General features: G+C 41.9%; 5 protein-coding genes across 7 annotated transcripts; 4 read left to right on the top strand and 1 right to left on the bottom strand.

Moving 5' to 3' along the window:
- Window positions 1-24,735: 24,735 nt before the first annotated feature.
- On the bottom strand, window positions 24,736-26,632 carry RMI1 (RecQ mediated genome instability 1). The gene has a single exon (XM_054178262.1). The coding sequence runs from the start codon at window positions 26,614-26,616 to the stop codon at window positions 24,745-24,747; it is 1,872 nt and encodes a 623-aa protein (XP_054034237.1). The 5' UTR covers window positions 26,617-26,632; the 3' UTR covers window positions 24,736-24,744.
- Window positions 26,633-28,126: 1,494 nt separating this feature from the next.
- On the top strand, window positions 28,127-46,829 carry HNRNPK (heterogeneous nuclear ribonucleoprotein K). Of its 3 annotated transcripts, XM_054178122.1 has the most exons (16): window positions 28,180-28,217; window positions 30,784-30,862; window positions 30,969-31,048; window positions 31,891-31,988; window positions 33,353-33,409; window positions 34,910-34,953; window positions 35,842-35,914; window positions 36,547-36,660; window positions 37,556-37,684; window positions 38,144-38,448; window positions 38,783-38,837; window positions 41,462-41,512; window positions 44,811-44,832; window positions 44,910-44,992; window positions 45,479-45,648; window positions 46,427-46,829. In XM_054178122.1, exons 3-16 carry the CDS (start codon window positions 31,000-31,002, stop codon window positions 46,458-46,460), a joined length of 1,284 nt encoding a protein of 427 aa, XP_054034097.1. In that variant the 5' UTR covers window positions 28,180-28,217; window positions 30,784-30,862; window positions 30,969-30,999; the 3' UTR covers window positions 46,461-46,829. The 3 variants fall into 3 exon arrangements, with proteins under 3 accessions (XP_054034096.1, XP_054034097.1, XP_054034095.1); XM_054178121.1 differs by lacking the exons at window positions 30,784-30,862; window positions 45,479-45,648; window positions 46,427-46,829 and having other exon boundaries at window positions 28,127-28,191; window positions 44,811-44,986; XM_054178120.1 differs by lacking the exons at window positions 28,180-28,217; window positions 30,784-30,862; window positions 45,479-45,648; window positions 46,427-46,829 and adding an exon at window positions 28,407-28,487 and having other exon boundaries at window positions 44,811-44,986.
- A 4,206-nt stretch (window positions 46,830-51,035) lies between these two features.
- Window positions 51,036-58,580, top strand: QNG1 (Q-nucleotide N-glycosylase 1). Its single transcript, XM_009903140.2, has 4 exons — window positions 51,036-51,401; window positions 52,345-52,604; window positions 56,763-56,958; window positions 57,932-58,580. Exons 1-4 carry the CDS (start codon window positions 51,065-51,067, stop codon window positions 58,162-58,164), a joined length of 1,026 nt encoding a protein of 341 aa, XP_009901442.2. The 5' UTR covers window positions 51,036-51,064; the 3' UTR covers window positions 58,165-58,580.
- Window positions 58,581-68,260: 9,680 nt separating this feature from the next.
- On the top strand, window positions 68,261-97,084 carry KIF27 (kinesin family member 27). Its single transcript, XM_054178246.1, has 17 exons — window positions 68,261-68,604; window positions 69,352-69,552; window positions 70,799-71,757; window positions 75,980-76,123; window positions 78,422-78,628; window positions 79,121-79,296; window positions 79,660-79,793; window positions 80,357-80,512; window positions 81,569-81,774; window positions 83,138-83,335; window positions 83,660-83,755; window positions 85,218-85,394; window positions 85,982-86,197; window positions 86,948-87,154; window positions 87,911-88,109; window positions 88,575-88,739; window positions 96,534-97,084. Exons 1-17 carry the CDS (start codon window positions 68,295-68,297, stop codon window positions 96,998-97,000), a joined length of 4,218 nt encoding a protein of 1,405 aa, XP_054034221.1. The 5' UTR covers window positions 68,261-68,294; the 3' UTR covers window positions 97,001-97,084.
- A 7,948-nt stretch (window positions 97,085-105,032) lies between these two features.
- On the top strand, window positions 105,033-129,268 carry GKAP1 (G kinase anchoring protein 1). Its single transcript, XM_009903142.2, is given in 12 exon segments — window positions 105,033-105,674; window positions 105,676-105,732; window positions 107,815-107,958; window positions 111,367-111,444; window positions 112,494-112,614; window positions 113,624-113,646; window positions 114,283-114,435; window positions 114,849-114,950; window positions 116,830-116,893; window positions 120,307-120,377; window positions 121,556-121,633; window positions 129,194-129,268. Coding segments are annotated over 12 exon segments (1,095 nt in total). The 5' UTR covers window positions 105,033-105,518; the 3' UTR covers window positions 129,242-129,268.
- Window positions 129,269-143,425: the final 14,157 nt, after the last annotated feature.

Below are 143,425 nucleotides of genomic sequence, written 5' to 3'. Positions count from 1 at the left end.
GGCAGAAAACAACATGGAGTATTGTCTGACAGCTAGCTGAATGTGGGCCAGCATTGTGTACAGCATCCTGGTTTGTATCCAAAAAAGTGTGGCCAGCAAGACTAGGTAAGTGATTGTCCCTCTGTACTCAGTCCTGGTGAGGTCACACCTTCTGTTTCAGGTCCCCCACTATAAGACATTAAGGTGCTTAAACATGTGGAAAGAAAGGCAATAAAATTGGTGAAGGGTCTGGAGCACAAGACTCATGAAGAATAGCTGAGAGAACTAGGGTTCTTCAGCCTCAAGAATAAAAAGACTGAGGGCTACAACTACCTGAAAGGGGGCTGTAACAAGCTGGGTGTCAATCTCTTCTCCCAAGTGATAGGAGAAGAGGAAAAGGCTTCACGCTGTGACAGGTGAGATTCAAATTTGTGTTGGGAAAATTGCACTGACTGAAAGGGTTGTTAAGCATTAGAACAGGCTACCTAGGGAGGTGTTCAACTCACCATCCTTGTGGTGGTTATAACTCCAAAAATTTTTGGAAAAGCAATGAATGTGTACTTACTTATTTGTGACTATCCCCCATGTATATGAGAGCAAGGTAGATCTATGTTCAGTACTTGCATATTATCTTTAATAAACTGCCATCTAGAGAGTTTCTGCCCCCACAACAAAGACAGAAAGATAATGACAGAGCCATAATTTGCTATTCTGTTCAGCAAAAGAAACTGTAATTTGTCGTGAGCTTCAGTGACAGCAGTATTTTGCCTCTTAGCAGATCAGAATGCTGCAAAGCAAAGAAGGAATCATGGAAGACAAAAGACACATTCATAACAATCAAATCCTCAGTTACTTAGTCAGCTATACAAAATAATGATATAAGGCTTTCCCTGCCCTTTCCAGTAAGGTACATTAATAAATAACCTTTCTTAAACAAATACAGCTAAGATGTACTGCAAGATTAACTGGACCTAGTAAGTGAAAGAGAATGTGGTATAACAAATGCATGAGAAGGTGCTCTTTGCATCTTAGCAGTGGTTTGAAATTGTGTAGTACACCTGGATGTGTAATTTTTTTTAAATGGCATTGGTGAATGGAAACTGATTAAATGTAATGCTGTAGTAAAAAGGTGGCTGCTGCGGATGGGTCTATAGTGTAACAACAGATGGCACAGGTTAAAACTATTTATAAGCAGTCACTTGGCAGGGAGACCAAAAAAAAGAAAGAAAACTGACAAACATATGCTAGGTGTAGCACAGCACTTGATATAACAGCTCCAGAGCTTAAAATTAAAGTATATTTAATTTATCTGTCTCTGTTACTCAAATTTCCCTTACCCATCCAACATGCACTTTATGATTACTCTAAGGGAAAATCAAGGAGCAGAAGTAATGAAAAGTCATCAAACACTGATGAAGAACTAATTTTTTAAGGCAAAGATGGGTAGCTTAAACCCCCCATCAAGTGCTTTCACACTAAATTTCCTCCCCTCTCTTTGTTTTACCACTGTAGTTCTTTAAGAATTAGGTTGCTATTTTCACAGACATTATTCTTGTTCTCTATATGAAGTTTCTGAAGGAATAAAAGATTATTTTCAGTGTTTTAACTTTCTTTTTAGCATCAAAAACCCAGTGGTCAATACAGTGATCAGTACGATCAGATCATAATGATCTTCTTATTGTTACCTTTGAGCTCATGAAAATGATGCTGGTTTAGGTTGTTTTTTTAAGGGTGCAAGGCTGATGACTCTGTTGCTAATGATATGGTGATCATCTCTTTTCCTTGTTTTCCTTTTCTCTCAAAGGGTGGGAGTTCATGGGGAAAAGAGTAGCTTAGTCACCATTACATCAGTCTACCTCATGTCCTTTCACAAGTATGAAATTAATTCTGAGTGCTACTGATGATGGCAACTGTATCGTGGCTTTGGTCAAACCCAATTACTATTTAATGTGGTGTCACACTCTGTTATTGTTTCCAGTTAATTAATGTGGCCTCCTTTTTTCTCAGCAGTTTTGCAGGCAGCTCCTTGTGGACCTGCAAGTCTCAAATGACCTCTTTTGCATTGCAAAAAGACATGTAGATTGATAAATATGCTAGGATGTGTTATTATCCATTGTTTAGTTTTACAGTTAGTGAACACCTGATATGGGGAAGGTGAGACACCTGTTTACTTCCCATTAGTATTAATGTTGATCTCCAACAGGCACCAGAAAGCATACTGCTTTCTAGAAGAGACAAAAATGTGAAACCTAATATTAGTAGACACAGATTTTAATGTTAATTTTAAAGCTTATGGACTACATGCCTTTTCTTAAAGCATCTTGTATTTGAGGCTTACTTATGCAGCAGAAGTAAGACTTTAAAGGATTGTGAAAGGTCACTCTGTTTCAAGCCTACAAAGTAACAAGGAAATAGGTCAAGAAAGTGTAACACTGCATTTGAATATAGCCAGACAATGAGCATTTTGTTTGGTCTAGCTCTATTATGCAGTAGATTTGAATCAAGTTGATTTTCAAATTTAATTTCAAAAAGCTCTGTGATCGTTTGAGGCTGTGCCTTTAAGAACAAACAGTGCTGGGACACTCTGGCTGAATGTTTTTGGTACTAGAACAAAAACATTCTGATATTCTAAACGAATTTCATTGGTGGATAGACAAAATGCAACTTTAAATTGTTGAGCAGTTGGAATGTTTTTTTTTCCCTCTCAGTTCAGTTTGGTTTGGGAGTTGGGGAGTTTGGGTTTCAGCCTGTTCTCCCTGCTTGCTTCTCTGCGAACTGCTGGAGTTGGCCTTCAGCTAAGCAAAAACTAATCCTGCATGGGCTTTTGAAGCTTACTAACAACTCTTTCCCTTGATAACTTGCCTTTCTTTCTCTCTAACCCCTTTTTGGGAAAAAAGGGAGGGGGGGGGGGGAGAGAGGGGGTTACAGGGAGGGGATCCCTCCCGGGGGAGGGATTTTTGTTGTGTTATTTCTCTTTGCTGTATATTTCTGTGTATATATTGTAAATACCTGTATATATTGTGTTATATATAACCTGCTTTCCATATATACTTGTAAATATATAGCTTTGCTCCTTCGACTGGGCTAGCTGTGGTTTCTTACTCTGTGGAGGAGGGAGAGCTAAGCCCTTTCTCAACCTACCACAAGATCTGTTCTGTAAATCCCAGGTATGAAAGCTTGATAACTTTGGCTTGATTCCTTTTTGGCTGTTGATTGGTTCTGGTCTCCAGATTTAACATTTTGCAACTTAATGAGTAAGTTACAAACCTCAAAGACACAAATGGACACATCTGGCCTGTCAATCAACAATACTTTATTAGAGAAAAAAAAAAAAAAAAGAAAGAAAAAAAAAGTTGAACAAAATTACAGGGAATAGAATATTTTTGTTTAAAACAGACTTTTGAACCTTCAGAACTTCACAGCTAAGACCACAAGTAAAACAAATGGCACAGGTGAAAATACTAATTTCTAACTTTAACTAGTCTTCATTGAGTAAAGGATGATTTATGTACTAAAGTGTGATTATTTTCTTTAATGTATGCAGGGTGTGTTTTTCTCAACAATTAATTTTTTGGTGGTTTATACCAAAACTACAGTTACCAAGTAGTGTGCCGATCTCTTGATCAATATATATGTCAATGTAACCCAGAGGGAATGGGCAGAGGAGGAAGCAAAAATAAAGGCTTATTAAAGACTTAGGAGGAATAAAAAAGGCACATGTTATGGAATATGTTATGAAAACCAAAAAGACTCACCCATTTATAGCACCACTCCACATGTAGCCCAAACTGTCTGATGCTTTAGTAATAAGGAACAGTCAGCCACAAAACGCTAAGGCATAAAATGCTTTACATAATAATCATCTCTTAAAATGACAGTAAGAGAAAACAGGCTCCTTCAATACAACATGCAGACATTTTCACACCTCACAGTATTTCGGCTGACTTCAGTGGGTAGCTGACACTTCTTGTTTTGAGTTTGTGGTTAAAGGGCATTGGTCATTAGTAGTGCAACAGGGCAACAGAGTCACTGCTGTTATTCCAGTTCATAATTTGTATTGGCCATAGAATCATGGAAGGGACCTTAAAGACCATGCAGTTCCATTTCCCCTGTCATGGGCAGGGACACCTTTCAATAGACTTTGCTGCTCAAGGCCTCATTCAACTTGGCCTTGAACACCTGAACACCTCCGGGGGGATGCATGTACAACCTCCCTGGGCAACCTGTTCCAGTGTCTCACCACCCTTATTGTCAAGAATTTCTTTCAAATATCCAGTCTAAATCTACCCTCCTCAGGCTTCAGCCCCAACTCTTGCAGCCTTTCCCCACTGGGAAAGAGCTCTAGCCCTCTGATCATCTTCATGGCCCTGCTCTGGACCTGCTCCAACCATTCAGCATTGTTCTTATGCTGGGGGCACCAGAGCTGGACACACTATTCCAGGTGGGGTCCAGTAGAGGGGCAGAATCACCTCACTCAACCTGCTGGTCACACTTTTTTTGATGCAGCCCAGGATATGGTTGGCTTTCTGAGCTGCAAACGCCATTGCCAGTTCACTTTGAGTTTTTCATCAACTGACACCTCAAGACTGTTCCTGAGCCACTCCTTGCACAGCCTGTATTTGTTCTTAGGATTGCCCTGATGCAGGTGTAGGACTTTTCACTTGGCCTTGTTGAAATTCATGAGGTTGGCTTGGGCCACCTCTGAAGCCTGTCCAAGTCCCTTCCAGTGTATCAACCAGACCACACAGCTTGGTGTCATTCACAGACTTACTGGGAGTACACTCAACCCCATTGTCCATATAGCTGACAAAGATGTTAAATAACACTGGTCCCAGTACTGACCCCTGAAGGATATCATTTGTCACTGGTCTCCATTTGGATATTGAGACATTGATCACAGCTCTCTGCGTACAACCATCCTGCCAGTTCTTTATCCAGTGAACAGTCCATCCCTCAAGCCCATGTTTTTCCAATGTGGTGATCAGGACCTGATGCAGGACAGTGTCAAATGCTTTACACAAGTCCAGGTGGATGACATCAGTTGCTCTTCCCTCGTTCATTGATGCTGTAGCTCCATCATAGAAGGCACCAAGTTCATCAGGCAAGATTTGCACTTGGTGAAGCCATGTTGGTTACCACCGCTTTCCATATGCCTTAGCAAAGCCTTCAGGAGGATATGCTCCACAATCTTGCCAGGCACAGAGTTGGGACTGGCTGGCTCATAGTTTCTGGGGTCTTCCTTTTTTGAAGACAGGGGTTATGCTTCCCTCTTTCCAGCCAGCAGGAACTTCACCATATTGCCATGACTTTTCAAAAACAAAAGCCTGAACAATACAGGCGGGGGAAAAAAAGGATGGGCGGAGCCATGAAGCTGGTGAAAGGTCTATGGCACGAGTCCTACAAGTAGTGGCTGGGAAAACTGGGTTGTTTCATCCGGAGAAAATGAGAAAGTGGAGAAATCCTATTGCTTTTTACAATTTTATTTTATATTTTTTTCTGTTACTTGCATGTGGCTGGCCAAGTGTGCATTTTGGTTGCCTGTATCCATCCATGACTCAGGATGGATCCTGTTCACTTGCTCACTGCTTAGTTCTCCAGTTCCAGGAACAAAAATCTACTTTCAGGCATTAAAGTCCATGCAAGCAATTTCCAAATGCACAGTACAGAATGATTGCACTAATTTGCTTCTTAAACAATTATGGAAGACATCTTATTGGGCTTTCAACTTTCAAGTATTATTATTGCATACCAATAGGAACATTATGACATTCTGGATATGATTTATGAGTGCTGCTTTAGACAAAATTAAAATGGAGATGGAAGCCACAGTTGAATAATCTTAGATAATAACTTCATTGAGAATGTGTGCAGGTACATCCTAAGTACTGTACAATTGATCAGTAAAAACATAAATCAGTAAATCTGGTCACAACCTTTTCAAAACATATTTTGTGAAAATATTCTGACTGTCTAACAGGAAACTTGTGGAAAACAGAAAGTTACTTCTACAGAGCCTTTTTTGGGAAGGTTTTATAGCATCCTAGGTCAGGCAGTTATTTCAGAGGAGAGGATAAAATTGAAAATCTGAATATTTTATACATAAATTGATATTTCATTGCAATTTTACTTGTAAAAACACCTCAAAAGTTTTGGGTTTACTGTAGCACAGAACATAAACAAACTTTAAAAGCTTGACTGGTTTAATGAAATTGAATTATCATCTTTCCTCAACAATAATATTTTATTATTTTTCACAGGGTTACAAAACTGGACTCAAAATATTTATTCAAATAACAGTAATTTGAAGAGCCTCTTTCACCAAAGGATCCCAGGTGTAATGAGAATAGAATAGAATAGAATAGAATAGAATAGACCAGGTTGGAAGAGACCTTCAAGATCATTGCGTCCAACCCATCAACCAATCCAACCCACCTAAACAACTAAACCATGGCACCAAGCACCCCATCAAGTCTCCTCCTGAACACCTCCAATGATGGTGACTCCATCACTTCCCCGAGCAGCCCATTCCAATGGGCAATCACTCTTTCTGTATAGAACTTCTTCCTACCATCCAACCTAAACCTCCCCTGGTGCAGCCTGAGACTGTGTCCTCTTGTTCTGGTGCTGGCTGCCTGGGAGAAGAGACCAACCTCCACCTGTCTACAACCTCCTTTCAGGTAGTTGTAGAGAGCAATAAGGTCACCCCTGAGTCTCCTCCTCTCCAGGCTAAGCAACCCCAGCTCACTCAGTCTCTCCTCATAAGGCTTGTGTTCCAAACCCCTCACCAACTTTGTTGCCCTTCTCTGAACACGTTCCAGCAACTCAACATCCTTCCTAAACTGAGGGGCCCAGAACTGGACACAGGACTCGAGGTGCGGCCTAACCAGTGCAGCGTACAGGGGCAGAATGACCTCCCTGCTCCTGCTGGCCACACTGTTCCTGATGCAGGCCAGGATGCCATTGGCCCTCCTGGCTGCCTGGGCACACTGCAGGCTCATGTTCAGCCTACCATCGACCAGTACTGCCAGGTCCCTCTCTGCCTGGCCACTCTCCAGCCACTCTGACCCCAGCCTGTAGCTCTGCATGGGGTTGTTGTGGCCAATGTGCAGAACCCGGCACTTGGATGTGTTAAATCTCATGCCCTTGGACTCTGCCCATCTGCCCAGCCTGTCGAGGTCCCTCTGCAAAGCCTCTCTACCCTCCAGCAGAAAATACAGCAAAGAGATTAAACTATTTCCCACTCTTCAGATTATTCCGTCCTGTTACCTGAACAGAATGATTCCATCAAATTATGGATAATAATGACTATCATTAAACCGATCAAAAATATTACTGCCAACAAAGGCAGAAGTCACACTCTAGCTCTCAGAGGAGACAAAATCTAAAAAGAACATGCATTTAGTAAATGGCTCGTTATCTATCAACAAGGAAAGTTCTAAATAATTTACTCTTTTTTTAAAAAAAAAAAAAGTTATTTCAGCATTATTGTCATCAACAAATGCATCATTTCTTTATTGAATAAGAGACCACTATTACATCTGAAATGTGGACTGATTACTCTAAAAGCATTAATTAAATTATTAAGAATTCTTTGGTCATAATGCAGTCTCTTGCTAACACTGTAAGATTTACCTCGCATAACCACGATCTGCTTACCGATATAAATACCACCTCCTTTTAGATAATTTCAGGAAAACATTTTAGATGTGCTTTAGGCTGAAAGGGATGACAAATAATTTTTAGACTGAAAGTTGAGGTGGATTGATTAGGAGCAACTTTTTATGCTTTATACAATAAGAACATGAACTACATGGTTCACAGAGCAAATTTGCAGAGCAACCACTTCTCTCTAATTGCTGCTAGACCAATGTAGAAGCACACTCCTAGAAAGCAGAGAAATCCATTTACCCAGTAATATCATTTAAGTAGTGAACACTAGTGGATTTGTCCATTACCTTTTATATTAGCCTTGCTACATTCCACCTGTGACCCTCATTTTAAGAGTGCAATGCTCTTTTATACAATTTTGTAACCATAATAAAGGTCCACTTCAGAATTTTTCAAAATAGACTGAGGACAATTTAAAAACAAAACTAAACAAAACAACAACATATAATCAGGAACATAACCAATCTCACTAATTCCTGGTAATGTATTGTAAAACTAAAGTATTTGCTAAAAGGTCTAATAAATTCCCATCTTCAGGAGTAGAAAATAACATTTCCTCTATTTCCTCTGGCACAAGAGCCTAGTGACTATTCTCTTCTGACTATTTACTCTGTGATTTTCCCAGCTACTGCAAATTTTAAGAATTGCTTGAGGATTTTTAACAGGAAAAGGACTGACTTCTATTTAAATCAAGACAGATTTGGGGGCGGGGGGGGTTGTATGTTTGTTAGTTGGTTGGTTTCTGTTGTTGTTGATGTTGCTGCTGTTAGTACCATTCACAGAAAAATAGATACTATACTGTTGATGGAAAGATAAAAGACATCCTTAGCTCCAGCCCTTATAGCAAATCAGAGTAAACAGAATAATTAGCCTTATGTTCCAAGTGTCTCCAATAAGGACAATTTCTAGTAACTGCTGGAAGTGCATAAAGAAAAATAACATAAGGAAAAATAACCCTGGGAACAGAAGTTGCTTCCATGCAACACTTCTAAGTTTTTTTCTTGAAGTAAGAACATGTTTTAAAAATTATTTTTGATAATACCTAGAAAGAAAATCAACTACACTTGAAGGAAGCATTCTTCATTATTTTGGAATAAAAGCAAACAACATCATTGACAGTGCCAGGTCATAGAGTTTTCTGACAGACTGAAATAATTTTGTACAGTGTTTTCTGGTCTTCAGATTAAATGTATTAAATACATGTTGTGATACTGTTAGAGCAAAATATTTGATATGTTATAATAAAACTAAATTAATTATTTAGGAATAATTGCTCTAATACTGCATTACATGCATGGAGGACCCCAAAATCTGAAAAACTTTTCCTGGTGGATACAAAATATCTGTACATAAAAAAAACCAGAAGAACTGGAAGTGCTACTTGTTCCACATTAACACAGCCAACATTTTCATTGCTTAAGACTCTAAAAGACAGAGAAACCTGCAAGATCCATTAGCAACATTGACTGCAGCAATTCAAAATAAAGGTTAAAGGTCTGCTTCTTGTCTAATACTGGTTTGAATGTATTCTTTGGATACCATAGCAGCAAGGCAAGCATGTATATATTTGTGTTGTATTTACTATTTTCATCAGTATCTGAGGTTTTAAAACAGGCTTCGCAATGACCTGGTGTGGGTGTTTGGGGAAAAAAAAAGCGTCAGTCAATGTGTTTTTCACAAAGGCACATTTCAACTAACATACTGCACTTAACTGAAAATGATAATGTATAAAACTTTAAAAAATAATGAGCATCTTGAAAAAGAGTCTGTGGTCATGGTCCACCTGCTGTGTACACCAGTAATCCCACTATGGATAGGGGATTTACTAAAGGTTTATATAAAATGAGCTAATTAACTCAAATCTCAAAATAATAGGACTTCCCTGAACTGTAGCCCTCGTGACCTGTTTCAGGGGAACCAAGTAACTAGTGAAAATGGGCTACTGATGTCCTATGTGAACAGCAGGGCCTGCATTGGCAAAGGCTGTTACGGTCAACATCTAGAGACTACCTGGAAGCATGACTGTAAATTCAGCTCCACCACAATTACAATGAGTTGGATTATAGTGAAGCAGGGTCTGAGCAAGATGCCTATGAATTTCTTCTAGAGGCTCTTCTGCTTTGATCTTTCCTCAGATCTTTCCAACTTTGTTATAGCAGTAAAATTTCACTGTCTTTCTTAGGCACAAAACTGATTTATATCAGTAAAACTAGGAAAGGAAGAAGGCAAGCATATTTACTCAGCATTAATTTAAAAATTTTCAGCAAGAACAAACTTCCCTTTTTTAAAGTACAAATGGAATTCTGACAAGCAAGGTTTGAGTCTTGCAGTGTGAATAGTATACGCAATTTTCTACTGATTTTTTTTAAATTTACTAAAATTAAAAAAAAACAAACCAACCAAACCCTAAATAAGCAACTTTTGCAAAATCAGATATATAATGTTTAAAAATCAGATTGTGATTTTGCAAACTGGAAAATCTCCACTTTTCTAGTACTAGAGGTAGTCACCAGAAGTTACCTTCTTTGTGGTTCAGCTCAGGATATCATAAAAGTTCTCCTTTCTGCTGCAGTGACTATGTCTTGCACAGTGTTTTCTGGTCTTCTGTCAGGGAGCAGTGTAGTTTCCTTGTAATCCAGGAGGTAGTAGTTAGTGACCTGCTCAGCCACTTGGATCCCCACAAGTCCATGGGTCCGGATGGGATCCATCCTAGGGTGCTGAGAGAGCTGGTAGATGAGCTGGCCACGCTGCTCTCCATCATTTTTCGACAGTCCTGGCTCACTGGAGAGCTCCCAGATGACTGGAAGCTGGACAACGTGGTGCCCATCCACAGAAGGGCCAGAAGGAAGAACCAGGGAATTACAGACCTGTCAGCCCGGCCTCTGTAGGAATCCTGTCTACAAATCCTGGATGCAAATCACTTTGTGATTGTATCATGAACTGAGATGTGCCCCAACAAAGGATAAAGATTACATACGTAGAATAATTGCTCACTGGACTGCAGCTGTCCTGACAACCATGAGCCGAGGCCACTGCTACCGATACCCTCGGCAATATGCGTAAGACAAGAGCATCTCCACACATCAGGTACCCTGGAAAGGGAGGAAAGTGAAACAATGGATTCACCACCTGGCCCCTGATGTGTATTAGGTGTGTGGGCAGGTAAATGGAGAAGGAGGAGGTGGAGGCCCCCCCCTTCCTCCAGACCCCTGTCCAAACACAAGGAATATCCAGGAAGATTTCCTGGAGAACAATACCTGGACACATACCTAAGGACGATTTCCTGGGGGCAATACCTGGACACATACCTAAGTACTAAAAAAATGTATAAAAAGACTTGAATGATACTGGCAGGACAGAAGAAAGAAGACTACACCACACGCTGGATACATCACAGGGCAACACACCAGATCCTGGACTCTGAAAATCCTCTCTCCACCCATGACCAACGGTAATATAATCCCTTTCCTGCCCTCTCCCTCTTCTCCCTATTTCTATTTCTTCCCTCTATCTCTCTTCCTCCTTTTGTTATTCTGTTAATAAATAGCCTCACTGTTGATATTTTGGCCTAGTATGTGCCTCTAATTTCATAACAAAAGAACTGAGTCTCTTTGCGTCTCTGGACTGAGACAACCTCAGTGCCAGGCAAGCTTATGAAACAGGTCATCTTGAGTGCAATCACACAGCACTTACAGGATGGCCAAGGGATCAGGCCCAGCCAGCATGGATTTAGGAAGGGCAGGCGCTGCTTCATCAACCTGATCTCCTCGTGCCTGGAGGATGTGAGGAAGGCTGTGGATGTAGTCTACCTGGACTTCACCAAGGCCTTTGACACTGTAACCCACAGCAAACTCCTGGCCAAGCTGTCAGCCTGTGGTTTGGACAGCAACACTCTGTGCTGGGTTAGGAACTGGCTGGAGGGCCGAGCCCAGAGAGTGGTGGTGAATGGTGCCATATCCAGCTGGCAGCCAGTCACCAATGGTGTGCCCCAGGGATCAGTGCTGGGCCTCATCCTGTTCAATATCTTTATTGATGATCTGGATGAGGGGATTGAGTCCATCATCATTAAGTTTGCAGATGACACCAAGTTGGGCACAGGTGTCAATCTGTTAGAGGGCAGGAGAGCTCTGCAGAGGGACCTGGACACGTTGGGCAGAGGGGCAGAGTCCAACGGTATGAGATTTAACACATCTAAGTGCCAGGTTCTACACATTGGGCACAACAACCCCATGCAGTGCTACAGGCTGGGGTCAGAGTGGCCAGGCAGAAAGGGACCTGAGGGTACTGGTTGATAGTAGGCTGAACATGAGCCTGCAGTGTGCCCAGGAGGCCAAGAAGGCCAATGGCATCCTGGCCTGCATCAGGAATAGTGTGGTCAGCAGGAGCAGGGAGGTCATTCTGCCCCTGTACGCTGCACTGGTTAGGCCACACCTTGAGTCCTGTGTCCAGTTCTGGGCCCCTCAGTTTAGGAAAGATGTTGAGCTGCTGGAACGTGTCCAGAGAAGGGCAACGAGGCTGGTGAGGGGTTTGGAGTACAAGCCCTATGAGGAAAGGCTGAGGGAGCTGGGATTGCTTAGCCTGCAGAAGACGAGACTCAGAGGAGACCTTATTGGTGTCTACAACTACCTAAAAGGAGATTGTAGCCAGGTGGGGGTTGGTCTCTTCTCCCAGTCTACCAGCACCAGAATAAGAGAACACAGTCTCAAGCTGTGCCAGGGGAGGTTTAGGCTGGATGTTAGGAAGAAGTTCTTCATAGAAAGAATGATTGCCAATTGTAATGGTCTGCCCAGGGAGGTGGTGGAGTCACCATCGCTTGAGGTGTTTAGGAAGAGACTGGATGGGGTGCTTGGTGCCATGGTTTAGTTGTTTAGGTGTTGTTGCGTGACAGATTGGACTTGATGATCTCAAAGGTCTTTTCCAAACTGGTTAATTCTGTGATTCGTGTATTTTTAGTAATATTTTCTGAGAACTCATTAGGACACTAGAGTGAAAAAGTCTCATTTAAAGCAGAAGAATGGTTAAACAACTTTAAAATTTAATTAAAGCCCTTTGCTGCATTTCATTATGAGGTTATTTCAGAATTACTCAGCAGGTCCTAGGTATTAACTAATGCAGAAGTGACAGTACATGATACTGCCTAATTATAACTGCACAGCTGGAGAAGTTACTTAGAGAAATATAGAACAGATAAACATATCATTTAAAAGTCATCAGAGGAAAACTCAACATCAAGCATCATTCCCTTCCACCTTTCCTGCCCTTCACAGCTGTAAATAATGCAACAAAATTCAGTGTGGTTGTCTACCTTCTAATGACTTAAGGAGCTGACCAAAGAGAACCAGTTGGTTCTTTACATATGCAGCTTACACAGATTGGGATATTAGTACCAATTGGAAAGCAATGTTTCTAGCAAATGAATTTCTAGGCAGACTGCTACAATGGCCCTGTCCTGTACTTACTGTGTTGAATTTAGTGCACTGAGTCAACAGGATGAGGTAAACTTGGCTATTAGTATGCTGAGATACACTATCTTTTTCTTCTTGGAAAAAAAAGCAAACAAGAAAGAAAACCACAAAAGCCACAATTCCTTTGGCTGGAGTAATATCTGCATTGCACACTCCTAAATTCTGCTGTGAAGTTAATCTTGAGAGGAGAAGGCTGAGCAGGACATCTTATTAATGTCTATAAATAACTGAGGGGTGGGTGTCACAGTGAAGGTGATTGTATCTTTTTGGTGGTGTCCAGGTGTGAGAGTCTAAATTCCTTGTATGACTCAACAAAGATAAAATCACTTGCTGCTTGCCCAGACAATCAAATCACCTTGTGATTGCATCTTGATAACACTGGACTGCAGCTGGCCTATAACAATGGCCCAAGGACCCAGCCATCACGCCTTCAAGACAAGATCATTCCCAGCTATCAGATACCCCCAGGAAGGGAGGGTGGCGAGACAATGGACTCACCACCTGTTTCCTGATGTGTAATGGGTGTGTGGGCAGGTTAGATGGAGAAGGGGAAGGATGAGGCCCTCCCCCCCCCCCCCCCCGCTCCACCCCTGCCTAAACACACAGGAATACACAGAAAGATTTCCTGGGGAATGATACCTGGATATTTACAGGAGGATTTCCTGGCTCCTGAATTCCTGAGGGACAATGCTTGGACACATACCTAAGGACTAAAAATTGTATAAAAGACTTGACCACTACTGGCTCAGGAGGAAGAAAAACACAGGAGAGAAAAACGCTGAAGGAGGACCATGCCGCTGAGAAGGAAGGAAGCAGACTGAACCCTCTCTCCATGTCCTAAGTCCCGCTTGCTGCCACTCATGGAGCTGAAGAAGCTGCCCAGAGGGACCACCTCATCTCCTCTCCAGCCAAAGCCTCAGCACCCTTTCTCTACAAACCCAGCATCTCCTGCAGCACCTTTCCTCCACAGACTCAAACTGCCTTGGGGGGGTTGAGGGGTGTGGTAATATAACTCCTTTCCTTTTCTCTCTCTCTCTTCTCTCTCTCCCTCTCTATCTTCTCCCTCTCCCCTTCTTATTTCCATTTTATTTATGTAATAAATAGTCTAGCTGTTGATATTTTGGCCTCGTTTGTGCCTATTAATTTCACAACACAGGAATAATAAAAAGAACTTGGTCTCCTTCCCTCTCCGGACCAAGACATTTAAATGGCGTAGTCGGCAGGATTCCCGTGCAGTGAAAGTATCACAGCAAAACTACTGTATTTCTGAGAACCCCGAGATGTGTGTGTGTGTCTGAGACGTACTCTGAGTACGAAGTGAGTGCGGAGTCCAGATTCGCGTTTTCACTCTCCCGCGAGGGAAGTGGCCGGAGAAGGGCGACACAAAATTTTCAGAGAGACTGTGTGGGAGTTCTCGAAAGCTTTCTATGTGTGTGCTTTCTCGAGGAAGATTATCTGGGGTACAAATTTTGAATTTATAGTGTGGCCTCCTCGAGAATCCTCTGTACCCTGCTTTACATGTGTGTGCTTTCCCGGGGAGGATTAACTGGGGTACAAATGCTGATTTTATAGTGTGGCCTCCCCAAGGATTCTCAGTACCCTGTTTTGGGAAACCCATTTTTTTGGGGTGATATTTGTAAAGTGTATATTCTCTCGGGGATAGTGTGGCTTTCCCGAGAAGCCCAGTATTGAAGCAAAAGTTGAGTAACTTCTGCTGGTGTGTGTTCTCTCCAAGAAACGGAGTGACTATTCCTTAAGAATCACAGGGTTCTTGTCCTGGTGTAACAGAAAATTTGAGGTACAAAAGCCGAGAAGCTTTTGCAAGTGTGGGTTCTCTCAGGGAAATTGTGTTACTTCCTTGAGAAGCCCAGGTTGCTTGTTTTTTCTTGTGTGTGACCTCTCCTGAAAAATCTATTGTGCATTTTTCCTGGAGAAGATTATTTTGGAGTAAGCTTTTAAAGGTGTACGTTTTCCAGGGAATATTTTGTTGGTACAGTGTTTTTGATCTGACTCCCTGTGAAACTTAGTGATCTATTAAGAAATGCTTTGTGAAACAAAAGAGATGGCCCAGAGTGAGAGGCTTTTTAACCTTTTAGAAGCTCACAGTGCCCGCCCATCAGTACAGGTACTTGACTGGGCCCATGAAAATTGGCATAATTTTAAGAGTGTGGCTGATAGAATTGTGGCTCTGCAGAAAGATGCAAGAGCATAAGCCGGAAAAGGCAAAGGTTTTATTTGTGCGGTTTTAGGCTCTTGTTTAGCTGCTTCAGTGAAGGAGAAAGAGGAATGGCATGAGCGAGACAATACAACTATTTCCTCTTTGCAGGACTTAGTTTCGTCACTACAAAGCCATGTAGCCACTTTGAAAGACGTAGTGGCAGACCTTAAAATTCAATTGGAAAAGGAGAGGAGGCAAAATTTGTATTTGGACTCAAAACAGGGTGTGAATTACCTGGAGTCTGCCCCTGTGTACCCTTGGGCAGAATTGACAACAGCTAAGGAAGCTGCTGTGCATGTGAGACCTCTCATTAAAACTGAAGTTTTATATGAGGATGGGGAAACTACCCCCACTGTCACAACTAAAGATGCACCTTTCTACTACACTGTGCTAGCCAAAATTCGTAAAGAATTTGCACGCTCTGTTGGGGAATCTGAGGTGGAATATGTGTGGCGAGTTTCACAAACTGGAGGTGATCAGATTATGTTAACAGAAGCTGAAGCCATGGGCTATTGGGGTGATAATGTTTTTCTAACCACGAAAACCAGGAGTGGACACTGGAGCCTTACCCAGCGAGCTGCCTATTGGGCAGGGGGGTTTGATCCAAAGGAGAGAGGAGACCCTGTAGTTCTGCAGGGAGGGATGAATCAGATAATGGAGAATGTGCAAAAGGCTGCATGCCTGCAAATGATCTACGAAAGAGAACTAAAACATCATTTTGAATCCCCCCTTTCTCTCCTGGTGGATGCAAACAGAATGACTCCTTTGATCAGGGGTCTCCCTGACTCACTTAAAATAAGAGGTATCGAGCTCCAAAAAGAAATAGCTAATACCCCACTTTCTTCCAGGACATGGGAAGATTTGGGAAGGGAGTTATTAGACTATGCCAGGCAGTATAGTATTCCTGAGGAAATTAAAAAACCTCAAACTAGAGGCTTGAGACATGTGAAAATGATTCACTCACCAAGCCCCCAGGGCCAGTTGCGCCATATTCCTAGTAGGCACCTGGCTAGGGGCAGGGAACACTTGAATACCCGGCAATATTGGTGGGGGGTGGGTCAGAAGAAAGGTATTCCAAAAGAAGTGGTTGATGGGGTACCCACGAGGCAATTAGAAATCATTGTGAAATGCTGGCCTGAGCCTAAAAAGAGGGCTGAGGCCACTGCTCCTCTCTTTGTGGGACCATTTGGTGAGGTATGCCCCCCAGGGCGACTAAGGGCTTCACTTCTCAGTGGTGAGTGGGGGCTGAAGCATGAGTCAGAAGATCACCAAAAAAATTGTACGTGGCTTTTGTTTGTGTTTAACTTGGCTTTGAGAGAACCTGAAACAATCAACGATACTTACAGGCCCATTCAAAGTAATTAAGCGAACTCTTTCAGGGACATCACCTGAGAGGGTGACTGTATGGGAACCTCTGTATGGGAACCTGGAAATACCAGTTTTGTATGTTTTAAGGTTGTGTTTCTTATTTAAGTTCTAATTCTAAATATTACCTGTTATTTAAGTTCTAATACTGAAGACTACCTGATGTATTGTCAGAAGGACTTGTCTTGTTACAATATAGAAGACCTCTCAAGTTTTGCATCACAGAAGACATCTCTTCAAGGACTGTACTTTCCATAGCCCCGCAGACATTCAGATCTGGATGGAAGCTCTCACTTCAATTCCAAACTGAAGGACTGAAGGGGTGGGGGGGTATGGGTATGTTCTCCTGGCTTCCAGGAGGAACAAGGATGCTTTCACCTTGTGTAATTACCTGTTTTAATTTTGTTCTATTTTGCTAGTATTGTTAATCTTTTGCCTTGTGTAGTGTCCAATATGCAATTTGTGTCTTAATGATGGTGTACAACAGATTTGTGCCATTAGCCAACGAAAACTTATGTCCATTGAAAAATTGTTTAAAACTTCTTTCCTTTCCTTTCTTTTCTTTCTTTCTTTCTTGCTTTTATCTTTGATTGACGGGGTGGTGTAAGAGTTCAAACTCCTGGTGTGACTCAACAAAGATAAAATCACTTGCTGCTTGCCCAGACAATATGTTGTTGGGCAGAGCAATACCAATCCTGGATGCAAATCACCTTGTGATTGCATCGTGATAACACTGGACTGCAGCTGGCCTATAACAATGGCCCAAGGACCCAGCCATCACGCCTTCAAGACAAGATCATTTCCAGCTATCAGATACCCCCAGGAAGGGAGGGTGGCGAGACAATGGACTCACCACCTGTTTCCTGATGTGTAATGGGTGTGTGGGCAGGCCTAGACGGAGAAGGGGAAGGTGGAGGCCCTCCCCCCCTCCATCTAGACCCCTGCCTAAACACACAGGAATACACAGAAAGATTTCCTGGGGAACGATACCTGGATATTTACCTAAGGAGGACTTTCTGGCTCCTGAATTCCTGAGGGACAATGCTTGGACACATACCTAAGGACTAAAAACTGTATAAAAGGCTTGACCACTACTGGCTTAGGAGGAAGAAAAACACAGAGAAGAAAAACGCTGAAGAAGGACCATGCCGCTGAGGAAGGAAAAGCCCAGGACAATGCTGCTCCGGAGAAAAGAGGCCGTGGAACCTGGGAGAAGCAGACTGAACCCTCTCTCCATGTCCTAAGTCCTGCTTACTGCAACTCATGGAGCTGACCCACGCTGCCCAGTGGACCTCATCTCTTCTCCAGCCAAAGCCTCAGCACACTTTCTCTACAAACCCAGCATCTCCTGCAGCACCTTTCCTCCACAGACTCAAACTGCCTTGGGGGGGGGTTGAGGGGTGCGGTAATATAACTCCTTTCCTCTTCCCTCTCTCTCTTCTCCCTCTCCCCTTCTTATTTCCATGTTATTTATGTAATAAATAGTCTAGCTGTTGGTATTTTGGCCTCGTTTGTGCCTATTAATTTCACAACACGGGAATATTCAAAAGAACTGTGTCTTCTTCCCTCTCTGGACTGAGACAACCTCTCTGATTCATGCTATATTACTGGTACAGATGGTATTCAGGGAGCCCTTTTTAATATTAATGGAACTTTGTTGAAGTCAGTAACAGTTTTGTGCTTGAAAAAACGTGTGCAAGTTAGATTTTTTGGTATTCATCTGCCACATATCACTATCACTTTTTAAGTAACATGTCCAGTTTAAAAAGTTATGTTCTTCTACTTTTCACACTGCCAATACCGTAAAAGGTATTACTCTATTTTAAAGCCAGCATTAACTGTGACTTGTACTACAACATGAAACCTATGATACAGTCCTTCCACACAATTTGCAGCTCATTCAGAAAGCACAGATACCAAAAGAAGCAGGTGACTCATGAGTGGTGACAAGAAAAGCTCTGCAGGACCTGTCTAAACATAGACAGATTGATGGCTGTCCTATCTGCTTTCTTTTCATTGCATTGTTTTAAATGATCAGAGAAGTAAGCAAGTTAAATAGCTCATCTCAGAGCTTCAGGAGATCTGACATAATTTTATTTAGAGCTCTCCTTGGATCCCCAAAGGAGATTGCCCGAGTAGGCTGAAAGGCCAAAGGCAGTGGGTTGCTTTCCAGGGGAACCTCTTTGAAACCCACAGATACTGGGCAGTGCAGAAAACCAAACTAATGGTGCAGCATGCTAGCACAGATGAGCAGGCAACCCCTGCCTGAGCTCAGACGTGAAAAAAAGGTACACAGGGGAAATTTCAGGAAGAGTAGAACAGCAGCGGTGAACCATATAGGGCTAAGAAGGGCAACACACGGGACTTCTCTACTGGGAACAGAAGGAAGACCAAGTAAAATAGGGATGACTGTTCAGTGAGAATTCACTGACCTAGGACATGGGAAAGACTGAAGTATTCAATGCTTTGTTTTTTGGCCTTGGTTTTCACTGGTTAAGGTCTGCTTTCTGGCCTTGCATTTCTATGCCCATACTAACAGAATCAGCAGAAAGTTTAGTGCAATCCCCATCTGGTGATGAAGCAGGGAATGCATCAGATGATTTACAAAACAAGAGGTTGGCAACCCCACTAGGGCTGACACAAGCAGGCACAAAACTATGCCATGCCCACCCAGTGTAGGCTTCACACTGGGTTGGGCAACACAAATCCTATAGCTGCACAAGCTCTGGCAGTGCACAGTGCCTGAGGAGCAAGTGGGCAGTTCCCCCCAAGGCACGAGAGGCAGTGCCACTTGCATGGCCTTGTCTTTACCCAGGAGTGTTAAAGTCTGAGTGCCTTTCTCACTGATACCATGTTTCAGCAACTGCTTGAGAAAAGGGTGTATTTTACCCTACAGACAGAAATTAATTGATGGAACCAGTCAGGTTACTGAGGAGAGCACTGGGTTATGTCACACAAGGTCACTCTCTGATACTGCAAAGGCCACAGCAATCAGGAGCATGCAGACATGGCATGGAGTGATAGGGAAATAAAGTGAGAGGTGTTGAAGGGGAACCTAGTGCAGAGCTTGAACCTGGCTAATAGGGAACCTAGTTGGAGGGAAGGGAAAGAAAAAAGGAAAAGGCAGTGTTCATGCTGGACATAGCAATTGACAAAATCCTCCTTAAATTCACCAAAGGTGAATACAAAGTCTGTCACCCTACAAATAACCCCATGCAATGGGCTGGTCACCAACTAGTTGAAGTGTGCTCAGGTTGAACATCAGTCAATGTGACCTCACAGTGGCCACAGCTAGCCACATACCAGGCTCTATCAGAGAAGCAAGCACACCCAAAAAAGCAAGCCACCTGCTTTCAGCACTTGTGAGACTACATGTGGAGTACCATGTCCTATTTAAGAGTCCCCTAGCACAAGAAATCCACTGACACAGTGAAGCTAGTGACCAGTAGATGGCTGCCAAGGTGGTCAGAGAGCTGAAGCACATTCCATCCCCTGGAAAGAATGGAAGAACTGGGTTTGTTCAGCCTTAAGAGAACACTAATAACCAGTAAAAACTGTGACAGCACCATAGTGCAATTTTGCCCCATTACAAAACCCACTGTAAACATAGAAAACACACTCATGGGGAAAAAAAAATTAAAAAACGTGGCATGCTGGTATGAAACTGTGCTGCCTATACATCTAGGTCAAGAGTCAATTTGTAAGAAACCCACCACCTTCTTTGGTCTAGTCACTGCCTTTTTCCACAATTTCAGAGTGAATACTTTTTTAAAAGTTAGGGGAATTTTCTTTCAACTGGTGTATTCTGACACATCTACTTGGCATCATCATAGCCATTTTATTGTTTTCACTTTAATAAATGTAAGAAAGTGTTAGATACTACTTGTCCCTCCTTGTGTGACTCAACAAAGATAAAATCACTTGCTGCTTGCCCAGACAGTATGTCGTTGGGCAGAACCACTGGAAAGAAGGTGCAAAGACCACTCCTGGATGCAAATCACCTTGCGATTGCATCGTGATAACACTGACTGCAGCTGGCCTTCAACAATGGCCCAAGGACCCAGCCATCACGCCTTCAGGACAAGATCATTTCCAGCTTCAGATACCCCCAGGAAGGGAGGATGGGTGTAATGGGTGTGTGGGCAGGTTAGATGGAGAAGGGGAAGGTAGAGGCCCTCCCCCACTCCATGTAGACCCCTGCCTAAACACACAGGAATTTACCTAAGGAGGATTTCCTGGCTCCTGAATTCCTGAGGGACAATGCTTGGACACATACCTAAGGACTAAAAACTGTATGAAAGACTTGACCACTACTGGCTTAGAGAGGAAGAAAAAACACAGAAGAAGGACCATGCCGCTGAGGAAGGAAAAGCCCGGTCCAAGGCTGCGTTGGGGAAAAGAGGCCGTGGAGCCTGGGAGAAGCAGACTGAACCCTCTCTCCGTGTCCTAAGTCCTGCCTGCTGCAACTCATGGAGCTGACCCAGGCTGCCCAGAGGGACCGTATCTCTTCTCCAGCCAAAGCCTCAGCACCCTTTCTCTACAGACCCAGGCTGCCCAGAGGGACCACATCTCTCTCCAGCCAAAGCCTCAGCAACATTTCTTTCCTCCACAGACTCAAATTGTCTTGGGGGGGGTGGGGAGGGGGGTGAGGGGTGTGGTAATATAATTCCCTTCCTTTTCTCTCTCTCTTCTCTCTCTCCCTATCTTCTCCCTCTCCCCTTCTTATTTCCATTTTATGCATGTAATAAATAGTCTAGCTCTTGATATTTTGGCCTCATTTGTGCCTCTAATTTCACAACACGGGAATATTCAAAAGAACTGAGTCTCTTTCCCTCTCCGGACCGAGACAGAAAGAAAGAGCAAACTTATATTAATAATAAAACATCCATGTCATTGCATGAGAACATTGTATACTTTAAAAAAGAGTTAGTTTCCATTGTGACCAGCAATGAAAAAGTACAGTTTATTTTTCCCATTAATATGAAAACATTAATGAGGCTGTACTTAGCAGCCAAAATATTGTTAGCAAGAAAAAGCTTGCAAAATAGTATTGAGATGACACATGGAGTAGGAACTGCTTTCTGGTAGGAAGCTACATTGAACTCCTGAGAGCAGCTGCCCTCACTATTGACTGCAGTAGCTCCCACAAGAATTCTGTTGCACTCCCCAGCAGAAGCATGGCCGTAGCTCAGCTTCATACCACTACCACTGTCAGCTGGGGTTGCAGCCTGTTCAATTAATGCATCCTGGAAGAATTCTGATTACCTGAAGGACTAACACACACCACTACTTGGCACAATGAAGCACTACACACACACTCTATATGCACAGCAAAAAAAAAAAAAAGTTAAGACTGGTAATAAAGAAATTGATTCTGGCAGCCAATGAAGTGGGTAAATCATGAACTAGTGACTGGCACATAAAGACAGATACGCCATTTTCTGTTTTACATACTGCTCTTGACTAAGCATGCTTTCTCAGAATCACTTTCTTCCATTCCGTCTCTTGTCTGAAAAACTACACAATACAGAATGGAATACAGAATTAACCAGGTTGGAAAAAGACCTTTGAGATCATCAAGTCCAACCTACCACCCAACGCCATCTAATCAACTAAACCATGGCACTAAGTGCCTCATCCAGTCTCTTCTTAAACACCTCCATGGATAGTGACTCCACCACCTCCCTGGGCAGCCCATTCCAATGGCCAATCACTCTTTCTGGGAAGAACTTCTTCCTAACATCCAGCCTAAACCTCCCCCGGCACAGCTTGAGACCGTGTCCTCTTGTTCTGTCACAGGTTGCCTGAGAGACAAACCCCCACCTGGCTACAACCTCTCTTCAGGTAGTTGTAGATGGCAATATGGTCTCCCCTGAGCCTCCTCTTCTCCAAGCTAAACAACCCCAGCTCCCTCAGCCTTGTACCTTTCATTAATTCAAAAAGCTGGAATTACTGCATGCTGGAACATAGCACTGAAATATCTGCAGAGCAGTCAAGCTCTAAACAGCTAGCAGGACTGAGATTTACTTTCTTGCTTACACTGGAGAGCAGGCACAGGAGTAGCATTCCAGGAAGAACATCCTGAAAACAAGAGTAGGGGGAGAAGGAAAAATCAGATAAATAATGGTGTCTTTAAGGCGAGTGCTGAGATCAGGGAGACAAAGGATTGAAGACATATGAACTTTCTTTAGCAGAGATGACTAAATCTTATACATAAATGCTTAAAGAGGGACAGGTGTGACCTGAAACAAACACTTAATTTGATTCTGTGCTTTGAATGACATTCCTCTTTCTTTGCATGAGTAAAATGAAATCTGTGCATTTGTTTAGTTTGAACTTCAAGGAATCCTATCCTTTTATATGTCAAGGCCAAAATTTTCAACAACATCTCAGAGTGTTAAGGCTTGCTCAGGTTCTCCTGAGAATGGGCAAAGGGAGGAGAGGAAGGAAGGGGACACACAAGCAGTTCTAAACTGTGTAAAATCAAGTATAAAGTTCACAACTTACATAGAATACATAGAATAAACCAGGTTGGAAGAGACCTTCAAGATCACCGCGTCCAACCTATCAACCAATCAAACACCACCCAAACTAACCCACGGCACCAAGCACCCCATCAAGTCTCCTCCTGAAAACCTCCAGTGATGGCGACTCCACCACCTCCCCAGGCAGCCCATTCCAATGTGCAATCACTCTTTCTGTATAGAACTTTTTATTCCCCCTCTCCCACCTTACTAAGTTTTTACCTTACTTAGCAAATGCCTCTAGTTTTCCTTTGGTTACTTGGGAGTCTCAAAGGATGTGTTTCAGTGGGTATGGGGCAGTAGTGCAATACTGATCGTCTCTCATAGCAGTTTGCAATAGTCTAACAGACATGCTTCAGAGAAAGAAAGGCTCTGAAAAAGAACACTGACAGTCCAATTGAAAAATCCCTCTCCTAGACACAAATTTTACATTTTTTTGCAAACACTGTGCAGACTTCTCCTGTCACTGGTCTCTCACCCCTGGCAGAATTTTAATTCTTCTAATTTTAAAGGGGCAAAAAAAAATAATCACAAGATGAGGGAAAAGGATGGACAGAAGTAAGAACAAAGAACCATTTGTGATACTCCACACACTCTAAAAGAAAAATACACCCCTTGTTAAGTCACCAAACATCTTCTACCACAGCTTAAATAAAAACTTTAGTATTTTTATACATTCTGTAAGCAAAAATTAATAAATACATTTTTAAAAGCAAAATTAAGACATAGTAAATAATAAATACACATATATGACAGGTTTGAAGCACAAGTATTTGAGACAGATTAAGTAAACATGAGAGCTAATGAATAAAGTTGCCTGTGGGTTCAAAACTATAATGCTAACATGACAAAAACAGACTCTCCATGGTATAAACATTCCTTCCTGTTAATAAAACATTAAAAAACTTGGTCTTTGTTTGATTGATTCTAAAAAACATACAGATTTTTAGCTCACTTATGTATAGAATTTGGTTTTTTCCTCCCCTACATCTGAACATTTATAGAAAGATCTTTCATTTCTCTACATTTCAGGCTCTTGCACACTGAATATATGTTAGTTTCCAGGTTAGCAGTCAAAAGGGACTGAATAATTATTGTTTAAATGCATTTACATTTACTCCATTTTCCTCCAAGAAAAGACTTGTAGTCTCCTACAGCTTACTTTTAAAAAATCAGGTAAGTAATCATCCTTGAAAAAGTACAAGATGGTTTGTTTGGTATTATCCACTTCCTGACAAATTCTGCTACTGTATGTCACCAGTCAAGGACAATGAGGATTTTGAAGAATGAAAAATATACATATTTTAAATGAAAACAGAAATATTTGAAAGCTTATTGCACTACTGTCACCACAAGAAACAAAGCTTCACCGCAACACATCATCCATTCCCCTCTCATTTTTCCATTGTTTTTCCTGGTAACAGAGAAGGCATACCACTTAACTTGAAAACTTAACTTTCAAGAGTTCCCCAAGGGAAAAATGACTTAAACATCTCCTAAAACAGAGTGTATCAGTTTCTACATATTATGTATTTAAACGTTTCTTCAGTTGTTCTAAATGCTTTGCATCAGCGTTCTGGAGATTTAATACAGTGGCTTTAGACTGAAGCGGGTTAAACTCTATAGTCATCAAACAACAAAGATCTATCAGTTGTTTTTGACATTTCACTAAACCATCCTTAAGCTTCAGATGTGAAGCTGGATCCTTCCTCAGCTTATTCATTTCAGACACTGAAAAGCCAATCAAACTTGTTAGAATATCACTGGCAAAATCTACTTCAAGGTAAGCAGAACCATCTGAAATTTTTGCCTTTATACCCCAGGATCCATTAGTGCTTGTAAGGTTACTAGTGAGAGTAACAATAAAACACTTAACTTTCAACTTTGTAACAGTTTCTGGCTTTTTTGCAAAGAGAAGGGAAATATAGGTGAAAGGGGGAGAATCTAAGTCCGAAAGTGCCTCTGCTGCTCTGCAGGGAAAGGTCTGTGAATCATGCTTCTGCTGATCTGCTCCTGGATCTGTTTTTGAAAAAAGTACAGAATTCAACAGCCTGCTGTCTGAATTGTCCTGGGATTTACCTCTACTCTCATCTAGGTCTGTATCATTCTGTATTTCTTTAGGAGGATTTTCCAAAGAACAATCTGCAGAACTGCAGATTTGATGTCCACTCCTGTGCTGTGAGAAGCTACTCACACTATTTCCATCTCCACTAAATACTGTTCTTCCAAAAGTCTTTTGCTTGAGGGTAGTTTCTACGGGCTCAGCTCTTTCATTTGTATTACTGGTTTCACAAGTGCCATTTAAGGATGAATTACAGGAGTTTTTAAATGTATGTGAAAACCTCTCAGTAACTAGATTTCTGTTCATGACCACTGATTTCACTTCTTCCAGCTCTTTTTGCATCTCTTCTTCCAGAAGAAAGTCATCTTCTAAAGGAAAGTCATTTAAACAGCCATCGGCATATTCTATAGGAGGTGAGACTTGTTGAACTGAACGAGGCAAAGGACTTCTAGATTCTCGTTGAAAAACATTCCCATTGTGTGCATCTGTTGAACCTGAGGCTGTATTAAAATTGTTGCCTCCAGTGCAGTATCCACTTTCTAAAGATGCTTCATTGTTTAAAGTAAATTCATTATTTTCCTCAAGACTAGCTAAAAGCTCTTCATCTGAAGGGCCTAGAGTTTGTTCTAACTCATTCAAAGACCTTGAAATAATTTGGTTATGAGATGCTTGTCCAACAGAATTAAGGTTTTCAGTTTCTCCAATTAATCTAGCAAGAACCCTTTCCTGAGAATACTCCTCCAGAAGAGCATCCACTTCACCCCCCAACAGCTTCACATTTTCTGATTTCAGCAGCAGAACACCAAGACGATATGCAATATTACCCTGTATGGTGATTTTTGTTCCAGGAGGAAGATTACAGTGGAGGATGGGCACCGGCTGATACTCCATGCCCTGGACTTGATGTATGCCATCAGTTAGTTGCAGCATCAGCATTCGAGTAGGCTTTGTTTCCCAGGGCTTCTTGAATGTCTGAGTACTGGCTGTTACTTCTTCATTTATGGTATTTTTCCCTCTTAGTTTTTGCAACTGGGAATATGCTGGCTGGCTGACATCAACCAGTGAATCAATCTGTATGGAGTAGAAACCTGACAGTTCCCCTTTGGGAGAGCCTAAGATGCAGTCCGGCAAAACAGGATATTCCAAATCTCTCAGATCAGTAAGAAGCCATTGCTCAAACACCTGCCTGTTAATCTGATCTTGTCTTAAGTTAGTACCTCTGTTCTCTTCCTGGATCCAACTAATACATGCTTCCAGCCATGTCAAAGGAACTTTAACATGCCATGTGGACAACAACCAAGCTTCCACTCTTCCTGCAATGTTAAATGTAGACATTTTCTTTCAAGAGTGTGTTCCCTGGAAGAAATACCAAACAGACATACTTACTCTTCTAACAACAGCAAAAGTTATGACAAGTTTCTTGTTCATATTATACAGAAATTTGCCCTCATTCAAAGTCCCACTATTCCAAGTGTAACAACATCAAAGCAATTTAAATTAAAAACAGTTGTACGAATATTAAAAATGAACATGTATTTTAATCAGCATAAAAAGGATGTGCTCTTTACTCACCACAGGGCATCAAGAAAGTTTGGAAACTTCTACAAGCAACCCTGCTCTGGGACTTTGTATTGATTTAATTATAAACCTGTAACTGAAATCCTTTTACAATTATGGATGAAAAGATGAGTGGGCAAAACAAAATCAAACATAGTTGTGTTTTTTTTTTTTCATTCTGTGGGTGCTCTTATTAATACCGATTACTTTATAAACCAACCTGAGAAATTACTCTCCTTTTTCATCAGCACTGTTATAAACAGAAGAGACTCCATCTGTAGCAATCAAGCTGAGGATCTATCATCATTTGTACCACAGGGGCAACTTCTGCAATGCTTGCAGCACCAACCACCTCTCTAGCAAGCCTGTTCCAATGTTTAATCACCTTCTCTGTAAAGAAATTCATTCTAAACTCCACTTTAAAGTTCTCCTGTCACAGATTTGACTGTTGCCGTGTGCCCTATCACTAGATCCCTAGGAGAGATCAGCAGCTCCCTCTCCACCTCCTCTCCTCAGGAACCTATAGAGTGCAATGAGGTCACCCCTTAGTCTCTTTTTTCCCCAAACTAGGTGAACCCAAACTCCTCAGCAGCTCCTCACAGAGCATGCCTTCCAGCCCTCCGACCAGCTTTGCTGCCTTTTTCTGGGCTTAACACCCTCTTAAATCGTGGACCCCAGCACTGTACACAGTACTCAAGGTGAGGCAACTTTAAGTTTATGGAGATTTTTTTTGCCACTGTAACGTGCAAAAACAACCGTCTTTGGCGCCAAGTTCTCCCCGAAGCTCCACCCCAGAAGGCATTGCGCAGTTAGTTAACCGAAGTACAGGTCCAGCCTGCCACTTGCGTAGCGCTGCCTCTTCGGGCCAGGGCCCTCACGGGCGCGGAGGGGAGCTGACTGAGGGAGGTGGAAGGGAATAGCGCCCCACAGCCCCTCAGAGGAGCTCAAGAGCTTCCCTTCCCACCCCCACCCCCCCCGCCCCAGTTGAGCCACCAGCACTTACCGAAGAGCGCAGGCGGCACCGAGAGGTGACCCCGGTTTCTATCACCTAGAGCTGAGACCGGGGAGGGGGCAAAAGCGGGCAGCGCGCGCGCGCTCTCATGCACAGCTCCCCAAAAACACCGCGCGCCTCAGCAGCCAATAGGCATCATGCGTCGCGCGCGCTTTTAAGCATCGCGAGAACCACTCCCTCCGTTTCCCCCACCACCACCCGCCCCCACCGACGCCGGGCGGCGAGCACAAGGCGGGGTTTTCGCAGACGCCATTTTCTCTGGCGTGGTGGCGGTCGTGGTGGCGGTCGCTATTCTTTGCTGCTCCGCTCTGTACCTCTCCGTCGCCACTCCCACTGGACAGCGAAAGGGACCGACCGTGGAGCAACGGTACGCAGGGCAGCGGGTGGTGCGGCAGATCAGCCTCTCTTCCTCTTGGTGCCGGACCTGGCTCATTTTCGCCTTCACGGAGGGCGGGGCGGAAGGGGCCCGCCTCCGATTCTTGATGGACAGCAGCCTTATCCAATAGTGCGTTGGCGGGCCCGGGCAGGGGGGAGGGGGCAGGACCAATCGCCTGGCGGTGCTGGTGAATGTGAGCGTTGCTGGTGGGGGCTGCTACCTTTTCTCTCCCGTACGCGGCGGGGCCGGAGGTGGGTGCAGGTATGCAGTCTGTGGCGGCGTGTAACCGGGGCCGGCGAGGAGGGGGCGCTGCGGGCGCGCCGGGGGAAGGGGACGTAAAGGCCAGATTGGGCCGAGTTTCCATCGTGCCCTTTTCGGTGCCGTTACGTGACACAGCGGTGCAGGAAGCCAGTGTCTACCCCCTGTCACGGGGCCTCAATCTCCGGGAGCTGTCGCGCCCCAGGACTTATATGGGTTTTCGGGGATGGTCGAGAAGTGGGCGAGGGTTGCCTGGAGGAGACTGGGGTATCGCCGTTTCGCTGATGGTGAGGGAGAGTTCCTTCAGACGGCTGAGGGCAGTCTGCAGGCCCAAAGGCACCCTACTCCCCCCGCCCTCCCCAGCACGTGGGGAAAGCTAGAAAGGTGCCCCTGCGCGGCCATGAACAATGTGGCCCAGCCAGCGTGGCGCGATGAAGGCCGGCAGCGCTGTCGGATTCTCTTTGAGGGTGGGGGAGCTGCAAAAGCTGGGTTACTGCGCCTGCCCTTGGTAATTCTGTGCCCGGGGCAAATTATCGGGAATTACGGCGGGTGGAGGGTAGGGTAGTGTCGGCCGCGGCCTGTATGGAGGTGGCCGCAGGAGGCCTATTAGGGAGCGCCCCGCGTCGCTACCGCCGCTTTCTGGACCGGTCGCTGTCGATCTCCGTTAGGGACAAGGCTGTCCAGTTTTCCGGTTGTGCTGGTGCTAGGACTGCTGGGCGCCTCCTTTGTGTCTCCCTGGGCAGAGGGGGACAAATCTGCGACCGCGTGGTAGTGGAGGCTTTTCCGCTCCCGACTCCGCCTAGCAGCGGACAGACGCCATTACAGCGGCCGCCATTTCTGCTGGTCCCTGCTGCCGGGGAGGTGAGGCTGGGCCTTGGGGAGTTATGTAATGCTGCCGTTCTCCCGCCCGGGAGCCAGTTGGGCTCGCCGCCCTTCGCGTCAGCGGCTACAGAGAGGCGAGCGGGAAGAGCCGCTACGCCCGGAGGGAGCGGCGCCTGAGATGCACTGGCGTGTCCTAGTTCTTTTCCGCGATGTTTGTGGAAGTTCGTGCCACCTCCTGCCTTTCGTGGCCACTTTATCCTTTCGGTGTTTACAAAAAGTACCACGAAATTTAATCCCTGTAACTCGATTTACCCAGCAGAGGCCGGTAACTGAGAGCACTTTACATACAGACAACTAGGGGAGGTTTGTCTAGGCGGGTAAATACACGCGACTAGAGGAGGCTGTGCCCTACATTGTGACTTACAGTTCACCGTCTGTAGTACTAAAATTGTTTGGATGGTTGGAAATAGAATAACTGAGGTCCGAAAGGCCTGTTTAAACCGTGTGAAAATCTATTCGACCTCTCCCAACTGTTCCCTCACGTTAACAGCATTTTGGCAACGTCTGGCAGAGATTTTGTGATAATTAAATCTGTGCGTGTCCATCAGCTCACATTAAGTGCCTATAAAGACGAGTGTGAGCTGGGAATGCAGTGCCTGCTGTTAGATTGTACAGCAAGCAAGGCAACAATTAAAAATTAACAGCTGGCTGAGAGTGCATTAAAAAAGTTAGAGGCAGCTCGTTGTTGTTTTTTGTGTTGGTTGGTTTGTTGGGGCTTTTTTGATCCTTCTGGTTGCCAGAATGAGAGAATATCATTTGTTGAGGCAATAGAAATTAATAAAATACAGTGGGATAAAATATGATTATCTGTGGGAACAGTTTTGAGAATAAGTTGCAGTATTTTTTTTTCTAGATTTCTCTTCACTATCACTTAGTATTTGAAAATCAGCTTAACAGAAACAGGTCACAGGCAAGATACCTATTTCAGAAAATCCTAGAGAAATTCAGCTACTTTTGATACTCTTTCTTGGTTTTGTGTGTGCAGAGGATTATATGTAACTACAGAGGGTGGTAATTTTTATTTCCCCCCCACGTGTGGCTAGAAGTTGTAATTTGTCTTTTCCTCTATTGAACTTGAGTGGAAGGCATGCTAAAATGCCTGCTAATAGATTAGTGTAGCGTCTATACGACTATTGCTGATGATTAATGTAATAGGACACTAACATTAGTTTGTTATGTAAAGTCTTCTAAAAAGTAAACCAAAAGTATCCTAAAAACTGTAATTCAGACAGTAACAGTTAATCTGTGTTTACAGACTTCTCATATCCTGTTAGCAGTGTGTTTGGTCTGGGTCTGCTTTCTATTTGATAAAGAAAAGCTTTGCAACAAAAGCTCAGGTCAAACATCTGTTTTTTGGCTGTAGTGAGAATATGAGCTGAAAATGAGCAGTCAATAGTGATGTATGCTGTTTTCATAGGCTCTTGAAGCCATAGGCTGTTGGATTTTGATCACGCCCAGAACACTTGACTTTTTCTCTGCAAGGATATATAATAGTGGTAAGTTTTAGAAGCAGGCATTTATTTTTGCCCTTTTTTTCATTAGCACAGTGTACTGTTTGTTTTTTCACAAAATAGATGTACAAGATTTTTTGTTCTTCAACAGGTTTTCCCTGCCCATCTAAGAAGAAAAGGCAATGGAGACTGAACAACAGGAAGAGACATTCACTAACACAGAGACAAATGGTAATTTTTTTAAAGGACTGTTTTTCTAAGAGAGAATCTCTTTATATTTTATTGTTTATAAATATTTCATATGTAGAATACAAAAAATGCTTTAACTGTCGGCAGTAGTTTTTCATGCTGCATTTAAGCTTTTAAAGTGGACACATGCTTTTGGCGCATAATGCACGATCTTTCTATTGGCATACTTAACACATGGGATAAGCAGCTGAAAGTTGTGATAAAGGATTTGAAAATACTTCATAGTTAAGTATTCGGTATTTGTATGGAAAGCATGAGTAGCGAGTATTGTCAGGCATATCCATTAATTGCGTTTTGTGTATTGCAGTTTTTACATGCAGTAGTATAAATGTGTGAAACACCTCAAAAGAGCTTAATGAAAAACTTCTTGGGCATAATTAGTAAAGAAGTTGGGGCATTTATCCTGCTTTTTTGCACAAAGTATTTAAACTGATATTTTAATTTGTCTAACACTGAAATAGTAACTTAGAGCTTTTTTGCTGAAAGGCTTTTTCCCAATTGCACATCATAAATACCAAGTGGAGGTTGCTGCACTGCTTTAATCAGTATGTGTTGCAAATTTCTTGCTGGCTGTGTGAAGCATTCTGGTGTAAACTACAGGTCATAGATTCTAATAGATTTTCAGTGGTTAATCAGTAAGTAAGCTGATGAAGTAAAAACCTGTTTCTCTGCTGTGGATGCTCAAGACTAGATGTCAGTAATTAGCATTTGGTTAATAGGAAATAAGGTATTCATTCAGAGAATGAATTTGGCGTGTATTCCATTTTATTACAGCTCCACAAGTTAAATGAATGTTTGTTTCTCCCCTATGGACCTTTCTACAGGCAAACGTCCAGCAGAAGATATGGAGGAAGAACAGGCCTTCAAGAGATCTCGGAACACAGATGAGATGGTTGAATTACGCATCCTTCTTCAGAGCAAAGTATGCTTTTTCATTTTTAATGGTTTTGCTACAGCATTGCATAAGGCAGTGTGGCAAAGTGAATTTTTGAAAGAATATATACTTTATTTAACGCAAGATAACTTTTTTGGAATAACTCAATGTGCATGAACAGTTTTGTGTTGGTGATGTAGTTATTTTCAGTGTTTATTTTGAAGGGTAGGTCCCTGAAGAGCAGCAGTTTTAGAAGATAGACTTGCTGAATAAAAACAGCAAAATAAATGAGAGGTTGTTATTTTTAAGGGAATTTCTGTGTATTAGTCTTTCAAAAGGAAACAGATTGGAGAACAATCATCTGGCGATTGTAGAATTAAGTGTAAGAAGTAAGACGAAGTTCTTTAGGATTTTTGTAACTGTCAAACAGATTTACAAAATTTTTTCATATACATGTATAATCAATGTGAAGAACTGCAGTAGCAGTGCTTCTGTGGGGATTGCAGTGGTTTGGTTGACAAGTGTAAACAGTTATGTATGAATTTCCTCTGGTGTTCCCAGTTGTTAGAAATGATTTGTACTTTCTGAAGTACCTTGGTCTTTTGTACTGGCAGAATGTTACCGTACCTCTGCATCACATTTCACATGGTACTGCAAAATATTTTGCGTACCGTTAAGCATAATGCATAATTGTGTGCTAATAGTAATACTTTCACATGTAAAGTGAATATATAATATTCACTTTATATAAATATATATATAATATATATAAATATATATATAATACTTTCACATGTAATCACTGGGTAAAAGCAGAGTTTAACAGTTACCCTTGATTATCTGCCAGTTTATTCTTGCTGATTTCAGAAACTTCAAGTTAGTGGCTGTTAATACAGGCTTTAACCATTTTCAGAATGTACTTCTCTGAGAAGTCAGTTGTTAGAGAAATGAAAACCAAAGTCAGCACTTTGAATTATCAAGTGTTTGGAGTGCAAAAGTGGAATTTGCAAGCACAGTCCTTTTGGGAGGAGGGGAAGTTACCATAAATGAGGGAAATAATTGACCCGCATTGTATTCATACCGTATATTTTCTTGAGACTTCTAGGTTGAGGCTTTAACACATGCAGAATTACCTGGAAACATACATTTGGAACTGAAATACTAGTTGTGAAACTGAATATCCTTCTCTTCTCTAAATTCAGTAGTGTAAGAGTTTTTGACCACTTTTTTTCATAGGCAAACTGTATCAGTTTGTTTCAATTTGATTAGAACCTTTTAAAACCAGTGCTTGCATGCCTCCACCCCAAGGCCAGCAGCATAATGCAAAACCAGATTTACCTTAGTCTTGAGGAGTTTGAAAATGCAGTCTGTGCTGTGTTGCTGTAATGTGACTTCTGAAAACTATTTTCCAGAATGCTGGAGCAGTGATTGGAAAAGGTGGCAAAAATATTAAGGCACTTCGTACAGACGTGAGTATATATGTGTTTGAACTAATTTAACACCCAATTCTTTCAGAGCACTACATCAAAAGCTTGATAGCTTGCATTTCTAGAAATGGGAGCAATTCAACTCTAGACATCAATAGTCTAGTTACAAGTAATTTTTACTGATTATTAGAGCAGGTAACTTAGTTCTTAAATTTCTGTTCTAATGAAAACCCAACTTGACTCATGGCAGGGGAGGTTTATATTAAATCTCTTCCCTTTTTAATACAATTCCACAAAATTACATACTTCATGTGAGTTAACATCCTAATTAGAAATACTGACAAAGCTTAAACCCCTTAATTGTACCATTTCCCATTTGTGTGAATCAATTATAATACTACTGGAACTATTGCAGGTGGCTGGCTTAACCCAGTGATAGAGGAATTCTGTATCTTCCTTTAAAAAACAAACCAGTCTATCTGTTCTTCAACAGCTTGCATACAAATCTCAAAAGCATTGATGTTAAGGTTTCTTGATTTTAATAAGGCTATAGAACAGCAAAAGAAAATTCTATTCAATTATAGTTGGAAGCAGTTTTAAACAATCATTACTGACTTGCCTATTCACATTTTACAGGGGGTTGACTCTTGTGATTAGGCACATGCTCAGCATAACGTGTATTTATAAACCTTGGCAACGCTTCTTAAATTCCATTTGTTTACACTCCTGTACTTGACATCAGCTACAATTTCAACAGTTTTCCAATCAAGACTCTTATTAAATACAAGATTTGGCAGTATCTCATTACGAATCAGTTCCAACTAAGTGCATAAACTACTGCAACTAGAATTGAGGTTGAAATGGTCAGGAATCATACATATGCTCACTAACGTTGGCAGCTAGTTGTCTTTTTCTTTCTTTTTTTTTTTTTAATAGGATGGTTTTTTGTGGTGGTTTTTTCTTTTTTTTTTCCTTTCCTTTTTTTTTTCCAACTTAATGCGTCACCTAAGTCCAGATAATTTAGATCGGTCTGGAAGACTAACTTTCCCAATCTTCCCGAGGTTCTAATAATAGCGATCTCAACAGGTTTTGTGTCTACCCTCATGAGCCAGCCTGCTACTGAAACATCATATGTTAGAAGTAGTTTAGTCAGATCAAGTGACTCATTTTTAAGATCCATACTGTTAAACCACAGCTGGTGTAGCAATCCGTAATTGTGTTAGTCTTCAGAACAACTTAAGCTTGTTTCATTAATTGAGAGTAATGAGTATAGTTTGTATTAAATTAAAATTTATTGCTTTTCCCCCTTTTCCCTCTCCTTGTTTTTTTGGCCATATATCTCCGTTGCCCATGTACTGGATCGACTTGCCCCTGCGTTGCCCACCATGACGTTGGCCCATCCGCCCCTGAACGCCCATGTGAAAACCCTGGTTGGCTATGCCCAAAAATGTGCTCGTTGCCAAACGGGTACCATACTTGACAACTTCTGATTGAATACCCATGCCCAATGCCAACATCCACGAACGCCAATGACCAATGCAGTACAATGCCAGTGTTTCAGTCCCAGACAGCAGTGGCCCCGAGCGGTATGTCCCAACAGTTTATGCCTCACTGCCTGATTAGAAAGAGAGAAATGTATTTTATTACCTGCCTTTGATATAATTAAATAGTATCCCCTTATAGACGGTGTATTGTTTTTTTTTTCCAAGTTTTCTGTCTTATTTTGCCCATTAAGTCTTTTTGTCACTGAACTTTTACGTGAGTTGCCCACCCAAACAATCCACTGATTTTATTTCAATGGAAGGAGCACAGCTTCAAGTGTTGCATATTTGCTGCATTATAAATCAAATTGTTTCAAAGTAGACTCTCGCTCTGTCTTTGTGGCCCACCTTGCTCCTGTCAACATTGCCTGTTCATAATTAATTTCTGATGAAATGCTAACTCTGGTTCACTTCCCTTCACTTCTCATTTGTTTTGTCTTTTTTTGTCTTACATTTGTATTTGTTTTCTTGGAGAACCCATTAGTGATCTGATTTCTTAACTGGTATCATAACCTTACTCTGGATACAGTGTTCACCACTTGCATATCCCCACTTTTCTGTGAGAAGGTGTGCCAGTTTTACCTATGTAATAGCGAGGGTATCCTAAATTAGTGGTGGCGGGGAACATGAATATTCACTTCTACTTTCAGTTCTGCGTCAGTTTCTTGCCCACTTAATCTGAGCCCTTCCAAAAGCCCGTTCTGTCTTTCTTTCTGCAAGGCCTACCTAATCTTAAATTTATCATGCATATATATTGGGCATAAACAAAGATGCATGTGTTGTAAATTGAGCAAACAGGTGTACTTTAAATGGGGAGTATTGTAAGCTCTTCTCTGTAGTAAATCTGGTTAGAATTTTGTGTATGTTTACTAAAAAAATTTACTTCTTCTTTTCCACCTTCACTGTATTGTCTGGCATTATGGCCTCCAACAGCATCTTGAGCATAAGCGCAGATATAGAGACAATTGGAGAAATCCTGAAGAAGATTATCCCTACTTTAGAAGAGGTATGTCTCTTGATGTTTGTTTTCCTTTTGGACGTGCAAGATTAGCCTTTGAAACAAGATGGTTCTAGATTATTTGCTGCTTTTTAAATACAGGGAATGAATTTTAAAAAGACATTTAAAGAAAAGTGATGATTCTCAAATTACATGTTAGCACTTTGTTTTGCCTTTTCTTGTGGGCCTTTTTTTGTGATGAGTTGTTTGGGTTTTCTTTAGGTTGTTTTTTTTTTTTTTTGTGATTGTGGCTTTTTGAGGTTTCTTTTGGTTGTTGGTTTTGTTTTTTTCATAGAGGATAGAGTCAGTGTTTATTAGGGTTTTCAGCAACCCTCCTCCTTTTCAAAGTACTTGCTTTCAGACTTGTTTCATCCCCATTTAAAGTAGTATTTTGTGTTGGCTTTGTGAGAATGTTACAATGTTTGATACATTTTTCAGTAATATATAAGGAAAACTGATCTAACATCAGTTTATGTTGAAGTAAAGTGCTTAAGTATTTGTGACCCTGTTAGAAAAAACACTGAATTACAACTTGGCAATCAATCTTGGTTCTGTGTTTGGAGAATAAACTTCACCAACTCCTGAACATTTCAAATTTTGTATGACTAATACTGTTTGTCTTGTATCCTTCTTTCTTACAGTATCAACACTACAAAGGCAGTGACTTTGACTGCGAATTAAGACTTCTCATTCACCAAAGTTTGGCAGGAGGAATTATAGGTGTCAAGGGTGCTAAAATTAAAGAACTCAGAGAGGTACTAGTTTCTTATTCTTAAGAGATCTGCTTCTTTTTTTTTTTTTTCAATAAACAGTTCAGTGTTTTATGTTCATAAAGGGCAGATGCAAGTATCTTCTGTAGAGTAATTGCTCCAGAACATATGGATGCATGATTTTGATGTTCTGAAATACATCTGTGAGTTGCAGCTTTCTTGTAAGCATTCAGAAGTAAAGTTAGTGGTGGTAGAACCTGGAACTTCTAGTCAAGCTTGAAACAGTATCTGTGTAGAGTAATGTTATTGAAGAAAGGACATTCTACTTCCTAAAAAAAAAAATAATCACATTCATCAGTCCTACAATGAACTGCTGTATGCATTAGATTAGTGTGGTTACACATACAAAATTGTTTAGGGCAAATGCATCTTCACAAACTCTTACTATGAAAACTCTTACTAATGGCCCTTCTGAACTTAAAATGCCTCTCTGTTTTCTATTCATCCTTGACGTTGTGTCAGAGGCAATTTCAGATCTGTTCAGGTATGAGCTGGTATTGTGAGTTGAGAACAGCAAGATAACTGTAATCCTAGCAGTATTGCTGTCTCAAATCCAAAGCATGTTTTCTTGACATGTGAAGGTTAGTACACCTCTAAGGTCCCAACAGATAGGTGGTCCTTTTGTTAACATTTAGATAGCATAGATAAATCATAATTTAGAAAGAAATTGTGATTTTATTTTTTTTTTCCTTTTCAACAAAACTGTCAGGACAGATCTTAAGTACAGTGAAACTTGTTGCAAGAAGTTAGAAGCAAGCATGCTTTTAAAAGGGCTGGGAAATTTTTGTTTGGATTGTTTGTAAAATTATTTTAATGAGTTTATGAAGTTGTTTAAAATACTTAGAAAATCTCTGGTTTGTTTTTTTTTTTTCTTCAACAGAACACTCAGACAACCATTAAGCTCTTCCAAGAGTGTTGTCCTCATTCCACTGACAGAGTAGTTCTTATTGGCGGAAAACCTGATAGAGTTGTTGAATGTATTAAGATTATCTTGGATCTTATCTCTGAGGTAATGTTTATGAAATGAATTTTATTTTCAGTGTCATTCATGAATGTTTCAAGATTTATTTACGTGTAGAATGGTCTTTCACTTTCTGTTTTGAATTTAGTGCCTCCTGCTATCCTAGTAATAAAGCAATCATTACGACCTTTTGAAAGTATTTCCCTTTTCTGTAATTGGGTGCACTTCATGGAAGAGGAAAGCAGTTTTTGATAGTAGTGGACCATTATTCATGTTTCATATAAAACATTAAGATGCAGAAATTAAAGAGAGAGTGAGACAAAACTGATTAGCCACTAATAAAGTAACGACAGTTTCTCAATATTGTAGTTAAGCTTACAAGAAACAGATCACCATTTCCTCTTTCTTACTAGCATAGTGAAGTTGAAGAATGTACAAATGAATGACTTAATGGACAATTGTAGTAGTCCTAATTGGGTTGGGGGATTGTCTTTTTGTTTGTTTTAGTCTCCAATAAAAGGACGGGCCCAGCCTTACGATCCCAATTTCTATGATGAAACATACGACTACGGTGGCTTCACAATGTTCGATGATCGAAGGGGACGTCCAGTAGGCTTTCCAATGCGTGGAAGAGGAGGTTTTGATCGAATGCCTCCTGGTCGTGGTGGACGACCTATGCCTCCATCAAGAAGAGATTATGATGATATGAGCCCTCGCAGAGGACCTCCACCACCTCCACCAGGTCGTGGTGGTAGAGGTGGCAGCAGAGCTCGTAATCTTCCCCTTCCTCCTCCACCACCTCCTCGTGGCGGGTGAGTTGCTATGTAAATACATTATACAAAACTCACATTGTGTACAGTCTCCTAAATCATATTCTCCTCTTCCATGTTGATAGTAATTGTGCACGGTTGTGTGTGCATTAGACCAGAGTATTTTGAAAAGTACTGGTACTTAATTACTTGCTTCACTGCAGTAGTCTACTGGGACGATAGTCAGTAGTGCTGAAACTTAAACTAGAGTGGTTTGAAGTTAGGCTGTATAAGCTATGAAATTGCAAATTTAAATTAGACTATTTAAAGTAGTTTATAAAGGAATTCATGTGCTACTGCCTTTTTTCCCTTCCCTCCCCCCTCCCCCCATTTTTAGAGATCTCATGGCCTATGACCGAAGGGGCAGACCAGGAGACCGTTACGATGGCATGGTATGAGCTTAAAATTTGCCTTGTTTTGTCGCATAAGCACAGTTAACATGCCAGCTACCTACACGTGGTTGCTGAACACATGCACTTAAGTGTGGGACTGGCATGGTTCTGGTGATAAAATCTTGTCTGTAGAGGTGGTCCCATGTGGAGGACTGTTTGGGGAGTAATGTGGTATCTTAGACACTGCTTGCTTGCTTTCCTCTATGCCACCAAAAATTACACTGAAAGTTTAACTGCTCTGTCCTGCAGGTTTTCTTGCACTGATTGTCTTTCAGTTTTTTCTAGTCAGGATGACAGAAGTGGGAATTGGTAGGCTTTTCAGATAAACAAACATTAGAATGCCATTCTCTGAAATTCTTTGATTCGCACAAGCATTCTTAATACTGATGTTGGAAAAAAATAAGTTTAAATAGAATAATACAGTTTATAGAATAATACCTGTGAAAAGCTCTAGTTAGGCTAGAAGGTGGTTGTTCTTTTGAATCAGTTCTTAACTGTTTGGTGATTTCATTGCAAAAATCCACTGTCACTCCATATTTTTTGGTACTAGGGCCACTGCTGAGTTGAATCCTAAGTTAATTCTGATACTTGTTGAGGAGAAAAAAAAAGTCTCTCCTAGTATACAGAAGTTGAAAAGGAAGGCTTAAATATACTCCTCTATGTGAAACTTCCCAGCAATCATTTACTGTTGTACTAGATGTTTTCCTCCTGGGAAATCACATGTTCCAGAGGTAAATCTCTGTAGTAGCAAGCTGCTTTTCCTCTTTCGGCTTTGGTTGGCACCTTTTTTAAAGTGACAGCTGAGACAAGATTTTTACTGTTATGTTTGTTTTAAATGAATAGAAAAGCAAGAAGTTGAGAAAGTGCTATGGGATAGGCTACCTAAATGGGATTTTCACATTTCCTCATTGCGAGTGTAAGTTAATGGAAGTATGTAATTGCAAGAATGTTACTTGCTTATAAAGAAATACTAAAAGGAAAGATTTCACACAACAAAGTGTTATCCATGTTAGCCTACATGTTAAGAAACTGGAATATTCCTTATTTGTCTTTACATGTTTTCAGAGCTTAGTTTTTATACTCTTATATTTGCAACTAATAAAGCCAATGCTAGGGCATGTATACTGAATATCTTGATGAGCCAGGTCTTACTTAGCTTGACTTTTGGGCAGCAGTGGGTTCTATTTTTATTCTGTTACTGCTGGAATGGAAAATATATTTTGATTCTGCTTAGCCCGATTTCTGTCAGGTTGACCTGGGTTTCTACAAGCACTTCAGGATATAGTTTAGTGGTTAGGGTGGGGCTTGATGATCTTAGAAGTCTTCTCCAACAGGAATGATTCTAAGTAACTGTGTACCTACTCCAAATCAAATGCCTGTGGACCATAAGGGCTCTGACAGTTTAAAAAAAAATAATAATAATAAAGTTTCTTATTTAACTCCTTCATCCTCAGTTTTTATTTCAAGTACTCACAGAGATGAATGTGAGGGGTGGAAAACATGGTGGGCAAGTCTATAAAGTAACTATCCCCTTACCTCTTTCTGTAATTACCTGATAATTTTCAAATTGTCAAGGTGTGAACAATTCCAAAGTCTGAGTTAATAGAGATTTAAATCAGAATGTGTTCTGGTAAATGGACTGTCACTTCTCAGACTTCTTTGAGTGTCTTCAAACTTCTGATGTGCTTGTGTTCTTCAGCTACTTCTTGGAATTTTTTATTCCATTTACATATGTGTATGTATTGATACATGAGAACTTAAGTACATGCACTTAAAAATACAAAGCATTCTTCATGTTTAAGTGATGTGGCATTAAGAAGCACATTAAAAAATCAATAAAGGAAGAATGTGTGACAACTGTTCTATTTATCCATGCAGATACTAGAAGAAAGTAAAGTTACAGCATTTCACTCTCTTGGATCATCCTATTAAAAATCAGAGAAAATTAGGATAAAAGAATTCGACACCAGTTAAGGGCTACACATTTTCTTGCATTTGATGTTAAAGTTAAGCTGTCTGGCTTATTCTGCCAGTATGTATGTAATTTTCCTTGCAGTGTGTACATCAATTGCTGAAAATGCATAACACTGAATGAAAGAAGTGCTGTACTTCACATTTTTAAAAGGTAGCAGAAGCAGTTAGGCAGAAGTAGGTTGTTAGTCTGGTTATTTGCTTTATGAGGTAAATGAAAATGAATTGGTAGAACACAAGAAGCAGTGTTCTTCCTGCTTAAGTAGCTGTCATTGTAGAGATAATCACTATTACTTGTTTTAAACTCATTAATCGTTTGTTTTCTAACACATGGCAGGAATAAAATATTTCGATATCAAATAGCACTTGAAGGTATTCTCAAAGACAGAAAAAAGGAACTTTACCCCTAGTTGCCTGACCTTTGTAAGAGAAGAAGCCTCTTTACGACTGCTTACAGTTCCCCCAAAATGAAACTGAAATGGAGTGAATCATGAAAGTAGTCTTAAGTCGTAAAGACCTAAGTCTTTGTTGCAATACAAATGTTTCTGTACCAGTATGTATTCTGTTTGCTTGCCAAGTTACTTGTAAGTCTGTGACATAGACTTATTTGACATTTGTTTCCTCTTTTACTCATATTGTGTTACGTCTGGAAGATGATGCAGTGTCATGTGGATGCCTGTGATGATATGCAACCACCAGAGTTGGTAAGTGTGTTCAACCTTTTCTGTAAAGACTGCTTAATTAAACAGATTGCATTGATCTGTATTTATTGATCCTGATTGTAATCAGTATTGACTAGCACCTGTTGAAAATCATAAAGCTGTCCTTCTGACTCAGAATTTATTGGCAGTTTATCTTACAGCATGTCCTGTACAGTAGTTGAAAAGAGGGAAGTGTGCAGCAGCACAGCTAAAAAGAGAGGATCTTTCTTGAACCTCTTTTTGCCTCTTCTATACTCGCCCCCATTTTTGTGTTGTGAATAGTAACTTTCTCCATAACCAATGCACTGTAGGTGCAAGGATTTAGGATATATATTTTGTATTAACTTCATAATGTATTTTCTGCTGTTTTAAACATCAAGTATTAAAAGTAGCTTCTTGCTTATATTTGGGGATAAACTCTTCTGCTTTACTTGGCAATGCACTTGGAAATGCACAATTGATAGATTCAAGAAAAGGAAATCAAAGGGGTTCATCAAGTGCTCATGCTGTCTAGAAGATGGCAAAGTGCTGCTAAATATTAGAAGTTTGTACTCGGCTTGTAAGAACACAGCAAATGTAATTGCTTAACTCATCTGCTGTCCAGGTCATTTGCTGTCCTGTAGTTTAGGGAGGTAAAAATGATCAAGGAAATCAGTGTTCTTGAACACTAATTAGTCCTAAAAGAGATCTTGAGACAGATAACAGGATTATGTGTGTTTGCATTGTGCTACTCTCATCAGCCTCTGAGCTAAGCCTTAAGCTGAGTCCTTGATTCTCTTGCATTTTGGACTCTACTACAAGCTCCATTAGGTTTCGCTACTAAGTAACATGTTTAAACAACATAGGTTGCTTAGAAGCAGAGAACAAGCTCAGCTCTTTGGTCGAGTAGCTTCCATTCTGATCTTCTAAAAAGGTAGTCTGAAACAGTATTTAGGGGGAAAAATGTTGCAGTACAATGTGAAAGAGTAGTTCTGATTGGTTGAGCTTGGTGGGTTGCCCGGTGCTCATCTTGCTGCTTTCTCACTGCTCTTCCTTAGCAGGATGAGGGGAGAAAGTAAGACAGAAAAGTTCATGACTCAAGATACAATACAGGGGATCACTTGATAATTACCATCATGGGCAGAACAGAGTTGACATGAGGAAGATTAATTTATTGACACTTAAAAACACAGTAGCATGGCAAGAAACAAAGAGGAAAACTGAAAACACCCTTTCCCTCCCACCCTTCTTCATCCCAGAGTCAACTTACTTCCTTCATTTTCTGCTCTCCTCCTGTATCAGGAGTGGTGCAGGAAGGATGTGGAATGGTGGATTGCAGTCAGTTCATCAGGCTTTAGCTGTTCCTCACTCCTCATGCTGTTCCTTGCTCCATTGTGGGGTCTCTCTGACAGTGTACAGTGATTAACAAACTGTTCAAATCTGGATGTTTCCAGTAGAGAGCAGTTCTTCAAGAATGGCTCCAGCCTGCATCACCTTCATAGAGTACAGTGCTTTCAGGAACAAGCTGGTTCAGTTTGCACCCCCATTGACCATGTGTCCTGTCAAGTGTTGCCACTTGTGTCGGCCCCCACAGACTGCAGCTTCCTTCAGGTCATTCCCACCCAAGCATAACGTCCTCTGTGGACTGCAGTGTGATGATCTGCTTTAGGGCAGTTCTCTATATGAGCTGCAGGGGAATCTTTTTTCCAGAGCCTTGAGCACCTCTTTCTCACATCTTTACTGTGGTGTCTGCAGGGTAGTTTCACTTTTTTTCTCTTCCTAATCTCACTGCTAGTACAAAGGATCACAGAGGTGCCACCAGCTTTGCCAGTGACTTTAAGCAGCACTTTTAAGGACTGTTAAGGGTCCATTTTGGCATTGGCTAGAACTGTGGTATTGACTGGCACAAGTACAGCCCCATATGCTTCTCATACCGGTCACCCCACTGGTCACCCAGAAGTTGAATTCCAGAGAACTGTGCATGCTTGTTCTTTGAGTCTCTGGGGAAGTAAAAAAATGGAGTCTTGTGCACTTAGAAAGTATTAGATGAAATGAAGCACTTGATTTCCATTACTGATCTAGAAATCTTAAAATCAGAGGCCAGCAGTACTTATTGCTGGAGACTTGGATTTGGTATATGGTGATTTTAGTAGAACAGAAGGAAGCTGTGATGATTATCTGTTCTAAGGTACAAAGGGTTGTGATGTGACATAGTATGAGCAGAGTTAAGTGCTAGAGCTCTTTACAGCTTTGGGCTTGGGGTTTTTTGTTGGTTGGTTTTGAGGTTTCTTTCTTGAAAACATAGAAGAAATAGGAGAATTGACAGTCACTGGATTAAATTTTTTGTGTTAAAACTGGAGATTTGAACGTCTCCTGAGCTGTATTGGTAGCATTAATGAAGTTGTACTCTGGTCTTTTCATTTGAATGTTAGTTTAATCAGAGAGTCAGGAGTAAAGCATCATCAAGAGCTGCCTAGCAGCAGCTGAACTGGTGAGACTGCTAGGTTAACTGGTATAGCTGGGTCCTTTATCTCATTTGTTGTCCCCATTACAGAAGGAGTCACAGTCTCCTCAGAGAACCTGTGCTGTGCCAAGTGCACCCAGGGCACTGGCAAGGACCAAGCCCAGCTGTATCAGGTGCTGGCCAGAGCTATGACAGCAGTCAGACTTGGTGTTGAAACTGATAGGTTTGTAGGTTATTAAACTTTCTACCTTAGGAAACCACGGGGACAGACAATTACAGAGAGAGCAAACTTCTAGTCTTTAATCATACTAGAAAGGAGGATTTGAAGAGAAAATGAGTAGGTGAGAAGCTACATGTATTATTTTACATGTAAGTCTGTCTGCTGGCAAGGCCCAAATCAGAACAGCCCATAGAAGAATCATCCAGATAAAGGTGGATCATCTTGTTAACAAAAATAAATGAAGCAAAAGACTTGTTGGAATCCAGTGCCAAAAACTTAAATCCAAAGTCTTGGATCATAGATTTCATAGCTGCTTGCTCTGCAGTTTCTTAACTCTGCATTGGTTGTTCCTATTTAATATCACAGTCAAACATTTAAGATTATTTAAAAGCAAACTGAAATATTTTACCATAAAAGTTATGTACGGTTATGCTTCCCCACACATCTTTTTTGTTTCTGGTCTGCCCTCTACCTCAGTATGCCTTTGGTTAGCACCATGCTGTTGTATTTATAGTAAGGTTGGGGTTGAGATGTTTACATAAAATGGGCTCAAAGTTAACAGTGTGACACTTAGGATGAAAATGTGTTAATAAATCATGGCTACTCACTTTTTTTTTTTTCCCCCCTTTCTCATACAGTTTGAGGGTGGCTCTGGATATGGTAAGTGTTTATATAGAACCTTTGCATGTACTTAATTATGTGGTTATTAAAGGACTTGATGCATACATTTAAATCAGACTATCCTTATGCAGGGGGACGTGGTACATACGGAGATCTTGGGGGACCTATTATCACAACACAAGTAACAATTCCCAAAGATGTAAGTAGAGTTGACTTGCTTTCAACTTTTTTTTTTCTTATTTAAAAAAGTCACAAACTTCTCTAAAATTATGTAAACAGATCAGAGGTATTTAGGGTGTTTGACAAGTATTTCTCATATCAAGTGTTTTCTAGAAATCACCTGAAGTTTAGTCTTCCATTGTTTGTTTTCTTTTCACTTTAGAGACACACTAAACAAATTCACTAATGGTTAATATTCAGTAATAGAGGTGGTCTGTGCAGTTTGTTTTTTGCAAATGAGCAACTGGTTCTCCCAGTTTCTAATCAATGTCTGTTTGTACAGTGTGGTAGGTTCAAACGATCACATACAGCTAACATTGCAAGGGATATTTTGAAGCTGTAAAGAAGTAAGCTTCCATTGCAGCTCTTAAAACTAAACTTGTGGAAGCTACTCAAACACTGCTGTGATTTTAATAAATTTCTAGAAATTTGTGTCAGGAGTTGAATGCTTTGCTTTCTCCCCTAGTTGGCAGGATCTATTATTGGAAAGGGAGGACAAAGAATCAAACAAATACGTCATGAATCAGGAGCTTCGATCAAAATTGATGAACCATTAGAAGGCTCAGAAGATCGGATAATAACTATTACGGGAACACAGGACCAGATACAAAATGCACAGTATTTACTGCAGAACAGGCAAGTTAAAGTTTCATGTTCCTACTGTCAGTTTCAAGCTGATTGATGTGTACAGGCTAAAGTTGTTCTCTGTGGTGCAGTTTTTACAAGGCAGGTTTTAAGTAACTATTTGAACCTAACTTCTCCAGAGGTAGTTTTGCCTTGATTCTTTCCTCCATGCTAATTAAAATGACAACAGCCTCAAAACTAGTATTGCTGGAAGATGCCTTAACCAAGCAGTCCTCTTATTTCTGTGGTGAAAACTGCTGCAAAAAAAAATACTTGTAATAAATTACATAGAGCCTGTAGAAAATATAGAAGATTTCAGTGAATGTTGGCCTAGTTCTGTGTGGAAGACTAGTGATTTTGTTGTTTTTAGATAACAAAATTGACAACAAATCACAGTCTGCCATATGGCACAGACCATGCCTCTACAGGACAAGTTGAAATCGATTTGGTGCTGTTATGCAGCATTTCACACGTTGCTAACATTATTTTGTCTTTTTTTTGCCAAATATTAACAGCTTCAGATTGAGTTTGTTTAGTTTTGTTTTATTAACATGTTGGTGGTCATAGGAGATTTCAGTGTTTTAACTTGAATATTTGACTTCAGATTACTAATATTTAAATGTCTCTAAAATATATTAATATACCTACAATTAATGGCCATTAATATTTTTTTATTTAAAATAATTAGACATGTATAATTTAGTCTGGTCTAAGAATGTCAATTGTGAATGTTTATGCAAGATGTATGGTCCATCATTCTAATACATGCTTTTTTCTTTTTCTTTTATAGTGTGAAGCAGTATGCAGATGTTGAAGGATTCTAATGCAAGATTATTTTTTCTTTTTTATAGTGTGAAGCAGTATTCTGGAAAGTTTTTCTAAGACTAGTGAAGAACTGAAGGAGTCCTGCACCTTTTTTTTTTTAATCTGCTTCTGTTTAAAAAGCCAACATTCCTCTGCTTCATAGGTGTTCTGCATTTGAGGTGTAGTGGAATATTTGCTGTCCACCAGATGTCATGTTTTAGTTCCTTACAAATACCTGGCGGGGGGAGGGAAAGGGGGCACGAGACTAACATGGGAATTTTGAAGCAGCAGCAGAGAGAGTGGATTTAATTTTTGTTCACTGTCGGTGGTAAACCGTAATGTTTTTCTGTAATTGTTGTGAATGCCCTGCTTTATGTACACTCTCTTTTTTTTTTTGAAGTGAGGAGGACACTGGTAGTCCACGTGTCCCTGACACCCTTTGAGGGTAGTGTGCAGAATGTACTGCTCTTTCATGATAGGAAACAGTTTATTACTTTGAAATAAATTTAGTGAACCTATCCTTGCTGGTTATTTTTCTTCAGATTTGCATAAGGTAATGTCCAAAATGGATATACTCTTCCCCTCCTCCCCCTGCCCCTTCGCATAAATGAAATTTGCTGTTAAGCTTGCTCTTCTGCTTCTTTAACATAGATGGAGTTATGTGAGGATGTTTACAAATTAAAGAAATCGTGTGAAAGCAAAGACTGATATTTGGGGAGAAGGCAAAAATACTCCTGCAAATGTGTAAAACCTGACATCTTTTGCAAGTGTTTGGCCCTCTTTGCAGTACATATATATATTGGTGACAGTATATAAATATTTAAAAACTTTGTGATGTCACTGAGTAAACAGTGGTAAAGTACACCTGGTTATAGACAGCTTGCTTAGTGCAGATAACACTGTTAGAAATGACAGTTGCTGTACCATTACTGAATTATAGTTGTTTTCTGAGCTTTCATTTGTATGAGGTAGAAATTCTTATAAATCAGCAAATTGATGGTATCTAACTCTGTAACTTGTTTTTCATTGTATGCAAAACTTTAACTTGGTTTTCCCTATTGTATGTTGAATTACATAGGAATTTTGTGGAAAAAAAATTAAAAAATATAAAGCCTCTGGATATCTCATGTAATACCTTGGCATTTGTATTTATAGTTTACAAGTTTAATTTCACTTCCTGAATAAAAACAAATGCAAAAGATACAAAAGTGTGTTGCACATGTGGATATATGATGAGCCCAGAAAAAGCATGGATTCCTTTCCTGTGTTTTGTTTTGGTGTTGGTTTTTTACTTCACCCAGGGTTGTAAAGCATTTCTCTTTGCTGTTTTTTAGGGGTTTGGTTTTCAGTTTGGTGGGTGTTTGTTGTTTGGGTTTGGGGTTTTTTTTAGTGCTGTGGTGTAATTACTGTCCTATTGTGGTGGTTGGCCCTGGCTGAGGGCCAGATGCCCACCAAAGCCCACTATTGTTCTCCTCCTTTGACGGGAGAGGGAAAATACTAAGGAAGGCCCATGAGTTAAGACAGAAGCAAGTTAATGGGATGAAAAGCAAAGTCTGTGTGTGGAAGCAAGAGCAAACAAAGATGTTATTTTCTGCTTCCTATCAACAGATGATGTTTGGCCACTCGGGAAGGAGGGCTTCAATACATGTAGCAGTTGCTTTGGAGGACAGATGCCATCAATAAATGCTCCTCACACTTTCTTCTTTCCCTTAGATTTTATATCTGAGCTGATGTCATAGGGTATGGAATATAACCTATTGGTCAGTTTGGGTCAGGTGGCCTGCCTCTTGTCCCAGATCTTGGAAATCCCTCTGCCTACTGTTGTGGGTGAAATGCTGGGAAAGCACAGCCTGGGTTCATGGCTCAGCAGTAGCCAAAATGCTTGTGTGTTACCAACACCCAGCTGCACCACTGCAAAACAGCGCTACAAAAGATGCTCTGGGGACAATTAACTCCACATCAGCTAAACTAAATAAATATCTCCAAGTAAGAGGTGATGTGTGAGAAACAAGCTTGCTCCTAAAAAAAAAAAAAAAAAAAAATCATTGAGGGGCAAAGTCTGTTAAGGTTCATTTACAGTGCTGGGTGCTTCCCCCCACTGCGGGCTTTAGTAACCAGCCCTGGACCTCAGCAAGGCCTTTGACACCGTCCCCCACAGCAAACTGCTGGCTAGGCTGTCAGCTCGTGGATTGGACAGCAGCACTCTGCTGGGTTAGGAACTGGCTGGAGGGCTGAGCCCAGAGAGTGGTGGTGAATGGTGCCACATCCAGCTGACGGCCAGTCACTAGGGGCATCCCCCAGGGATCAGTGCTGGGCCCCATCCTCTTTAATATCTTCATTGATGATCTGGATGAGGGGATTGAGTCCATCATCAGCAAGTTTGCAGATGACACCAAGTTAGGAGCAGATGTTGGTCAGTTAGAGGGCAGAAAGGCTCTGCAGAGGGACCTCAACCGACTGGACAGATGGGCAGAGTCCAATGGGATGGCATTTAACAAGTCCAAGTGCCGGGTGCTGCACTTTGGCCACGGCAACCCCATGCAGAGCTACAGGCTGGGGTCAGAGTGGCTGGAGAGCTGCCAAACAGAGAGGGACCTGGGGGTGCTGATTGACACCCGCCTAAACATGAGCCAGCAGTGTGCCCAGGTGGCCAAGAGGGCCAATGGCATCCTGGCCTGTATTAGGAATAGTGTGGCCAGCAGGAGCAGGGAGGTCATTGTGCCCCTGTGCTCTGCATTGGTTAGGCCACACCTTGAGTGCTGTGTCCAGTTCTGGGCCCCTCAGTTTAAGAAGGCCATAGAGACACTTGAACGTGTTCAGAGAAGGGCAACAAGGCTGGTGAGAGGCCTTGAGCATAAGCCCTATGAGGAGAGGCTGAGGGATCTGGGATTGTTTAGCCTGGAGAAGAGAAGGATCAGGGGTGACCTCATTGCCCTCTACAACTACCTGAAAGGTAATTGTAGACAGGAGGGAGTTGGTCTCTTCTCCCAGGCAACCAGCACCAGAACAAGGGGACACAGTCTCAAGCTGCGCCAGGGGAGGTTTAGACTCGAAGTGAGGAGGAAGTTCTTCACTGAGCGAGTCATTCGTCATTGGAATGTGCTGCCCAGGGAGGTGGTGGAGTCACCGTCCCTGGAGGTATTCAAGAGGAGACTGGACGTGGCACTTGGTGCCATGGTCTAGTCGTGAGGTCTATTGAGACAGGTTGGACTTGATGATTCTTGGGGTCTCTTCCAACCTTAGTTATACTGTCATACTGTGATACTGTGATTGTTACAGGACCCCTTCCTGCGCAACATCCTGACTGGATCCAAGAACAAAGAACCTCTGCCCCACATCAGGGGTTCCTGTCACTGCATGTCTGGTGGTGGCCTCTTCAGGGATCAGTGGATGCTTCAACTTCTGAACTCAAGTGTCCCAGACCCACTACACCTGTTGCTGGGGATCAGTACCTGACGCAGCCAGAAATGTCCTCAGCTCCCACCTTCGGGGCGGGATCTTCACATTCTTCCCGCTTGCTCGCCTATACCCTTAATTAGCTGAGGCAAAATTACTTCCTCTATCTTTATTTATCACAGCTGTGTGCAAGTTAGCAGAAGACATCTGTAGCCAGGGCAAAGGTTTGGGGCAACATGTAACTAAAACACTGGTGCCTTGCTTTAATGTGTGCCTTCCATATGAGTGTGAGTGGTGGCTTTGTTTTTCTTGCTGTTTGGATTTGTCTTTGTTTTGCTGCCTTTTTTTTTTTGTTTTTTTTTTTAATCGGTAGGGGAGCTCTATAGGTATCGACATGCAAATGAGTTTTGTTTGCCTCTTCTGTGTCTTTTCAATAGTATGTATCTGCCGGAAAAGTTCCTTTACGAAGAAACTGAGCACGCACAGTGCTCCAACTTCGGCAAGATTGGGGCGGAGGAGCAGGGAAGAGAGATAGTTGGTTCACAGAATAACTGCTGTGAGAAATTGTAATATTTGGCTTTCGCAAGGGGAATTGCTGGGGACCGCGGGGTTCGATCCTTGTGTATCGGAAGAGAAAAGTGAGGCACCAAGATGTCTGAAGACTGGCCAGGTCAAAAGTGCAGGTTTTGTCCCAGCCCTGATGGAGAGGGGCTGGGGAAATGTATGAATATGTATGTTTGACGTAACTTGTGTTGTTATGATGCACCTCTAGCAAACCTGCTATGCACCCAGCGCTGCTTTGCCTTTATTTTATAATAAACTGATTATATTTAAAATTTCGCAGTGAGCTCGTTTCTCACGTGACCATGATTTAAGACATACTATTGGGCTTCTCTCCGGCCAAACATCCCCCGCGAGTCTGGAGCTACTGCGCATCCTCCCTTGGGTCTCCGATGTACACTCCTTTTCCCGCCTTCCGCTGCGGAAGCGGTACCGCACCCGACCTTCGCAGCGCAGGGACTAAAGCGCACCGCCGCGACGGTGAAGGGGTGCGGTGGGGCTGCGCCGCTCCTCAGTGAGCAACGTCTGAGCAGCCAGTTCTGCGCCGCCGGAACTCGCGACCGAACTGCTTTCCGTCGGTACACCGCCACCTGGCCGGGAGGGGTCACGATAGAGGGGCTGGGCTTGAAAGTGTGCGTGTTTCCGGTCCACCGCGAGGCAATCGAGTATGGAAGTGTTTCTGTCCCCCTTAGAGTCTGCCAAGTTTATAGCGAGCCATAGTAAAGATGTCTCCGTGGACGAGGAGGGGGCGCGGCGGGTGGCGGAGAGATTGTTTGACAAAGTCTCGGCGGAGGAGTTCGGTCTGGCGGGATGGAAGAGCCTCCACGAGCTGAACCCCCGAGCCGTCAGCGAGGAGGCGGTCAACTGGGTGTTCCTGGTGGATTCGCTCAACTTCTCCTTCTGGTCCGAACGGGAGGAGCACAAGTACCTGGTGAACTACAAGGGTAAAACGTATAGCGGCTACTGGTCCCTGTGCGCCGCCGTCAACAGGGCTCTGGACGACGGTTAGTGAGCGGCAGGGGAGTGGAGGGCTTGGGCTCGCCCAGTGGGTTGTGCGTCCCGCTGTGCAGCCGGTGGTGGGGTGTGCTACGGAGCGATGCGTGTAAAGTAGCTACCTTCAGAAACGGGGACCGTTTCTGCGGAGTATCGCTTCCTGGTTTGGCGAATTTGTGCGTGGTGGCTGCCACAGAGTTAGGGAGTATAAATGGAAACGCTTCAACAAAGCCTTGGAAGTGAAACTGCATAAATTGAGGTTCTACGTGGGTTATCGCCATTTCCGCTAAAAAGACTTTCAAGGAGTATCTGTAATGGGCTATCCATGACTTCTGCCCCTTCACATGTATCGTTAAGATAAATTGCTTGTTTCCACGGAAGACGAGAAAGGCTTAATTCTCTGGACCAGTCTCATATGAGAGCAACTCCAGGAAGTCTGGAAACCCGTATGCCTCCAAAATCAACATTTTAGCTCTTGTTCTTCTCGCTGTCATCAGGAGAAAAATCTATTTGTAGATAAAGATGGAAGTTTTAGTTAGTTTTTTACATACTTATAAATTAAGGGAACATTCGCGTTAAGACACTGCTTGTAAATGCACAACGTGATTAGGAGCTAAGGGAAAACAAGTCTTTGCTGACTATACTGAGTACAGACGGAACTATTTGCCAGTGTGCTATGTAAACACCATGCTTGAAGACTAAGCACCTGGAAAAAAAATACACGTAAAAAGTAAGAAGGGTTCCGCTGTTGCATGTGGGAAGCTGTGTGCAAACACGACTTTAGTTTTAAGCGTGTGTATGACTGTAGTTATTGCTGAACAGTCGGGTGATTTTAAAGCGTTCATAGCCTCTTTGGGTCTTACCGTGTAAATGCTTTCATCGGTAGCAGGCCTTTGTGTTAGGACTTAGGTTATGCCATGATAGCCTAAACATCTTATTTTTATTTTTTTGAAGGAATACCTATTACCAGTGCATCATATTTTGCCACCATGACGCTTGACCAGGTTAGACATGTATTTCGCTCTGACACAGAAGTGCCCATACCTTTGATTGAAGAAAGACATCGTGTGCTGAATGAAAGTGGAACAGTTCTGTTGGAGAAGTTTGGAGGCTCTTTCCTTACCTGTGTTAAAATGGGTGAGAAAAGTGCTCAGAAACTATTACGTCTAGTACTGGAAAATTTTCCTTCTTACAGAGATGAAGCTGTATTTGAGGTAAGCAATTTCTGACACTGAGTATCATGATAAGAATTTTATCCTTACTAATTGTAACTTTTAAAAGATGGCTGTTAGGTTGTCTACTTAGGTTTTTCTGACAGGACTGTCAGCTCAGAATTAATCTGGTATTTGTGAATTGCTAGGGTATTTTTTAATCCATGAGATGGAAGATGAACAGAAACATTTTTGTAGACTTCAGTGTATTCAAAAGTAAAATTCAAGGGAAGTAAGAAGGAAAATCATTATTATTTTAATTTTTTTGCCTGATCTGTATAATAAGAAAACTGGACTTGAAAGCAGTTATCATAATTATGTAAGCTGCTATGAGACATTCAGATAGCAAAGAAGGTTTTTAAAGTAATGCTCCTGGAGCACAGTATACTTCTTGCTAAGCTGTGGTAAAATTACTGAAATTTCATTTGTCTTATTGGTCTAAACATCTGAAAAAATCACACAATTTATTAACAGTAAAAGAATTGAGAGTCCTTAACTAGTCAGAAATGTGTTTTCAATGACAAGAGTCACCTTTTTTCCCTAGAGGAGAGCCATATTTTCATATGCTGTCTGTCGTCTTCATTTTGATATAGGTTATTTTAACATACTCCAAATCCACAATTAGATCACGACTCCTTTGTGCTCCTTATAAATGCAGAACATTTGAAGTAATTTCTGCCTGAGAAATCAAAGTATTTTATCCTTTTTTTTTATTCCACCCTTTCTCCTTCCTCTCCAACCCCTGTCCCCTCATCTCTCTTTCATCTTTTACCCTAAGGATCTCCACAGCTAATTGCTACCAAGGCCCCTCTTCCCATATTGTTTCTTTTACTTCAAGGCTCTCCACTGCTACTGAAGGAAATGAAACTCCAGTAGAGATGTGAAAATACACAACTACTGGGAATGCATACTATAACTGTTGCTGAGTCAGCAGGCATTGCACAATGACCACAGGTCAGAAGTAACCCATACTTTGTCAGGGTACACAGCTTTTTGGAACAGTTTTCTTGAAAGAAACTGATAGGAAGTAAACAGACTTGACTGTCTCCTGGGTTTTTTGTGTCTCAGGCTTTGCCTGTATGGGCATGATCTTTGTTTAGCATTAGTGGCATCTGTGACTGCTCCTGTGCTCAGTTCCATCTGCATACTACCACTTCAGCTGTGATGACATTCCATCCAGAAGACTCCATTCTAGTGACAGTGTAGGCCATACTAGTAGTCTGTCCAGTCTTTTCAAGGTAACTTTGGAATACCAGTCACTGGAGCTTTATATCTATTGCATTAATCACTCATATCTGCCATTAGGTGGCATGATTTTATTTTCCCTTGTCTCTGCTGTGAATTAAGGTATATTTACATGAAGAATCATAGGTTCTGTCTAACTAGTCATTACAGGTACTTGTTTAATTTATGGGATTTTTTTTATTTTTTTTTCTATTTCTTATGCTCAAAAAGAAGGTATTTTCCAAGTAAAATGATAGAGTATTTTCTTTACAGTGACTGTATTCATTGATGTAATGTCTTTCATGAGGTGATGCTGAGTGCTTTATAAAGTAAGCCTCCCTAAAGGCAGCAGCAGACTACAGAATGAAAAGGTGTTCCAAAAATTATTCCAGACTGTAAGCACTGACATAGCAGTAAAACCTGCTGCATGAATATGGAAGCCGTTTTCTGCTTTCACTAAGCAAGATGTGTATTTTGAAGGTGGGTGAAATAACACAGACCAAGTTCACAGCCTACTTGTGTTTTTTCTTTAAAAAAAAATAAAAATCCCTTGACCAAACAACAGCAAAAAAAAAAAAAGGAAAAGCAAAACACATGCACAGACCAAAACTCAAAATCCCTCCAACGTTAGTACCTGATGCAATTTACAGCAACTGCCAGTATTCTTCTGCTTACAAAAAACTACTTGCAAACCAAAACCACAATTCCAGAAAGCTTTTTGTCCCTGGCTGTGTAGTTCATGTTTAGATGCTGTGCTCAATTTGAATACTGACAGAAGTTTAAATATTAGACTACTCTTCTCATGATCCTGCCTTTTCTTTTTTATTTTTTTTTTTAACTAGCTATTATGTTTTGCGTTTTGCCAACACAGTACTCCTCCTTTCTTTTAGTATCAGTAGGTCAGGATTAGTTATGTCTCGTGATACTGGCTCATTGTAGTGGAGAGGAGACACAGGTGTCCCTATATACAGTACCTTTTCCTGGAAGGTAAGTGTGTGTTGCATGACAAGAAGTATGTTTGTAGTGCCAACCGGTATAATGTTCCAATGATACTATCTTTGAGACAGAGTATCCATGTAAAGCTTTCCTTGTTTTCTGTGGGGGAAAAAAATGATGGGAAAATTTAGTAGCAATGCTTAATAGTCTTTTGCATCTCCATAATTTTACATCAGTGTCAGAAGCCATATGCAGCATAAAACTAAGTTGAAACAGCAAAATTTATTAACTCATCTGCTCAGTAAGTCCCAGCCAGGATTATGTTTACAAATTAAATTGCAATACAAGATGGAAAAATTCAAACTGAATTCTCCCTCTGGCCTTGCAAAGTGATGTGGTGCTGGAGACACTGAGCTTGTTACTGCTGGAAAGAGCAATGTGCCTGGTTTCCATTAGCTTTGGGTTAGTAGGAGCTAAGATGGAATTAGGTCTGTTAATTATTACTTCTTGTTGCAATGTTTCAAGTGGTGTTTTATTAATATACAAAATAGTGCCAAGGAAGAAGCAGAGGGAAGGAAAGTTTTCAGAAACTGTTCTTTCAGTTGTTCTGGATATCTTGTTCTCAGTATTCTAGGAAAATAGCATTTAACAACCAAAATATGCTTTGCTCTCAGGTAGTTGTGGAATGGCGTTAAAAATGCCATTCATAAATTGTGGTGATAAGAACAATGATTATAATAAAACTGGAAAATAGTTGAATCCTCACCTACTTGAATTTCAAACTACCCATTCTAATTTCACATTGTTTGGCACATATTGTCAGAAGCTGAAAATGCCATCTAGTTATATAGGGAGGAGAAAACCACAATCCACTAATACCTTTTAAAGATGTGGATTTATGTTCACACATTGTGTTCATCAAGGAGTGAAAACCTCAACAGCATACAGATCACAGCATATCTTTATTTTTTCCCTTGTGAGTATATAAATCCTTCTAGAATTAGCACCACCTAAAAAGTCGATGACAAATAGAACCATGTGCAGTATCTAACAAACCCTGTATTTGTGACTACACGTTCTACTGTAACTAAGTTTCCACTCTTTAACTGGCAAGATACACTGCACAACGCAGAGGAGCATCCACAGAAGTTTTCACCAGAATTTTATTTCCTTAACGTTATGCATAAACTGATTTTTAAAAATTGGGTTTTGACACGGCGGATTGGTCATGGACTCCAGTGTGATAATTGAAGACATTTATTTAGAGTATCTCACAGCCTTATATAGCTGCCCAAAGATTGGTCATGTAACATCTAAAAGTTACAGAGACCAGAATTCTGTCAGTTAGCTTATTCTAACATGGACATAATGTATGGGTAAAGATAAGAAGTCTTGGAGTTACACTGAAATAACAAACATACCTTCCTTTTGCTAGTCTAAATTGTATCTACTTTCCTCTCTGCAAGGTCAGGACTGTCTTGGATTGCACGTTGTCTTTGTACCACAGTCCAAGGCTTTGAGCTTACTTGTACAGTCTCCTTCATTTGGAACAGCAAAAGCAGATGAAACAATCCCTACAGTTTTTCTAGTCCAATACGTGTCTTTTACATGTCTTGAAATAAAGGGTTGGCTGAACTCTAGTTCTAGTTTCTGAAAGAATTTGTTTGCTGGACTTCAAGTACAGTGTTTGCAAGCAGAAGTAAACCAACATTAATGTGTTCTGAGATTCAAGCAGCATATAACCAAATTTCACTCCACTACAGTGACATACATTTTTCTTTTACTTCAATTTGTTGATGAGCTTTCCACACAGTAGTTGTTCATGTTTCAGTATTGTTCATATTTTAAGGTGTTTTGAGTGTTGAATTCTTATCCTCTGTTAGTTAACTAATATGTTTGATTAACCAAAGGATAGTTTACATTTCATTGAACAATGTGTACATGTGATTTGCTGTATTTGTTGGTGTTTCAGGTACTCAATTTACAAATTTCTTTCACCAGAAGAAAAAGGTGTCTTTCTACAAGCGGGCACAAATACTTGTGGCGGATACATGGAGTGTACTAGAAGGCAAAGGAGATGGCTGTTTTGATGACATTTCTAGTCTGACTATATTTGCTGACTACAGAATTCCTCAAGTTCTTGTTCATTTAAAAGCAATGAAGTATTCTGAAGAACTAATGAAAAAACTACGCGAAGGTTTGTTCCGTCCTCGCTAATACAGTCTTACCTCTACATTTTTAATAAAGATAAAACTGTTCCTTGATTTATACCTCGATAAGGGAAGGTATAAAGAGACACTAAACAAATTAGTCTCTTAAGTTTCTGAAGGGCTGATGTTTCCAAAACTATTCTTTTTTCAGCCAGAGTATAGTTGTCATTTTTGAGGTTTAGGTAAGCAACAGTTTTGTCAGTAGTCCACAGATGCTGTAAAGGTATGAGGATTCTTCGTCTGTACCAAACTGCTAGTGACAAGCAAGGTAATATTTAAGCTTCCATTAAAAAAAATGTTTTAAGTGAAGCTAATTGCATAAGACTAGCATAGTTCCATTTCTAGTACTTACTTGGAACTTCAGTGAACAACAACATGAATTTAAAAATTACGTAGCAAGACAGACAAATGCAGTCTTCCGTGGATCGTAATAGAATGGCCTTGTCACAGCAAATTTATCTTTTCCATGAATGCTAATAAGGACATTCTTATCCAAGTCATGCAAACAAATAAGTCCCTTTATTTTACACATAGTTGTGGATTTTGTGGGCAGTGTTGTTGGTTGGGGCTTTTTGTTGTTTTTGGTTGGTTGGGGTTTTTAAATCTTAGAGTTATCCTAGAAGAAAATACACCAATTACAGGTTGACTATCCTTTTTGCCTCCACAAGCAAATGGTCATGTCATGTGCAGTATAATAACCAAATAGCTGTTTCGTTCTTATACCACTTTGAGTACAGGATGTTGTTTTAATTGAAAGGGGAGTAATTTTGTAAGTGCTCATGGTAAAATGAATGATTTAGAAAATATATAGGATTATTGTTAGCAGTTATAATGCAAGTCAAAAAAACTGCAGTCTAGAATTGAGTAAATGTGGAGTGAGGAGGGGGTAAGAAGCAAACTCACATCCTGGGCCTTTTGTCTCTCGGAAATAATTGAATTGCTGTCTTTTGTGTCCCGCAGGAACGGTTTTCCAGTCTGGAGATAAAGAGGAGGTGGAGATCCGTGGCTGTTCCATTTGGTGTTGTGCATTGGTTTGTAAGCACTTGCTGGAGCTCTATGAGAAGAAGGGCCAGGACATGCATGGAAAGATCAACGCAGTTTTACTTGATTATTATCTTTGGGACTATGCCAGGGATCACAGGGAAGACATGAAAGATATTCCATTTCACCGAGTGCGGTGTATATATTACTAAGTCCTGTCTGGTTGCTGTTGATGTCTGAATTGCAGTTACTGCTTTCATGCTGTGGTTTGTCATACTCTGTTTTGGTGCTGGCTAAATCAAATGGCCATTTTCTGATGATAAGGCTTGTAGGAGAGCAGAAAGTACCTATGGAAAGTTTCAGGACAAGAAAGAACAACAGGCCACTGATAACAGAAGAATGGCCTGATGAAAAAGGAGAGCTGACTGCAGTAAACAACCTGAAGTGTGAGACAGAAGGACACTTGCCTCCATGCTGGAACAGCTCAACCTGATATGGGATGGAAATAACAATGGACAGCTGTATATCAAAGAAGAAAATCCAATTAACAACACAGGTGCAAAAATGTCAGGGAATTGCTTAGCCTGCTCAAATTTTCCTATAGAAACTGCTTGTTCTGTACCAATAAAAAATTACTGCTTCACTAACAGTGAACAGTCTGTGCATGCTTTCTGCCATCATGGCACCTAACAGGGCCTTCAGTGACATCTCTCCCTGAACTCGCCCTCGGCTTGCACCCCCAGTGAGCTGAATGGGAGAACTGAGCAAACGATGCGTCCATCCCCTACACTTGTAGGACAGGTATGGGGACTGTGGCCGGGGAATAATATGGCCCAGGGAATCATGAGGTCACAGCAATTGCACCATGATGTGCTCATGCAAATTATCAAAGAGCAAGGGTGCAGACTAAGCTCTCAAAAACTTACCCTTCTTTTGCTGTGAATCAATCACAATTGCCCCTGGTATCCCAAATCAGGGCCAATACAAATTAACAGAGTGTTTCCTATCCCTTTTCCAGCAGGCTTTTATCCTCAGCCTCATTGGGTTTCTATACCCCAGCAGGCAGGGGCTTTGTCTGCCCCTCACCCCTGCCACCATATGGAGGTGTTTGTGTCCCTCCTGCTAGTGCTGTAACTATGAGTAATATGGGGTTGAGGGATAAAGGGATACTTTATCAAGGGGAGAGTATGCAGGATGGTGTTAAAATGTCTAATGGGTTGTTGAATAATGAACATGTTCCAAGTGTAGCTACAAGATTGCAAATTTCAATTTCTGATGTTTTAAAAGCTAAAGATGATAATGTTTTATAAATACAGAAATGTTACAGATGTGTGCAATGCCAGCAGTGGTGGAAAACAGATGGGGAGGTGGGACTGCTCCCATGTATCAGTCTCTGTCCTATGATATCTTAAGGGAGCTGAGGAGGACAGTGGCTGATTCTGGGCTGCAGTCTCCTTATCCTGAGAATTTGCTAGAAGCCATACAAGAGGCTTATCTAATGATACCACATGACTGGAAAATAATTTTTAAACTCATCTGAACATCCAGCCAGTTCTCTATATGGTAGGTGGAGTATAGAGATTTGTGTATCGCCCAGTCCACATCTCAGGCTTAGGATCAATTACACCCCAAAGAATTAATGGGGAAGGGACAATTTGCCGATCCACAGCTGCAATCTCTCTTTACCAGGGAGGTCCTGCAGCTAATAGCAGGATTGGCAATAAAAGCCTTTAAAAAGATTCCAGATTTTAAATGGTCAACAAAGCCTTTCAGTGTTGTGCGACAGGCCAATGATGAACCATGCATACAGTTCATAGGCTGCAGGGGGGTCTGGAACACCAAGTCGATGTGCCCGAAGCATCTGACACATTAAACAGCTGTGGAAAATGCAAATAGCGACTGTCTACATATATTAGAAACTCTTAAATCCACAAACAAACAAGCATCACTGTCTGATTTTATCAAGGCCTGTGCCCACGTGGAGTCAGAAAGATACAAAGCTGAAATGCAGGCAGAGTTATTGGCTTCTGCATTAGCACAACGATTGTTAATTGCACTCAAGTGAGATGCTTTAGCTGTAGACAAGAGGGGCATTTCAAGCGTGACTGTCCCAGACCTAATAATGAAGTAAAAAGACTGAACAAGATATGCCCTAAGTGTAGAAAGGGCTTTCACTGGGCAAGTCAGTGCCACTCCCTATTTAACGTTTTGGGAAGAGATCGGGAAATGGGGTGAGGGGCGTGAGACCCAGTGCTTGCAAAACAAACAGGGTCCATTATGCAGAAATACTGGACCTGATGGGTCTGGACCTGATATCTTCAGAGCAATAGGGGGAAGTGCATATGCAGTGGGCATATGCAATGCCAAATGATTAAGTCTGACACGTGTCTATAACAATGGTAACATCTAATGGGAATGGTCCTTGAACTCTAGGAGCTCATGCTTTGTTAATAGGTCGATCATCCACAACTAAAATGAGTTTATTTGTTCTCCCAGGATTGATAGATAAGGATTACAAAGGCAATATAAAAATCATGCTCTGGACACCCTCCCACTATGTTACGTTCCACAGGGGGAACAAATTGCCTAACTGATACCTTTGCCTGATACGTCCGCTGGAATTCGGCCACTTAAAGAAAATTTTATGGACACAGGCAATCAAGGATGAGCGACCTACACTGAATGTCTGTATAACCGGAAGGCCCTTTACAGGTCTCATTGACACTGGAGCAGATGTTCCTATTATACGAGCTCAGGAATGGCCAGACAATTGGGAATTGTCACAACATACCACAGAAGGAATAGGTGGAACTCAAATTCCATATCAGTAAAAAAATCCATTGAAAATAGTGGGACCCAATGGCAAAATTGGCAATATAAGACCCTTTATTTTACAATCATCTTGTAACTTCTGGGGAAGGGATCTTTTGAAACAATGGGGCCTCACACCGTAGACAAATTTCTGATAAGGGCCACTGAAAAGAATCAGCCTTGTCTTAAACTGGCATGGCTAATGACACAGCCTGTCTGGGTTGATCAATGCCCCTTGACAGGTGAGAGGCTGAAACAAGCAAACATCTTGGTAAAGGAACAGCTAGAGGCAGGTCATATTAGACCATCTGCAAGACCCTGGAATACACCAATATTTGTAATACCAAAAAAATCTGGGAGGTGGCGATTGCTTCAAGATCTTACAGCAGCCAATGCTGTAATGGAAAATATGGGGTCATTACAGCCAGGGGTACCTAATCCTGTGGCATTCCAGATCATTGGCCATGCTATGTAATAGACTTAAAAGACTGCTTTTTTTACTATTTATCTCCATCCAGATGATTGTAAACACTTTGCCTTTTCAGCTCCCACTGTTAATTGTCAGGGTCCTATGGAAAGATATGAATGGGTTGTCTTGCCACAAGGGATGAAAAACAGTTCAATGATTTGTCAATTTATTGTGGGGTCAGCATTGAAACCTGTGACAAATGCTTTTCAGGGTGTTTAAATATTTCACTGTATGGATGATAGTCTCATTGCTGCAGAACAGGAGGATCGATTGTCAACAGTTTTATCTGTATTGCTGTCAAACTTTGAACATTATGGGTTACAGGTGGCCCCTGAAAAGGTTCAATGTGAACCACCTTGGAAATACCTGAGATGGAAATGAACAGAGTCTAAAGTCATGCCATCGAAAATTGAACTTTTGAATTCAGTGTGTACGTTAAATGACTTACAGAAATTGTTGGGCACTATAAATTGGGTCAGGCCCATGCTGGCCATTACTACCTTAGAACTGGATCCTCTGTTTCAGCTGTTAACAGGGAGACACTGACAGCTTCACCATGAGAGCTGACACTGGATGTCTTACAATCTCTGAATGGTATAATTGGAAAAATACAATCATGTTTTGCTAGCCACTATCAGCCCCAGTTGTTATTAAGAGGCTTTGTTATCAGTTCTAGTTACCAGCCATTTGGGATTGTTGGTCAACGGGATGGTGAGGACTTGTACCTCCTGGAGTGGCAATTTTTATCCCACCAACCATCTAAATCTGTCTGGGCAAGGTTTGAAATGATTCCAAATGTTATTCAGAAAGTACGTACTCACAGCATCTCTATTTTTGCAGAGGATGTTGATGTCTTACACATAGCATTAAACAAACAGGATTCCCCTTATGCTTTAGCCAGTTCTATGGCACTGCAGATTGCCTTGGCAGATTTTATTGGCACTGTTGCCTTTGACTTACCCAGTCATAAGCTGCTGCAATCTCTTTCTGGTATCCCTTTAACTGCCACACATATTGTCTCTAACAAACTGTTGGTGGAAGCACAAACTGTCTTCACACAAGGCTGTGGTAGTTTGGTTTGACAATGCCAAACAGGAATGAGAACATCACATCGCTCATCAGAAAGGCTTAGCTCAGATTGCAGAGTTACGGGCTGCAGTCGAGTCCTTTAAGCTATTTGCCAAGGAACCACTGAATGTTGTAGATTCCAAATATGTTGATGGGGTGTTGTTACAGTTAGAATTTGCATTTATAAAAGTATTGAATAACAAAGAATTGTTTAACCTTTTTGTAGAATTGGCACAGATGTGTAATGCAGGGACTGAGAAATATTTTATGATGCATGTGAGATCTCATTCCAATCTTCCAGGACCTATTACAGAAGGGAATGGAATTGCAGACATACTAACTGCAGCAGCACATTTGCCCAATGCTCTCCAACAAGCTGTGGTGGTTCAGGCTGGATGCTGCTGCACAAGCCCCACCTGTGATGTCCCAGAGGGTCCAGCCCAGTGGGTGGGCACAGGAAGCCAGGTATTTCATCCCATAATGCCATGCTCCCCTATAAGACATCAGCGGGGGGGTCCTGCACTTCCTCTTTCTTCCCTCACCACTACTTGGTAATGGGGTGAGCTGCCTCACAGCCTCTCTTGGGCCTGTCTAGGCCCAAGGCTGGGGCTGGGGGAGGAGAAAGAGCCCTGGGGGTTTTGGGTGTACCCTCAGGTGGGGGTAGGATGCTTTTGAGTATGTTTTGGGATCTCTCTTTTGTCACGGTGCTTGTGGTTCTCTGTAAAATTTTCACTGCTTTTCCATTTAAACTTTCCACCACTTTTGCAGTTCGTTTGTCTGAGTCTCACTTTTGCCTGTGGTGGGAGAATTGGTCTCTAAACCTACCACACAAGCAAAGATTATGCACGAATTTTTTCATAACAATGCAAAGAGCCTAGTGAAATTGACATTACTTTTTGTCAAGCTACAGGCATTGTGCGAATGTGCCCCGATTGCCAGGAAGTCACACCATTACCACAGATAATAACAGCTGTGCCGAGAGGACTTTGTCCCAATGAAATCTGGCAATCTGACATGTCTCATATAGCTGAATTCGGCAGGTTAAAATACGTACATGTGTCTGATGATATGTATTCCAGTTTTGTGGTAGCAACAGCTCATACAAGAGAAAAAGCACGAGACGTGCAATCTCATTTTTTATGTGCCATTGCAATCTCAGGCATTCCTAAAACAATTAAAATGGCTAATGGCCCTGGTTATGTTTCAACCTCTCTCAATTTTTTACAGAGTGGGGAATTCAGCATGTCACAGGCATACCACATTCTGCCACAGGTCAAAGCATAGCTGAATGCATGCATCAAACCTTGAAATGTATCATAAACAAACAAGCTGAAACCACTGAAGGTCTCACACCTCATGATAAATTATCAATAGCTATACATGTTTTGAACTTTTAAAATCTGTCTTTTGAGAGATTGATGTTACCCCTAAAATATTATCCCAAGCCTCAAGTATTATATAGAGACATACATACTGGACAATGGGAAGGGCCTGTTCTTCTCTTAACATTGTGAAGAGGTCATGGATGTGTTTCTCTCTCCACAGGTCCTTATTGGCTACCAGCTCAATGAATAAAGCCATACTGTCATAAAAATGAGCCCCACACAGCAACACCAGTGTAGAAGGATGCTGTGGGCAACATTCTTCTTATGGATGGTGATGATGAATCAATGTAAAAGTGAGACTTACTGGACCCACATTTTAAATCCTCCTATGTTTCGCCCCTTAACATGGTGGGACATGGAATTACCACTAATTAACAATGATACACAGTGGGCAGGTGGTCACTGGTTAGAACCCATGGAACACTAGCTGAGGGAGAACATTACTATGTCAAATAGAATAGAACAGAACAGAATAGAATAAACCAGGTTGGAAGAGACCACAAGATCATCACGTCCAACCCATCAACCAATCCAACCCACCTAAACAACTAACCCATGGCACCAAGCACCCCATCAAGTCTCCTCCTGAACACCTCCAATGATGGTGATGCCCACCTCCCCAGGCAGCCCATTCCAATGGGCAATCACTCTCTCTGTATAGAACTTCTTCCTAACATCCAACCTAAACCTCCCCTGGTGCAGCCTGAGACTGTGTCCTCTTGTCCTGGTGCTGGCTGCCTGAGAGAAGAGACCAACATCCGCCTGTCTACAATCTCCCTTCAGGTAGTTGTAGGGAGTAATAAGGTCACCCCTGAGTCTCCTCTTCTCCAGGCTAAGCAACCCCAGCTCCCTCAGCCTCTCCTCGTAGGGCTTGTGTTCCAAACCCCTCACCAACTTTGTTGCCCTTCTCTGGACTCGTTCCAGCAAGTCAACATCCTTCCTAAATTGAGGGGCCCAGAACTGGACGCAGAACTTAAGGCGTGGCCTAACCAGTGCTGAGTACAGGGGCAGAATGACCTCCCTGCTCCTGCTGGCCACAGTATTCCTGATACGGGCCAGGATGCCATTTGCCCTCTTGGCTGCCTGGGTACACTGCAGGCTCATGTTCAGCCTACCGTCAACCAGCACCCCCAGGTCCCTCTCTGCCTGACCGCTCTCCAGCCACTCTGACCCCAGCCTGTAGCACTGCATGGGGTTGCTGTGGCCAATGTGCAGAACCTGGCACTTGGATGTGTTCAATCTCATGCCGTTGGACTCTGCCCATCTGTCCAGCCTGTCGAGGTCCCTCTGCAGAGCCTCTCTACCCTCCAGCAGATCAATTCCTGCCCCCAGCTTGGTGTCGTCCGCAAATTTACTGACGATGGACTCAATGCCCTCATCCAGATCATCAATAAAGATGTTAAAGGGCATGGGGCCCAGCACTGATCCCTAGGGCACACCACTAGTGACTGGCTGCCAGCTGGATGTGGCACCATTCACCTCCACTCTCTGGGCTCGGCCCTTCAGCCAGTTCCTAACCCAATGCAATGTGCTCCCATTCAAGCCACAGGCTGACAGCTTGGCCAGGAGTTTGCTGTTGGGGACGGTGTCAAAAGCCTTGCTGAAGTCCTGGTAGACTACATCCACAGGCCTCCCCACATCCACCCAGAGGGTTACCTGATCATAGATGGAGATCAGGTTGGTCAGGCAGGACCTGCCCTTCCTAAATCCATGCTGGCTGGGCCTGATCCCTTGGCCATCCTCTAAGTGCTGTGTGATTGCACTCAAGATGACCTGTTCCATAATCTTGCACTGAGGTCAGGCTGACAGGTCTGTAATTCCCTGGCTCATCCAACCGGCCATTCTTGTGGATGGGCACCACGTTGGCCAGCTTTCAGTCATCTGGGATCTCTCCAGTGAGCCAGGACTGATGAAAAATGATGGAGAGCAGCTTGGCCAGCTCACCTGCCAGCTCTCTCAGCACCCTAGGATGGATCCCATCTGGTCCCATGGACTTGTGAGGATCCAAGCAGCTGAGGAGAGCTCCAAATACCTGCTCCTGGAACATAAGGAAACTATGCTGCTCCCTGGCTCCATCTCCCAGCTCTGCAGGCCAGCTGTCCAGAAGACATTCTGTCCTGCTAGTAAAAATTGAGGCAAAGAAGGTGTTAAGTACCTCTGCCTTTTCCTCATCCTTTGTTACAGCGTTCCCCTCCATGTCCACCAAGGAGTGGAGGTTGTCCTTGCCCTTCCTCTTGCTATTAATATATTTATAGAAGGATTTTTTGTTGTCCTTCACAGCAGAGGCCAGTCTAAGCTCTAAATGTGCGTTTGTCTCCCTAATTTTCTTCCTACAAGACCTAGCAACATCCTTAAACATTCTATGCGTTGCCTCCCCTTTCTTCCAAAGATGATACACCCTCTTTTTTCCCCTTAATTCATTCAGAAGTTCATTGCCCATCCAGGCTGGCCGTCTGCCCCGGCGGCTCATCTTCTGGCACATTGGTACAGCCTGTTCCTGCGCCTTCAAGAGTTCTTCCTTGAAGCAGGTCCAGCTCTCCTGGACCCCTTTGTTTTTAAGGGCTGTTTCCTAAATCTCACATTTAGTGTGGACATGTGGCCATTATGTGTCACTCCAAGCCAGTCCAGTACAGATTGCGTGTATTTTGGCCCACAACAGCACGTGGTCACAGTTATAGTGACCAAATCAGTAACCAACTACACTGGTATTGATTTCCCTGGAGTAATTGGAGAACCTGTAGATATAGCAGGATGACCAGCGATTCTTCCTTGTGTAGTAAAGAAGCAACTGGGGGATGTCACTCAGGTGGCATGCATGCTTAGAGAAGTTGCCTCAGAAACTGAATCATACAAAAGCAGAAATTATTGACTGGGGACCATGGAGTTATACTGACAGGGTTGACAACACCAGGTGGTACAGCGAGGGCTATTCAGGCCCTGTGTTGCAACTCTCATGGAATGGTAGTAAAAGTGTGATAAGGAAACAGTTGTGGAGCTTAGCTTTACCATTTGTAAACAGCACTATTAAAACAATTTGTAGGTGGAAAGGCATTTTAGTAGAATGTGTACTTGGTAGTTCCTTTGCTACTGTGTGTACTATCCTCCCATATGTATTAGGAATAGGTGTTGCTTGTATATACCGAATGAAGCATTTATCATCTTAGTTGTAGCAATATTACTTTTAAGATTTGTATTATTGATAAAGACATTGAAGGGGCAGAGGTATGGATTCCAGTGAATAGGTCAAGAGGATGGGAGAGTGAAATCTATTGGATCATGTTAACAGGCTATTAGACCAGGGACTAAAGGATCCCATATAAACTGCTTGTTCTATAGCAATGAACGATTCCTGCTTCACCAACAAGGGTGTCAGTGCACGCTTTTCGACACTTGGCTCTCTCTAAATCTTTTGCTCACTATGCCTGGAAGCAACGGTGTAAGCATTGCTGGGCAATAAATGTGAACACGAAGTTTATTACTGCCACTGTTGAGTCCTGTATTCGTGTACGTGGGTGTATTTGCACGCGGGCTTGTCGTGTGTCTCTGCACCGGGCGGGCCGCGTCTACCAGCCGTCGCACGCCGACCGCCCTTTGCTGGCCGTTTGCAAACATCCGCGATGAAGGCTGAGCTAGTGCCTTCCCCGAATCAATAGTGCGGTGGCAGGACTCGTACAAAGCATGTGCTTTCATCGGAGCGGGCTGAGCGAGGGAACACGGCGCCTTTCCGCCCGCACCGCGGGGCTGCTTCGCTGGCCGTAGTCCGCGCCTACCGGCTCGCTGTCCCTCTGCCCACCTCCCCTTCCCCCTCCTCCTCTCCCCCCTCCGCATTCTCGCCTCTGCGGGGCGCTGTGGGCGGCAGCGTACGAGGCGGTACCGCTCTGGCGTCGCCGGACGTTGCTGCCGTTGCCTAGCGAGACGCAGTAAACAAGCGAGAGCCATAGGCCGCCGCCTCGGCGGGCTCTGCCGCGGCCTGCCTCAGTCTCTGCTCTGCCTCTCTGCCTGGCACCGGCGGCAGCGGCCGGTGGCCCCATGCTGGAGCTGTAGCGGGATTCTGAGGCCCCGGCAGCCCGGGCGCTTGGATTCCGCGGACGGCTCCCGGGACTCTGGCGTGATCCCGTTCCGGCTGCTTTCAGGTTTGGAGTGAAAAGACCTCTTCGAGATAGAACACGGAAAATACACTGTCCCGCTCTCAGAATACGCATGCCAGCAAAAACTGTACCAGTAGTATGTGCTCCTGCCTTCTGGCAGCCAAGAGCACACGATGTGTGGGCACCGGAGTATTTTGGTAGCTTTGGCAAACACCTGGTTTATATTCTCATGTTATTGTACGAAGTAGTGAATAGATTTCCCTTCACCCCCCACCCCCCTCCCCATTTGGTTATTTATGTATTTAATACTATTTTAAAAGATGCGGAGCATGTTGGCACTTCTGCATACTCCCCTTCCTAGGGGATTAAAATTAATGTGCCTGGATGAATAAAAAACTGAAGTTGAGGAAAATGTGTTTTGAATCTCTAGTTGTACAGCTATCTCTGATGGTGGTGTCCTCTGATTTTCTTAGTTGCAGGCATTTTGTTGACTATGTGAGTACTTTGTGGGGAGCACGGGGATGGATTCTGGCATGGAAGAGACACCAGTTAAAGTTGCAGTTCGAGTCAGACCTCTGCTTTTCAAAGAAGTACTTCACAACCACCAAACATGTGTAAGACTAATCCCAAATACCCAACAGATTATCATTGGGAAAGACCGTGTCTTCACTTTTGATTACGTGTTTGGCAAAAACTCAACCCAAGAAGAAGTCTATGCTGTTTGTGTTAAGCCTCTTCTAGTGTCTTTGACTAACGGATACAATGCTACAGTGTTTGCTTATGGACAAACGGGTTCTGGCAAGACTTACACCATTGGAGGTGGCCACATTGGTAGGTTGTATAAAGTTTGGGGGTATAATATGCTGTTTCTCAGTCTTCATTTTAACATGCAAGTTAACCTATAATTTCTTCTTGAAATTTACTGGTTTAGAGATTCTTGATACATATAATTTTCCTTTCCTTGAAAAAGGTTCTTTAGATGATTGTTTAGTTTCTCACTCTAAGCATTTACACAACAAATGTGACAAGGAGGACTGTTTAAGTTTTATTCTTCCCTGTGCACAAAAATTAAGGTTTACTTTAGAGGCCGAAGAGACAGACTGCAGTCTGCTTTTTTTGAATCTCAGCAGTAGGAATAAAGGAGACTCCGCATTATTCACAGTTTTTGTGATTATAACATTATGTAATTTAGATTTTAACTTTGAATCCTATTAATGGATGCAAAAATGGATTTTTGAATCCTAGAAAACAAGTATTTACAAAGCAGTATCAAATCTTCCGAGAGAGAGTTCTTCCTTCACAGAGAGAGTTGTTAGCTGTTGGAATGGGCTGCCCAGGGGAAGTGGTTGAGTCACTGTCCCTGGAGGTGTTCAAGAGGGGATTGGATGTGGCACTTGGTGCCATGGTCTAGTAGTCATGAGGTCTTGGGTAACAGGTTGGATTGATGATCTTTGAGGTCTTTTCCAACCTTATTGATTCTATGATTCTATGATCTCACAGGCTTCTCAATCTTCAGTCTTTGTAATCCATGCAACAGATTGACTGCAGGCTTCCGTGACATCTTTGCTTGTATTTTAGCATCCGTTGCAGAGGATGAAAAGGGCATCATTCCACGGGCTATTGAAGAGTTGTTTCATCATATTTCTGAAAACCGCAGCATTGACTTCCACGTGAAGGTATCTTATATAGAGGTTTACAAAGAAGAACTTCGTGATTTATTGGAGTTGGAGACCTCTGCAAAAGAATTACATATCCGAGAAGATGAAAAGGGAAATACGGGTAGGATTTTGGCCCTAGAATTTAGTGTGTTGAGTTTCAGTTGTGTACCAAGAAATTCTTCCCATCTCTTGAAAGTGTATTTTCACTACTACTACTATGAACAGTTAAATATTCATATAAACCTAGCTTAGCGGATGTGAAGCAGTTTGGGAGTTTTGGTTCCCTCCAAACAGTATAGATGCTCCATCAGAAATGACAACAACTGCTAAAGTAAAAATATAGTCTACTACTTCAGTAAATTTCTGTCTAGAAACACAGTAGCAGGATTATTCACCTGAGTGTTTTAACATTAAACTTTTGCTTCTCCCATCAGAATTACAGTTTTTAAACATTTTTTAAATTAAATGAGTAGAATAAAATGTTTCATTAATAATAGAATCTGATATTTTGGAGGCATTGAAATTAACCCTTTTCCTGTAGTTCTAGGTGAAAATACTAGAAAAAAAATCCACAGCAGATTTATTCTGTAACTGTACTGTCTGTTCTGTTTCTGTATTCTTTACATTCTAAGTTATGTTTAATAGCAATATATTGTTGTATTGAGCTGCCATCGTTTTCGTGTCTGTAGCTGGAAGAAAGTACTAATTTAGCACAATATCATTGCTTCATAAGGCTCCTCCCATATGTTTTAAACTTCTTTAGTGCAGTTGGAGTCATATTCAGTACTTTAGTTACCACATACTTCATTAAAGCAAAGAACAGAAAATACACTTAACAAGGGGGGCTTGGTAGGAGTACTTGACAGTAGTACCTTTTTACATTGTTAGATTGCTGATAGATACCTAAGAGGCCAAACTATCTGAGCTATATTGAATACAAATTTTATTCTTACTATAGGGTAGGAATAATTTCGGCTAAAAGCTTCTTTTTTCCCCCTTTCCTCCACACCCCACCCCCCCCCAGGCAAAATATCTTCAAGCTGACTTTGCTCATACTTTTCCAGATAGCACTAGTCTGCAAATTATTTTTGGCAAGGTGTAAATGAGCAAAGCTGTGCATTGTGTTTAAGATACTATTTCTAATGATTTGACACAATGCACCCATATATTTAATATCTGGAAGTTTCAGATATGTTGTACTTAATGCTTTTCACAAATTGAGGTCTTATTTTTCCAAAGGTGTATGCTAAGACCTCGTAATAATGGTTTTCTAATGCATGTTTATGGTTTGACTTCTTCTCATTGCTGTAAACTTCTGCTGAAGTGCTTAGAAATAATTGAATTATTCTTTGGTTTGGTATCTGCAGTGATTATTGGTGCTAAGGAGTTCCCTGTAGAATGTGCAGATGAAGTTATAAGCCTGCTGAAAAGTGGCAGTGCAGCTCGTCACACAGGCACAACACAAATGAATGAGCACTCTAGTCGATCTCATGCCATTTTTACCATCAGTATTTGTCAGAAACATCCTGTAGAGCCTCAGAAAAATACCAATGTTGTACGGGATTCATCCAGGAAATCAGTCCAGAAGATTGCCTCCAAGTTTCATTTTGTGGATTTGGCAGGATCAGAGAGGGTGACAAAGACTGGAAATACTGGTGAACGCTTCAAAGAGTCAGTTCAGATCAACAGCGGTCTGTTAGCCTTGGGAAATGTCATCAGTGCCCTTGGAGATCCTAAAAGGAAAAATGTACACATTCCATACAGGGATGCTAAAATCACTCGTATTCTGAAAGACTCCCTTGGAGGAAATGCCAAGACGGTCATGATAACATGTGTAAGTCCATCCTCATCAGACTTTGATGAATCTCTAAATTCCCTCAAATATGCCAACAGAGCCAAAAACATTAGAAATAAACCAGTTGTAAATTACAACCCTGATCAAGAACGGATTGATGAAATGGAACTTGAAATCAAATTGCTTCGAGAAGCTTTGCAGAACCAGAAATTTGGTAATCAGGGTTCACGTGACTTGAACCAGGAACGAACTCATATAATTTCTCTTGAGGAGCAGCTCACCCGGCTTCAAGTTCAATGTTTCAGTTACAGAAATTGTGTAGATGAAGCTCTCCCATTACTGCTTGACTTGAATGGTGATGTTAACTTAGAAAGAAATCAACGGGACAGGCTGCAGAAATGGATCACTATGGTAGAGGAAGTAAGAAAGGAAGCTCTCAGCATACAGGGAACTGACACAGGGACTGGGACTAGCCAAGAGCCACTACACATCACAATTTTTCAGCTAAAGAAGGAGCTAAAGAAAAGCCAGGTATTTAATGATAAGTTGATTATTTAAATAGCTGTGTGAAAGACCAGCCTGCTAATACTTTAATTCAATTTCAAAAGATAGAAAACTTTTAACATTTACCTATAGTTAATTTGACAATTAAAATTGAACTCACAATCTTGTTTAATTTTTTTTCGTCTTATTTCCTGGGAATAGCTTTATTTTAATGGATCACTGAATAGATGATCATCTAGATCATAGTAGAGATAAGTAATGTTATATTTTGGTTAGTCAGCTTCAAGATGATTCTATGAGGCTAAGCTGTTTTATCTGTTAGATTTTTTTGTCTTGAGCTATGCTAGTGTGCTAGGTCAGACTGGAGTGGATAAATTTACTTCATAGCAGCTCGAAGGGTGTTGTTTTAGATTTGTGAGCAGTACAGTGCTGGTAGCACAAGATGTTTTAAGTCTTGCTGAAGAATGTTTGCACAGCATCAGGTCTTCTCTCTTTTTGTCTCTACCCTTCAAATAATAGACTGAGGCATGCAAAAATGGTTTGGTACACAAACACACAGAGCAAATCAGATCACCTGAACTTCAACAAGGCCAAAATCACAGAATGATAGAATAGAATAACCAGGTTGGAAAAGACCTTTGAGATCATCAAATCCAACCTACCATCCAACAACATCTAATCAACTAAACCATGGCACCAAGTGCCCCATCCAGTCTCTTCCTAAACACCTCCAGTGATGGTGACTCCACCACCTCCCTGGGCAGCCCATTCCAATGGCAAATCACTCTTTCTGTGAAGAACTTCTTCCTAACATCCATCCTAAACCTCCCCTGGCACAGCTTGAGACTGTGTCCACTTGTTCTGGTGCTGGTTGCCTGGGAGAAGAGACCAACCCCCACCTGGCTACAACCTCCCTTCAGGAACTTGTAGACAGCAAGATGGTCTCCTCTGAGCTTCCTCTTCTCCAGGCTAAGCAATCCCAGCTCCCTCAGCCTCTCCTCATAGGGCTTGTGTTCCAAACCCCTCACCAACTTCGTTGCCCTTCTCTGGACACGTTTGAGCAAGTCAACGTCTTTCCTAAACTGAGGGGCCCAGAACTATACACAGGACTCAAGGTGTGGCCTAACCAGCGCTGAGTACAGGGGCAGAATTACTTCCCTGCTCTTGCTGGCCACACTATTCCTGATACAGGCCAGGATGCCATTTGCCTTCTTGGCTGCCTGGGCACACTGCTGTCTCATGTTCAGCCTACTGTCAACCAGTACACCCAGGTCCCTTTCTGCCTGGCTGCTCTCCAGCCGCTCTGACCCCAGTTGGGAGTTGGAAGGGATGTCTAGAAACCATGGAGTCCAACCCTGCTGCCAAAGCAGGATCACATACTTCAGGCCACACAGGAATATATGCAGGCAGGTTTTGAGTGTTTCTAGAGAAGAAGAATCCACCGTCTCTCTGAGCAGCCTATTCCAGTGCTCCATCACCCTCACTATAAAGAAGTTTCTCTTCATGTTGAGGTGGACCCTTCTGTCCCCCAGCTTGTACCTGTTGATCCTTGTTGTATCACTGGTCACCACCAGAGAGAGACTGACACCTTCATCCTGATGTCCACCCCTCAGGTATTTATAGATTTTGGTAAGATGCCCTCTCAGCCTTCTCTTCTCAGGACTAAACAGCCCCAGATCTCTCCATCTTTCCTCATAGCAGAGATGTTCAAATCCCACAAGCTCGCCATTGGACTCTCTCCAATAGTTGCCTGTCTCTTTCTCCAGTAGATCCCTGGTGTCACCAGGGCACAGTGTTGGGGGGGGATGAGAAAATGCTTAGATCTGCTGGACAGTTTTCTTAATGCACCCCAGGATGCTAGTGGCTCTCTTAGCTACAAGGGCACATTGCTGTCCCATGGATAACTTTTTGGCCACTAGGATTCCAAGGTCTTTCTCCATGGGACTGCTTTCCAGCAGGGCAGCCCCTAACCTGTACTGGTGCCTGATGTTATTCCTCCTCAGAGGCAGGACTCTGCACATGTCCTTGTTGAACTTCAAGAGGTTTGCCTGCACCCCGCTCTCCAGCCTGTTAAGATCTTGTTGGATGTTTGCACAGCCTGACGGTATGTCAGCCACCTCTCCCAATTTCATTTCATCAGTGAACTTGCTGAGGGTGCACTCAATCCCCTCATCCAGGTCGTTGATGAAAGTAATGAACAAAAATGGACCCTGGAGATACCACTGACCACAGACCTCCAACTGGATTCTGTGCCACTGATCACAACTCTCTGAACTCTGCCAGTTTCCAGTCCTCCTTGTGGTCCACATCTTGGCTGAGAGGCTTGGCTGTTCCCTCTGGTGAGTCCAGTGGAGTTGCCTGGAACCAGCTGTGTCTACCATGAGGAAACCATGGCCTTTTTTCGCAGACACCACCCCTGCAGTCACCCCCACCAAGCCCTTGACAGCTGTATCAAATGCAACTGAGTGAATATATTCTGGGTTTAGTTATGTATCTTTAATACAATATGCCACTTAGTTTTCCATCACGTCCTCCTCTGTCACTACACCAACATCTGTGCAAGGTTCTTCCTGTAGCTGGCTCAATTCTGCATAATGATACAATACCAGTCGGGCACAGGATACACTTGTCAACTACATTTAGTAGAAGCATTTGCATTGGTACATAGACTTTGGAAAAAAGTTCTTTTCTCTAAAGAGACATCAGGTTCTTGAGTGGATTCAGAAAAAAGTATCACAAGTTGTCTTTTCTTGGAAGAAAGACATCATAGGCGAGCTAGGTGTACAGAAGTATTCAGTTTTAGACCAGTCAGACGTGATGTGTCCACACTTTGTATTTGGATTCTATGGGCTTTCTGGAAGAGTAACAATATTTGGATGTTCTTATCCACAAGAACGTCTAAAGAAGCATTTTCATGATTTCTTTAATCTTTAGGCTTTTCTCTGAGTTGCAGAATGAAGACAGCTGTCCTTTTTAATTTGAGAAGCATATTAATCTTGTGATTGATGTGACTGATGGTGAGATGCTGTGGCTGCATCTCCTAGCACCCTGAAGAGAATGATTTGATCTAGAGATCTACTTCAATAAAATAGCTTTGATTATGGTTACTTTATGTGCTTTGGAAGCAATAAATTTCTCAGAAGAAAGTCAATAAATGAAACAGAAGTGAAGAAATAACCAGCAGAAACCATAGAAAAGTACTTGGAAAATTTGTCATTCTTACCTCCAAAAATTGCAGTTCAGATCACATATTTTAACAATAAATTAGGCTTTGTTGTGGGAAGTTTTAAATTGATTTCATTATTCTCCAACTATAATAGTAAAATAATAACAATAACAACAACAACAGATGGGCAGAATCCAACGGCATGAGATTTAATACATCCAAGTGCCGGGTTCTGCACATTGGCCACAACAACCCCATGCAGAGCTACAGGCTGGGGTCAGAGTGGCTGGACAGCAGTCAGGCTGAGAAGGACCTGGGGGTGCTGGTTGACGGTAGGCTGAACATGAGCCTGCAGTGTGCCCAGGCAGCTAAGAGGGCCAATGGCATCCTGGCCTGCATCAGGAACAGTGTGGCCAGCAGGAGCAGGGAGGTCATTGTGCCCCTGTACACTGCACTGGTTAGGCCGCACCTTGAGTACTGTGTCCAGTTCTGGGCCCCTCAGTTTAGGAAGGATGTTGACTTGCTGGAACGAGTCCAGAGAAGAGCAACAAAGTTGGTGAGGGGTTTGGAACACAAGCCCTACGAGGAGAGGCTGAGGGAGCTGGGGTTGTTTAGCCTGGAGAAGAGGAGACTCGGGGTGACCTTATTACTCTCTACAACTACCTGAAGGGAGGTTGTAGACAGGTGGATGTTGGTCTCTTCTCCCAGGCGGCCAGTACCAGAACAAGAGGACACAGTCTCAGGCTGCGCCAGGGGAGGTTCAGGCTGGATGTTAGGAAAAAGTTCTATACAGAGAGAGTGATTGCCCATTGGAATGGGCTGCCTGGGGAGGTGGTGGAGTCGCCATCACTGGAGGTGTTCAGGAGAAGACTTGATGGGGTGCTTGGTGCCGTGGGTTAGTTGTTTGGCTGGTGTTGGATTGGTTGATGGGTTGGACATGATGATCTTGAAGGTCTCTTCCAACCTGGTTTATTCTATGTATTCTATGTAACAACAATAATAATAATAAACAAATAAATATAAAAATAATAATAATATTTTCCCTTTTTCCAAAGCTGAACTTTTTTTTTAAAAATTATCTAGCAGGCTCTAGTTATGGATGAAGAAGTATTTAGCCAGAAGGACCATGAACTACAGGTACTGCAGAATCAGATAAAGACATTACTGCAGGAAAATGAAGAGCACCTGCAGTCATTAAAGGAGGCTCAAGAAACAAAGAGATTGCAGGTACGTGTATCTCTACCTCACCACCCTTCCGTTGTATGAATGCATTCATCATTTTAAGACTCAGGACTCTTTTTGGACATAACTATCTGTTAGTCTTACGGAAATTTTGCTTGAGTTAGAGCTGCATCACTTAATTAGTTAAGTTCATCCTGTCGATGAAGAACACCAGTGTGATTCCTGAAGCTTGTGTTTCATGCTAGCTGTGCTGCAGCTTTCCTGTACAATGTGGTGAATCATTCACCTTCTCTGTGCTTCTTGAAGCATAACACACACTCTTATTGCTAAGTAGCTTCATGACAATTAAAGAATTAGGATTTGAAAGGTCTCAAAGATTCTTTAGAACCTTAGAAAGGTTGTCTAGAAATGTATTTTATTATGGTTTCATTAAGAATTGGAATATTGTTCATTTTTGACTATATAAAACAGAATTTCATCCTAATTTTTTGAGCATTTATAGTTAAAAAACCTGAGTGACATAGTAGAAACACTACTTGCCTCCTTTCTTCTCTAGATCTTGTGGATGCTAACAAAATTATGATGGGTAGTAAGTGTAAGATAATTAAAGATTCAGGAGACTGTTAATAGTTAATAGTTAATATTATGATGTTGCCTGTCACATGGATGATAGATAAATTATCTGACTTTTTAAAAGAGAAAAACATAAGCATGGTTAGGTAGGTAGTACTTTTCTTCTTATTCTACTTTTCCTCCTTTTTTATCTTCTTTGCTGATGGCTTGGGAGGAGTCAGTCAGTGAAAGGTAAGCATACTAGTTATCTTTTTCTTCCCTCTGTCACCTTCTTTCTTTTCTGTTATCTCTGGCTAGATATTTTTTTTTCTTTGTGACCTGTACAGCCTAGTGTCAATTTATTACACTGAGATAATGCTTATGTAAATTGTGGAAGCTACAAGGCAGAGATTACCATTGCCTCAGAGTCAGAGACAGGAGAGAAGCTTGAGAGGTCTCAGGCCTTATCTTGGCCTTATCTTAATCCACTAAATTGCCACTTTTATTTTAAAACATATAAAATAAGTAGAATAATGAAAAGCGAATGCTTCTGTTAGAATTTTAAGTTGTATTCACAGGAATATGTAATTTAGTGATAAGTGATAGTATAAGGACTTTTAAAGTACCGGGTACTAGATAGATAGGTGTGTTTATGTAAAAAGGTGTTGAACCGTGAGATTGTATGTACAGGGGAATCAGGGACAAAGTGTCTTTAAAGGGTTGAATAATAGCTTCAAGGTGCATCACCACTTCCAAAATCAAAACAAATACAGTATTCATACATATATTCTATTACCTGTGACACAGGAGTATTATGTACTGTCTATGTCTGGAAGGAGCTTGCAGTCTAAGAAAAGAAGATACAAAGAATGGACAAAAATGTATTATTCAAAGTAGGAGAATGCAAAACATCTTTCACTGGATACTCTTCTTTGACTGTCACTAGATATTCTTCAACATTCCTGTTGTTAGTGGGACAGATTTTAAAGATACTTTGAAAATAATTGAAAGGGATAGAAAGAGTTGAAAACAGATACAATACTGGCCTTATGGATGAGTCTAGGTAAGATAAGTTTTGAAAAATGCAGAGACTGCTCCAGGAGGAACAGGTACCTAAGTTCTCCAAAGCAGCATTACCAACAAATTTCAGGCTGGGTAGAAGGAAAAGTAGCCTATGCAGGGGATCCTAAGATCATGTACATGTTTATGTTTATTAATACAAATAATCTTTAATTGGAAGTGCTTGAAGAGGAAGCCTGTATACATGTTTAAGTAATTAGACTCAGCCCACATGTTTTATTTTAATTTCTTTGTTAAATTCTCACTTTATTTCTCCATAAACATAGATAGAAAGCAAGCATACTGATAAGTATGTCATCCACATCTCACTAGATCCCTAGATAAGAATAGAATAGAATAGAATAGAATAGAATAGAATAGAATAGAATAGAATAGAATAGAACAGAATAAACCAGGTTGGAAGAGACCTTCAAGATCATTGTGTCCAACCTATCATCCAACACCATCTAATCAACTAAACCATGCAAGTTAACATAACATGCCAAGGATAGGTCTTAATGGATAAAAATGTATCAAAAATGTATTTGAGCTGGAATTTGTGTGTTAGATTAATGACATGTCATATAATTTTCAGTTTGCTTCAGAATTTGTCTGTGCACTGCAGAAGAATGTAGTGTCAATGCATGATTTACAAGATTCATGGTCTTTGAAGGAATTCAGCTCATACTCAGCAACAGTTTTGCTTTGCTTTTTTTTTCTCCTCTCCATGAGAATGAGAAAATGGTGGAACAGCAAATGGTTATTGATCAGCTAAAAGAAAAATTAGAGAAGTTTACAGATGTGAAAACCTTGGGCTCCTCAAGCGCTTGCGCAGATGGGCCAGCTGTTGTGGCATCTGCAAGAAGGCCATACAGTGTCCCACTCACAAAGAGTCTGCTGCACTCCCTTCGCCCACCTTCAGGAACAGAGACCCAAAAGGTAACATCTGCCCAAATGTTAGATGCTTTTTCCCTTTACTTTGTTAGCAGTTGTAGCTCAGTGATTAGACTTGATATGACAAACGAAGACTCTGAAAAATTACTTTTTAATGTCTTACAGTGTATACCATACCATAACTGTAAAAGGCCTACAATTATAACTACAAAAGCCTTATTTTTTTCTGGTGTTTTTATGGAGGTTTTGAGGGTTCAAATACAAAGCATTATCAAAATTTAATTGCTATTCATATCGACTGCATTGGGTAATGAATTGCCAACAGGCCTTCTTTCCCATTTGGAGCAAGCGCTCCAAGCTCTTGCAAAACCTTTCGTTACAAGGGTATTCAGAATTATTAGAGAAGACATTAGTAGTAGACCAAACTCAGTTGTTGGCACACTTCTAAATGGAAATATTTTTTTAAAGGTCAGTAAAGAACTGCTAAATTGTTGCAAGTGTTTTTACCTACCATGTTTTTTGTGTGGTTTTTGACAGATGTACACCAGCCCCCCTGCCTTTTTGCTGGCCCGAGTAATGGCAGAATTCCATGCTCGCAGACAGACAGTGCTGAACAACATAGAAGATCAAGATAAGGTCCTTCACTGCCACCTCTCTGATCACAGCGATGAAGAGAAACAAAATACAAGCAGCAAAAAGAAAACCTCACTTAAGTACTTTTAAAAATTATTCCTTACTTTTGTTATTATAGATAAATGTATAGCAAAAGCAGTGTCGCTGCCTAATCCTGCCATAGTCTGAGACCACTCATGATATTACTTATGGTAAATTTATAGGGCCAACTCAGCATATTACAAAATATTTAATAAATATAGGATTTTCATTTAATAAAGATTGCATAATCCTTGGGTTTGCGCCACATTCCACTGTGAAGATCAGAGAGGTAGGGAGGTAGAGATCTGATGAGAGAGAAGGTACAAATGCTTAACATTGCTAAGGTCATATACTTCCCATGAAGCTGGAAAAAAACCCATCCCTATGTGTGTGGAATGTACCATGTTTTCATTCTTCCATAGGCCTTTCACAAATGGAACATGGACACAAAACCAGGCTTCTCTGTGCTTTCTTCCTGATCTAAGTAACATGGAGTGTCAAGTAGACAAGTCTGGTTTATCCAAAGAGTCTGTGCTACAGACTGACACAACCACAGGTAAAATGGAAGTCACAAAAGCAGATCTTGTTCCACTATCAGAATATGCAAGAATGTATTTAGCACATATAATTACTTTTCCCAGTAAAATATGTGTATTTGATACAAATATTGGAGTTTTTGTTATAGTCCAGTGTAGGCTTTTGAGATTCTTCTCCCCTTTTCTGAAACTGATGTCAGTGACCTTGATGTTTAAGTAATACTTATTATTAATACTTATTATTATAAAGCACTTCACACATCAAAAAGCTGTTCAGATATTAATATTTACTACTGCTTCACTGAAATAAAATAGATGCCATTATCTTATCAGAGATACACTGAAGTAGTTTAATGAATATTTTTCCTGCCACTTAAGGTCTTTGAAATGCTAGTTCATACCAGCCTTTCTTTTCCTGCTCAGACCACATGGTAAGGAAAAAGTTTTGACCTATTGTTTCTTTTTAATTCTTTTACTTTGTCTGGAAGAACTCCACACATACAGTGTTCCAGAGCACTACCTTCTGCAAATCTGGAGTGTATTCCAGATTTTTAATCTCCATATTACTTTGTTTTCTTTCAAGGTGAAGACATTGGCAGCCTCCAGAAAAGTCATGTTTTTAACATGCAGAAGTTAAAGAATTCAGAGTTGAGACTCACTGGAGCCAAGCAAAATATGAGAGAACTTGAACTTAATATCAAAATGAAAGAGGAACTTATTAAGGAATTAGTAAGAACAGGTAACTGGCTACTGTATGGAAAATTAGAAGTTCAGAGGCAGAAGAAAAGGCACAAAACTTCTGATGTCCTGCGTATCTTAGTTTTTATGTAATTATCTTATGTAAGAATACTTTAGTAACATTAAGGTTCATAATGTTTATTAATTACTTGCTATGATTGCACTGAAGGTTGTAAATTTTGGTTACAGCTTACTCTGCTGTGATATGCAGATGTATTTGTAAAATAAATCGTTCTTTGTTGATTGCTGCTTCTATACACCAATAGTGTAATTTTTCATGTATGCTCAGTGCTACTGATCTCTTCAGGGACATGTATTTGTCACATGGTGTCTGGGATAGGCGAGAAGACACATCACTGTGCTGGGAATGTAAGCATTCCCACCACTACAGTTGAGAAGCAGAAGTCAGAAGTGGATGAGGGAAAAGGTCAGTGTCCTGGTTAGCCTACATCCCTTACATGTCTGTCCTGGTATATATATGCCTTCTAGACCTAGCCTCATGATGACAGTAAGGATCTCGTTGCTCAGCCCCTTCAATTCCTTCAATCACACTCTTCTGTCCATACCTTCTCTGGAAGTTGTCTTCTGGCACTGCGAAAGATTCTCTGTCCCAAGAAATAGTACTTTGAAAAAGATCATCCACAGAGAGCAAGTCAGGGAGTAGAAACACAATCCAAAGTTGTTTAAGTAGATTGTTATGAGAGCTGAGAAATAAAGAGCATATTTTTCTGGAAAAAGCAAAATTTATGAAATACAGGCAACCCATTTTTGGAAAAAAAACTGCACTATGCAGAAGAATTTAATTTTATTTGTCACTCAGGTGGCACTTTATTTGGTGAAATCTGATGACTTGTGAAGAATTGAGATTTAAGACTCCTCCTTTATCTGTATTCCAGAGTTAGAAAGGAATTGTATGTTCCATTAGGGTTGGAAAATATCTTGGAAATTACTGGTAGAGCCACAGTGAAGTAAGCAATGATTCAGTTACAGAATTAAGTAATACATTTCAAGTGATTTTCCTGCTGTTTTCAAACTATTTGGATGTGGTTTCTTTAAGGTAAGGATGCTCAGTCTGTCAGCAGGCAATATTCTTTGAAGATAACTAAACTGGAGCAAGAAATTGAACAGGCCAAAATGGAACTGACTGAAGCACAAAAGCAGCTTCAGGAGCTGGAGAGTAAGGAGTTGAGAGACATTCCTGAGAAAGCCAAGTTACAAAAAGAGTTCAGTAAGAAGATGGATGCAGCTAAGTTGAAAGTGCAGGTACTTCTGATCTGACCATTAAGATTTGCACATCTCCGTCTCACTGCCACCTTTGAACCTTAACACCAGTTTTACACAAAGGAAGCTCGCTAAAGTAGCTAATGAGAAACTTACTATTGTACTCAGAATGGTATTTAACATATATTTGGTTAGATACATACACTAATTTCCTGGTAGATAAGAAACCAAGAAAGAAATACGAGATTCTCCTGGAACATTGCATGTTGCACCATAAAACAACCTGCACAAGACTATTACAAGTTTATCACCTGCCATAAACAAAATCAATCTTTTATGAAAATACCATATAAATTCAAGCTCTAAGCAAATCACTGTGATAGTTTGCAAGACCAGGCTCAGTACAGTCATATTTCTTTGGCATCGACCTTCTACTTTTAAGTTCTGCTATACCCAAGCTTAAATTCTGTGTATGATTAACTGTAGTAGTTTAAAATTTTGTTATAGATTTCGAGCAGAAAAGTAGAAAAATGTAAATAAATCACTATTGGGTGTAAAAAGTAAACCAAAGATAATTCTAAACATTTTCATTGGAGAGATATCTACTATAAGATTGGCTGTACCAAAACAATTCCTTCTTCTCGTTTCTTCTCTTCTTGCTTCTTGGCCCTGGAGCGATACTAACTTGCTTCTGCTTGACCTTGGCTGCATTGTTTTGGTTAAGTCTAACAGCAACGTTGTCTGCTCTCTCTCTCCCCCTTCTTTGGCCAGGGGGTTCTGGGTGGGCAGGGAAGGAGAAGCTGGTAGCTTCTTCTGGTCTCTGACCACGGGGGCTCTTATGCTATTTGTTAACTCTAAGTATCTGTAAATATTGTAAATACTGTATATTTTGTACATGTTCAATGTATTCATTGTAGTTTTGCCTGTAAATACAGCTTTCATTTGCTTCCAGCTGAACTGGTCTGACAAATTTAATGTTGGGGGGGGAAATTTCAACCTTTCACACCAACTTATGTGTTGTGTGTCTCTTGGTGCTAGAATGATGGGCTAGACAAGCATCATACAGAAAGAGGTAGCTGGCTTATTGTCTTGAGCTCAGGACCAGCATTATGGCAGCATTATTTCTCTGCACATTTTCCAGAACTGTGGCTGTTGTTTGATTTTACTACTTTTATTGTATTGCCAAGCATGAACAGTATCTTTACCTTTTTCATGTTTCTTGAGATTAATTCTGCCTATGCCAACTTTACCAGGTAGTTCAGAAACCACAGAAACGATAAATGACTGTTTTGGCAGAAGCTAGTAAGTCTTGTTGACTAAGAATTTGGTAAAGTAAAGAATGAAGTTGAATAATTTTGGTTTATGTTTTCCTGCTATTAAGCTGAAATTTGTCATAAATATTCAGGCCTTACAGAAGCAGCATCAAGATGCTAAGAATCTGGCTTTATTATTTAACCAAAGCAAGAGACAAGCAACAGAACTTGAACAGAATGTGGCTCAGATGAAGCATCAGCTGACCCAGCTACAGAAGAGACTGTGTGAGGAAAGCGGGAAAAATAAACAACTAGAAGCAGAGATTCAGCAGGACCAGCAACAAATTAAAGTAGGATTCCTGCTGTTTCTTTATGACAAAAAATGAGGTGACCCATTTTTACCTGTGCTTCCCCAAGGCAATAAGCTCTACTGCCAAGCTTTCCATAGACTGAAGTAATGACTTTCTTGACAAATCTCTATAAAGATTTCCATGAAACCTTTTGTGTTTTCAGCTTTTCAAAATTTACTTATTACATGATATCTAGCTCTGAATTTCAATTTTACACATAAATTTAGGTCTGTATTTCAGATTATATACTTGTGTGGACTGTGACATTAAACATTCTGAAAACTGACTGAGACAAGAAGAACAGTGCTTTTTGTTTGTTTATAGGAACTTGAGATGGAGCAACAGAAGATCCTTAAGGATGAAGAGATTGCTGCATTTAAAAAGAAAAATAGTTCAATGGGAACTTCACAGAAGCTACAGGTAGCTAACCTATTTTGAATCTTTTGAGTCCTTGGTGGGGGGTGGGAAGGAAATATTTCTTTATCCCTAGTCATCTTTCTAAAGTGGAAGAAGAGTATTCCATCATAGCTTTGTCTTCTTTTTCACTGTTACAAAAATTGGGAGTATAGTCTAGCAGCTCTTGTACTCCTTTTGAATGACAGCAAGGAGGGGCTTTAATGCCTTTTCTTTCTATTCTTTGTCAAAGATGCTGATTCAGAGACCAGAGAATTCAGAGACCAGAGAATTCAGAGAATGTCCAGAGAAGGGCAACAAGGCTGGTGAGAGGCCTTGAGCACAAGCCCTAGGAGGAGAGGCTGAGGGAGCTGGGATTGTTTAGCCTGGAGAAGAGAAGGCTCAGGGGTGATCTCATTGCCCTCTACAACTATCTGAAAGGTGACTGTAGACAGGAGGGGGTTGGTCTCTTCTCCCAGGCAACCAGCACCAGAACAAGGGGACACAGTCTCAAGCTGTGCCAGGGTAGGTTTAGACTCGAAGTGAAGAGAAAGTTCTTCACTGAGCGAGTCGTTCGTCATTGGAATGGGCTTCCCAGGGAGGTGGTGGAGTCACCGTCCCTCGAGGTGTTCAAGGGGAGATTGGACGTGGCACTTGGTCCCATGGTCTAGTCACGAAGTCTACCAAGACAGGTTGGATTCGATGATCCCTGGGGTCTCTTCCAACCTTAGTTATACTGTGAGAAGAGGAGGCTCAGGGGAGACCTTATTGTTATCTACAAGTACCTGAAGTGAGGCTGTAGCCAGGTGGGGGTTGGTCTTTTCTCCCAGGCAACCAGCACCAGAACAAGAGGACATAGTCTCAAGCTGTGCCAGGGGAGGTTTAGGCTGGATGTTAAGAATTCCTTCATAGAAAGAGTGATTGGCCATTGGAATGTGCTGTCCAGGGAGGTGGTGGAGTCACTGTCACTGAAGGTATTTAAGAGGAGACTAGATGAGGCAGTTGCTGCCATGGCTTACTTGATAAGGTGGTGTTGGGTGATAGGTTGGACTTGATGACCTCAAAGGTATTTTCCAACCTGGTTAATTCTATTCTAGTCTAGGCTAGGCTAGGCTAGGCTAGGCTAGGCTAGGCTATTCTGTAATGCAGTGATGATGGGCTAGTTGAATTCTTGTGGTACCTTCCAAACCTAGGAGACATCTATTTATAAAACTGTTCTTAGGAAATAATATATTTCATCAAAGGCACCTGATACGAATTTCTGTGTAAAAGATGTAACAATGTAACATTGCTGTACATCTTTTTAGGCCAGTCCAATTTCTGTTTTAGTCCAAGTAAAGTTCTGTTGCAGAGTTAACATTAATATGAAAAAAAAGTAAATTTCTTCCACAGTTTTATCAGTTATTCTCAAAAAAGGAAAAACATAATTGCAAAATTCTGAGCACGAAAGTTCTGGTTAATGTTCTTTGGATCTCTATTTAAACTTTAGAAATTAGAAGAGCAAAAGAAATGGCTGGATGAAGAAATGGAAAGAACTCTCCAACAGCACCAACAGTTAGCAGAACTAGAAGAAGATATAAAGAAAAGAGAAGCCATTGTAGCCAAAAAAGAAGCATTATTGCGAGAGAAAAAACACCTGGAAATCAAGAAACTGAGATCTAGTCAGGTGATTTAAGAAAAAGTATGATACTAACCAGTTATAGTACTGACTGAAAGACTTGGGGAGAACAATAATTTTTATTCACTTTTTCTCACCCAAATTCCAACAAAAACCAGTGTGAACTGTGGAGTTCTGTTATTGCAGAGCATTAGATGTATAAATATGGCACTTAGAAACATAGTTTAGTGGGACTTGGCAGTGTTAACTTTATGATTTGACTTAGTGATCTTATTTTCCAGTCCAAGCAATTCTATGTTTAAATAATACAGTATCAAAAAATTACTCAGTTCTTTTGCGAACTAGAGAAGGTGACAGGGAAACATTTTGCAGTATTTATTTTTCACCAGCAAAAGTGAAAAGAAATTGAAATACTGTCATTTAAAACAGCTAGCCTCTTGGAGTTTTAGTGTGTAGAAAACTGCACTTTGAGCATTTGCTTTCTTTCATCTTTTGAGTGAATAATAAATTTTATGGTAGTCATCTACTAAAAATAAATGGGGTCCCATTGCAAGAAGCAGGCAAGTCTTTCACTGCAGAAATTTTCTTCCTGGAAGTCTCAGTTTTATATCTACTGTTGCTGTGATTACTTTTAGGCTTTAAACAAAAATAGTATGAATTTGTCAACTCGCTTAACTCTGCTGGATCAGGAGCTGTGTGATCAAGGTATGCAGCTTCAGGGTAGCACCACTGAAGACAAGACAGACATTTTGGAAAAAATTCAAGTTCTCCAAACAGAAAGGGATCAGCTGCTTAGAAGAAGAAATAGCGTGGATGAGAAACTGAAAGATGGTAAAGTGCTGTCAGCTGAAGTAAGTAAGCACCTCTGAGATAAATACAGGTTTTAGGAAGTGTGATGTAGTAAAACAGTTGAATCAGAACCTAAATTATCTCCAAATATTAGATAAACCCAAAAGGATAGGATTTTGTTAAAAGCAAAATTCATCTGAAGATCTCTATTTTTACAGTGAAAATAAGTCATATTACTTGGGTGGTTTGCACTTGTGTTGATCTGTATAATATACATTGAATATATAATTGATTGACATACATACAGAGATTATTTTTAGGTCTTGAGAAGCAGTATGGGCATATGGCTGAGGTGATAGTGTGCCAGAAAGAGCCCTATTTATCTCATCCTCAAAATCTTGTGCAGTGCTTTAGGTCATGCATTTCTGCCAGTTCTCTACAAAGTTGTGGCCACCAAACTCCTTACTTGACCTGACCAAGCCAGCAGAAGATTAGCACAACCAAAGAAATAATTGCAGAAGTCAAACTGTGGGAGGAAGAGGGAAGAACTAAAAAGGAAATGTGGCTTCTGTTTTTGCGATGAATGATTTGATCTGCCTCTGTAACACGGAAGATACACTATGGAAGGATAAGATGTGTTCTAGATCCGTAGTCTTACCTCTTATTTTCCCCATTCCATGCTCTCTACTATTACTAGTTTGTCTTGCCCTTTAGTTTTTCTCTTAAGAATGAAGTTAAAGTTGTCTTATGTATGGAAAGGTTAATTCTATACTTACTTTTTTTTTTAAGACCTCACTTGTGTTTCTCTGTAGGAAGAACATGTCCTTTTCCAGCTGGAAGAAGGAATTGAAGCCCTGGAGGCTGCTATTGATTACAAGAATGAAAGTATTCAGAACCGCCAGCATTTGCTTAGGTCATCTTCTCAGATTCTTTCACAGAGTGAGAGTAATATAATAGGAAAACTTGTTTCCCTGTCTGCTGCTGAGCTCAGAGTTATCCTTTTCAAATATTTCAAAAAGGTATGTTTTGGGTAATTGCTATTATCTTACTCTATTTTTGGTTACCATTCTAGAGACTAAAATTTAACAAGCTTTTGTTGAAAATCTCTTCAGATGACCTAGATCTGCAGTTACTTCAGATTTTTTAATTACTATTTTTTATATTAACCTAAATAGGATACTTGTGTGTTACATTTGTTTATCTTGTTTTGGGGACACTAGCTTAAAAAGGTACTGTAAATAAGCAAATGTTCTTGCTGCTAACTTTGGGAGCAGCAACATATTTAAACAGTGGTGTTGCATTGAAATTCTTCCAAACTACAGGCTTCATAAAGGTCAGGCTAGTATTCCTATGTATTTGTTTTCTTTAAATCCAGTATAAAATACTGTTTGCAGTGTATACAGCCATACACTGAAGAATCATACTCATATCTGGAAATACAAAGAAGAAACGGCATGTCTTTGTGACCTTGGATGATTTTGTGAACAAGTTGTCTGTGGGGTGCAAGTTGGAAGTTTTCCAGAATCAGGAAAACACTGTTGTTTCAGATTAAATTCTGCACAAAGTGCTGAGGAAATCCACTAGTCCATGTAATGAAAATGCATAGAGCTCATTTCTGAAGTGTGAACTTGTAGCGGCTGGCAAGTCTGTTTCAAATATAAGCTTATGTCTTGTAGAGACCACTGCTTTTGCAGGCTTTAGTCTGCTAAGCAGAAGAATGAAAAGCTTTCATTAAAATTATTTGATAGATCAAAAGAGCTGTGTTTCTTTCTTAGATTGTTGGCCTACGTGAGTCTGAACGTAAATTACAACTGCAAATTGAAGAACAGGAAATGAAGGTCATAGACCAGGAAATCATGATACTTGAATTAGAATCTGCACTTGAACACATCAAATTACAGTATGACAGGCAGCTAACCCTACAACAAAAAGAACATGAGAAAAAAATACAGTTAATACTGCATCATTTCAAAGGTATTTGCTTCTGGGAGAGGGGGATTTTACAGCAAGTATTACCTTCAGTCACTAATGACAAATACTATAGTCCAACTGAAAATAAATAAATAAATAAAGGTTCAGAGATATATTTTGGTCATCACTTATTCTGATGTTGTTGAGTAGGATGCTGAGGAACAGACACGTGGTGTCACTATGAATAGAAAATCAAATACATATTTCAGAGCAGGATCATAATAGTTGTATTTTTATATTGAATTTGCTGATAGGGGAACTTTGAAAGACACCAGACCTGCTGAGCTTGATCTTTTAAATACTCCTGTTAAAACTCACAAGTGCATTTGGCATGACCTTTTTGATGCTGTTAAAACCCACACAGTGCAAGCAGTATCAGCAAGGTACAAGACTTACTCGTTGTGGTTGGACACTTTGTTTTTTGGCACAGAGATTATTTGTTTCTTAAATCAGTTTTGCTTGTCCTAGAACAAGATAATGAAGATACTGCAGAAACCTTGAAAGGGTATGAAGTAAAAGTCCATCAACTGGAAAAAGAGTTATTTTTCTATAAGAAAACCAACAGAGAGATGAAGAAGAAATTGAAAGGCCTCTCTGGAGAGTCATCCCATCAATTACTGGCATCCACTAAATGTAAGTATATTATCTTAAATATTTATGCAGTTGTCAATAGACCATCTGAAGGGTGTTCAACACGCAGAAGTGTATCAGATACAGATCACATTGTTACTGAACTAACTGTTCACCAGGAATATATGACACCTCTTTCCTAGTTTCAAAGGAGAGACAACATTGACTGCAGCAGTGGTATACCAGTGGTTTAAATGCCTGCTCTCTTTTCTCTGGATTCTAATTTCAGCATTTACAACTTCAAACTGTTGTGGTTAAGAAAAAGGAATTTTACTATCTGAAAGCATCTGATGCAACCAGCAGCTTTGTACAATGCCATGCTTTTGGATAAGGTGTTCCCAGCACTTGATTTTATTGAAGTTACTTGCTAGGAGATTGTCAGTGAAGAATTCCATAGTTTCAGTTGCTAACTAACTTTAGTTAGTTATGGCTAAAAGAGAGGATTTATATAATTGTAGGAAAAACTTAAGAGCTTCCTAGTATGGTTCTGTGCATTCACACACACACACATCCATGCACCAACCAACCAACCAACCGAAAACCAAACAACAAAATGAACCCCAGAACCAAACCAACAATCAATTGCTACTCTTAACTTTTTTACTGTTCTATGTCATACTTGCTGGAGTCTAAACCCACAGTAGAATTACTCAGATGAAGGAGAAAAGTACACTCAATTTCTGCCATTATTTTGGTTGCCTCACACCTCTGCATGCCACCACCAATAATATCTCACATGCACAAGAGAGCCTTCACTGCCTCAGTATGAGGATACACTCCTTTACGGGTCACAGAGTACTGGAACAGGCTGCCCAGACAATTTGTTAAATCTCCTTCTCTGGAGACTTTCAAAACACACCTGGATGTGTAGCCTGCACTAGGTGATCCTGTTCTGGCAGGGGGGTTGGACTTGATGATCTCTGGAGGTCCCTTCCAACCCGTAACATTCTGTGATTCTTGGCCCTGTGCTTTTTCTTAAGGTTCAGCATGACTGGTTCTTCCTTCTAAAAGATGCCTCTGTTTCTTTCTACTTGGGCAGTGCCATGCTTGCCTAACACATAGATACTGTTCACATACCTGCTCCCAGTATGAATTAAGGCTCAGCACTTGCCCTCTATGCAGCATAATAAGCCAACACATTCATTACCATAAAATACACTGTTGAACTGTGAACATGAATATTATGGTATCACAGTACATTAAAGGTTGGAAGGGACCTCAAGAGGCCATCGGGTCCAGTCCCACCACCAAAGCAGGATCACTTATGGTAGTCCACACAGGAATGCATCCAGACAGGTTTTGAATGTGTCCAGAGAAGCTTGACAAGCTCTCTGGGCAGCATGTTCCAGTGCTCTGTCACCCTCACTGTAAAGAAGTTTCTCCTCATGTTGAGGTGAAATCTTCTAAGTTCAAGCTTGAACCCATTATTTCTTAATAGTGCACACCACCAAAAAGAGCTTGGCTCCATCCACTTGACATCCACCCCTCAGATATTTATACATATTAATGAGATCCCCTCTCAGTCTTCTCTTCTCAAGACTAACAACCCCAGGGATTTCAGTCTCTCTTCACAGGGGAGGTGCTCAAGTCCCCTAATCACCCTTATGGCTCTCCATTGGATTCTCTCTGGCAGGTTTCTTTCACTCTTGAACTGGGGAGCCCAAAACTGGACACAGTATTCCAGGTGTGGTCTCACCAGGGCAGAGTAGAGGGCTATAAGAATCTCCCTAGACCTGCTGAACACACTTTTCTTAATGCACCCCAGGATACCATTTGCCCTCTTGGCCACAAGGTCACAGTGTTGTCACATGGAGAACTTGCTGTCCACTGGGACTCCAAGGTCTTCTTCCATGGAGCTGCTTTCCAGCAGGGCAGCCCCTAACCTGTACTGGTGCCTGCTATTATTCCTCCCCAGATGCAGGACTCTGCACTTGTCCTTATTGAACTTCAAGAGGTTTGCCTGCACCTGGCTCTCCAGCCTGTCCAGATCTCACTGGATGGCCGCACAGCCTGACGGGGTGTCAGCAACCCCCTCAGTTTTGTACCATCAGTGAACTTGCTGAGGGTACTCTCAATCCCCTCATCCAGGTTGTTGATAAAAGTATTGAACAAAAATGGACCCAGTACTGATCCCTAGGGAACACCACTAGCTTCCAAGTTGACTGTGCCAGTGATGACAACCCTCCAAACTCTGTTGCTGAGCCAGTTTTCAATCCACCTTACTGACCAGCCATCTATGCTGCATTTCTTGAGCTTTTCTACAAAGATGTTATGGAAGACAGTATCAAATCCTTACTGAAGTCAAGGTATATGACATCCACTGCTCTTCCCATTTGGTCATGGTTCGTAAAAGGCTATCAGATTAGTCAGGCAGGATCTCCCCTTGGCAAATCCATATTGGCTACTCCTGACAACCTTCTGGTCTTCATGTGGTTAGAGATGACCTCCAGGATGAGCGTCTCCATCATTTTCCAGGGATGGAGGTGAGGCTGACTGGTCTGTAGTTGCTGAGTCCTCCTTCTTGCCCTTTCTGAACACTAGAGCAACATTGGCTTTCTTCTAGTCATCAGGCACCTTCCTGTTCTCCATGACTTTTCTAAGATGATGGAGAGAGGTTCAGCAACAGTATCACCCAGCTCTCTCAGCACTCACGGATGCACCCGATCAGGGTGCTGTCTTGGTCCGGAGAGGGAAGGAGACTCAGTTCTTTTGAATATTCCCGTGTTGTGAAATTAGAGGCACAAACGAGGCCAAAATATCAACAGCTAGACTATTTATTACATACATAAAATGGAAATAAGAAGGGGAGAGGGAGAAGATAGTGAGCGAGAGAGAGAAGAGGAAAGGAATTATATTACCATACCCTTCACCCCCGCCAAGGCAGTTTGAGTCTGTGGAGGAAAGGTGCTGCAGGAGATGCTGGGTTTGTAGAGAAAGGGTGCTGAGGCTTTGGCTGGAGAAGAGATATGGTCCTCTGGGCAGCCTGGGTCGGCTTCATGAGTTGCAGCAGGCTGGACTTAGGACACGAGAGAGGGTTCACTCTGCTTCCTTCCTTCTCAGTGGCATGGTCCTTCTTCTGCATTTTACTTCTTCTAAGCCAGTAGTGGTCAAGTCTTTTATACAGTTTTTAGTCCTTAGGTATGTGTCCAAGCATTGTCCCTCAGGAATTCAGGAGCCAGGAAATCCTCCTTAGGTAAATATCCAGGTATCGTTCCCCAGGAAATCTTTCTGTCCATTCCTGTGTGTTTAGGAAGGAAGGGGGAGGGGTGGACTCCACCTTCCCCTTCTCCATCTAACCTGCCCACACACCCATTACACCCATTGTCTCGCCATCCTCCCTTCCTGGAAATGATCTTGTCCTGAAGGCGTGATGGCTGGGTCCTTGGGCCATTGTTGTAGGCCAGCTGCAGTCAGTGTTATCACGATGCAATCGCAAGGTGATTTGCATCCAGGATTGGTCTTTGCACCTTCTTTCCAGTGGCTCTGCCCAACAACATATTGTCTGGGCAAGCAGCAAGTGATTTTACCTTTGTTGAGTCACACAAGGATTTTAGACTCTCACAGGTGCGTGGATTTATATGTCTTCAGTTGGTATAAAGAGATCTCTAACCCGGTCCTGACTGACCAGTGGAGTATCCTCTTCTCTCCAGTTCTGCTCCCTTGCTTCTAGAGACTGAGGTTCCTGGGGGCTGGTCTTAGGAGTAAAGACTGAGGAGCTTGTTGAGCATGGATTAAGACTGTTCTGTGTTTAGTATACAAAGAAGCTTGTAGTTGAGGACATGTATCCATGTCCTAGCCAAACTGGAGCAAGGAGAAATGAGAAAACACCTGTGAGTTTCCAACTTTTAAAAATACATATGTTCTTAAGTTTTAATAAGAAATATTCCATATTCATTTTCTTTTGAGTATTTTGAGACATGCTCAATACAATGTACTAAAAACACTTCATAGTTTGTTGCTGAGCTTTAAAATAAAAGCCCTGTCTGTACGTTGCCATCAAATTTGCAAGTTTTGTGTGCTGTGCTACTGTGTGCTGACTGGTTTTCAATATATGAGTAATTTCCAATTTGACTCTGATGGTTCAGTTGTTTTAAGAGTGCCAACTAAGATACATGCCAAGTTTCAATGGTAAAGCCTCTATTAGAATCACAGAATTGTTAGGGTTGGAAGGGACCTCAAGGATCATCTAGTTCCAACCCTCCTGCCATGGGCAGGGACAACTCAAGCTAGATCAGCTTGCTCAGGGCCACATCCAGCCTGGCCTTAAAAACCTCCAGGGATGAGGCTTCTACCACCTCGCCAGGCAACCTGTTACAGTGCCAAACCATCCTCAAGGTGAAGAATGTCTTTCTAACACCCAATCTGAATCTACCCATTTTTATTTTTTTTCCATTCCCCCTAGTCTTATCACTACCTGACACCCTAAAAAGTCCCCCACCAGCTTTCTTGTAGGCCCCCTTCAGATACTGGAAGGCCACAATAAGGTCTCCTCAGAGCCTTCTCTTCTCCAGACTGAATAGCCCCAACTCCCTCAGTTTTTCCACACAGAAGAGGTGCTGCAGCCCTCTGATCATCTTCGTGGCCCTTCTCTGGACACAGTCCAGCATGTAGTGACAGGACTAGGGGGAATGGAATGAAGCTGGAGGTGGAGAGATTCAGACTGGACGTGAGGAAGAAGTTCTTCACCATGAGAGCGGTGAAGCCCTGGAATGGGTTGTCCAGGGAGGTGGTTGAGGCCCCATCCCTGGAAGTGTTTACGACCAGGCTGAATGAGGCTCTGACCAGCCTGATCTAGTGTGAGGTGTCCCTGCCCATGGCAGGAGGGTTGGAACTATATGATCCTTGTAGTCCCTTCCAACCCCGACTGATTCTATGATTCTATGTCCAGATCCTTCCTGTAATAAGGGCTCTTGAACTGGACATAGCACTACAGGTAGGGTCTTGCCAGAGTGGAGTTGAGGGGGAGAATCACCTCCATTGACCTGCTGGCCATGCTTCTCTTGATGCAGCCCAGGATGTGATTTGCTTTCTGGGCTGCAAGTGCACACTGGTGGTTCATGTTGAGCTTCTCATCCACCAGTACCCTCAGGTCCTTTTCTTCAGGACTGCTCTTGAACCAGTATGCCCAGTCTGTATCAGTGCTTGGGATTGCCCTGACCCAGATGCAGGACTTTGCATTTGGTCTTGTTGAACCTTGTAATGTGGTGGGTTGAACTTTCCCATCATATAAGCTAAGCAGAACTAACTCAGTTGGAAGCAAACAGAAGCTGTATTTACAAGAAAAAACTACACTCTACAATGGAATGCAGTGAATATGTACAAAATAGACAGTATTTGCAATGTTGTACAGGCATTTACAATAAGAAAATGACACGGAAACCCCCTAATACCCCTCTGGGTCCCCAGAGAGCAGGGAAGCTGCTCCATTGCCCCCCCAACCACCCAAACATCCTCTCCCTTTCCCTTTGTACCAAAAAGAAGGAAGGAATGTTAGTTAGAAAAGCAGCGTTAGTGTTCTTATCTTTTCTCAAGGCCAGCCAGAAGGGGTTATTATCTCCCTAAGCAAAGCGGACCAGCTAAGACCACAGGAGAAAACAAAAGGAATGAGAATGGAAGTGAAATGTGGAAGATGTTATGGTACAACTGCCCAATGAATTTGTTTAGAATAATCTTGTGTTTTCCTTTTCACACCCAATAGTGAATTATTTATATTTTTCTACTTTTCTGCTCGCAATCTCCAGCTAAATTTTAAAGGCATAGCCTAAAGTTGCCACAAGCTCATGTTGAACTTCTCATCCACCAGCACCTCCAGGTCCTTTTCTTCAGGGCTCCTCTTGAACCAATCACTGCCCAGCCTGTATTGGTGCTTGGGATTGCCCCGACCCACATGCAGGATCTTGCACTTGGTCTTGTTGAACCTCATGAGGTCATCATGGGCCCACCTCTTCAGCCTGTTAAGGCCCCTCTGGATGGCCTCCTTTCCCTCCAGCATGTCTGCTGCACCACACAGCTTGGTGTCATCAGCAGACTTACTGAGGGTGCACTCAATGCCACTGTGCATGTCACCAGAAAAGATGTTGAACAAGACTGGTCCCAGTATTGATCTCTGCGGGACTCCACTTGTCACTGGCCTCCACTTGGGCATGGACCCATTGACAGACACTCTTTGGGTATGGCTGTCAAGCCAGTTCTTTATCCAGTGAATGGTCCATCCATCAAACCCATACTGCACCAGCTTGGAGACCAGGATGTGATGCGGGACAGGGTCAAAGGCCAAAGGCTTTGCTTAGGTCCAGGTAAATGATGTCAGTTGCTCGGCCTTCACCTTTTAATGTTCTGACCTTGTCATAGAAGACCACCAGGTTTGTCAGGCAGGATTTGCCCTTGGTGAAGCTGTGCTGATTGTGCCAAATCACCTCTTTGTTACTCTTCTGTCTCAGCAGTGCCTCCAGGAGGATCTGCTCCATGATCTTATGGGCACTGAGGTGACAATGACTGGCCTATAGTTCCCTGGGTCATCCCTCTTTCCCTTCTTGAAAATGGGAGTGATGTTTCCCCTTTTCCAGTCAGTGGGACTGCCATGACTTTTGGAATACAATAGAGAGCGGCCTAGCAACCTCATTCCCCAGTTCCCTCAGCACCCATGGGTGTATCCCATTGGGTCCCACGAACTTGAACACTTTCAGATTCTTCAGATGGTCACAAACCTGATCTTCACTCACCATGGGTAATTCCTTCTTCCAGTCCCTGCCATTCTCTTCCATTATTCTGGGAGTGTGGTTGGAGCCCTTGCCAGTGAAGACTGAGGTAAAGAAGTCATTGAGAACCTCAGCCTTCTCCATGTCACTTGTCACCAGTTCATCTGTTTCCTTTCTGAGGGGGCCCACACCTTCCCTAGTCTTCTTTTTACCATTAACATACCTATAGAAATGTTTACTGTTCCCCTTGATCTCCCTGGCTGGATTTAATTCTAACTGAGCTTTAGCTTTTCTAACCAGGTCTCTTGCTGCTCAGGCAGCTTCCTTATATGCCCCCATTCCAGCTGTCCTTTCTTACACTCCTTGTAGAGTTTCTTTTAGCGTTGACAGCATGTCTAGAAGCTCCTTGCTCATCAGGTCTCCTAGCATCCTTTCCTGCTTTTCTCTCTGTGGGTATATTTTGCTCCTGGGCACAGAGGAGGTGATCCTTGAACACTGACCAGCTGTCCTGGGCCCCTCTTCCAGGGTTGTGAGCTTGGGATATGTCCTCCTAGTTGCCCTGAGGATCTTAAATTCTATTGCTTCATGGTCACTGCAGCCAAGATTATCCCTTGATAACCTTAAGCCTCAGGTTGGTCACCAGCCCTTCCCTGTTGGTGAGAACAAGGTCCAGCATAGCACCTTTTCTCGTTGGCTCCTCTACCATTTGGAGGAGGAAGCTGTCATCTATGCATTCCAGGAACATCCTGGAATGCTGCTAGCTAGCTGTGTTGTCCTTCCAGCAGATGTCAGGGTGGTTGAAATCCCCCACAAGGACCAGGGCTTGTGAACATGAAGCCACTTCAATTTGCTTGTGGAGGGCCTTATCTGCTTGGTTCTGCATCTTGTCAGACAAAACTAACAGCTTACATTTTTGTAGGTGACAATTTTTTTAACAGAAAGGATAAAATGTTGGGTGCTGATACTTTATCATCTTGACATTACAAGTTAATGATGCTGTAAAGTTGTACTGACAACTAAGAAGCATTTCTTTCTCAACTGTAGGCACTAAGAAGAGTTGTAATTTTAGCTATTTATCTCCTGATAATTTTCATTTTAGGTAACAGTGCTGGTGAGAGGACAGCTTCATGTAGGCAAGATGAAGCAGAAGTTGCTTCTGAAGAATTCAAATTGACACTTAACCCTGAAACTAATAGTCAGCCAGGAAAAATAAATGAAACAGAAAGAAAATGTATTTTAAGAGCACAACAGAATCCATACAGCATTGGAGAAGTTGTTTCAGGATCTGGAAGCAACAAAGAGAGTTTGTCAAGCTCTAGTGATGACAAAACAGGAACAGATGCTCAGCCTTCAAAATCTCATCATCAGCTACCTTCTGTCATCCAGAGAAGAGAGACCATGATACAGTTTGAAGAAGTAACTCCAATAAAACTATCTCGACGAGAGCTACGTTATATTTCTCCCTCTGAATTATCTTTGAGACGATCAAGCCTTGGAGCTGGTGCCAGTTTTGTTACTGCAGATTCCACTGAAATGGAGAAAAAGTCTAATGTCACTAAGACATAATTACTCTTCATTACATTTGTAATAGATGTTGCAACTGTATTAGATTTTTTTTTTCATGGTCTTGTAGAGTATCAACTATCAATAAGTAAGTTCTCATTGCTCACTATTCAGTCATTAGGTTACATTCACACTGTTTGAGTGAATATGAGATTGATTTTAATTAACACAGTATCTAAAAACTTTAATTCAAAGGCCTTTTTACACTGAAGAAATTATTTATATTGGTTTGGTATTTTTGCAATTATTAAAAAAAAATACACTTTTCAAAAACTGCACTGTGAAGTACACTGCACTTGTGCTGGTTAGGTTTCCCAGAACACTGTACTTCATGTTCTTGAATCAGAAACAGTAATGAACTACTTATTTAGAGATGTAGCTAGAAAACCTAGTTGCCAGACTGTCACTTAGTATTGATGACTGGTCCTGTATGCTTTTTATCTTACAACATTTCATATGAGCCATGTTTGAGATCAAAATCAGTACACAAAGATTAGTTGTTCCTGGAATGAAACACAGATGTACTTATTTTTCTTCTTCTTTACAGCTTATTTATCAAATTAAGATAATTGCATATTTCACATTCTGGTTTTGTTTGTTGGGCATTTAGAGAATTGCACTTACCAACTCAAAGTGTGATGCTTATTTCTGTACTACTAAAATGGCCAAGAAAGAAATCAAATTCAGCATCCTCTAGGTAAGCTAGATGGACCAGAATTTTATTCCATGTGCACTAATATAGTCACGTCCTTTCACTGACAAATTATTCTTCTGGATTCCTTATATGCTTCAGTGAAAGGACCACACATATCCTTTACTTTACCACTACGTTGTTGGTCATGCATTCATAATGAAAACAGAATCTTTTTGTGTAAGACGACAGCGTTCACTGAGAAGCGTAAGCCTATCAGCTGCACAGACTTGAATACAGAGATCAGAATGTTCACTTTTTAATGGAATTAACAGTTCTAACTGTCTCCTACATAAAAAGTGGCAGTACTGAAAGTGAGACAATTTCTCTTTTAATAGTGAACTTTGCCCAGTCATATGTTGAAAAAGTTGTCTTAGAGTCTTAGATGTTCTTAGGGATTTTTACTTTCTGCTGTTGTCTAGGCAAGGCCTGGTATATAGCATGTGTAGCTATAGGTGTAAAAGAACTGCATTTTTCCATCCTGCAGGCACAGGTCAAATGGGTCCATATTATGAAGATGCCATTATTACAATGATAAATGGGCCTACTGTCTTGTAGCACATTTTAAAGATTTCCGAGTAGATGGCAAAATATTTCATTCTAGAGAGGTAAACCACTTAGTGTCAAATGATAGTATCTCTCACTACTATACATAGTTATTATCTGTTGTTCAGCTGCATTGTGAGATAGGGATTGGAGTCTTTCTTGATTGTTTTTGGATCGGGCTTGATTGCTTTTACTGTCATGGAAGTACTGAGCCTTAACTACTGTTAATATTAGTGTATATATAATTCACATTGATTCTAGTTAAAAAGCAATAAACAGACACAAGTAAATAGTTTCCAATGTGTGCTTATTCACCACATCGCAGTATGTCATTCCTGGTTTTCAGGATCAGTATACCAAACAAGCTGGTAATGCTGTGTAGGGCTGCCAAAGAATCTGAAAATATTTTAAAGAGGTTTTTTGATTGTTTGTGGGTTTGGCTTTTTTGTCGTTTTGGTGGTGTGGGGTTGAAAAAAAAAATAAAGAAAAAGAGTACTTGCAGGGCATCATTTCAACAAGTGCACGCTTGATGCATTTCTAACATTACATAATTTTTACTTACCGGCAAATACTACACACAGTACTAAACACTGCAAAATGTAACCTCATTAACGAGGGTTACTGACCTCGCGAACGACGCACAGGGAGTGTGACTGGATTCCACGGTTACTTCGCACAGTGGAGTTATTTGCCACCGATGTAAAAACCTCTGCTAGAGTGCACAACAGACCAAATACTCCCGTCCTCCTTTTGCTGTTCGTTCCCCAGGCTGCGCCGCTGGACGGTGCAGGCTGCCAGTGCATGTGAAGGGCAGCTCGAAGACACCGCGCCTTTTGCAGGCTGGCACGGTTACGACGTTTTGCAGTTTGCGAGGACCAGGAGAACCAGGTCCTCAGCCGGCTTCTCTTTTATCAGGCGCCCAGTTGTATCCCTCAAGACCCACCCTCGCGGTCCCTTTGATCCCGCTCCCCGCTTTGCAAACTCTCCATGAGCGGGGTCCGGGCGCTGCTCGCCTCCCGAATCCGTGGGCACCCTCTTCCACGGATCAGCAGCTTTGGGAGGGGGCGACGAGATGCCCACCCATCACCTGCAGCTGCAGTACGGCTCCGCCCCGGAGGACGCCACAGTTTCGCGCTGCCCCATGAGCATTGCGGCGCATCCCATCTCGCTCCGACCTCTGACTCGGCGCCGGGGCTGGCGGCGGCGATGGCACTTTCGCGGTGCACGCTGGGCAGCGCCTGCTCCTCAGGCCCACTCTTCGGCCCACCCTGTAGTCCTCGACCGACCGCCTCTCGCCCTGGAATTGTTTTGGTCCCGACAGGACTCCGTACCGGCCGGCAGCGGCCAGGCTGCCGTCGTAACGCAGCTGCGACGCAGCGGGCGCGCCCCGATGCCCAGCCAACCAGCGGGCGAGGCACGGATACTAACGCGCGGGTCAGCGAATGGGGCATCTGCCCCGCCGCCCGTTACAACCATTTGCCCCTGGGCACGGGCGCAAGCGCTCTTCATTGCGCTCCTCTTCTTTCCCTGCCGTCGGGACCGGAGTGAGTGTCCCCCGGGGGCTCCTGTCCCACTTTTTGCCGCTGCCCCTCGATCCTAGCAGCTGACCCTTCACGGCTCATTGTGCTGTTTGTAGGAGCGGCAGGAAAGGAGGACGTCCATCGGGGACCGTGCCTTAATATCCTCTCCTGCCCCTCAGGCCGCGGCAGGTGTCGGCTCTGCGGCGACTTCCCCGCGGGTAGCGGGACCGCCTCGGCAGCCGTGAGAGCCGGCTCCTTGCCAGAGCGGCGGAACTGTCCCGGTTGAAATCCCACGCTTCTACCTGTTCGCTGCCTTTGCCGTTACGCGTCCGCTCGGAGCCTCTGTTCTCTTCAGCCTCCTGCGTGCGGTGAACGCGTCGGGCTGCACGTTTTCGTGTATAACACAGGCATACTCATTCTGTGCTCGAAACTGGGGGTCGGGGGTGGGTGTCGGCCTAACGGGGGAGTACGGGCGCCTCTCCCCAGAAGTGAATCTACGTGTTCATTGTCGGTGGCACAGAAACGGCTAGGTTTCTGTCTCTGCTTTGAAGAGAGGTCGCGGTAGTTAAAAAAACCAGTCGGCTAGAGCAGACGTGCGGATCGTGCTTAGAATCCAAAGCGTTACTGCAACGCGATATTTACTGATCATGTTATTTAACGTTATCAGTAGGTATTGGCATCTAAAGGTTACTAATATGGATTGGTATCAAAGAAGACTAGTCTTCTGCGTTAGTCACTCGTAGTAAATTTAACATAAAGTCTCAAAGTTTGTTAAAGTTTTAACTTTAAAGCTTGCTTGTTTTTTGGTGGTTGGTTTGGGGTTTTTTTGTATGGGGTGAGTGTAAATCACGGGAAGAAAGGCAATAGCCTAAGCTCAAACTCAAGTCAGGCTTTTTCAAATAGGATTTCTTCAAACTTAGGTCAGACTTGCCTGTGCACTTTTGTATTTTAATTGAGTTTATAAAATGGTTTCAAAATCTTTCTTCCTCAAAACCAGTAGTTTTCCCAAAGAACAGTAGTAAATTCACCATATTCCCTTTTCAAACTGTGCAGGGTCCTTTACCTGCCATGGTTTTATGCCTGCTGTATGTGCCAGTGCTGTAGCTCTCAAAATAGATTCTTGACTGAAGTTGGTTTCCTTCTGAGGGGTATGTTTTATAGGTTTCTTTTGGTTATAAACTTACATGTGAAACTCACTGACAAGCTGATGACTTGATTTTAAGTAATTTTAAGCTTTTGATCAGATGGCATAAATGAAGAGAGCTTGTTGAACTGGGAAGACCTCCCATGCAAAATTCCTGTAAATGCATCAGTAAGAAAAAGCAGAGTGAGCTTGCTTTGGTAATTGTATAAACAAGCAAAGATCAGTATGTAATGTATTGAAGGTGCAAAGGTTGATCAGTGCCAGTGGCAAATGGACATGTTTCTTCATTTACATGTTCCTTTGTTTACAAATGTATGTTGTGTATTTTAGTGGTATTTCAATTTTACAAGGAAGCACTGAATTCAGTCAATACTTTAGGTGTTTGCCAAGAAAGTATATTGATTGTTGATTGTCATAAATATGTATTTTAGTGGTAGAAACAAGTAGAATTTATGTAGGAAGAAGCATGGCAGTGCCCTATTTTGAAAGTTTTCTAAAAGACATCTTTATAATTTATTAGACAGTGGAAGTGGTTAAATAGGAATTGGATTATATTTTGGGCTCTTCAGCATGTTTTCTTTGAAACAGTAAAGTCCTATGTTTCAAGTTGTGTAGTTCTTTCACACATACTTAAAGGTGTACTACTAGCATTGGATTAGAGACACCTAATTGGGATGTAGAGCTCACTTCTCACAGGTGTTTGAACACCTGACAGTTTAGTGGTAACTCGCTCAAACAAATTAAGTTTGTGCACTGAATTCTTGGTATACATATTGGGTAGTTTATTGTAGAGCTTTTAAACCTGAAGTATTTCACAAGCTATTGCACCTGCAAGGGGTGGGTATATATAAGTAACTGACAGAAAAGGGATTTCAAATTATGGTAATATCAGATATGATTGTGTTACTTTTTATTGCTTTGGTACATCATGTCTAAAAGGAGACTGAAGCTCTTCAGGACACTGATGCATCTTATGTTTCTAAATAGAGTTAGTATTCTCCAGGAAACTTAAGTTAAACAGGTACCTTTCTTTTCAGTTGTGTCACAATTTAACTTTCTAAATATGTCTTCTTGTTTACTGATAAGGTAGCGTAAACACTTCTTGTTTACAAATCACTGTATCAGATATGCTAAACTAACATGCTACCTGTTTCATAAGTTGAGCCATCATGATTTCATTTATATCTCTTCGTGTAGTCTGACACGATTCATAGAAGAATGTTACCTAGGAGTAAGCAGAGCATGAAAAAAATGAGTACTTGCTAGCAGATGCTTTTATGTGGCCTCAAAATTATATGCTGTATCATGCTTATCTTATATTGATAAGTCTGAATGATACATCCTTTTTGGTTTAGGTACTGTACTTTAAAACTTTATATTTGGAAACATTGCAGGGGCAGTTGAACTCACAGTCTACGAGTGGTTTGCAAAACAGTTTGAAACTGGGTCATTCATTGGTGCCACCTGTTTAACAATGCCATAGAGATGTTGCAACTTTAAATCCATCATCAGTGATCTTTTAACATAACCTAATGGAGAATTGACTAGTATGTGACTAGCACTAATGCATGACACCCATGAAAACAAAGGAGTGGCAAATACCTACGTTTAGCTGAAAGCTTTTTGAGATCAGTCTGTTGGTTTCCTTTGGGGAGAGGAGTCAAGTCTTGGAACTGAAATATTAGATACTTGGTAAAATTTGGCTGTCAGAATTGTAGGTGTGGTATTAAAATGTGAAGTGTGGCGTGGTGATATGCCTCAGTGTATCACTGGATCTGTTTTTTAAGTGTTGCAGAAGTGGGATGATTAGATGCTGCAGTATCATGAATTGAAATGTCTGCTAACTGAGTTAGCAACGTTAACATCTCTTCAAGGCTTAAGTGAAAAATAATGTGCACTCTCATGTATTTGCAGTAAACTCTACAAGCTCAGAATCACAGAATTGTCAGGGATGGAAGGGACCTCAAGGATCATCTAGTTCCAGCCCCCCTGCCATGGGCAGGGACACTTTCAACTAGATCAGGTTTCCCAGAGCTGCATCTAGCCTGGCCTTAAACTTCCAGGGATGGGGCTTCCATCACCTCTTTGGGCAACCTGTTCCAATGTCTCACCACCCTTATGGTGAAAAACTTAATGTCTAATGTAAATCTACCCTACTCTAGCTTGGGTCCATTCCCCTTAATCCTATCACTACCTGACATCCTAAAAACTCCCTCACCAGCTTTCATGTAGGCTCATTTCTATGCTTGCCTTTCCCCACCCCCACCCCCCCGCCCTGTATTATGTGGAAACACAGGTAGTTCAGTCATAAACCTCAGTAAACTGATCACCTGTTGTTACTGAAGTATTTCTGTGACTTACAACAGCAGAATTCTGTGGGTGATACCTTCTTAATCTGCTTGTCAATCAAGCCCTTAATTACATGCCAGCTGCAGTTGAACAGGAAAAGTATACCTGTTATATTTTTGTGGTATTTCTTGAAAAGGGAGAAAGGAGGTTGCAGCCATTTTTCATAGTGATGTAGTTTCAGCTGCTGTGACTGAGGCCTACCTTTTTTCATCTCTCTTTATCTCTGGTTCAGAGTGACTAATAACTATACTTTTGTGATGTTTTCTCTTAAACTGTATTTTTAAAGTATATAACTGTTATTACTGCAGCTTGAAAATATGTATAGGCAAAAAGAAGTACTTGACACCCTTAGCAGCTGACAACTTTAATAAAGACTGTGTTGTGCAATTTATCTTATTTCTATGAAAAAAAGTAGGTAGTCAAAGACTAGCAATGCCAAGCTTTTGACTGAGTTCACAAACTTCCAGTGGTAAGACCATTGTGGTCTGTGTCATCAGTTGGACTTGATAATCTTGGAGGTATCTTCCAACCTGGTTGATGCTGTGATTCTGTATTGTAGCTCCAAAAGCACTGTCCAATATTGAGAGCTCACGTTACACCGTGAGTTACCACTTAGCTTTGGTGCTGTTTGTTGGTTTTGTTTTTGTTTTGTTTGTTTGTTTGGGTTTTTGAATGAAGACACATCTTTTCTCTGAGTTTCAGGTTTTGACTTACATCGTGTTAAAGCAACATCTCTCTGATGTAGTTAAGTTCCTAAGCTGAGGAGCTATAGTTACTGAGTATTAAAGTACATTTTAAAATCATACATACAAAAAGAAAATTCAAACTTACTCTGTAATTTAATAATTCAGAGTATCTAATCCTGGTTACTTAGGATGCTTCAGATGAGACTGATGTGGGCTTTTTTTAGATCTGTGGTTGTAATCTGATCAGGGAGTCTGAACATCACCATCAGGTAGTTGCACAATGTAATGTTGAGTTTATTTTATTATTGGGGTGTAGCTAGCTTCATACAGTTGGCTTAGTTTCTCGTTTGGGGGAAAAACAGAGTAGAGTAACTTTTGTGAGAGAAGAATCCTATGCACTGTTTGTCTTTGGTAAACTTGAATAAGGACCATTTACTTGCTCATTCTCTTTTACCTGACAAAGAAAAGGTAATACTATTTTTTAATAATTCTTTTGGACAGTGGTCACAGTGGTGACCATTTACCAGAGTATTGGTAAGATAGCTTTGCTTTGTGTTGGTGTGTCTTGAGCATTTTTAGGGCATCTATATAGGTTCTATGTAGGAAGTCTGGAATTCAGTGAGAAAAAACAGTCTCTTGATTTCTGTAAATTCTCATGTTCTTCTGTAATAGTAGTTAACAAGAAACACATTGGTAGACCATCTAAGCAGACATTCAAGTTACGTTCACAGATGCCAAACTTTTAGGATTCCTTTCAAACAGCTCTTTCAGAAAAGTATGTATTATTTTGCTATCACAGTACAATGACATAGTTAGATATTCTCTATGAAATCTATAGTCACTGGTGAAACACCTAATTCACTAAACTTTGCAAAGAAAAATTGCAATTAAACAAATATTCTTATGCCAAAATTTTAACTTTTAAACTAGATAAGTCATTTGTACTTCTGAATGGGGTACACACATTGGTTATAGTTACAGGGGGTGATGGAATGCATAAATGTGCTTCCCAGTTCTGCCCCCTCCAGCACATCCTGCGTGCCCTGCTGATACTAGGTGAGCCTAGTATTTGAAAACAGTACCAGTCACACTGCTGGAATTTTTCAGCTCCCCAGACTGGAGCCTGCATATGCATATTATCTGCATGCTTCTTTAACAAACCATGTGTTTGTCAGGCTTCAAGAGTGTCATCTGAAAGTGTTGGAGCACTATTCTATTCCCCCTTTTTCGCTTTGTTTCCTTCTTCCCCTTCAGATCCTGAATGTCAGCTTCTTTCAGACTCTTGTGCTTGTTTTCCCCATCAAACATAAATCTCTCAGGGCCACATATACTAGAGTAAAACAACTTTAATTTTATAGATTATTCTTTTCCTTTGTAGTTCTTGTTTGAATACTTAATACAACATAGTGAAGCATAGAAATAATGCTGAGTTTGGGGGGTGGGTTTTTTTATACTAACCCTGCAACTAACAGATGAATTGCTGATTATTTGGTCAAACACTGTTTTCATTCTTATTTTTGTGCTGCTTTTGTAGGATGCCCAATAACTAAAAAGAAGCCAGCTCAGTTGAATTTCAGATGTGGCAATGGCATCTACTATAATCAATTCAGTTCCTACCACTGCATCTCGTTTTGCTTTACTGCAAGTCGAAAGTGATACTGATTCAGAGCATGGAAAAGGAAGAAGTGGCCGACTTGTCAGTAAATTTCAGGCTCATGGGGGAAGATCACCTACAAATGAGAAAAAAAAAAAAGAAAAGGAATAAAAAGAAAGAACAGCAGCAAAGTGAGGCCAATGAGGTAAAGGGACTGTATTTTTAGTAGTCAGTAGGGTCACTACCTGATGACTGATTTTTGGTGTCCGTGACAAGTCATCGTTGGGGATTCTTTTTCTAGTGAAACAAATTATACTTGGCACAGAGACTGCATTTTTTTTTTATATGCTTTATTAAGAACTTTTAATAGAAAACTATTTTCAAATAGAAAATTTTAAAATTGAATAAATTACTCTTTTGGGGGTTTTTTTGACAGCACCACTTGAATAATTCATTTTTTGATGAAGGGTGTGACCTTTCGTGAAAGTGAGTGATGGAGAATAACTTGTTTCCAGAGGTCTGTAGGTAGTCAGTTCTAGTTCTGTGTTTGGACAGCCAGAACATTAAAATTCAAGGGGATTTCAAGGTTTTGGGGGTTTTTTGGTTTGTTTTGGTTTTGCATTATAGAATACAGTTAGATCTACCTACTCTGTCTGAAAAGCTTTAAAATCAAGTGTCATAAATTTTAGTTTTCAGATTTATCTATTACTCCAGCCCCTTCATCTATTAAATCCAGAGCCCTTCCCCTCCTTTTATTATTATTTGTTTCCTGTCAGCTGTGGGACAGAGAGAAGAACAGTGGTGATTTTCTGACACTGGGATTCTTAAACCTCAAGTGAAATGGAAATTAAGAAGTGAGACTGAAAGAATTGTTCCAAGATTCCAGGAGCCGGAATTCTAGATTGCTGTATTTGACAGCTGATCTGAGATAATCTCACTGCCTGAAACTGTACAAATTTAGCATGTAAAACAACCCCCACCCCACCTCTTTTTTTATTTTATTCTTTTAAGAGCTATTAAATTTATAATATTTGGAATTTTAGCACTAATGTGGTTTATAGTTTGGTGGGGTTTTTTTTTCTTCTTTTTTTTCTTTTTTTTCTTTTTTTTTCCCCTGCTTTGGTGATGTTATTTTTATATTGAAGTTTAGGTTTTCAATAAGCATATAATGGTGCACATGCATATGCCTTGCATATGTTTCCAGAAACTTACGGAAACGCTGCTTACTCTTGCAGTGACAGAGAGGCAAGTAGGAGCTGACTGATTTCCTTCACCCCAAGATGTACTGTGTCTGTGCATCACTGAAATTATGAATCAAAATAGTCTGCACTAAGTGTTCTTTGCCAGCACCGTAATCTGAAGAAGGGAGGAGGGGTTAGAGACTAGCAAACCAAAAAGCAGCATGGCAAGGGACTCTTAGGAGGCAAAGGAAAACAGCTGTGAAGTATCTTCATTGTTGTCTGATTTTACATAACTTTAAGATAAAGTGAGCTGCCATTTGAAGGAGTCATGACAGTCGATGAACACATTCAGGAGAACACTCTTACTGTACTTTTTTCTTTTTGTTTCATCTTTCATCTGACAATAGCTTCTTTCCCACTTCCAAGAGCCTTGATGTTAAGTAAACCCTTTTCTGTAAATTGATAGTGAATTGTATCGGTGCCTTTATTTTCACTTGAAGTAAGGAGCAGAATGTCAGTTAATATTTAAGTTTGAGCAGTGACTATCTTTGAGATCCCATGTTTGCAGATTCTTTGTTCACTAGTAAATTTTATAATTACAGAAGGTATTTTTTTAGATGGTACTCTGGTGTCCATGTGGTGCACTATTAAAAATAATTCTTACTTCAGGTTCCTAAAATGTGGCCAACTTCTAGTTTGTAGACAAACTGTAACGACTGTCTATGTTCTTTTTCCTACCTAAACCTGTAGTTATGTTTGCTGATGCCAAATCCATGTATAAAACCTTTTCTTTGGCACGGTAGTTACTTTGAGTCAGGTACGAACACACCTTAACACCTAATCCGGCATGACATCTGTTCAACACAGTTACTTTTTCAGATTTGTTGATTTTATTTTCAGTTAGCAAAATGTATTCTCTTTTTCATTGTTTTTTGTTATTTGGCAGTGATGTTTCTGGCCCTCAGTTTTCCATATTTTTACATTATGGGGTGTACCATAAACAAAAATGTACCCCAAGCACATGAATGTTTGCCTTTTTTCAGTCCATTAGAACTGTTTCTGTACACTTGTCAGCATTTTCATTAATGTTAAAAATTGGTTTTCAGCTCAGAAACCTTGCTTTTAAAAAGATTCCTCAGAAGTCCTCACATGGACGTTGTCTGTCTCAGCATGAACAAAAACTGCACGCTGCAATGGAGAAGGACTCTCAAGAGGAAAATTGGCAAGCGTGGAGACAAAAGGATGAGCAGGTATGGCTGGCTTACTAAGCTGTCTTTGGATTTCCTGAAGCATGTTACTGCATGGAAGTCTCATGGATAGTTAAGAGATGGCTAGAGAGGAAACAGCAAAATACTGCCACACAGAAGGAAAGGTTTTGATGGAAATTTAGACCACATCTTCTGTCAGATACAGTTAAGAGTTGTATGCACACCTCCTACCTGGACTGTGAATACTGGAGTATGGTAAGAGGAATTTTTATTATTTGGACAACAAATGGGAGTACTACCTTGGAAGGACAGTGAAATGCTGTGTTGGCAGCAAAGCTGGGCGTTTTTGTGGAGCAACATATGGATATGCAATATGGATCCATAGTAAATCAAGCTTCCTAAATTATGTTAGGTATGAAAGAACTATGTGCTTTTTGGGTAAAAAAGGTAACTAAAATTGTAAGTGCTGACGGTCCTTCAGCACACTAGAGAATAAGAACCTCTGGGTTTTACTGTTAGAACATCTTTTTGGTAATAATGCTGTTAGTAGGGTTCATTAACATGTGAAGAATACAGTAGGGAGAAAGCAAAGACTGACTGGTGTCTGTAGGAATTGCAGAATCAGAGGATGCTAGAGATTGAAATGAACATCCAGAGATCAAGTCCCACCCCCCTGCCTACCAAGTTTTCAGCAAACTAGCTGAAAGGAGGTTGTGGTAAGATGGGTGTTGGTCTCTTCTCCCTAGTAACAAGTGACAGGATGACAGGAAATGGTCTCAAGTTGCACATTATTGCTTATTAGAAGAAACTTCTTCACTGACAGAGTTATCAAACCCTGGAATAGACTGCCCCCAGGGAAGTGGTTGAATTCCACCCCTGAAGGTGTTTAAGAGATGTGTAAATGTGGTACTAAAGGAAATGGTTTAGTTACCAGACTTGGTAGAGTCAGATAACGGTTGAACTCAGTGATCTTAAGGTTCCTTCTGACCAGAATGATTCTGTGATTCTACAAACAGAAATTACAGCAAAATGCACATAATGCAAAAATAGTAGAATAATCTTTACCTTGAACAAATAAAATAGTTTGTTGTTGGTTTTGGGGGCTTTTTGGGGGGTTTGATAATGTGTTGCTGATGCTTTAGTGTAGATGCCTTCTCAAACTGACTATAGCTGTATTCATAAATTCCTGGGCTTCCAGATGCCTATGCCTATGCTTAGGCCTAGCATTGGGCCTAATAGTCATCTTCAAAATTTCAAGAGCTAATAATAAACTTCAGAATTACTTTTTAAGGTATAGATTTGCTTTGTTCAGTACTTGCAGGTTCTTTCATTTTGTGCAGTATTAAGCACTTGTTTCAGGTAAAAAATAATTTTACAGTTTAATTACTGAGTGGTGAAAAGGTCAGGTGAAATAAACTCAGTTATAAAGAATTGATTCGTACTATTTTGGATCTTACAGACATAGAGGCTATAAAGTTACTGTAGTGTTCCTTCATTTTAGAAGTAACTTTAGAGCAATTACCATCACCGTAACATACAATAGTTACGGTTCTAAAGATATCTCTGTCCCATTTTTATGAGTAAAAGGAATAGCCAAATGCTGTCACAACCTTGAGGTTGAAGAACAGGCTGTTTTGCAGCACAGCTTTGCTTTGAACAGTTTCTGTGGTCACGATGGACTGAGTGTAAAAAGTGGAGGTACAGTGTGGACTGTGAGCATTTTTCCAATAAATCTTGTGCTAACTTTTGCTATAGGCTGGCCCTGGCATGATCACGGTTAGCTTGTGTTGTTGATAGTTTGTAAATACAAAATAATTACACTTTGTTTAAAGCTATAGGTATGACTTCGACACTGTAGGCTTTGCGGCGACCATAGAGGTTACAATGAACTTTTGGTTCATAAATGTTAGCTTAAGCATTGGGCTTTAGACCTCAGAGTACCATAAGGTCGCCCAAGCTGCTTTAAGCTTACTTTTAATTTTACCCAGAAACTTGTAAATAAGTGAATATTGGAATTTGATGGCTAGAAAAAGAAATTGACTTGTGATTCCTGTCTTAAAAGAAAAAAACACTAAAAAAGAGTAGTTTGCTGTAGGTTTATGTAACATGGAGTGCATGCTGCTGGGATCTTCTCAGTAAAATATGCATAAGATCCCTTTTACAACTGTTGGTTCACTGTTTGTGGATGCTGCCCATGTATTAGCATGAGCAGGTATTAAATTTGCTTAGGGAGAAAAGGACACACATGGAAATAGTGAGGAATTTAGTTTTATTATGGCATAAGTATTTTTAGGTTTTCAAGGAGAATTACTAAAAGGTCGTGGATCCCCTCAGATTTTTGCAATGGCCTACTAACAAATTAATAAAAGATTTGTGACCCTGAAATAAAAACCAGGAATCAAAGGCCAGTGCCACACAAAGAACCACGAGCCTATCCATTTATATGCTTTATTTTTTCTAATTAATATTATCACCCATCATTTTCAGTAATAACTTCTCCTGTTGTATATAATCTTGTTGCCCAGATTGTCACAACAGTTCCATTTCAGGATTCAAGGTTACTTTTTTGAAGTAGTGAGTTACTTCAAAGTGTATCACTTCTGTTAAATCATTCTGTTACATTTTGTAAGACTATGATGTCAGGAATACGTGGATAACTCTGATTTTAAAAATACTGTGATCTTAAGGTCAATTTCATTAGAAATACGAGGTGCAGGTAGTAAAAACTTGATGCTTTGAGTGTAGTAACGAGTGAAGAAAAGTATGTGCTTTGGAGTAGGTCTGAAAAGACATGTCTGCTGATCACTCAGTCTAGTTGATCTGAGCACAAGGACTGAGAGCTGATACAGCACTGAGGGCAGCATTCCTGTTGTATTGTTCCTGGTTCATTTTTCTCAATAGCTCACTCTTACAAAGCTTGACATTTCCTTTGTATCTCCCAGGAAAACTTAGAGACTTCCTTTTCTCAAAAACTAAAACCATCTTGAAGTAATTCAGATTTTTCTTAGTTCTGCTTTCCTTTTTAAAAAAAACCCTTCTGCTTAACCTAATCTTTTCTGTGTAATGGACGATTGTGTAGACTTTCTGATGGTCTACAATGACCATTTTGAGCCTTTAATGTTGCCTTGGTTTCAGACTGAAAAAAAAACAAAACTATTTTAAAGAAATACCAAGTTGGTAACTATTATATAAGGATGTGCACAACTTTTTGTACGCTTACATACATTGTAAATTTTCCTGAAGCAAGATACTTTATTGCTGTTGGTACAAAAAGGTATATTAGCTGTTAATAATCCATGTGTTACATAAGTTAAACTTAGCTTTTTGGCAATTGCAGTGATACACCTGTTGAAACTGAAATTTTAGGATAGTCTTAGGTGGTTTTGTCTGCCTTTTTTTTTTTTTTTTTGCAACTTTGTCATATGAAAAATGTTAATTTTGTTTCTTCAGATGACTTCTGAAATGTTTGAAGCTGATCTTGAAAAAGCACTGCTGTTAAGCAAACTGGAATATGAAGAGCACAAAAAGGTATAGAAGGATTGAAAGGTTTGCAAAATATCTCCAGAAGTACCACTTTCTTCATGTAAATTGTTTGCTTCCTTTGTTCAGAGATATTGTTGAATTGTTTGCAGTTTTGCTAGCATCTTTACTCTGTTTTGAGTGTGAATATTTTAGTTCTACTGAGATGCATGCATTTTCTTAGCCGATGAGGATGCTGTTTTCTGAGTGGCATAGTAGAATAGCACTGTTTGTAGACTCTTCAAGAATTACCTGTGAATAAAATATATACTGCATTTTCAAAATACACAATATATGAGTAGACTGAGCAAGTCTTCTTTCTATGGAAAGAAAATCTCTTTATCTTCTGTATAACAAGTTTTTTTTCTGGATACCATTTGCATTTATTTTAAGTCTTAGTTAAAATATTTAACTACTATTTAATACTGTTTTAACAACTGGGATATTGATAATTTGCGAAGAATATTAATGTAGATGTATGCAGACGTTCACGTGGTTGTTCTGTATCAAGATATCTGGTTTCAACTGGTAGAGCACCACTGCAGTCTGATAGCTTTCTGACTTCTACTTAATGAGTAAGTCTATTTTGAGAATTAAAGAAAAAAAGGTCCACTAGACCGCTGATTGTAAAACAAATTAATAGCCTGCACTGTGTAGGTCTCTGCCTTCCTGCCATAAGAATATTACTGCCATATATTCTTAGCTTACATGATTCTCTGTAAAATTTGATGAAGGACTAGGCTGATAGTTCATTTGGTGTGTGGTGAAGAGCGATGTTCTGCTTCAGAGAACAGAATGGATGCTTAATCGCAGATCGGTCTTGCACTCTCTAAACCAGTCTAAAGGCTGCAAATCACCATTCAGGCTAAGATCTCCTTTAGTACACTGTCACTGTTTTGTTTTGGTTTTGTTTGGGTTGGTTTGGGTTTTTTTGTTTGAGGGGTTTTTGGTTGTTGTGGTTTTGGTTTTATTTTCTTTCGTTTTCTCATTTATAAAGGTTTAGGAAAAAATCTCTGGGTATTGAAGAAAATTATACCAGTGGGACTTTATTCTTCTAGGAATATGAAAGTGTTGATAATACTTCACCTCGGCCCAAGTCTGTGAACAAGAAAAAGAACCAAGGAAAAGACAAACCTCTCACTGTGTCTCTGAAAGACTTTCAGTCAGACAGTAGTACAGGTATGCCTTATACATACCACATGAGCTGTTTTACTTGGAATTCTCATAATGTATATGCTAATAGCAAAATGCCCTTCTGTCCATTAATGCTATTAGTGCCAAAGGCTTGCTGTCCATGTGTCCTACTGAGTCTAAAAGCCAAGTGTTCATTATATAACAATGGGCTAGTTAGATTATCATGCAAGAGAAAGAAGTTAAGGAAAACATAATATTGTGTGGTATTCCTGGCATGGGTGGTGGACTCAAACACTGTTGATAGATTTTTTTTTTTGTTGTTTGAAATTGTAAGTGAGGTTTTTGTCTTAAGTTTGCATTCCTCAGGCAACTGAATTTCTCCTGTTTCCTGGGTAATACCAAATCATGGTTTGCCTTTATGGTAATGGCTCTTATCATGATGAGTAAATATTGAAATACTTTACTCATTTCATTATAAGCATTAATTTTATGTTTCAAATGCCTTCATATGTGTCTACAGAGCAGAGATTCTGAATTTTAGTGAAGGAGTCAAGGTAGAAGCTAGAAAAGGAAACCTAATTTGTTTTACAAGGTTTTTAACCAAACACGTTGTTTCCAAGTAATCTGAATAGAGGAAAAAGATTGAAAGCACCACAGTCTGGAAGGCTTTCAGCTATACAGTGAGGTGCATGCTGTAGAAGCCTTAAGTAGACTCTAAAAAGAGGAAAACCAACAGATGTTTTAAGTGTATGTATCTAAGGCATTGCCTTTCACTTCTAACTGAATCAATTGCATATGGGATACTGCTTTTCATTAAGTAGTCTGAAAGATCTGGGAAAAGATGGAAATACAGGGATTCATGCAATACATAGTTTATATTCTTGGCTGTTAATGCTTTAGTAATGACTTTTGTGTTGTGACTTTGAGAGGAGAGTTAATTTTGGAAAACTCAGATGCATTGGGCTTTTCCCTGCCTTTTCAAAATGTCTTGTTTCAATAACTAGATGTACAAGGTCTGACCTACTTACTGATGTAATTTTTTTTTCCTTTTCAGATAACCTTGCTAAAAAAACCAATGTAAGTATTTTTCAAATTAGTGTAATAAAAACCCCAAACTCTTGTGTTTAGAAAGTAATTCTTTAGGGACTTTCTGTAGTGACAGAGTCTCATATGTTCTGAAACTGACTGACTTCGATTTGGAAAATCTTTACAGTTGCAGATTTAAGAGATGTATGCCTGCAGTTCTTGCATCTTGACAACTTAATACTGGCTTTCTTAGCACTACCTCTTGCTTCTTTAGTTTTCAGATAGTCATTGATGCAACTTGCAGATTTAAAAGCATGTTAACAAATACAGATTGTAGTACATAGAAGCAAATTAGATAAGAAGGTATTGTGATGCTACTATGTTGTGGTCCTGTCCACAAACTCAGAAGGAAGAATAGTGAACAATGAAATAAAACCTAAGTTAGAGTAATCATAGTGCAAAATTATTAAGTTCAAACTTCACCTTTTCTGTAATCTCATCATCAACTAAAAGTTTACTGTTAATTAATTTCTAAGCTCTTCAATTGGTATGTGTACTAGATGGAAGTCCCAGTATTCTTGCAGTGTACAAATGTAATGCTTTTCCATGTCTGAAAATGTGTTGATTTCTATCCCATTGTTAACTTGTATGTAAAGGAAGACATGTTACAATACTTATTTTTGTTAGGATCTGAGCTCTACCCAGCCTTCAGTGCATGATGGAAGATTTTTCAACAGGCTGGAAAATGATGTTCACAGAATACTTGAAGGAGAGAGAAGGAGAATCCAGCTCACTGATTACAGTGACACAGATAACTGCACATCTCATGAACATAACCAGGCATGTAAAACAGCTGTCCTTTTGAAGTGAAGGAGTTTGCCTAATGAGGCTTATTCATTGATCAGAAGGGAGCACTCAAGTAGAAGAAAGGACAAATGAAAAGCATGATAATCGTAAAGAATTAAAAAACCCTACACCCACAACACTGTAATTTTTTTTTTCATCTGTCTGAAGAGGTTAGTTGTTTGTGTTTCTAGCTCAAAACACACGTGATTGAAAGAATTTTCACTCCACAGAAAATGCCAGTATTACTACTGCTTTTCTTACCCTCGTCGTGTATAGTCAAATACAGCTTTTTATGAATCAAAAATCTTCCTGTCTAGCAAACACACAAGTTGCCTTGCCCAAGAAGCCAAGTGAGTTTGATAAGTTACTGAGAAGTGACTTTTTTTTTCTTTTCCCCTTGCTTATAGGAGAGCATTTTGAAAGATGGAAAAACAGAACAACTAAAGCTTGAGCTTGAAAAGAAAGATGCAGAAATTGAGCAACTGAAAAAGACAGTAACTCAGTGGGAGGTATGTAGGTGATAATACTTTAAGTAGTAAGCAGAATTTAATTTACACATTTGAAACAAAGGGTTTATTAAAATGTGAGCAATCCATAGTGATACTGGCCACAGAATGTGTTCACAAAGAAAATTGGTCCTTCAGTACCACATGAAGCAATCTTTCTTGGTAAGTAAGTTAAACATCTGAAAATCAAAATAATCAAGACAAAGTATCTAGAAATGAATGATATGCCAGATATGAAATTTACTTCTTGTTTTCTAGTATTGCTATTGCCATGGTCAGTAAAACAAAAATTCATCTAGGAACAGGCAAGACCTTGACCAATCTGATTTGCCTTGTAAGTTAGCTCTACTTTGAGCAGGAAGTTGGACTTTTGAGTCTTTTCCAACCTTACTGGTTTTTTAAACTCTACTCAGATTGCCATGCATTTAAGGAAACTGTTGGGATTTTTGTAGATTCAGTCCAATAGCTGTCCTTGTAAAGCTGCAGTGTAACAAGAGCAGAGTTTTATCTTTTCCTATTACATACAAATGAAATTGAAGATCAGATGCACCATATGCTAGAACACACTAGGGGGGAAATAAAAAGTTCATTAATAATTACATGATATTGCTGTATAACAGATTAGCTAGGGAAATTGCCTGTGTGTCCCTGTTCTCAGTCTACATTAGCATTGTCTGGATGCTACCTAGAGCAAAGTGGGAAAAATTTCCATGGGGACCTGGCACTATAATAAAATACAGTAAAGCAGCATAGAATTCGTCTGAATTATTTATGACCTTTTTTATTCAATGCTTAAGGTAGACTGAACAGGTTGACAGATTAGAAGTTTTCTGATGCTTCAAAGCAGCTTTTACTTACAGTCATAAGGACATGAACTTTGTTAACAGCTGTTTTCACTGCATACTAAAGTTGAAATCCCCAGGTGAAAGTTTAAAGTATAAAACCATTCATATTTACCACTGTAGGCACTTAATCACAATTGACAGAATAAATATGAAGCATATGGATGCAACTGAGGTGATGGATCAGGATAGAGCTATTTATTTTAGTTTTATAAACTTGTCCAGAGACCTTAATACCATGGCCACAAAATGGTAATTATCCTCACAACTGGTGTGGTACTCAAAGTGGAAGATGGTAGCTTTTTTACAAAAAATTATGTCTGAAATTAAACATTTTTCAAGAGTCTACAAGAGCAAAGTGTATGAAAACAACTTGTGACAGGAAAAATAAGTTTGGAGCTTAGATAGCTAGAACTGACATGTGTGGCCAACTAAGGAAAAGACTGAAGTGTGTTATCAGAAATATTGGAAAAAACAGAAATAAATACATTCATGAGTGGTAAAATGTAAACAGATGAAGAGGAAAGAAACTAATGTAGTAACAATAACTGATGAGTAAAATCTTTAGAGCAGTGGAGTCTTGTCCTTGCCAAGTAATATGGCAAACTATATTATCTCAGTGTCTAGAAAGCTCGTTATAACTGCTATAATATTCCAAGGAGAAACCATGGCATCCTTGATGTAACAGGCTTATATGCTTCAGGCAGATGTGAATGGTGGTTCCTGCACTTCCAACACACTGGCAAAACTTGCTTATTTTAGCTTGCTCTAAGCCTTATGCTTGCCCTTTTCCTGGACATTCAGTTACCTACTTTGAGTAGATATCTGCTCTCAGTAACTCTACTGTTGTGTATTGCAAACTTCAGCAGTGGTTTAATTAGATATAGATTATCTTAAAATGTCTTTTCCAACCTATGTGATTCTACAGTTCTGTGAATTTATGATTAGGTTCTCTGCAGAAGACATTATTTTAAACTTCATGTCATTTACAGGACACTTCTTTTCAGTATGCATGTAGTAATTAAATTTCTTTCATATAGGCAAAGTATAAAGAAGTAAAAACAAGAAATGCACAGCTTCTGAAGATGATGCAAGAAGGTGAAAGTAAGAGTTTTAATGGGAAACTTAAATGTTCTTTTTAAAACATGGAAGGAACATTGAAAGCAGCTTTAAAAAAAAATTACTTGACTTACAGGCAGCTATAAAGATCCAAGGAGCTATTAATTTGCAGTGACTCCAGTGAACTATGAAATTTGGTGGCCCGCCCAGTACTGCATTTCTGTTCTGTAATGAAATAATCTGTTGCATGTTGAGCTCATTCTTTGAAATACAAAATATTTTAATTATAGTTTAGGTACATAAATTGTTCCAGTTAGACTTTCTTGTGCTAGTGACAGCTGTGGGAGGTTGTAGACAGGCAGGGGCTGATCTCTTCTCCCAGGCAACCAGCACCAGAACAAGAGGACACAGTCTCAAGCTGTGCCAGGGGATGTTCAGACTGGATGTTAGGAGGAGATTCTACACCGAGAGAGTGATTGCCCGTTGGAATGGGCTGCCCGGGGAGGTGGTGGAGTCACCATCATTGGAGGTGTTTAAGAAGAGACTGGATGGGTTGCTTGATTGCATGGTTTAGTTGATTAGGTGGTGTTTGATAGGTTGGATGCAATGATCTTGAAGGTCTCTTCCAACCTGGTTTATTCTGTTCTATTGTGTTTTTAATGGACTGAGTTCATTATAGTATCTATTTAGATAATGCTTCATGAAACCGTTCAGTTCTTCCTGCTTTGCAAGCTGTGCTTTGAACTGCTACAAGCATCATTCTAAACTTGAGTCTTATGTCACACAGTGAATAGGGATAGATAAACCTATGGGATTATTGTGTGATAATTTTCTTCTGTTATAACACTATTCAGAGTTTGCTGTCAAAGTTTGGGTGATACTCGTATATTAAACTAACATAGCTGTTATGTGTAGTTATCCTTTAATATTGCTAATATTGCTTGATCAAAGTTTTTGAGTCTGACGCCACACACACTAATTTTGTTACAAAACTGCATTTGCTTTTCATTTTCTTAGTTTAGATGTTAAATTTAATTTCTTCTCTGGCCTAAGTTTTCAGCTGAAAAAGAGCTCAGTTATTTTCTTCAAAGTATGTTTACAAAAAGCTAGGTATGGGGTAGTTTAAATGTTCATAATGTGGCTGATTGTTGCAAAATTTAACTTGGAACTTCAGTACTTCAGGTTGGTATCTAAGCCAAGATGAAACACTTTCATCTTGAGAGGAAACAGGTGAAGTTCTGTGGTGGTTTGAAAGGAAAGGCTCTGCTTTCCCTCCCCCACTGAGAAAGAGACCAAGGCTAAACCCAGTCGGAGAAATGAGAGTATATTTTACAAGGAAACAGATTATATGTAACACAACAAATACAGGTATTTTATAATATATACAGGAATATACAGCAAATAAACGCAACCAGAAACCAGACCCCCCACAGAGGGGGCTTCCCCCTGTGCCCCCTTCACCCCCCCTACCTCCCTTCTCCCCCAGAGAGGTAGAAGAAAAGGGCAGGAAAGGAAGAAAGGCCTAGCACAGGGAGTTAGTATCTTATCTTAGTTGGCCAGAATCCCAGAAGCAGATCCAGCCGAGAGGGACAGCGAAGGAAGGAAGACTGAGAGAAAGTCCCAGCTACCCTGGGTCTAACAATCTCACCTCCCACCTCCTTGGCCAAGGAAATTCATTTAGACTACCAAAATGTTTTATAAACATTTAGCCAGTGTGCCCCTTTCTTAAAGGCACAGCCTCAAACTGCCACAAGTTCTGAAGGTTTTTTTTCTTTGTATGTGGAATAGTAACCTACTATAAAACAAGCAACTTTGTGGTTTTCTACAGACTGAGTATTCTGTGTTTTGAGAGAATAAAGTTCATGGCAGAACTGATCCTTGAAAAAACTTAATTTCTTCATAATGGTAATTTTAGGTTATCCATGGATAATTCACAAACACTAGCCTAAATAGTTTATCATCTCCATATTTGAGTAAGTAAAATTTTTTGTGACTGACCTTGATGTGGAACTTATCCAGATCACTGATAAAGATTTTGAGATCCTGAGGGGATTGAGTGCACCCCCAGTAAGTTTGCAGATGACACCAAGCTGGGTGGCTGTGTCAGTCTGCTAGAGGGAAGGGAGACTGTGCAGTGGGACCTGGACAGGTTAGATCAGTGGGCCAAGGTTAACTGTATGGCATTTAACAAGGCCAAGTGCCAGATCTTGGGCATGTGTGGTTGTAAAGCTGCAACTCTTGACATGAACCTGGGGGTTCTAGTTGCCAGTCTACTAAATATGAGTCAACAGTGTGCCCAGGTGGCCAAGAAAGCCAGTGGCATCCTGCTTGTATTAGAAATACTGTGGCCAGAAGGAACAGAGAAGTCGTCATCCCCCTGTACTCAGCACTGGTGAGACCACACCTTGACTATTGTGTTCAGTTCTGTGCCCTTCACTACAGGAAGGACATCAAGGTTCTGGAGTATGTTCAGAGAAGAGCATGGAGGGTTATGAAGGGTCTGGAGCACATGGCCTATGAGAAGTGTCGGAAGGAGCTGGGGTTGTTCAGTCTGAAGAAAAGGAGGCTGAGAGGAGACCTCATTGCTCTCTACAACTACCTGGAGGGAGGTTGGAGTGAGGAAGGGGCCAGCCTCTTCTTGGTAGCAAGCAGCAGCAAATGGTTTCAAGCTGCATCATGGGAGGTTCAGGCTGGATGCTAGGAAATATTTTTTCAGACAGTTGGTTATCAAACATTGGAATGGTCTGCCTAGGGCAGCTGTGGAGTCACCATCCCTGGAGGTGTTTATGCCACATGTAGCCCTGGTGCTTAGGGACATAGAATAGAATACATAGAATAAACCAGGTTGGAAGAGACCTTCAAGATCATTGCATCCAACCTATCATCCAACACCATCTAATCAACTAAACCATGCAACCAAGCACCCTATCAAGTCTTCTCCTGAATACCTCCAATGATGGTGACTCCACCAACTCCCCGGGCAGCCCATTCCAATGGGCAATCACTCTCTCTGTATAGAACTGCCTCCTAACATCCAGCCTAAACCTCCCCTGGCGCAGCTTGAGACTGTGTCCTCTATAGGTTAGTGCTGACCCTTCAGTGCTGGGTCAAGTGTGGGACTGAATGATCTTTGAGGTGTCATGCAACTGGATACTTTTCTGTGATTCTGTGATCCATTACCAATAATCAGTTTTCTGATGGACTTTGTTCTCAATGGATACAAGTTTGAGTTATGTATCACAGGGTTGGCATTTAATCTCCAGAATTTTTCAAGCTGCTACTCATGGTTCTAGTAGTTAATGGCTGGGTTTGCTTTTCAACAACTGCTCTTCTTTTAGTGAAGACAGCGTTATTTAAAGGTAACAAAATAGTGAAATAAAGCCATGTCAAAGTGGTATTGCAGATAAAGACCTGTAAATCTAGGAAGATCCTCATGATGTATCTTTCTCTTTCTGTAGTGAAAGACAAAGCTGAAATACTCCTACAAGCTGATGAATCCCAAACTATAAAAAATGAATTGACTGTACAGGTAAGTACAGACCTCTAAATGTAAAACATCATGGGTCTATCAGAGATGCTATTTAAGGCAATGATAGAGGCACAGCTGAAACAAAAACTTTCATGAAGTAAAAAAGTGTTACATTTCATCCTTAGCCCTGCAACTATATGTGTCAAACGGCATGTATTATATAAATCTCCAGAATGACTCACTTAAAACTGTTTTTGGAAAGAAAGCAGACCTCAGCATGCCTGAAATGACTTTTTCCTGAACAGCACCTGGTAACCTCAGCTAGGAAGCTCAGAAAAAGGCTTTAGAAGATAATTTTTTGCTGGGTGTTTTTTGTTTGTTTTGATTTATTTCTATTCTCAAGGTTACCAACACAAGTAAGCTATGAAGACATGTCAGTAGGTAAATCACTATAGCAGAGAGTATGTAAGACTTTCATACTTAGATTTCAGTCTGCAGCAACTATTAGTTCTAAGCCCTTGGCTTGTCTGAGCATCTTGCATGTAACATAGTACTAGTTTTTGAGGATGATGTAATGACCTTATCTGCATTGGGGTTGCTTAGCCTGGAGAGAAGGAGACTCAGGGGTGACCTTATTACTCCCTACAACTACCTGAAGGGAGGTTGTAGACAGACAGATGATGGTCTCTTCTCCCAGGCAGCCAGTACCAGAACAAGAGGACACAGTCTCAGGCTGCACCAGGGGAGGTTTAGGTTGGATGTTAGGAAGAAGTTCTATACAGAGGGAGTGATTGGCCATTGGAATGGGCTGCCTGGGGAGGTGGTGGAGTCGCCGTCATTGGAGGTTTTCAGGAGGAGACTTGATGGGGTGCTTGGTGCCGTGGGTTAGTTGTTTAGGTGGTGTTGGATTGGTTGATGGGTTGGACGTGAGGATCTTGAAGGTCTCTTCCAACCTGGTCTATTCTATTCTATAATAGTGCATTGGTTAATTGTTTTCTGGAATAAACTGGAAGTTGGAAAAGTTTCACATGTTTAAGTTTTCTGTATTGTTAGGCAGGTAAACTAGTAATTGTTGCTTGAGAAATAAATCACAACTGAACTTTCAGTTTGTGCCCAAGGATAGTGGTAGTCATTCTTGAACTCAACATGTATTGCTTGTTTGTCCAACACAATACTGATCTGATAAACTCATAAACATTAAGGATAGTTTTAAAAGTTCTTATTCTGTACGGTTTTAGGTAACTATGCTTCACGCAGCATTAGAGCAAGAAAGATCCAAAGTGAAACAACTGCAAGCAGAGTTAACAAAATACCAGGTACTTATTTTCTGTGTTGGTAAGTTTACTTGTTTTTGATGTAGCTTGGACTACCATGAAGTAACATGCTCTGAACTGACCTATTAACTATTTTTTTTTCAGCTAAAAAAAGATTAGTGGTTCATATTGCAGGCAAAAAAGCAAAACAACCCCAATCCAAACAAGTAGTAGCAAGACTACAGCACAGTTTTGCCAAGTTGAAGATTACCATCTTTAAAGCTACTTGAAGTATGCTAGTTGATAAACATACTCAAAGCAACAAGTTGGTTTCACTGCATTGTGTAACTGTGTAACCAGACTAACAGTAGACTTCATGGCACTTTTTTCATTCTATATCTCAGCTCTACCTCTAGATGAGTCTTTGTAGGAGATTCACAACAAGTTGTGTTGAAGCAAAGAGTGGCAAGATCAGTGTCTTGCTGAGTGTGCATAGGCTGTTCTGTTAAACTCGGCTGATAATGCAACTCATGTTAGTGAATTTCGGTTAACTTCTGCATAAATAGTTCACTGCTTAACATTCTGGGGTTTTGAAGTGTTTTTAGATTTGACACGTTTTGAGGAGGGTTTTGGTGGGATTTTGTTTGTTTTGACTGTGACCTTTTGCATAGGTTACAAGGAGAGACTGCAAGTATAGAATGGAAACTTCTAGGGTAGCTTTGTAGTCTTTGGCAAGTATCCTATATCAAGTTGCAACACATTGTGTTGGAATATTATATTTTTGTGAAAACTGGCTCATTAAATCATAATTACTCTTTCTGAAGCAACACATGTTTACTGATTACATCAAATTCTTTGGCTTCATTACACCAACTTCTTTATGTGGTCTCTTTTTCTGTTGTCTTTGTTACTTACTTCAAGTGAGGAAGTTCCTTCTTAAAATTGTCTTGCAAAGATGAATCCCATAGCTGGAGTGCTGTATTGGACAGCGGTAGGCTCTTCAGAAGGGATAAGCCCAGAAGGAGAGGCATTGGGGTGGCCATATATGTCAGGGAGGGGCTTGACTGTCTCATGACACATGAGACAGTGACACTGATGATAGGGTTGAATGCATGTGGGTAAGAATCAGAGAAAAGGGCAACAAGGCAGATCTTATGATGGGGGTCTGCTATAGACCACCCAACCACAATGAGGTTGATGAAGTGTTCTATAGGTGCCTGGGGAAGGTCTCAGAATCACTAGCCCTTGCTCTTGTGGAGGACTTCCATTTATCAGGTATCTGCTGGTGTAATGGGTTGGGGCAGGTCCCCTCCCCACCACAGGCAGAAATAACGACTCAGACAAACGGATTGCAAAAGTGATGAAAGTTTAAATAGAAAGCAGTGAATGTTACAGAAAACCCAAAGCGCAGTGACAAAGAAAGATCCCATCCCCACCTGAGGGTGCATCCAAAACCCCCAGGGCTCCTTCCCCCTCCCTCTGCTGGGCTAGTCTCAGCTGGCCAGGCCTGAGACTGCCCATCCCCCTGTGGCCTTGGGCCCAATCAGGCCCATGGCCGGGAGATCTCTCCCCCAGTTACCAAGTCTCGGAGAGGGAAGGAAAGAGAGAAGTGCCAGACTCCGCACTGGATCTTATAGTGGTGCAAAGAATTATGGTAGGAAATACACAATTTCCTGTGTCCATCCCTCTGGGCTGGACTTCTGGACACAGGAAGTGAATGCACCAGGGGGGCACCCAGCTCAAACTACAACATGCCACCCCTGTATTTCATACCATAATCCTTGCACCCAAACACATCATCAGATCAGAAAACTTCTGATGACATGTCCGGCGAAGTCCACATCTTCATCTGGGCGTCCACTCAAACAGTCTGTCATTCAGGCTCAAGCATCAGTCCATTCCAGTTGTTCTTCCTCATGTGATGGAACCTCCCAGCGACGCAGTCCTTCTCCTGCAGTGTGAATTCCTTGTGGACTCCTTGGGACATCCTGGTCACCTGGAAATACCTCACAACTTCTCAGCCAAGCCTTTACTCTCCTATTCAGCGGCAAATTCTCCACCCCTGGGGCAGGCCAGTCGGAACAATCCAGCTCCACGACTGCCTTTTTCAATCCATCCAGGGTGCCGCAGCCAACCGCTTTCACGCGGACCAAAGCTACACGGATGCATGTCAGAGGCACTCCGCACCCCCCGGCTGGGCGCTCGCGTACCGAGGCAGGACAGCATCCGGCTGCACAACCTCCACCCCCGGCAGAGGGAGGAGCTGCGCCACAGCCCACTGAAGAAGCAGGGAGGCGGAGCCAGGTGCTCGGCGCCATTTTCGGAGCACGTCCGAAAACACCAGGGAAAGATTTACAGCTGCCGCCGCCGCCTGAACGCAGCCCGGCTCGGGCGGTGCCGCCGCCGCCGCTTGAACGCGGCCCGGCCCGGCCCCCGCCGTCTCTGTCGCCGCGATGCAGAGTCCGAGTCACCTCCAGCAGTCGCTTGCCCGCTCGCCGCGGGTGTCCGCTCCCCGCAGCGGCCGCGGGCCGACCACGCTCTGCTTGCCGCTGCCCCTCCTCCGCTCCCTGCCGCTCCGCAGAGAACGAGGAGAAGGCAGGTCTCGCCTTCTTAGGCTACTCGAGCATTCTTAAGCTACCCTGGGCAGAAAGTCACAGAAAGAACCACCCCTCGCTGTTCCCAAACAACAGGAGGGATTTCCATGCCATCAGCCACGCACCAGCTATCCTTCTGCAGTCCACAGGAGTTCACACAGTCGCCCCGGTAACACAAAACCTGAGCCCCAACTTTCCAAACCCAAACCGACGCCCAGAACTAAATTTAAACTCTCCATCTTTTGCAATCCGAGCTGCAGTTGGCCCCACGTTGGGTGCCAAAATGTAATGGGTTGGGGCAGATCCCCTCCCCACCACAGGCAGAAATAACGACTCAGGCAAACGGATTGCAAAAGTGATGAAAGTTTAAATAGAAAGCGGTGAATGTTACAGAAAACCCAAAGCGCAGTGACAAAGAAAGATCCCATCCCCACCTGAGGGTGCATCCAAAACCCCCAGGGCTCCTTCTTCCCCCTCCCTCTGCTGGGCTAGTCTCAGCTGGCCAGGCCTGAGACTGCCCATCCCCCTGTGGCCTTGGGCCCAATCAGGCCCATGGCCGGGAGATCTCTCCCCCAGTTACCAAGTCTCGGAGAGGGAAGGAAAGAGAGAAGTGCCAGACTCCGCACTGGATCTTATAGTGGTGCAAAGAATTATGGTAGGAAATACACAATTTCCTGTGTCCATCCCTCTGGGCTGGACTTCTGGACACAGGAAGTGAATGCACCAGGGGGGCACCCAGCTCAAACTACAACAGCTGGAAATAAAACACAGCAGACAGGACGCAGTTCCAGAGGTTCTTGGAGTGTGTGGAAGATAACTTCCTTACACAGCTAGTGAATGAACCAGTGAAGGATGGTGCACTACTAGACCTGCTGCTGGCAAACAGAGAAGGACTAGTAGGAGATGTAAAGGTTGGTGGACATCTTGGACAAAGTGACCATGAGATGGTGGAGTTTTCAGTTCTTACTGAAGTTAGGAGGTGACTCTATAGAACTACATCTTTTAGCTTCCAGAGGACAGACTTTGACTTATTTAGGAGACTGATGGTGGCATTCTCTAGGAAGTAGTCCTGAAGGACAAGGGAGTCCAGGAAGGCTGGACATTCCTCAAGAGGGAAGTCTTCAAGGTACAGGAACAAGCTGTCCCCATTCTTCAGAAGATGAGCTGGTGAAGCAGAAGACCAGCCTGATTAAGTAGAGAGCTTTTGGTAGAACTTGGGTGTGATGGGTTGAAAATTCCCCCCCAACATTAAATTTTGCCAGGCCAGGTCAGCTGGAAGCAAATGAAAGCTGTATTTACAAGCAAAACTGCAATCTACAATGGAACGCAATGAATATGTACAAAATACACAGTATTTACAATATTTACAGATTATTTATGGTTATAAACAGCACAAGAACCCCTCTGGCCAAAGACCAGAGGAAGCTACTAGCTTCTCCCTCCCTGCCCCCCCCCCTCTTATCTCCGTGTACAAAAGGGACATGACACAGAAGCAGAGAAGTTAATACCATTCACAACAAAAGCAGTGCAGCCAAGGTCAAGCAGAAGCAAGTTAGTATCTCCCAGCCCAAGGAAGCAAGAAGAGAGAAATTGTTTACATTACTAGCCTAAGTTCCTAATATTAACAGTGGGATTGTTTAGAAGTATCACTTTCCTTTTTACACCCAGTAGTAATTTATTTACATTTTACTGCTTTCTGTTCAAGATCTGAGAAAAAAAATTAAAGGCATAGCCTAAAACTACCGTATTGGGAAGAAGAGGAAAGTCTACTGCTTATGGAAGAAGGGGCAGGGAACTCAGGAAGAGAGAGTACAAGGCTCTTGTAAGGATATGTAAGGAGAAAATTAGAAAGGCCAAAGTTTAATTAAATCTGGCCAGTGTCATTAAAGATAACAAAAAGTGCTTTCTTAAGGATGTTAACAGTCAAAGAATCACAGAATTTTAAAGGTTGGAAGGGACCTTCAGATATTGAGTCCAACTCCCCTGCCAAAGGCAGGATCACCTAGGGTAGTCCTCACCGAATGCATCCAAGTGGGTTTAGAAAATCTTCAAAGAAGGAGGCTCCACAAGAAGAGCTAGGGACAATGTCCACCCTTTAACTGGATGTAGGAAGGAACCTGGTGACCAAAGACAAGGAAAAGGCTGAGCTGCTGAATGGCTACATTGCCTCAGTATTTGTCAGTGACACTATTTGCTCCATGAGCGTTTAGACTCTGGAACTGGATGGGGAGCAGAAAGCAGCCCCCACAGTCCAGGAGGAAATGGCACCTATTGTGCCACTTAGATGTGCACAGATCTGTGGGGCCAGATGGAATCCACCCACGAGTACTTGAAGGAGCTGAAAGATGTGCTTGCCAAGCCACTCACCATTATCAGTGGTCCTGGCTAACTGGGGAGGTCCCAGCTGACTGGAGACTAGCAAATGTGATGCCCATCTACAAGAAGGGCTGGATGGACAATCCAAGGAACTAGAGGCCTGTCAGTCTGACCTCAGTGCCAGGAAAGGTCATGGAGGAGGTCATCCTGAGTGCCACCACATGGCACCTACAAGACAATGAAGTGATCAGGACCAGTCAGCATGACTTTATGAAAGGCAGGTCCTGTCTGACTAATCTCATCTCCTCCTACAATAAGGTGACCTGTCTAGTGGATGAGGGAAGGGATGAAGACATTGTCTACCTGGGCTTTAGTAAAGCCTTTGTCACTGTCTCCCACAGCATTCTCCTTCAGAAACTCATGGCACAAGGCTTGGATAAGCACCCTCAGCACTGGATAAAAAACTGGCTGGCTGGTCCCAAGGAGTGGTGGTGAATGGAGATAAATCTGGCTGGTGCCCAGTCACTAGTGGTGTCCCTGAGGGCTCAGTACTGAGGCCTGTCCTCTTTAATATCTTTATCAGTGATCTGGATGAGGGGATTGAGTGCATCCTCAGTAAATGTGCAGATGGCACCAAGCTGGGTGGCTGTGCTGATCTGCTAGAGGGTAGGGAAGCTTTACAGTGGGATCTGGAGAGGTTAGGCTCATGGGACAACTGTATGAAGTTTGACAAGGCCAAGTGCCAGGTCTTCCACTTGGGTCACAACAGCTCCATGGCAAGCTACAGACTTGGGGATGTGTGGTAGTAAAGCTGCAACTTTGAGAGGGACCTGTGGGTATGGGTTGGCAGTTGATTAGATGTGAGTTAGCAGTGTGCCCAGGTGGCCAAGAAAGCCAGTGGCATTTTGGCTTGTACTAGAAACACTATAGCAAACAGGAACAGGGAGGCGATCTCTCCCTGTACTCAGCACTGGTGAGGTCACACCTTGACTAGTGTGTTCAGTTCTGAGCCCCTCACTATGGCAGGGACATCAAGGTTCTGGAGTATGTTCAGAGAAGGACAAGGAGGCTTATGAAGGGCCTGGAGTGTGTGGCCTATGAGGAGTATCTGAGGGAGCTGGGGTTGTTCAGTCTGGAGGAGTCTGAGGGAGACCTCATCACTCTCTAAAACTGCCTGAAGGGAGGTTGGAGTGAGGAGGAGGGCAGCCTCTTCTCCTTGGTGGCAAGTAACAGGACTAGAAGAAATTATTTCATGCTGCACTAGGGGAGGTTCAGACTGGGTGCTAGGAAATACTTCTTCACAGAGAGGTTTATCAAACATTGGAATGGTCTGCCTAGGGCAGTGATGGTGTCACCATCCCTGGAGGTGTTTAAGCCATGTGTGACCCTAGTGCTTAGGGACATAAGTTAGTGCTGACTCTTCAGTGCTGAGTCAAGGGTTGGACTGAATGATCTTTGAGGTGTCATGCAACTGGATGTTTTCTGTGATATGCATTTGTGTGTGTGTGTGTATAGATATACACACAAATATTTGATTGTTCAGTCCCTTATGGACAAGTTGAGCTAGTTGAAACTAAAACTCTTGTGAAATTCAGCCATTCACATCACTATTCTGACTTAAAACTTCAGTCTGTTTTCCCCTCCCATCCATGCTTTTGCTAATATGAATTAGGTTTTTTTTTCTGTAAATTGAAATCTTTGAATAGGCTAAATTTACCGTCTGTTAAGTAAACAGTACTTAAAAATAACACTAAAAAATTTACCAGAAAAGTATTTGTTTTATGAATAGAATAGAATTAACCAGGCTGGAAAAGACCTTCGAGATCATCAAGTCCACCCTATCACCCAACACCATCTAATCTATTAAACCATGTCACCAAGTGCCTCATCCAGTCTCCTCTTAAACACCTCCAGTGACAGTGACTCCACCACTTCCCTGGGCAGCCCATTCCAATGGCCAGTAACTCTTTCTGTGAAGAACTTCTTCCTGTGCTTAGGAATTACTGCAAAATAGCCTATTCTGTTGCCTTTTTTCCCCCCTGCCACCCCTCCAGTCCAATATGCATTTATCTTTTCACATTTTACTGTTTCTTGCTTAATTCATCACCCTGTTTGGTTTTCTGTGTTGGTTGTTTTGGTGTTTTTTTTTTTTTAAATTTGGCTCTTTGGGTTTTTATTAAGAAAACCCACCCAAAAAAACCCAAACAAACTTTTGTGTGTGTGTCTGTGTATTTCAAAGAAAACTTTCTCATCTGCCTTGCAAGGATGTTGTTTCTGGTTTTATTGTTCTCTACTGCAACCCTGCAAGATGACCAAGACAACCCTCCTTACATTCCTGGTTTTTGTTGCATTGTGTTTGGTAATGCAAGGCCCACTTTCACAGAACACTGCTTTGAAACAAAAGGATGCATTAAAAAAAAAGAAGAAAAAGGAAAGTAACCAAAAATGTGTGGACTAAAACCAAACAGACAAAACCCAAAATCTCTAGATGTTAACATTTCAATTACGTGTCCTGTAAGAGCCTTAAATTTCTGTTTCATGTTTAGACGAATCTGCTCCCCTTAACAACTGCATAATTTAAGAAAAGTAAGCAACTTATCTTCTGAATATTTTTCTTGTAAATTCATAGTACTTTAATACATAAAATAACTGCAGATATAAAGTGTCATGTCTAGTGTATTAACTAAATATTTGTTTTATTTATTTCTTACAGAGTGGTAAAAAAGAGAAAAGGCCCTTAAAATGTGACCAGTGCAGGTGATCTCCTCTGCCACCAGATTCAAAGGAAAAAAAAAAACAAACACATTAAATCTTTTTTTTTTTCAGGGTTTTGCAGAACTTTATGTATTTGTTGCAGAAGTGCTCAACTATACAGTTTTTGAAGACAAATTAACAATTATTAATTTGTTTTAGTTTGAGTAATTGATTTGTTGCACTTTCTGCTATAGAAAAAGTAGAAAACTAGTGCAAGTTTCAAAACTTAACTGCAATGCTGTTTTTTTTCATCGCAATAAAATTTTACTTTTGAATTTCTAGACTTGAATACTTGCTTGCATAGAATTTCTCAGTTAGGATGATTTCATTTAATGACTTACCAAGATCTAAATTTGTTGGTATGCAACAGACTGGGGGATGATGAGATTGAGAGCAGCCCCACAGAGAACTATTGGTGGATGAAAAGCTGGACATAAGCATTTGCAGCCCAGAAGACCAACCACAAAAAGAGGCATGGCCAGCAGGTCGTGTGAAGTGGTTCTGCTGCTCTCCTCTGCTCTGCTGGGACCCCACCTGGAGTACTGTGTCCAGCTGCGAGTCCTCAATAGAGAGAACATACAGACCTGCTGGAGCAGGTCCAGATGTGATTCAGGAAAATGGTCGGAGGGATGCATCTGTGAAGAAATGCTGAGGGAACTGGGCTTATTCAGCCAGGAAAAGACCTAGAGAGACTTTTTTTGTGGCTTTTCAGCACACAAAAGGAGCATACAAGAAGGAAAAAGACTTTTTAGCAGGGCCTTTAGTGGTAGGACAAGGGGCAATGTTTTTAAACTGAAGGAGGGCACATTTAGATTTTACATAACAAAGAAACTTTAGGAGAGGGAGAAGTAAAACACTGGCCCAGGTTGCCCAGAGAGGCGGTAGATGCCCCTACCCTTAGAAACATTTGTGGTCAATTTGATCCAGGCTCTGAGTCCCCACAGCAGGGGCAGGTGGCTGTAGATGATCTTTGAAAGGTTCTGTCTGATCCAAACCATTCTGTGATTCTACAGGTCTGTAATCTGTATCCTGTCATATCTGCATATGTTTCAGCTGCTAAGTATGGAAGTTGACGTACACCTACCATGTAAAAAGAGCTTTCCTACCTCTTAACTTTGAAAAGTGCCCTATGTCATTCTTCAGAGCTTACCTGTTAACAAACCCACTTCTGCCAAGAAGCAAAGCTCAAACTTTTTGTCCCATGTTAATTGCCAGTGAGTGAAATAGGACCATAAAAATGCGGACTTTTTTGTGCAGCATTGAATGTAGTACCAAATCCTGAGGTTTTGCTTACTCAGGATAGTTGTTGAAGTGGAACGTTACAGAAGCATAGGAACTGACTGACTATAGAGAGATTACAAATTTATGTCAGTTACCTGAGAAATGATCAGAGAACACCTAAGCAATGGGCCTAAGGAGGAGATGAAGCAAGATACCTGTAGGTCTAAATACAGAAGACTTATTACTGAGGCTTTTTTTGAACACGCTGTAGCATTAAGCAATTTCCAAAGCAAAACATGTGTGAAGACAACAATTCATGGGGAGGCAGGAAAGGCTTTATCAGTAAAGGTATTCTGAATCTGTAGAGCTCTTACAGTAAACAGTGACTTCAGAAAAACTGAGTCATAGAAGGGTTTGGATTGGAAAGTACTTCAAAGATCATCTAGCTCCAACCCCCTGTCATGGATAGGGACACCTCCAACTAGACCAGACTACACAAAGCCTCATCCAGCCTGACTTTGGATGGTTTCAGGATTGGAGCCTCCACAGCTTCTCTGGGTAATCTGTTCCTGTGCTTCAGTACCCCCTTGGTGAAGTAGGTGTTCCTGATGTTTAACAAATCTACCTTCTTTCAGATTGAAGCTATTACTCCTTATCCTATCACTTCCTATCTGTGTAAAAAATCCTTCTCCAATTATCCAGTAGGCCCCCTTCAAATACTGGAAAGCTGCTATTAGGTCTCCCCACAGCCTTCTCTCCAGAGTGAACAATGACAACTCTCTCAATTTGTCTGCACAAGACAGCTGCTCCAGCCCACTGATCATCTTTATGGCCCTTGTCTGGATTCACTCAAACAGTTCCATGTTCTCTCCTGTTGGGGATTTCAGGTCTGGACACAGTACTTGAGATAGGGTCTCACAAGAGCAGAGAAGAGGGGAAGAATTACCTCCCTTGACCATGCTGCTTTTCATGAAGGACAGGATTTGGTTGGCTTTGTGGGCTGCAAGCAGATGCTGTTGGCTCATTTTGAGCTTATCATCAACCAGCACCCCCAAGTCCTCCTCAGGACTGCTCTCTATCTATTCTCCACTCAGCCTAGGTGCAGGACATTACACTTGGCTCTGATGAACTTCATGTGTTTGGCAATGGGCCTGCCTGTCAAGCCTGTCAAAGTCCCTCTGGCTGGTATCCTTTTCCCACAGCATGTTGAGTGCATCACACAGATTGGCAGTGTCAGCAAACTTGCTAATCATGCACTCAACCCCACTCTCCATGAAACAGCCAAAGATGTTAAATGGCACCAGTCCTGGTACCAGCTCCTGAGGAGCACCACTAACCACTTACCTCTACTGAGATGTCAGGCCACTGACGCTTACTCTTGAGTGCAGTTCTCAAGCCAATTCCTATCCACCAAATGGTCTACCCATCAAATTCATGTCTTCCAATTCTGTGACCAGGATGTCATGGGGGACAGTGTCAAACATTTTGTCCAAGTCTAGGTAGCTGACATGAGTTACTTTTTCTTTGTCCATCTATGCTGTTAGTGTACAACTGAAGGCCCCCAAATTTATCAAGTCACAATTTTACCTTGGTGAAGCTATGTTGGCTCCTCATTTTTCATGTGCCTTAGCAGAGTTTCTAGGAGATTCTGCTCCATGATCTTGCAGGGCACAGAGGTGAGACTGAGTGGCCTGTAGTTTCCCAGGTCTTCCTTTTTTCCCCCTTTTGAAATTGGAATTTATGTTTCCTTTTCAGTCACTGGGAACTTTACCAGACTGCCAAGACTTAGCAAATGCAATGTAAAACAGTTTGGCAACTTGATCTATTAGCTCCCACAGAACCCGCAGTTGAATCCGGTCAGATCCCAAGGGCTTGTGCACTGTCAGGTGGCCTTGAACCTAACCTGCACTTCAGTGGGTAGTTTTTCATTTTCCCAGTTCTTGCTTTTACTTTCTGTAACTTGGGCAGTGTGGTTAGAGCCCTTGCCAGTGAATACTGAGGCACAAAAGTAATGGAATACCTCAGCTTTCTCCTCATCTCAGGTGACCATATCCCCTGTTTTCTCCTGGAGAAGGAAGTCCTGTTATGTTTCTCTTTTTTTATCTCCTTTTTTTCTTTTTTTTTCAATCATGGGCATATCTATAGAAGCTTTTCATGTTGCCCTTGATGTCCCTGGCCAGATTTAATTCTGTGTGGACTTTAGCTTTACTGAGCTGGTCTCTGGCTACCCAAGCACCTTCTTTGTACTTCTTCCAGGAGTCCAGCCTCTGTAGGCCTCTTTCTTGTGTTGAAGAGTGTTCAGGAATGCCTTTTTCAGTCACATGGCATTTTTATCTGCCTTCTTTGGTGGGACATATCACTCCTTGGCTTGGAGAGTGTAATCTTTGAGTATTAACAAACTTCCTTTGGCCCCTTTCTCCTGGAGGGTTTTATCTCTCCGCCTAGCAGATCTGTGAAGTCCATTCTTTTGACATCCAGGGTAGTGAGCTTGCTGTGCACTCTCCCTGTTGCCCTACATATCCTGAACTCCTCCACTTCATGGTTACCACATCCAAGGCTGCTCTTGAGCTTCACATTCTGCACCATTTTCTTTGGTGAGAACACTTTCCAACACAACATGTTTCCTGGTGTTCTCAACCACCTGGAGAAGGAAATTGTTATCAAACAATTGTGTGAGGCAGTAGCCTTGCAGTTAGGACAAACATGTTCTGTGATTTAAACAAGGAACAAAGTGTGCCAGCTTAGAAGGACTTGGAGGACAGATGGCCATACCCACTTGCCAAGTTTGCACGTGTTCCACTGAGATAAAAAAGTTTGCTGCATACTGTAGAAAGGGTAATAAAATGCAGGGTCTCCAGGATCCCTGACTCAGTGGAAAGGCTTTGTGCATTCATGTATTGATATGCACCACCTTCCAGATCTTCCCATGCCACAAAACCCCTCTTGGAAGGGAATAAAAAGGACTTGAACACACTGGCAGGTGTGCACCCACCACTGAAGGACCAAGGAATGAACCAGGAAGGACATCATTGGAAACCTGGGTGGTGATTTGCATCTTTATCTATTCTCTCTCTTTTTCTCTCTCTTTCTCTCTCTCCCCCTTTCTCTTAAGGCATATCAGGCAGCTTATGACAAGAGGGCATGAAGCTGTGCCAGGGGAGATTGTTTTAGTGAGTTCTTTTCGATAAGGAATTAATTACACGTCCCATAGGTACCAATAGGTACATCTTTATTTATTATAAAGGCAGACGAGGTTACGCCAGAGCACTGTAAGGCACTAAACCCGAAAGCAAGGCACAACCCCGCAAGCTACCCACAACCCAAATGCAGAGCCTGATCTCCAGTGGAGCACAGCTGACTTGCCCTAAACACCCTGTAAGAAACACGGCGGTACCAAAGATCGCGAAATGGCAGAGCTGACCGTCTGCCATCCAGGCAGGTGTCCCTGCGAGGCCAAATCTTGTCAGATCAGAGAAGCAGCAGAGCCCTGCCAGTAGCAATCTCCAGTTTAAGTGTCCTGCGTTGTGTTACATCAGGCCAGGGCATCACACAGGAGGCTGGGTCTTGAGGCCAAAACCCCACCCATATTTTGCAATCGTGTTACATAGCTCCTCACCTCCCTGCTCATGCACGCAGCCTGCTCAGGGGGTCGCAAGCCCCCTGCCTAGCAGTAGCCTTCCTCATCTTCATCTTCCTCAGGTCCATTAGAGGTCAATTGAGGGCTTGAAGGACTTACGTGGTTAGCTCAGGATGTCAACACATTCAGTACATTCCCATCCCCACTTAGTTTTATAAACAGAGGAACCTACAGAGACATGTTATTCATTACTGTTATCATGCACCCAGGAGTTTCTGGTCAAACACCAGACATCCCCAGGCACCCCCAGGCAAGTGGGTACAAACACCAGTCATTGCTAGGGAGCCCTTGGCAGCTGGGTACTTCCAATCAAAACTCTTCCCTGTTACAGAGGTTTAAGCTGGATGTTAGAAAGCACTTCCTTGTTGAAAGGGTAATTGGACATTAGAATGGACTGCCCAGGGAGGTGGTGGAGTCACTGTCCCTGGAGGTGTTCAAGGAAAGACTGGATGTGGCTCTTAGTGACATGGTCTGGTCAGTGTAGTGGTGTTAGGTCATAGGCTGGACTTGATCTCAGACGTCTACTCCAGCCTCAATAATTTGGTGGTTCTGTGATTCATACATATAACTTTAGTCAGGAAGTTAACAAATCTGCCTTTGGGTAGACCTATGGTGAAAGTCCCCTTAATTCAACCCAAGTGAATCATTGAATCTGAGTCACTCCCTTTTCTTTCCTCCCTCTTGGGTCAAGAGGGACATGACAGATGGCCTGGAGTGGACTCACTATACTATCACCTGTCCTTGCTTTGACTTTCATTCACATCTACAAGTTCTCAGTCGCCTCCCCATCCATCCCAAGATGGAGCTCCATGGGCTGCAGCTGGTCACTCATATAGAGGGAAACACCCCACCCTTGTCTCCCCTGCTTATTGATCCTATAGAGTTTGTAATTCTCTTCCCAACATGCCAGTCTTATGAGCACCACATATCAGGAACACCAACAATTGTGTAGTCTTACAGGCATGTGTTTCCAGCTCCTCTTGTTTGTTCCCCATGCTGCCAGCATTAGCATAGAGGCAACCAAGTTGGTCACCTGACTTACTGGATGGAGTTCCTTTGTGCTCCTGATGGCCTGCAATCCTCCAGGCTCTGCAAACTGCTGGTTTCACTGGTCTCAAAGTGGTAGTGTTGTGGTCGACTTGAGGATCCCCTCCCCTGGCAACTTTAGTTTAAAGTCCTCTTCAAGAATTTGGCAATTGTTTGTCAGGAGATGCTCTTCCCTTGCCCTGAGAATTTTTCTCCATCAGCCATCAGGAGACGAGGTTTGTCAATGTGATTCCCATAGTCTAAGTAGCCAAAGTCCTGGCTGTGACAGCATTCCTGCAGTCATCTGTCAATTTGTCCAATTTGACTGACCCTTTCAATCCTTTTCCCTTTAACAAGGAGGATTGATGAAAACAATACTTGCACTCCAGAGCCCTTCACCACAGCTCTCACAGCTCTTGATAGACCCAGATTGTTCCAGCTGTATCTATGATGTCCATGTGAAGCAGCAGTAGTGGGTAACAGTGGGATATACAGGTTTTGGTAATCCCTGACATGAGCCTCTGGTAAGCCACAAACCTCTCTAGAAATGTGTGCCTCCATGCCTCTCGGGAGAGTCACCTACTACTGTTACCCAAGTGAAACTAGGTGAATGCCTAGGTTATAGCGACAGTGTTTGACTTAGGGTTGAATATATGGCATTGGTGTTCTAATGAGGACTACCAATTAGGGGCTTTATGGCCTAAAGTTGGTTACTTCATAGGAATATTGCAATTGCATACCTTGCTAGGGACTATTGCCTTGAAGAGAAGGCAGAAGTTCAATGATGTCTGGCTTGTGCTGGAAATTCCCAACAACACAAAACAAAAGGTTGTAAGAAGACACCAAGGACATCAGGACCTAAAGAAACAAAAACTTTAGTGGAAGAAACTTTCATCACCAAGGCATGAAGATGTAAAACTGTTGCAATATATGTTCTTAATGAATGAACCTTACTCATTAACATATCGTTATAATACTAAAACACACACCCCATAGAGCTGAAAAGCCCCTTGCCTACAAGACCACCCCTCCCAAGAGCATGTGCTATCAATTTTGTCAATACATCTGCTTTAATTGAAGGCAAAGAAGCTGTTAAACCAATTTAGTATTAGGAGATTGTGCTTAAGCTGTAGTTTGGTGATAAGAAATTGTATATCACAGTATCACAGTATCACTAAGGTTGGAAGACACCTCAAAGATCATCAAGTCCAACCTGTCACCACAGACCTCACGACTAGACCATGGCACCAAGCACCACGTCCAATCCCCTCTTGAACACCTCCAGGGATGGTGACTCCACCACCTCCCTGGGCAGCACATTCCAATGGTGAATGACTTGCTCCATGAAGAACTTTCTCCTCACCTTGAGTCTAAACTTCCCCTGGCACAGCTTGAGACTGTGTCCTCTTGTTCTGGTGCTTGTAGCCTGGGAGAAGAGACCAACCCCTTCCTGGCTATGACCACCTTTCAGGTAGTTGTAGAGAGCAATGAGGTCACCCCTGAGCCTCCTCTTCTCCAGGCTAAACAATCCCAGCTCCCTCAGCCTCTCCTCATAGGGCTTGTACTCAAGGCCTCTCACCAGCCTTGTTGCCCTTCTCTGGACACCTTCAAGTGTCTCGATGTCCTTCCTAAACTGAGGGGCCCAGAACTGGACACAGGACTCAAGGTGTCACCTAACCAATGCAGAGTACAGGGGCACAATGACCTCCCTGCTCCTGCTGGCCACACTATTCCTAATACAGGCCAGGATGCCATTGGCCTTCTTGGCCACCTGGGCACACTGCTGGCTCATGTTTGGACAGCTGTCAATCAGCACCCCCAGGTCCCTCTCTGTTTGGCATCTCTCCAGCCACTCTGACCCCAGCCTGTAGCACTGCATGGGGTTGCTGTGGCCAAAGTGCAGCACCCGACACTTGGACTTGTTAAATGCCATCCCATTGGACTCTGCCCATCTGTCCAGTCGGTTGAGGTCCCTCTGCAGAGCCCTTTGACCCTCTAACTGACCAACGTCTGTTCCCAACTTGGTGTCATCTACAAATTTGCTGATGATTGTCTCAATGCCCTCATCCAGATCATCAGTGAAGATATTAAAGAGGATGGGGCCCAGTACTGATCCCTGGGGCACACCACTGGTGACTGGCTGCCAGCTGGATGTGGCACCATTCACCACCACTCTCTGGGCTCGGCCCTCCAGCCAGTTCCTAACCCAGCACAGAGTGCTGCTGTCCAAACCACGAGCTGACAGCTTAGCCAGCAGTTTGCTGTGGGGGACGGTGTCAAAGGCCTTGCTGAAGTCCAGGTAGACTACATCCACAGGCCTCCCCACGTCCACCAGACGGGTCACCTGATCATAGAAGGAGATCAGGTTGGTCAGGCAGGACCTGCCCTTCCTAAATCCATGCTGGCTGGGCCTGATCCCTTGGCCATCCTTCAGGTGCGCAGTTATTGCCACCCGGATAATCTGCTCCATCATTTTCCCTGGCACTGATGTCAGGCTGACAGGCCTGTAGTTTCCAGGTTCCTCCATCTGACCGTTCTTGTGGATGGGGACCATATTGGCCAGTTTCCAGTCATCTGGGACCTGTCCAGTGAGCCAGGACTGGAGGAAAATGATGGAGAGCGGCTTGGCCAGGTCATCTGCATATAATACATGGGGCCAGCTCCTCTACATATAGTACATGAGGAATTTCTGGGAGGTCTGCTAGCTTTGTAGGTGACTGCTTAGCATCCCAACTTGCTCAGCTTTGTTAATAAATCAATGTCAATAAATTTTGTCTTGTGTGCGTTGATGTGAGTTGTTGCACACCAGGTGAATCTGGTTTTCAGACATTAGTATCACCCACCGCTGGGCTGCCTTATGCAGATCCATCATCTCAGCTGGTGCAACACATTTTGCCTCTTCAGTCTGCAGAGCAGTGAGGTGATTCTGCAAGGGCACCTCAGGCTTTGAAGCAGGTCTCTTCCTCCTGTTGGTTCTTGCAGTTGCAATCTTCCACCCCTCTGTATTGCTGGTTCTCCTTTCTGTGTGTGCTCATGGGAAGTACTTGACTCTATGGCCACAGGCTATGTATTCTCTGCAGACTGCATTTGGATCAAGCAATCTAAAATCTATTCTGCCTCCCTGATTCTATGCAACCTTCTTACTGTCTCCTATAGCTCAGCCACCTGCTGCAGGAGGTCCTCCACCTGGGCACACCTTTTGCAGCTAAACACTTCTCACAGCCTGAGGTCTGCACAGCAGCCTTTCCCTTAAGCAGTTCTGTCTGGGTAGATGTATTGAACACACCCAGGGTGGATGGTGCAGCCTTTGCTCTCCGAAAAGTGACCACCATTCCAAAGCAGCTTCTCTTGGTGACTATTAGTTATGGTTACAGGGTGTATTTTCTAAGAAATTAGACATTGGAATAATAGAATCATAGAATCAATAAGGTTGAAAAAGACCTCAGAGATCATTAGGTCCAGCCTATCACCCAACACCTCATAACTATCTAAACCATGGCACATCCAATCCCTCTCAAACACCTCCAGTGATGGTGACTCCACCACCTCCCTGGGCAGCACATTCCAATGGTCAACAACTCTTTCTGTGAAGAACTTTCTCCTCACCTCAGGCCTAAACTTCCTCTGGCACAGCTTGAAACGGTGTCCTCTAACATGTCCTACATTACATTGTAGGTAATAGTCCATCATTATTAAAATTTCGTCATAGATCTGGAGTTCCTATTGCGGCTTCATTCATTTATTTGTCCGACCTTTTCTTTGTTTCGTTTTGTTGTTGGTTTTGGCTAACTGTTTGAAAATAATTTCCAAATACCATCCACATCTTCAGGCCAGGACCAATACCACTTTTTCATAACTGAAGTCTGTGCCCATTCATAACTGCAGCATCTTATCCACACAGCAGTGTTTTGGCTGTTAGGAATAGAGCGATCTGTCTGTTTGCTAGTCTGATTCAAACTAAATCCCTTGGATTTGGGCATGTTTGTTTCATGAGCTGTTGCGCCACAGAAAATATTTACCAGTGTTGCCTATAACTTTAAGATGGCACGTATTTTTTCAACATCTGCATTTGTAAGCAATTTTAAATTAGGTAACACAGCATATATACCTTTTCTCAAAATCTAAAGAGTCTGTTTAAATGTGTCATTAAATTGCTAAGTTATATTAAGAGAATTCTTCAAAGTTCTATTGCTTCAGCTGCCTAGAAGCCAAAATCTGAAAGATGGACGATCTACTATCCTATAAATTTCTCTTCCTCAGGAAGTTTTAATTTGACAGTCTGTTCCTATTTGATGCAGGGGCTTTTTGGTTGGTTGGTTGTTTTTGTGGGGTTTTTGGTTTGGTTTTTTTTCCTTTTCTTTCAGGACTGTCAGCAAAGTCTTCCCACTTCACACCCCAACTACTGTGTTTTTTCTCCTGTTATTGAGACTGACATAAACGAAAATTGCTTAGTACAATGCTTACAGATTAGCAACAGAAGAAATTCTAATACAATGAAACAGAAGTGTATCCTAAAACTATGTCCTCATGTCTTCATAAAAAAGCTCATTCTGTTTTTAAATGCTAGAGAAGTAGACGCACATTTCTAACTTAGGCAATGCTGAATACAATTGTCATTATTCAACACAAAAATTCTCCCTGTTAACCACTTGGATTTTTAGCCTGTCTGCTATGAATTACACAGAAATTCTTCTGTCAGCTAGTTTGTTCTCCACAATGTTGCTTTTACTATTTTTTTTTTAATGACTCGAGTGGTGGTGAATGGTGCCACATCCAGCTGGCAGCCAGTCACCAGTGGTGTGCCCCAGGGATCAGTACTGGGCCCCATGCTCTTTAACATCTTTATTGATGATCTGGATGAAGGCATCGAGTCCATCATCAGTAAATTTGCTGACGACACCAAGCTGGGGGCAGGAGTTGATCTGCTGGAGGGTAGAGAGGCTCTGCAGAGGGACCTCGACAGGCTGGACAGATGGGCAGAGTCCAACGGCATGAGATTTAATACATCCAAGTGCCGGGTTCTGCACATTGGCCACAGCAACCCCATGCAGAGCTACAGGCTGGGGTCAGAGTGGCTGGAGAGCAGTCAGGCTGAGAGGGACCTGGGGGTGCTGGTCGACGGTAGACTGAACATGAGCCTGCAGTGTGCCCAGGCAGCTAAGAGGGCCAATGGCATCCTGGCCTGCATCAGGAACAGTGTGGCCAGCAGGAGCAGGGAGGTCATTCTGCCCCTGTACACTGCACTGGTTAGGCCGCACCTCGAGTACTGTGTCCAGTTCTGGGCCCCTCAGTTTAGGAAGGATGTTGACTTGCTGGAACGAGTCCAGAGAAGAGCAACAAAGTTGGTGAGGGGTTTGGAACACAAGCCCTACGAGGAGAGGCTGAGGGAGCTGGGGTTGCTTAGCCTGGAGAAGAGGAGACTCAGGGGTGACCTTATTGCTCTCTACAACTACCTGAAGGGAGGTTGTAGACAGACGGATGTTGGTCTCTTCTCCCAGGCAAGCAGTACCAGAACAAGAGGACACAGTCTCAGGCTGCGCCAGGGGAGGTTCAGGCTGGATGTTAGAAAAAAGTTCTATACAGAGAGTGATTGCCCATTGGAATGGGCTGCCTGGGGAGGTGGTGGAGTCGCCATCACTGGAGGTTTTTAGGAGAAGACTTGACGGGGTGCTTGGTGCCGTGGGTTAGTTGCTTGGGCGGTGTTGGATTGGTTGATGGGTTGGACGCGATGATCTTGAAGGTCTCTTCCAACCTGGTTTATTCTATGTATTCTATGTATTCTATGTATTAAGAAATAACTGTATCTTTTTATATCTAGTTGCTTTTACATAGCTCTTTATAAACATTTGCTATTACAGAGGGGGTTTTATCACTGTTTGTCGTAGTTTGGGCTGGGTGCCCTCTGCTACAGGGGTGTTTCCTGTGTCCAGAAGTCCAGCCCAGTGGGTGGGCACAGGAAATTAGGTATTTCTACCATAATCCCTTGCACCACTATAAATTTTGCAGCGGGGTCTGGCACTTCCTCTTTCCTTCCCTCTCCGAGACTCGGTAGCTGGGGGAGAGATCTCCCGGCCATGGATCTGATTTAGGCCCAAGGCCACGGGGGGATGGGCAGTCTCAGATCTGGCCAGCTGAGACTAGCCTAGCAGTAGGGGGGGGAAGGAGGAGCCCTGGGGGTTTTGGGCGCGCCATCAGGGTGGGATGGGATCTTTCTGGTCTATTTTGGCCTCTTTCTTGTCACTATGTTTCCTTTTTGTACACACTCACTGTTCCCTATTTAAACTTTCCACCACTTTTGCAATCTGTTTGTCTGAGTCGTTACTTCTGCGCTGGTGGGGAGGGGGTTTGCCCCAACCCATTACACTGTTGCAGCCTACTTCAGGAGGGATACTCCCAGTGTTCTTTCTTCTGAAAACTCAGGAATTGTCTTGCTGCTACTTTTCCACAATGAGTCATTTTAGGTCATGAGTGTGTGTAACTTGGCAATAGATGGTTTCATCTTTCTTCTGACTTCCTGTACAGCTATTCATTAGTATTCTGCACTTCTCCTAGCAGCTTTGAAATAAGCTGTAAACTGTGTGTATGTAGCAACACAAACCTTTGGGGTTTTTTGTTTGGTTGGTTTTAAGTTTCATTTCAAAAGTTCATCAGAATCTCACAGCCAAAGGTGACTTGAGAAAGCCAGGATAAAGAGAACAAACTAAAGTAGGTAGTTGCATAAATACTACAGGTACAAGTATACTATTGAAATCTGGGGAAAAAAATAAATCTGAATTTAGGGGAACTATGGTGTCTGTTGCCAAGAAACCAAAAGCTCCACAGAGGTTAGGGAGAGCAAAAAACTGTCGGAATGACCAAAGCACGGGGTAGAATCATAGAATAATTAACAGAATCACAGAATGGTACAGTTTGGAAGGGACCTCCAGGACTCATCAAGTCCAACACCCCTGTCAAAGCAGGATCACCTAGGGCAGGCCATACAGGAATGCATCCAGGTGGGTTTCAAAAGTCTCCAGAGAAGGAGACTCCGTAACCTCTCTGGGCAGCCTGGTCCAGTGCTCTGTCACCCTCACTGTAAAGAAGTGTTTCCTTGTGTTGAGGTGGAATCTCCTGTGTTCCAGCTTGTACCCACTGTTCCTGGTCCTATCACTGGGCACCACCAGAAAGAGACCATCACCTTATCTGGACACCCAGCCCTCAGATATTTATAGATGTTGATAAGATTCCCTCTCAGCCTTTTAAAGACTAAACAATATCAATTCTCTCAGTCTTTCTTCACAGGAGAGATGTTTAAGTCCCACAATCATCCCCAGAGCTCTCTGCTAGATTTTCTCCACCAGATCCCTGTCTTTCTTGTACTGGGGTGCCCAAAATTTGACATAGTATTCAAGGTGTGGTGTTACCGGGGCAGAGTAGAAGGGGAGGAGAACCTGCCTAGACCTGTTGGACATAGTTCTTAATGCACCCCAGGATGCTAGTGGCTCTCTTAGCCACAAGGGCACATTGCTGTCCCATGGGTAACTTTTTGGCCACTAGGATTCCAAGGTCTTTTTCCATGGGGCTGCTTTCCAGCAGGGCAGCCCCTAACCTGCACTGGTGCCTAATGTTATTCCTCCTCAGATGTAGGACCCTGCACTTGTTGTTGAACTTCAGGAGGTTTGCCTGCACCCAGCTCTCCAGCCAGTTAAGATCTTGTTGGATGGCCTTACAGTGTCAGCCACCCCTCCAGTTTCATATCATAAGTGAATTTACTGAGGGTACACTCAATACCTTCATCCAGATCATTAATGAACACCACTAGCCACAGGCTTCCAAATGGACTCTGAATTGCTGACCACAACACTCTGAACTCTGTTGTTGAGCCAGTTTCCAATCCTCTTCATGGTCCACTCATCTAATCCACTTTTCTTGAGTTTACCTACAAGGATGTTATGGGAAATGTTATCAAAAGCCTTGCTGAAGTCAAGACAGATGATATCCAGTTCTCTCTCTTCATCTATCCATTTGGTCACACCTTCATAGAAGGCTGTCATATTAGTCAAGCAAGATTTCCCCTTAGTGAATCTATGTTCAAAAAAGGCATTAAGTAGTCAGCCTTTTCCTAATCCTTCTTGGCAATGTTCTTCCTCATATCAAATAAAGGATGGACATTCTCTCTGGCTCTCTTTTTACTATTAATATATTTGTAAAAACATTTTTGATCTTTTGCAACAGATTGAGTCCTTGGTAGGTTTTGCCCTTGTGATGTTCTCTCTGCATGACCTAACAAGATTCCTGTACTATTTTTGAGTTGCATGCCCCTTCTAC

This window comes from Dryobates pubescens, chromosome Z (genome assembly GCF_014839835.1).
Source record: "Dryobates pubescens isolate bDryPub1 chromosome Z, bDryPub1.pri, whole genome shotgun sequence".
Taxonomy (NCBI): Eukaryota; Metazoa; Chordata; class Aves; order Piciformes; family Picidae; genus Dryobates; species Dryobates pubescens.
The sequence above is the reverse complement of the archived record's forward strand: the minus strand, read 5'-3'. Positions and strand labels throughout refer to the sequence as shown.

What these genes read in the sequence shown, in the direction of transcription:
- RMI1 (XM_054178262.1), bottom strand. Translation starts at nt 26,616, where the DNA reads ATGTCTACATTTAACATTGCAGGAAGAGTGGAAGCTTGGTTGTTGTCC.
- HNRNPK (XM_054178122.1), top strand. Translation starts at nt 31,000, where the DNA reads ATGGAGACTGAACAACAGGAAGAGACATTCACTAACACAGAGACAAAT. An exon ending in CACTAACACAGAGACAAATG is followed by an intron (nt 31,049 to 31,890) that starts GTAATTTTTTTA and finishes ACCTTTCTACAG; the next exon opens with GCAAACGTCCAGCAGAAGAT. An exon ending in CAGTATTTACTGCAGAACAG is followed by an intron (nt 45,649 to 46,426) that starts GCAAGTTAAAGT and finishes TTTCTTTTATAG; the next exon opens with TGTGAAGCAGTATGCAGATG.
- QNG1 (XM_009903140.2), top strand. Translation starts at nt 51,065, where the DNA reads ATGGAAGTGTTTCTGTCCCCCTTAGAGTCTGCCAAGTTTATAGCGAGC. An exon ending in CAACAGGGCTCTGGACGACG is followed by an intron (nt 51,402 to 52,344) that starts GTTAGTGAGCGG and finishes ATTTTTTTGAAG; the next exon opens with GAATACCTATTACCAGTGCA. An exon ending in AATGAAAAAACTACGCGAAG is followed by an intron (nt 56,959 to 57,931) that starts GTTTGTTCCGTC and finishes TGTGTCCCGCAG; the next exon opens with GAACGGTTTTCCAGTCTGGA.
- KIF27 (XM_054178246.1), top strand. Translation starts at nt 68,295, where the DNA reads ATGGATTCTGGCATGGAAGAGACACCAGTTAAAGTTGCAGTTCGAGTC. An exon ending in CATTGGAGGTGGCCACATTG is followed by an intron (nt 68,605 to 69,351) that starts GTAGGTTGTATA and finishes CTTGTATTTTAG; the next exon opens with CATCCGTTGCAGAGGATGAA. An exon ending in GTAAAGTGCTGTCAGCTGAA is followed by an intron (nt 86,198 to 86,947) that starts GTAAGTAAGCAC and finishes GTTTCTCTGTAG; the next exon opens with GAAGAACATGTCCTTTTCCA.